Here is a 120,957-nt window from a genome sequence, read left to right as displayed (position 1 = left end):
CCTCTACCGTTTGTCAACAAAGGTATAGATGCAATTAATTTGGCTAACATCCTCCATCACAAAAACGTTACCAACAAAATTCCCTTATATTTCAAAGACAAATCCATACCAATTATTTCATGTTCCTATACTTCACCCATTGCATCCAAAATGTTCAATTATAAAAGACTATTGCAGAACCTCGAGATTGAGACTTCAAGGCTAAACCACCTGACTGTTCTTGCAAAAACTCTTCAAACAAATATGGGCCTTCTGGTCACGTCGTTACAGGAGATTTAACCATTATCGAAAACGAATCTCTGCGTAATATCCTTTCTAAAGGTCCCAAGTACCGTGAACCACGCTCCATAAATTGGAATGATAACTTTCAAGTTTTAATGGATGCCGTCGAGGACTATGCAAGAAAATGAATAAAACGAGAACAAGAAGTCATTAATTCTCTGTCAGACTGGTAAAAGGCCGTGAGGTCTTTAATTTTGAAACGAATGAAAGTTTTACGTAGGTCAATGGGTGCCAAGGCTTCATCGATTTTCAAAGACCCCAATGTTGCAAAAACTATACATGACAAATATGTTGTCGTGCAGGAAGACAAAGCCCAAAACAACATTGTTTTTGTCTGCAAAACCTTTTACATCCAATGTTTATTATCAGAGGTAGACGTAGACAATAATAGCAGTAATTAGACCTATTCTGCTTCCACACTCTCCAAAGAAAAGATTGTGGAAAACCATAAATCTGTGCTATCCTCTTTTGGTCTCTCTGCCAAGGACGATGATTATGATTTACCGTCTATGTATTGGATTTCTAAACTCCACAAGAATCCATACAAACAACGTTTCATAGCTAGATCTGCAAAATGTACCACCAAACCTCTTAACTTTTAACTTTTATACTCACAACTGTCAAAGAGGGTCTGCAGTCCTACCACAATACTTGTTACTCCCGTAGTGGTATTAATTCAATGTGGATCCTAAAAAATTCGAAAGATCTTTTGGAGACAATCAGCTCAAGACTATTATCTCAATATAATAGCATTAAAACCTATGATTTTTCAACACGGTATACTTCTATTCCCCATACTCAGTTAAAATCTCGACTTAAAAACATTATACATCGTTGTTTTTCCAAAAAAGATGGTACACCTAAATACAAATATATAGTTCTTGGTAGAGATTCCTCATACTTTATAAGATATAATTTCAAATCATCTTCCAAATATACAGAGGAAGATGTTTACAAAATTCTGGAATTTGTAATCGACAACATATTTGTCCAGTGTGGTGGACGTGTTTCTCAACAAACGGTCGGCATTCCACAGGGAACAAATCGTGCTCCTTTCCTTGCTGACCTTTTCCTTCACTCTTATGAGGCTGACTTTATAGCTGATCTGATACGAAAGAAAGAATATCGTTTATCTAGATCCTTTGATCTCAGTTTCCGCTATATATAAATGACGTATTATCTTTAAACAATCCTAATTTCAGGGATTTCATACATCGCATCTACCCCAAAGAACTTGAGATAAAGGATACTACAGACACTGTGAGGTCAGCCTCATATCATGACCTACACTTATAAATTGATGGTAAAGGAAAAATATTGACCAAACTTTACGACAAACGTGATGACATTTTATTCAAAGTTGTCAACTTCCCTTTCATCTGTAGCAACATCCCTTCAGCACCTGGGTATGGAGTGTTCATATCACAACTAATACGTTATGCCAGAGCTTGCCAAAACTACGCATTTTTGTATCGCGCTAGAACTCGAACAAATAGGCTTCTGGAACCGGGTTATGTTGCTACAAGATTGAAGTCATCACTCATCACTCTAGAAGTTATCATGTACTCGTGGATCGTTATGGTGTATCCATCTGCACCATGAAAACTGATTTATTCAACGAGACATAGTTTTCCTTTCCTCGTTTGTCTACTCTGGACTTTTTATGAGCAACTCGGCGGGTGTTTCTAGAAAAGCAGAGAACGCTTAACCTACCGGTGCACCTGGTCCAGGCTCCCAGTTTTTGGTGGAGTCCGAGTTGCTCATTTGCTTTTGTTACTTTGTATGTATGATTTTGGTTACTATATGTTTTGTTGTGTATGTATGTTTTCCATGTCTGGTCTTTGTCCCTGGATTACATTCGTTTGGTTACCGCTGTAACCCTGGTTCCTTTGATTACTCTTTCAGAACATTTCATCTTGAACTTGCTATTCATTTCACAATTGACAATCAGATAGCGATTAACCCGAAAGTAAAACGAAAATATCTTACACTTAATGTTCATCCTTTGTAGACGAGAAGAGAAGTCTTTTAATTCTATTGTTTTTTTTGTTTTGTTTTTGTTTTTGTTTTTGTTTTTGTTTTTTTTTTGCTTTTTGTTTTTGTTTTTGTTTGTTTTTTTTATTGTTTTGTTTTTGTTTTTGTTTTTGTTTTGTTTTGTTTTTGGTTTTTTTTTCTTTAATTCCTTCACTCATTTACTTGGACGTCAAAACTCACATTAACACGGTTTTAACTTTTATTTCATTCTATTTCTCGACAATTTAATCGTTGTGATCTTGAACTTGACGCGTCTTCCCAACAAAATTTAAGGTCATCTTTTCTTTATAGTCAGGATCGACAGTATTCTGTCTCTACACATTTAGGTTCTTTTCAACCCCTGACGAAGACTATAAGCCCGAAAATTTTAGCATCATTTTCTGTGTTTTAACACGTTTTATTTTGTATTTTATTTGTATATAGGTTTTGTTTACCTTTTATATGTAGCTACTTTTGCACTGGTTAAGTATTATTTTGTAAGACTAACTCAGCCACTTTGCAAATTATATGACTCACATTTAAATTAGGTAATAACAATGCACTTTTCGATGAAGGACAATGAGTGATTCATTTGTTATTTTAACATTCTTAGATCAGAAAATCTGAATTGTAAATGGTTTAGTTTTGGCTAATGTAGCAAATTGTTTATCTTAATAAAAATTTCTGAAATCCACTTGAATAAATCACGATTGAATGAAAGATTTGTGAGTAAACAAGAATATCTTAGTAGTTTGTAAAATCAAAATTAAAACGTGAATGCTTTTCGACATCCATTGCATTTAACTATGTAATTTGATCTGTACAGTATATTGCAATTTTGACTACCTGATAAAACTTGCTTCAACTTAATTTCACTTTAAATAGAAATACGAAACATTCCTTTAATTGAAGTCTTATTATTGGTCAATGGATACCGAGGCAATTTCTAAACCCGCCATACTCGTTTCCTCTAAATTATTTCTTTTACTGCTTTGCTACCCCCTCGTAAGCTGTAGGTAAATAGTGATTATGTTGTCCGTCCGTTTGTGCACACACATTTCTATTTCTAATCCAAAAATCCTTTGAAACTCGTTAATGGAATTAGATGGAACTATCACACGATGACACTGTGCGCCTCTTATTTTGTTTTTCTATCTTAACGACATGTGGAAATTTCCAACATGGTTTTCATGGGGGAGATAAAAATTCACTTAGTAAACTTTGCACACAGATTTTCTACATTCGTTTTATTTTTGGTAATTTACGCCAATTCAGATGGTAAAGACTACTGAAGATGTGTATCAACACTTATTACTTCATGGTTTAAATAAAACAAAATGCTCAAAAGAAGAAAAGATACCTCGAAAACATAGACAGATGACGATAGAGTTTGTAAGTCTCGTTCTAGTTTCAATTCCCTTACCGGAATTTCTGATGTAGAACATATTGAAATCCGAAGACTGGTCTAAATATTATTGATTACTTCCAGGATCTAGAAGCGCTGTATTACAATGCAAAATATTTTATGCTTTAATGGTATCAAAATAGATATTAGTCATTTTTATTGGTATGTTTACACGAAAATATGTTTTGCTTTTTTTATACTGAACCCAACGCTCTGAAAATGACAAATCTCTATGTATTTAAATGGTAAACTAGGACCCATTCTAGTGGAGTCACATGACGAGACTTACAAACCCTATATCGAATAATATTTTTCAATAGAAAGAATAATGAACAAATGAAAGCAAAAACATGCATAAATCGGAATTAGCCAAAACATCTTGAAGTAAAAACAGATGTAGATAAAGACTTGGACATTCATTTTTATCGATAAATTCTGCTTTGAAATGTATTTGACAAAAGTTTGGGAAGAAATTTCATGTAAAACGAAAGTAAAATGGCTGGCCTTGACCTACATATGCGTACAATTGTTAAAAGAAAAGAGTTTCCTTCTATTTTGCAATTTTTAAACATTTCAAAGTTTCTGTGATAATGAAATGAACACATTTGGCCTATACGAGTAAGTTATAATTTTTTAATCACAAATACCTTGATGACTTTTAGAATGAGAAAATACTCCAAGTACGTATCAATATACTAAAAGAGAAATACATTAGCAATATGCTGAATGTTTATGGTATTTTCTAATGTGAAGAGGTTATAAACAATTGTTTCGCTTTCATCAATTCGAATTCTGGCTGGTGTTGTACAAAGGGAAGTATGGAACGAAAGTCTGTTTTTTGTCATTAACAACTCTAAGATACTGATGGCAGAAGCCTGTACCACAAAAGTTGCGAATTCGTAAGCTATCATATGAAGATCTCCAACCAATCTGACTCATTAAATACAAATTTCGAAAAAAAAAGAACTATTTCTCAACTGTTGGCATCAGACAGAAATACCGCAAACCATTAAAATGAAGTTATTCTTTAGCTGATGCAGTTTTTAAAATACTATTTTTGTCTTGTTTTGTTTTGTTTGTTTGTTTTTGTTTTTGTTTTTGTTTGTTTGTTTTTGTTTTGTTTGTTTTGTTTGTTTGGTTTTTTTTTATTTTTTTGTTTTGTTTTGTTTTGTTTTTTGTTTGTTTGTTTGTTTGTTTTTTGTTTGTTTTGTTTTTTTTGTTTTGTTGGTTTTTTTTTACATCAACACAAAATGTAGTTGAGTAATTTAGCTAAACTACTTTTTTATTTATGAAAATATATAGATAGTATTTATTTTGTAGTTTTCTTTTTATTTGTAGGCTAAGAGGGTCCGAATGAAAACTGCACTATTTCTAATTACGTTATTTTCAGTTTATGTAACGCATTAATTTCTTTTGACTTTGCAAAATCGATATCGTATTTGTGTTTATGTTATAGTCCCTCCAATACTTATTTATTGTTCGTGATCTTGACCAATTCCCTTACTCCTAACATACTTAATTTACTCAATATAAGCAAACGTTTTTTAACAAAGCATTTTTCTATTTTATTCTTTCTTTGCTTGTCAGTTGTTTTTTTTTAAGAATTAAGTGCATGTGACACACCCACCGATTTACCCATAGAATGCCATGTCCACAGTAGACGAATAACGAATGACATGGTGAACAAATTGGTTTTCATGGTGCAGGTAAATGTGATGGATCTTTATAGTGTATCCGTCTGCGACATGAGAACCGATTTGTTCACCGTGTTATGGTTTTCTGGAGTTAATGATGACGACCATAAAAATTTTGTAGTGAATATTTGAAGCAACATAAATCTGTTCCAGAACCCAAATTGTAAGAAGTCGTGCACGGTACAAGAAGTCCGCGTATTTTCGGCAAGTTTCGGCATAAAGTTTGAGCTGTGATATGAAATTTTAATACGTAGGTGCTGAACAAATATATATATACAGATGAATAGAAAATTGGAGATTCGGAACGAAGAGTCATCGAGTTGCGTTTGTTGAATAGTTTTGTCCCGAGTTTTCCATATCCGTTGATTTCAATTAAAAGAGTATGTCAAGATATGAGACTGTAAAGTGTCTATACTGTCGTTTACCTCAATGTCTTTAGGGAAAGATTGGATGTATAAAGTTCCTGAATGTAGGATTATTTAGAGACAAAACCTTCATTTATATTTATATGAAAAAAGTTATGTAGGTTTACCATGTACAAATGTACAGGCTGTTTTATTGTATTCTGTTGTGTGAGTCTTTGTTTGGCATGTTTGTTTTGTTGTTGTTTTAATGAGTTTTTAGTAGAAATCCTTTTTGGAGTACAAGTAACTTAAAAATACTTTTTAGAAAGACAGAAAATTTACATTTTTCTGTAGTAAATATTTTCCATACACATATCAACGAACTGTAGTAATAAGTTCCAATACCTGTTTAAATTAATGGTAAAACGAACAGCACTGATATTTTTTTTTCGTTTTAATATTTCCAAATGAATAATTCACAAATATCGTATATGAAGTGTTAAATATCAATGAAATTTAAATGGATTTTGATTTTGTTATCAATTTGCATACTCTTATGTGGCAAATAATTTTCCACAAATGTATCGGGGGCTGTACTAACATTCAAGTATACATATCAAACAACTAACGAAAAAAGTGCAGCACAGATAGAATTTGATTTTCATTTTAATATTTCCAAATTACTAATTTAGAAATATCGGACTTGAAGAGCTGAATATCAATCTAATTGCAAATGTATATTAAAATTGAGCTGACTTCGGGGACCGGAATCTGCAATCTATGTCCTCTATCCAAACAACTCATCCCTTGTCTCATGAATGAAAATAAGTACGATGTGCCTCCTAGAAGCTTTGGATCGATATTAAGCATAGTATTAGTATGGCATGAGCTATATTTATCCTCATGCTAATGTAAAAATTATGCCATGTAGTTTATAAGTGTCTCGTAATTATGCAATTCGAGTTACAAAAGCAATATTGAACTTGACATTTTCATGAACTCATAGTCGAGATCAAAACTTATTTGATTCGGCAAAGGAATACCATTTATTCTAATTAAAAATACTCTTTTTTACACAGTTATGTTTTATAACATAGTTAATAATATCATTATACTTATCTCAGAGTTTAGGCTGTCCTGTTTCTTTGACCAATTAATCTAATGTTTTGAGCTTACATATCTGTAATATTTAATAGTCAACTATTTTATATCTTTAATGGAATGATATTTGGTATGCTGTCCTCTTCTGTACATTCTCACATTATACTCAGACTTCTTCTGAATTCAATTTAGTTTTGAAGTCAGCATATTGTATAGGTTTGAGCTTATCAAAGTAGTTCAACTCTATAGAATTCATGATTCTTTTCCAAAATAAGAACCTCAAGCAATTGTTAAATCTTGATACGTGATTTTGAATTTATGTTCTCTATATGTTTTGGAAATAATGTGGTGCCCATTTCTAAGAACACACACACACACTCACACACACACACACATATATATATATATATATATATATATATATATATATATATATACAACGTCTCAGAATGTGACGACTCTATTCGCTACACTGCTCCATCGGATCAAATTGATACAGGGAAGATAACGTAAACTTATAGAAGGGTCTGAAAAATTCCCAACGATATTAGAACTGTCAAATTTGCGATGCAAATTTTTGGTCGTTCCCTCTGCGGGACTCGAACTCGTACCGCTGTGACATCTATGGCAACACCGCCTGCACTAAATCCAGCGCCCTAGACCACTCGGCCATATAAAAAAATAGCTTTCGCTGACCGGGTCATTCCTCCTTATATATATATATATATATACTCAATTCTAAACTACACCCCAACTCTAGAATCGATGCGAGGTTGCAAATTTGCGATGCAAACTTGATCGCTTCCTCAGCGGGATTCGAACGCCTTCTAAATTGACAACTATGGCAACACCGCCTGCACTATGGCCAACGCTCTAGAACACTCGGCTAACTAGGCTATATAAAAATATAGCTTTCGTTAACCGAGTGATACTTCCTCGTAAGTTAATCTAGAGCACATGATGTAACTGAATAGGACAATAGAGGATCTGTAATAAATACAGCCACACCAAGTATATAATACATATAAGTAGTCTAAGGGGTAAGGCAACTCTACCATCTTACTCGCTAGTACATAACTATGTAGATACATAGCATGCACGACGAGGATCAATATGTTATGTTAATACAAGGATGCCTACATACATATAATCAAGTCTAAACTTGTATATATGTACATGTCGTTTCAGGGTTTAGTAAGAGGCTGATTGCTACTCTCTGTACTATGCAACTAAGATATTGCTTTAAGAAGATATCTCGTTTATCAAATAAAATATAGATTTTTGAAAAGTTAAATATGAGCCCTTGTTGCAAACAGGTGGACAAATTACAAAGTAAGTTTAATTTCAACTATGTTTATGTTAGGGATTTCTGTCTTGTCCTTTCGAAATTGTTTGTTCGGATTTAATTTTTCTATGTTGGTCTGATCTCTTTGTATTAAAAGGCATTTCGAGACCAGCAAAACAGCATAGACAAGCTTTCAAAACAGGCCTCCTCTTGTCAAATGTATTAATAATGAGGTCTTTTCAATTTTATTTAAACCAAGAGCGATGCACTTAAATCATAATTGTTTAAATTGAACACGAAAGATTGTATTTTAATTTATAATTCATATTCTTATTTATTGCTACTGAAATCATGACAGAATTTTAATGATAAATTTGCATAACATATTTACTGCATTTATTCCTGTTGAAAAAAAGATTCCGATTTTCTTTTTTTTTTCTTTTTTTTTTCTTGTCATTTTTATACATTATTTTGTGATCAATCTTATTCCACAAATTTAATAACATTCAAATATATCAAACAGCCCATGGAAAAAGTACAGCACAGATAGAATTTGATTTTTGTTTTAGCATTTCCAATGAAAAACTTACACATAATGGACATAAAGTGTTAGATATAAATTTTAATTGCAAATGTATATCAGAACTGAGCTTACCTCTGGGACCATTATCACCAATCTCTGTTTCCGTTGTCTCATGAATGAGTTACTATTGATATGTTTTACCCTATTCTAATGTTAAGATAATACCACGCAGTTTTTAGGTGTCTTAATTGTGCAATTCGCATTATCAAAGCAATCTTGAATTTTACATTTCTTCTTTTTTTTGTAATCAAGATCTTGTTTCTCCAAACGAATTCCAATTTGTATTAATTAAACATACACATTTTTGATACATTTATGCTATCATCATATAGCTGATAGTATCGTTAAACTGATCTCAGAGTTAAGGCTGTTCTGGTTTGTTAATCAGTTCAATTGATGTTTGGAGTTTACATATCAGTAACGACAGATAGTCATCTGTTTTGTCTTTTTCGTGGATTAATATTTGGTATGTTCCAGATTGAGAACCTCTAACATTTGTACAATCTTGATTTTTTGTATTATTATTATTTTTTTATTTGTTTAGGAAATAGTGTGAACTTAACTGATATACGTCTCAGAATGTGACAACTCTATTCACTACACTACTCCATCGGATCAAATTGATACAGGGAAGATACCGTAAACGTATAGAAGGGTCTGCAAAATTCCCAATCATATTAGAACTGTCAAATTTGCGCAAATGTTTGGTCGTTCCCTCCGCGGGACTCGAACTCGTACCGCTGTGACATCTTCAACACTGCTTGCACAAAGTCCAGCGGCCTAGACCACTCGGCCAGCTAGGGTATATGATGGTATACTAGTAAGTAAGATGGAAGAGTCGCCTCACCCCATTAGACTTCTTATATGTATTTTATACTTGGTGTAGCTGTATTTGTATACTGTTACAGATCCTGTATTGTCTTACTCGATACCATCAGAGGTTGTCCTATTCAGTTACATCATGTGCTAATGCTCGCACTGTAGATTAACTTACGAGGAATTATCACTCGGTTAAGGAAAGCAATATTATTTATGGCCAAGTTGGCCGAGTAGTCTAGAGCGTTGGACTTAGTGCAGGCGGTACTGCCATAGATGTCAGAGAAGAGAAGGCGTTCGAATCCCGCTGAGGGAACGACCAAATTTGCATCGCAAATTTGCAACCTCGCATCGATTCTAGAGTTGGGGTGTAGTTTAGACTTTATCATATATATGTGTGTGTGTGTGTGTGCTGTTTCTGAGGAAAGTGGGATGCAGATTCCTGCTCACTGTACTGTACAATTTTTTTTATTGATATCAAAAGAGGTTTTGTTATTTTTTCTTATATAGTGACGTTTTCTAAAAAAAATTTAATTATGAGAAATTGTTGCCAAACAATGGACAAATAACAAAAGTTTAATATCAACTATGTGTCATTTTAGGTGTGTGTGTGTGTGTGTGTGTGTGTGTGTGTGTGTTTCTGAATTGTTTGTTTGATTATTTTTTTCTATGAACTATAGGTTTCATCTGTGTGTTTTAAGCATTTGGTGGCCAACAAAGCAGCATAGACAAGCTTTCAAAACAGGCCTCCTATTGTCAAATGTATATTTTCAACGGACTTAATAATAAAGTCTGTTTCATTTTTATTTAAACAACAGCGATGCACTTAATTCACCATTGTATAAATAACACAAAAATTAGCATTATAAATTGTAATCTATACTCTATTTTATTGCAACTGAAATCATGACAAATTTGTATTGCATCCCATATTTACTGCATTTATGCCTGTTGTTATATGGAAAAAGATTTTTTTCTTTCTTTCTTTTTTTTTTTTTTTTTTTAATTTGTATTTTTTGTGGCAAGTATTATTCCGCAAAAGTATTGAAGGATTGTAGTAACATTCAAATATATCAAACAGCTAATGGAAAAAAGTACAGAACATATAGAATTTGAGTTTCGCTTTGTATTTCCAAATCAATAATTTACAAATATTGGCCATGAAGCGTTAAGTATTTCTCTGTGTAAGAATCATGCAAAATGTAATCAAGGTGTGGCACATTAAGAAGAAAAACGCAGAAAATAGTATTGCCAAATCCAAGTGATTATCCCTCATTTCGTCCAGAAATAACAATAAAAGTATTAGAAAAGTTTGTCTTTTTAAGATATTGATAGGTCCTATGGAGTTGAAATGCAATCGCATTTTCCCTATAAACATTAAAAAAATATCTAGGTCTCAGATTCTTCAAGGTAAATATAAATAGCTTTTCGTTTGTTTTCTAGATGTATAGACTATGTTTGAGACAAAAAGGCCGAATTGAGAAAAATGATGTGCCACCCCATTGCCTGATTCTTACATCGAATGTTACTTATAATATCAATGTAATTGCAAATGTATCATTGTACTGATATGACGTCTAAGACTATTATAAGCAGTATATGTCCTCTATCTATCTAAACATCTACATTGTCTCGTGTGTGTGAATGAATACGAATTCCCTTCTAGAACTTTGCGTCGATATTTAACGTAGTATTAGTATAGTACAAGTATATTTAACCTCATGCAAATGCTTAATTTATACCATGCAGTGTATACGTTTCATAATTATGCAATTCACTTGATAAAAGCAATGTAGAACTTGACAATTTCTTGTAATCAAGAACGAGATCAAAACTTATTTCTCCAAACCAAGAAATAAAACAACAATCAATATCAAATTTAATGATCAACGAGTAGAAAACTGTTGTATCCTGGTTCCCGGGAAATGAGTTTAAGTTTAATGACTTTATTTTTTTTTTGTCTATGGGATGTGGTTTGATTTGTTAAATATCGGGTGAAGGGGCGTCTTTTTGTATAAGTCCGCCAACTGACATTCGGTATAGAAATACCTCCGATTTCGAAGAGCGCTGTAAACAAGTTCAAGGTAACGTCAAGTCCGTACCGGTCGTTATATTTGTATATGTGTAATATACTGAATATTGCGATCGGGAACCAGTTTAAAACTGTTGATACACAAGCATCTAGGAAACGTGTTGTCTTCGGATTGTAAGTGGTCATCACATGTTGATCACATATGTCTGAAAGCAACAAGACCGTTGATTGTCCTGCAAAAGCTCAACAGATCATATCTGAATAAGATATATTATACTTATACTTTACCATTACTGTAATATTTTTGTGAACTATGGGATGGATGTTTTGCAGAATATGCAAATAAATTAGATAAAATACAAAATTAAGCTGCCAGAATTATAACCAGTCTTCCAAAACATGCCAGTATTGAATCTTTATATTTTAAAACTGATTGGGAGACATTAGCAGATCGTCGACGAAGACGTAAACTCTGCCTATTCCATAGAGTACACAACAGTAAAGTACCAGCATATCTAGAAGACTGTTTAACACCTATTGTAGGCACAACCATGCTTATCCTCAAACCAGTATTGAAACATTTTCGAAGTCATTCTCTCCATCTGCTATACGATTGTGGAATAGTTTAAACCAACGATTAAGCCAGGCACCAACCTTAGATAATTTCAAGCGGTTACTAAGAAATTATAATTCCATGTTCAAACCCCCCTCATATTATTATGATGGAACACGAAAAATTAATATTTTGTATACAAAACTACGTCGCATAAGTAGTACACTAAAAGCTGATCTGTTCGGAGTGGGTTTAATGCTTGACCAGGGAAGCACCCATGGCTGGCCTATTGAGGATGTATAAAGTATCCATTTCTATCTAGAATGTCCTTTGTATGTGGCACAACGAGATCATGCATAGACAATCTTCTGGATACTGGTGAAGATCGAATAACTATGATCGCATATGATGATAATGCTTGATAACCCCAGCAATGCTAACAACTTCAAAACAATGCAACATTTCATTCAGTGCATTGGACTTACTGTTGTAAAAGGTTAACTTATCAATGTCTGTACACTTTACTTATCGTTATTTGTTCAACAATTTATTGTGCGTTATATTCCATGTATGGAGAAGACCATGTGAGTTGGAATAACTTGTTTCTCGTCTAAATTTGTTTATTTGCAAATAAGATATGTTTAAACTAAAATAAAATAAACTATACTATAAAAGTCGGTACACCTAGATACAAATATGTTGCTCTTGGTAGAGATTCCTAATACTTTTTAAATAATTCCAAATCATCTCCAAAATATACGGAAGATGTTTTCAAAATGCTGGAATTTTTTGTCGTTAATATAATTATCCAATGTGGTGGACGCGTTTTTCAACAAAAGATTGGAAATCCTAAGGGAACACATGGTGCTCTTCTACTTGCTGACCTATTCCTTTACTTTTATGAGGATGACTATATAACTGATCTGATCCAAAATAAAGAAAATCGTTTAGCTAGATCCTTTAATCCCAGTTTCCGCTATATAGATGACGTATTATCGTCAAACAATCCTATTTTCAGGGATTTGAAACATCACATCTACCCCAAAGAACTTGAAATAAAGGATACTACAGACAGTGTTAAGTCAGCTTCCTATCGTGACCTACACTAAGAGATCGATGGTAATGGAAAACTATTGAACAAAATATATGACAAACGCGATGACTTTTAATTCCGTATTTTTATTTCCTTTCCTTTCATCTGTGTCAACGTCCCTTCAGCACCTGCGTATGGAGTTTTCATAACATAAATTATACGTTATCCCTAAGGGTGTCGTAACTACGCAGCTAGATTTTTTTTCCAGTTAGGCGTCTGGAACAGGGTTATGCTGCTACAATGTTATTGTCATCACTACAGAAGTTTTATGGTCGTCATCATGAACTCGTGGATCATTACAGTGTACCCATCTGCGCGAAGAAAACTTATTTGTTCAACGTGTCTTAGTTTCTATTTCCTCTTTCGTGTACCCCGGACTTGACTTTTTATGAACAACTCGGTGGGTGTTTCTATAAAAACAGTGGACCTTACCCTACCGGTGCACCTGGTCCATGCTCCCAGTTTTTATAGAAGTATGAGTTGCTCATTTACTTTTGTTACTTAATATGTGTTATTTTGGTTATTTGATATTATGTTGTGTGTCCTTTTTCCATGTCTAGTCCCAGGATTACGTTCTTTTGATTTCTGCTATAATCTTGGTTTTATAGATTACTCTTTATTAATCATACTACCTGATTGGATGTCAATTTTTATCTCTTTATCTGACCTGTTTGGTATTTTGCACAGTGTTAATGAATTACATTTTAAGCATCTTTGCCATGTTTCAGTGCGTTAAACAAAGGAATTTTATTGTCAAAATTATACTTTAGTGTCAGTATTTATTTCGTATTGAATGCATGTTAATTTCGATGGTATGACATATAAAGTTTGATGTTACATTTTTATTTTGGATCGAATTTATCAAAACAAGGAGAATATCTAACCATTATCATTTGCTTAAAATGTTAATAAATAATTTCATTTACAAGACAAAGGTTGAATAGCTGTTAAAAATACAGATACAGAATTTCAAAATTGCCTTCATTCACAAATTGTTACAATGTCTAATTTGTTGTTGAACCTGAATGATTCATCGGTTTTTAACGACACTATATATATCTTAATGACATAACATTCAACTTTCATGAGAATAGAGAAATGTCAATTTCACTGTCAGTATTATACTTGAGTGTCAGTATATGTTTAATAACTAAATAGCAGCACATGTAATTGTGCGAAGATGATGGGTAAAGTCTGCAGTATATTAGTGTACATGTGCTACATAGGAAGTGGTTTAATAAGCAGAAAGTCTGAAATTGCACTGACAATATAAAAGGGGTGTTTTAAAGGGCAGACCGTAGTATAAAATCAATCTACATTGAACAGGGTTTAATTTTATATCCAGACTAAAGCAACGTATATCATACAGAATACTGTCCCACAGTATTTTAAGGACAAAATTGACTTTTTCAGCGGCTTCTATTTTGTTGATTTAAGTAGATTTTATTTTAACAAATTACATTTGGTGTATATAAAAAAAAAGATTAAGTAATTCTTACATAATATTCCCTTGTGTCAATTAGACTTATTGTGAAATTTTGAGAGCAGTTTAATCCCCTTTTCCCATCCATGTTTTTTAACGTCTGAATATATATGTGATTCACTGTATTTCATATTCCTTTGTGTTGACATGGTTACATATCTGTCAAAACGGAGTTTTGTTTACAAATTGCTATAAGGGACAGTTCGGAAATCCGATAGCTAAGGTACGGACGCCGTATTGTATTGGTCAGGCTTTCAATTGGAATATTTCCGTTGGTTCTGTGTGGAAAACCATATGTATTTGTGAACTTTAGTTATAATTTTGTTTTTTTTTTTATTGAAATTTGGACTACCGATAATGACATTTTGTGGATACCACATTGTAGTATATTTTGAAACCTTTGCAGTTTATTATATTCAATAGGACATTTAACTTATGATTATGTTTTTCGTTTTAACCTCTACCGCTAGTTTTTCTGCAATTTTACATTGCATTAATACACAAAAAGAAATTTTAAAGGGAAAGTGAACTATAGAGGTGCATTTTATATACACCGAGAGTGATTTATATGCCGGCTACAGTAAAAATGTACACAGCATACTCCGTGGTGATTTTATATGTCGACTGGAGTAGTAAATTCATGTCCAGAGATCATTTAGCATATATAGGGTGTTATTTTTATGTAGAGTGAAGTATAAGAGAGCATCTTACATGCACAGCGATTTTATATCAACACTGGTGTGTAAAAGTGTACTGGTTAGAGGGTAGATCGCGCTGTTTTGGAGAACGAAGCAATTCTCCCATATCTGTTCACAAAATTCCCTTCTGTCTGCCTTATGACAGCTTATATTTGAAAGCAAAATATAAGCAATTTATTTGACTTTTTACTTAGATTTTTGGCATGAACTTGTTTCACAGGAAAGGACCAAAATTCGGTTGGCAAGAATTACTTGCTGGCGAAAAGTACCCCTTTACTAATATATTACATATATAGAAACTGATGTTATATGCACACTGGAGTATGAAAGTGCAGGAAGCAGGAAGCAGTTTTATATAGGCATACTAGTATAGCACATACAGAGAGTGATTTAATATACAGTCTGGGGTATTAAAGTGCATATCACATTTTCTGGCTTAAATAATAATAGCATCATATAACCATGAATGAATAACAGTTTTTATTTAATCCAAACACCATCCTTCTCCTACCACACTCTTGTTCAATAAATCTTAAAAAACAGTATAACCCCCTTTCAAAGATTGCTATTTTTTCTGTGACCCATCCTGTGGAGATAAAATATGACCAGTTCCTTTCAACATTTTTGTTATTTCCTATTTATCATTTTATATTTAACAGGCGCAAAATAAAGAATTTAAATGGTCTACATACTTACCTAATCAAACTGTAAAGTCATTTTTCTAACTTTCCGCGCATATATTCGAATATACATGTAACCAATAACTTACGATTATTAGCAATCAAGAATACACTTCCACTAATGCTCAAAATCTTAATTATAAATGTAAGTACATCATTTTAAATTGTTGATGGAAAAAAAATACAATGAGACACACATACATATACAGCCTTCAATTTGATTTTCCGCGGAGATAGCGTTTTAGAGCATCATTTATGCCTCTCCTGGATGTATTTTATCTCCGAAAAAATGGCAAAATTAAGTGCAGGCAAAAGCTTTTTTGCCCAACGGCAGCTACGCACCTGCTTATTGATATCAATTTAGACTCTTCCAACTGTGTTCGATGGACTAATGTGTTAAACAAATCCAAGTTGCGTTTCTTGAAATCTAGGTTCACTCTTTTCATAGTACATACGAAATATTATAAAAAGTTTAGAACTTCTGATACTCAAAAATTGTATTACTATAAATACTCAACTTTCTTCGAAGAAATCTATACAGAGTATAAACTTACATAACCCCCTGCAGAATCATATTGGTATGGGGTGGGAGTCCGCGGGATACAAACCTTTCACTTCATAGAAAAACATGTTGAAAAAGGAGTTGTAAATAGTGCATGTGTGTAAAACACTAAAATTTATTAGTAGGCATTCAAACAATGTCAAATAAGGTATTTAAACCCAAATAAAAAATATGTCTGTTTTACGACGTGTGTAAATATATCAATGAGTTTCACATAAAAAAAAGTGAACAGGAGATCAGTTAGGTGCTTTAGGTCATTCAACGCAACATTTAAAAAAAACAAGTTTGCATCGAAACATTCAAAGAAGCATATACGGAAAGTGCTATATTTTTCAACTTTATTGTTATAGTGTTATTAAATTCGATTTGGGTTTCGAAAATAGTTGCATATGGGCCCTTGTTGCCAAAACATGAACAAATAACGAAGTTTTGGTATCAATTATGCTTCATTTCAGGGAGTGTGAGATATGTGCTTGTCTTGCTGTGTTTATTTGTATTTATTTTTATGTATTAAGGTCAAAAGACAGTTCAAGGTCAACATAACAGTATAGACAGGATATCCAAACAGGCTCCCATCCTATTCATCACATGTATATATTGAAAGGGTCTAATAACAAAGTATGTTTTGTGTGTGTGTGTGTTTAAGAGGGTATCCATACACAACATGCAATGAGTGACTCATGATATATTTTGTTTTCAAGAAATTTTCATCCATTTCCTTCCTCAAAGTTGACTGTTGGATTTTGATTAATTCCAACCAGTAAAGTTAATTATATAGAAAGCAATATTGAAAATGTAACCTATATTCTGTATTGCTTTCCTCGTCCAGCTACTGAAATCATAACAGAGTATTGTAATGAAGATTTGCATCCCATATCTACTGCATTTGATTCCTGCAGCCTATTGAAAAAAATGATTATTTTTTTCTCTCACATTCTTTTGTGACAAATATGCCAGGACAGGAAGACTGAAGGGGTAGAAACCTGTCCCATTTCTCTTGAATAGGAATTTCACAATTACACATGTACCAGCTATTCAGGTTTTTATCAACTTGATGCTCAATAAATTGATACACCCTCACTTGGTAACATGCACTTTTTCACCCCCCCCCCCCAATTTGTTTTCGGTTAAAATCTAAAATAGGAGGTTCATAGTGAAACATTCAGTGTAGAATTCATTAAATTCCATTCTGTGTAGGAGTTGCAGATAAGAAATTGGTGCACAGTCACCCCTACTACTACGTACCCCCATTTTCAAAGTTTTGGTTATGATGAAAAGGATTTTGCAGCCTGATGCCTTCATAGTGAGGTAATTTTGTTTTCAATCGTTGATTATATCCTCACATACAATTCATCTACAGAGACATAATTCCACACGCTCATGGAAGGTATCAAAGATCTTCACTTTGCCCTTGTACGACAATTGTTTCCATTCAATTTGGAAAGTAAATGTGAAAAACAATGGAAGAACAGTGGCAAATGTAGAGATTAGTTTTTATTTTCAAGACAAAGTACTAAAATATGCTTCAAATTTGTACTAACCACTTTTAATAACGAACAAATGTTTATATTGAACACATCTTCCCATGCATTTGATAAAAAATGACAACCCTTCAAAGTTCCAATTGCATAAGGTGCCACTACTTTGCCTCTTAGTGATGGCTTAAAACTCCCTACATTTGTATTTCGATAGTTTTGGTTTTAAGTACTTTTTGTATACATTTTTTTCTTTCTGTATATTTGAATCTAATGCTGCTGATGAGAGGTTACAACTTGAAACACATGTGCAGCATATTGAAATTTGCAATATATATGATTGGTGTTTCTTGTCTCTGAATTTGTCTCTCTGTCAGTGAGAATTCAGAAAACAATACTTTCATACCGAAGACTGACATCATTTAACGATCATTATTACACTTATATTATATTATATCATATTAGTATTTCAACTGTGTGACCGCTCATATCATATTCAAATATATAGAATTAAAACATTAGTGAAATATATTGCATGTTCTTAAATTATTTTACAAACAATAATATCCGTTTCTACTCATCAATTTTTCATAGCCATAAGGTATGCAAAAAGGTAAACAATAAATTACTAGTAGATATGCGTTTTGAAATAGATTTTGAATATTTATTTATTTGTTGTTATGCATTTAGATGCTGGAAACCAATTGATACAATCATTAAATTGCATTACACTGCAACAATAGCTAAAATTTTTGAACTCCCCGACTATAAAATGATGACAATCAGTCAGACTATTTGCCAACATGTTATTAGTATGTGGGAATAAAAGTAAATGTTGAATGAATGCTAATTAGTTTTTTTTCATAGATGGGCACTTCCATTTTAAACAACCATTTTTAATCTAGGTTACATGTTCCTGTCCTTGTTCATAGTACACATATAATTTTTATACGATGGCAATGGCAACATCACAGACCATTTGAGATTTTGCATTATTATGACACAATGACAGTTGTGAAAAATGATGGCAGAATTCTCTCTGTCTAAAAGCTGACTTCTAATAAAATGCATCATTTGACGTTTGAAATAAATTGAAATCAGGAAATTATCATTTCATTTACCAGTTTATTCACTAACTACAATTGGTTCATAAAATGTCTCTCTTCACAAATGAAACAATTAAATACAAGAATATTAAAATACAATAATATTGAAGATTAAGCTATTGAAAGCTGCATGATTTAATAAAATTTGGAGATAAAATATGAAATACATTTGTTAAACATCATGGCTATACATAAAACATAACAAAATAGAAGCAGCTAATGTATCTGATATAAGACCTGAAACCTCTGGTTGAAGAACAATTTACATTTCAATAAAGCAGTTGTCATGGAAGAATTATTCACACAAGTAGCAGTAAGGGTATTGATTAACCAAGAATTATTCAAACATGGATAGCTCATTGACAAATCATTATCAATTATTAATACATTAAAATCGAAAAACCAACAGAATTAAGAATCATTAAGATCCTAAAACATATGTAAACAATTTAATCTAAAAACAGACTGTTTCAATTCAAAAAAAAAAATCATTCGTCATATTGATAGATTTATTATGAAGTGGAAATTAATCAATCATTTACCAAAAAAAAAAAACAATAATAATTAATACTGTAAACCAAGAAATTTTCTTTACAGTTTTATTTTCACTATTTTTGTGGTTAGACTTGTAATGCAAAAATTACATTTTGAATATTTTCTTTGAAATTCATTACAATACAACTTGAAGAAAGGTCGCATATCTAAAAAGCAGATTAATCACAGAATTTGCATAACTAATATAGCTTGAAAGTTTACTGGGTTACAGTATTCAACTAAGTAATGATTTTGTACAAAGCAGTTTTTTTTTCCATAAGCAATATCAAACAAAACATGCACGGCGACATACTGATACAGTATAAAGTTTCTCCTTTTGCAAGCTTTGGCCATCTCATGCACATTATTTGTTTGAAAATATAAAAATCCTCCAGCAAAAACAAATATTTTAAAAGAAGTCTCCAGAAATGTGTTATGGTACTCAGTTAAGAAAGTCAGTCTTAAAAAATGCAGTATATTTGTAGACAGTTCTGACTTCCATGGCAACATAATCAGCAAAAACTCATGACTTAACTTTGTTATGTATCCAAGGAGTTGATAGGAGAAATGAAGGAAAAGAGGACAATTCTTGACTTTGTAGTAGTTGGTGCTATGACATTAGGCTGTGTTTTTTTTTTATTGGTTAAAACCATCATATCTGCCATCCAGGTTTGTTGACACTACTGACTGACTGACTTCTTTTGAATCCTCTAAAATAACGAAAAAACAATTATTAAAGTATTTCTACATGTAGCTAAATATCATAGAATATAAACAGAGATGGGAAAACATGTTCATTTACCATCAACCAATTTACAGTGATACATTACTGTACAATCACAAGAAGGCACTGTTCAATCTTTAACAAAAACTAAAATCATATCACTTGTAGGCCTTACAAAATGTACATCAGACAAAGTGATTAGAGTTGTTCTTAATTACTATTAAAATATTCAATAAAAATTTTCACAGCGTGCAGCATGATATAACTGCAGCCGTCCAAATCCGTTCACCTATGGCAAGTGGGGACACAATATTGATTTTGACACACTTAAGCATGGGGGCTTACAGTTCATTATTGACACAAGTGGTTTGGACACAATATAGCACGAAATTTGAAATTCAATTTAAAATTTAAACTAGAGGCTCAAGAGAGCCTGAATCTCTCACCAGGTTAACCATTTGCTTATTTGAAAAACTTGAGGAATGAGACAGGCTAAGTTAAAATCAACTAAATTGTCAAAAGCAAGAAATTCTTTTCATAGCATTTTCATGACCTGGACATGAATTTTGCTAAGGCAACAGTTTTTGAATTTTTTTCAAAAACCTGTCTTATGACCCCTAAGTTCCATATTTAGTATAGGCAGCCATATCTATTCATGGATTAAAAATAACAACAGCCATTTTGAGCACAACACACTAAAGAACCATTATGCTTATTTTCATTCAATGATCTTAAATGTTTTTAGAAAAGAAGATTTACAAAGTTGTACATGTGAAAAAAAAAAAAACAACAAAAATCTGTTTTAGGGGTCGCAACTCCTACATTAGTCAATAAATGGTTTTGAAAATTTCAGCATAGGTCCTTCTCATGATGCTCAACAATTTAACCCTCTGCCAGAAATTTGCTAAAGGCAACGGTTTTTTGAGTTATTTGCAAAAAACTGCCATCTGAAACCTATGTTCTTTTTTTAATAATGGCGGCCATGTTTTTTCATGAATCAACAATCCCAACTGTCATTATGTGTGGCATACCCTAAGAAACATAAATGCCAACTTTCATTGAATTCTGTGCAATGGATTTTGAGAAGATTTTCAAAAATTTCGAAATCAGACCAAAAATTAAAAAGTTGGGTTTCTGTGGGTGTGGCCCAATTTTGTACTGCTTTGAATCTTAAACTGTTCAGATAAGCCTACTGTGTAATTTTTTTAAAAACACAATTTCAAAGAGAACAGATTGGCATCTGAATCATAATAAATGGATCAACAATTAACTTTTCTTTTCAATTCTAATTATGATAACATCTGTTGTCACCTTTTAAGCCCCGGGGTGAGGCAAAAACCTCCAAAACTATAAAGCTGTCCACCATGTCCTTAGGAACAATGAGTGTAAATTTCAAAAAGATTGAACGAGTCTTACTTAAGTTATTGGAAACTAAAAAAAAACTTAATGGATGCCAAAGATGAATGAGTACAAGAGGGTGATCCCAATATACAACCAAAAAATTGTTTGTGGTCGTATAAAAATCAATGCTTATATTTCAACATGTGTACCAATAAACATTTGGTCAAATCTAGCACAATGACCAAACCTGCTATAATAGTGTCTGATTTGCTACATGTACATTAATTTCCAAATAAAAATCAAACTCTCATGCAATAAATTCTGGTTTACAGTTGAGTAAAACAAATAATATGAAGGTGCATTACCTATTCTTATTAGTTGGTTGAACTGGTACTCTTGTTGGTTCCATGTTCTCATTATTGACCAACCTGCAAAAAAAAAACAAAAAAAGAAATGTATATTATAGGTGTTATCACATATTTTATTTTAGATACTTGCATTTTTGCATATTTGATAATACCAGATGTAAGTAAAATAGGGCTGATAATAGTTTGTTTAGTTCTGATTTGTACATGATTATACCATGCCATGGATGAGGCAGGAGATAATACTATAACATGTATTGAACTTGCAACAGTGATCAGTACAATTAATGAAACAAGAGGCTCCCAGGAGCCTGAATCGCCCTCCTGGTTGAATTTTGCCTTTCAAAGGCAATACATTTAACAAGAAGTTGTCCAACAATTTTGACTCAAAAAGTCTTTGGTAGGGCTTACCAAAAGGAACATTTCAACAATTGAAAGTTTCTTTTAATTTATCACAGTTTTCAAGATATTGACTGAAAACTGTTAAAAAAAGGTCATTTTTCCCCTTTCAAGGGCAATAACTCTTACAAGGAGTCATCTTGCAACTTTTATCCCTGAAGACTTTTGTAGTCCTAATAATAAGGATCATTTCAGCTCTTGAAAGAATTGGCTAAACCTAACGGTTTTGGAGATATATGTGAAAAAATATGGTCTGACCCCTATGTTCTGTTTTTAGTAAAGGCAGCCATGTTTTTTCGACGAATCAAAAATCCCTACATCAGTTCTATGCAGGATACACCAAGGAACATTCATACTAAGTTTAGTTTCAAATGATCCAGTAGTGTTAGATAAGAAGATTTTTGAAAGAAATAACAGTAATCGTTGAAAAAGGACAATAACTGCAACATCGTTTAACAGATTAAAACCAAAATTAGACCAGAGATAGATCTCATCATGCTGAACACTTTAACCCAGTCAGAATTTAGCTAAACTTAATGGTTTTGGAGATAAAAACAAAGTATCTTATGTTGGAAATGAGACAAGTAATACATGTATTTATATCAGAAGTTACAAAATGTTTATGATAATTTTATATTTACTTGAGCAAAGCTATTGTTCTTTCTTGTTTTGTTAAAATTGTCACTTTAGGTTGATTTAATTCTTGATTATTCTGTATTTCTATTTAAAGCCATAGATGGTGATAAATAGATTATTACATGGGATGTTCCATTTTACCCTGGTACCAGCCTTTGACATGATACCAAGGCCAATATGGAATATGGCATGTGATAACCTATAATTATCTGACAATGCAAGTAAATCTGAAATCCTCAGTATAACCTGACTATATAATTCGTTAACTTATAAAACCATTCCTTTACAAGTTCAACATTTGTAGCACTTGGATGTCCTTTTTCTTTGTTCATAGTTACATCGTGATGTATTGTCAAATATCAAAGAGAATCAGGTCATTCTCAAGTGACCGACTATTACCTTACAGAATGTCTCAAGAAAAATCAATTATCAATAAATGTACTTAACAATACTAACTTAGATTTATTCCTATTTCTGGCAGCTTTTGTAGGTTGCATGTAACTTGGTTTCATTTGGTTGTCTCTCTTTGGTTTTCCTGAAAATAAATGCATGTAGATGTAAAGGAAAATGAACCACGCATAAACATGAAGAAAGTTAAACTAGACACATAGATACTCACACAATCAAACTTGTTTGTACATGAAGGCAATCATTTCTGAATGGTAAATGCAATATTGTAATATTTTGAAGATTACCATCCTTGCCGATATATGATCAATCAAAGAAAAGTAAAGGCAAGTTCCAAGTAATCAATTGGAGATATTAAAAAGTTAAAAAAACTTAGAAAAAAACCAATGACAGGAAGAAACTAAACACAATAAACCATGACTGTAGATACAGGTAATGGCTAGCCTTGTTTTATATCAGTCAGATATGGCAAGATATGATACAGAACTTTGTCACACACTCAAATCCAGGAGAGAGATGCTTGAGGTAGATCATACCTACTATTTTGTTTTATAGATTTTCATAAATTTTCTCAGAGATGATGTCTGATGAATAAACTTAATATAAGTCACCAAACTTGATTTTAAGATACCTTGAAAGTACTTTTATTTGTGGGTACCAATTTTTGTGGATTCTTGAATTCATGAATTTGACAACTCTATCATACAAACAAATGGAAAATTTCCTTTTCGTTGGGAACTTAATTTGGTGGTTAACCAAACCCACGAAATTCACAAAAATTGGTACCCACAAATATTAATACTTTTACAGTAATTTAACCATAATATTGTCAATATTTTTACACGATATTATTGATTCTGTTGGGAATTTTCCTTTTCACAAACAATAAAAAAACTGGGAAATAGAATTTCTTCAGTTATTTGTATTAAGAACACTTATCCAACTTTTTTTTATATTCCAAAAAGAAAATACAGTCGAACCTTGATGTGTCAAACTCAGATTAGTCGAAATCTCGGATAACTCGAACTAATTACAAAGTCCCAAAAAAAAACTTCCCTTACTCTAATACAACTTAACCTCGGACGACTCGAAACCTCGGATAACTTGAGGTAATTAATCAGTCCCCTCAACAGGACTTCGAGTTTAATTAACCCTGATGTCTCAAAGTCAACTAATTAGTTGGAAAAATGATTGCTTTATTACAAGCCATGATTGAGGTGTGTTTTTACAATGATTAGCATGGCTTCTGAAATTAATTTGTTGATACTCTTTTTATGGCTTGATATGTGTATTTATTTAATTTGAAATTGCGCATGTAGTGAAAAGAAATGAATTATATTAATTACATGTCAGAATTCACACTAATAGTGACATTGGATATTTTGATAAATTTATTTTTTTTTAAAATACCAATGAATTGTAATGGTATCTGACTGTTTAATGAAACTTCAAACAGATTAAGTGTATTTCAATGATTACATTCGTTTCGCTATTGAATTTGAATTTTTATTGTAATAATGTAGAGCACATGGTTTGATGACACTCCTGATTATGAGTCAAACAAAACAGCATGTAATGAATTATGATGTTTTGGATTGAGAAAAAATAAAAAGGAAATTTCAATAAAACACTCGGTGCCGTTCAGTATTTCAATCATGATATACATGTACAACATACAAAAAAATATCTTCAGATATGAAACGCAATAATTACGAAGTACGGTGTAAAATGAAGTACATGTACATGTACAAGCACAACAAATGATGTAAATGTAGAAACAATCATTGACCAAACTACTAGTATTTGCGGTTTATCCTCATCCTCAGATTACTCTAACCTCGGATAACTGGAACATTTTTGCATGATCCCTTCGACTTCAACTGAACAAGGTTCAACTGTAATTATTTAATTTTTTCTTGACATTTAAAAAAAAATTCTATAAATCAATTTCCCGTCAATTATCTCCCCTTGAAAGTGGCTTTTAGTATACAAGTATATGTAATTTGACCACATTTATTTTTATCTCAAAAAGAATTCTTTATACAGAATTGAGGATTAAGTTTGTACCCCATACAATACACTATTTGGTTATTAAAAATGCTTCAAGAATTTGCAAGACGACTGAAAAAAGATGCTCAGTGTAATAGGTACTATTTCCTTTTTGAAGATATATTAGTTAAAATGAAGGGATAAAGAAACACAATGTTAAGTTAGTGAACTGTATACCATATTAGACTATTTAGGCTTGTCTTATAGTTAAAGCTACTAACTTGGATCAGTATGCCACCTCTCCATTAATGATGGTAATCCCATCTCCTGAAGCTTTCTACTAGTCTCCTCTTGACTATTGTCTCCAAACAGGTTCTCCTTCTTCATCATCAACTTTCCTGCTGCTCCAGGCCTGTATCATGTACACAACAAATGTCAGAGAATATTATTTTTGCTATCTTCTTTTATGAACTTGGGTTTGACATTTCTTAATATCTACCATTGTTTGTTTCAAATTATTTACACTTAATAATAAAACTACTGGTACAATTAAAAATGCTGTATATGTGCATAAATTATAACTGCTAAAGTAAATTCAAAGTAATAACACACATATAGCTAAATGTATATGAATGCTTACATCAAAAACTATTTCTATACATATTGTGTAGTTGTATTGTGACTAAAGAAAGATTACCAGCGAAACATTACAATCACTTCATCCTATCAATCTTCTGTCTACATTTGCACATTTTGCTACACAATTTATCCCTAATTTGTATCGATTAAGACTGAAAAGCATAAAATTTTCCTTATTATTTTAACTATGAGCTCTGTGTTTTTTGGGGATTTTTATAAAGATTTTTTATTTTTATTTTTGTTTACCTTTGATTTTGTTCACTGAGTGGTGTGTTACTGTTCATCTCTCTGAGTGGAGTTCTAACTACTGATGGTGACTGAACAACATCTGCATAGCTACGACCTGAAAACAATGAAATACAACATGCATGAATAAAATCAAATAAAATATGTGGGTAAAGTACACATACACGTAGCAATCTGTTGCAGCAATTTACATAAGACACATTCCTAACCAATGCTAAGGACTCTGACATACAAGAGGGTAATTAAATCAAGGCAACGAATAAGGGAACCAAAAAAAAAAAAAAACATTTTTCAAATAATACCTACAAAAATGTCTTCTTTCAGCACCTATAATATTGAATATATAAAGAAATGACAGGGCTTAGGGACAATTACTGCCCTCTTTCCAAAGGTACATTACTAAATGAAATGAATTGCCTTGAAAACCGTGATAAAGAAATTAAGGGATTAGGAAGGCAAGGGGCCATAGGCTATTAGCCCAATATCAGAAAGAAAATTGTTTGGTTTCTTAACAAATGACCCATTCTTAATATTTCCTTCCAAACCATTGAAGAAAGTTTTAAACATGTTTAAGTTACATTTTAATTTACAATTGCAGTAATATACGAAATGTATATGTACATGTATGATCATGTTACTTTTCACAATCCAATACTGACCTTGTTTTAAAGAATCTGGGGTTGATGGGAACCCACCAAACGTTATTGACCTAACAGCATGGCTCTTTCCTTCCATCAATGATCCATTTAATAGAACTTTGGATGACTCTTGTGACTCCATTTCATTATTGCTAGCCTTAGTTACTGTCCTTGACTTTAGTACAGGTGCTGTTGGAGTGTTACTGGTAATAACCGAACATGCATGTGAAGAACTTTCATTTGACCTCGTCTTTAGAGTATTCACAGAAAGTTGATTTTGAGTTGGTAATACATTACTCAAGGTTTGTTGTGCTCTAGAAGAGTGTGCAAAGTTTTCTGTCACAGAATTATTTAATATATCATTTAAATGTGGTTGCATTATATTTGAACAATTTCCAGAATCTAACGCAGTCAACTTCTGTTGTGTCTGATTGTTAAAAATTTGTTCATGTGAGACAAGCTGTCCTAAGCTATTATGAGAAAGCATACATGGCACACTGGTAGCACTATCACATCCATGGCTTGGTTTAGTTACAAATTTGTCTGTAGCTATATGACTATCAGGTATACAAACATCAACAGAGGTTAAAACTTGTCTGGTTAAAACATCAATGTTTGGCATCCCACTACTAACTGATTCTACATCTTTGTGTGAATTTTGAGAAAATTTATCTTCAATCACAGGAGTCCTAGCAAGAATTTCAGGATCCTTATCACATGTCTCCATCAAAGTAAAAGTAGAATTTTGTTCATCACTAGTATTCTCCTCTAAAGTGAAAGTAGAGTCCATATTCTGACTAGGTTTACTTTTTAAACTAGTTTCAGTCTTCTTCAGTAAGTTTACAGTTTTATTCTCTATACACCTTTGTGTTAATTGAGCAAATGGATGACTATCTAAAGGTCTAGAATACTCCAAACTGTTGGCCTGACATGGTGGTGATGTTAAATTAGTTACATTCTGAATAGGTAAATCTTTAGCTTGACTAGGTTGTATGCTATTATTCTCTGTACAATAGGCAACATCATCTTTAGTAACAATCTTATTTGGGAAGGGTGTATGACCAGCATCTGTGTCTATGGATGGTTTACTTACTGGATTCTGATTGTTGTTTGTCCATATACTTTCTAGATTTAATGATTTACTAAGAGCCATCTTATTAGAAGTGTGAACCATCTTTGAAGCTTTTGAATGACTGGCCCGGTTTTCTGCATGATGATGAACCAAAACGGATTCAGACACTTTGCTGTCATCTGGATTAACTATCCTATCTAAAATATAAGTACACATTGCAAACAACTGTCCATGTTCAACTATTTTTAACCAAATTTAATTTCTGTTTTAAAAATAGCATCTTACATTGTAACAAATAACTAATTTGACAATCATTTAACAAATCTGATAATCCACAATACCATCTTTCTCTGATTTTTAATAACAACAAAATTATACATTGAAGGTCAAATTTTCCTAACATTTGTGTGGAAGGTAGATAGATTTTAAAAATTTTTACAATTCATTTTCTTGAACGGGTACCATTTCTGTTTGAATTGTTGAATTCAGTAGTGTGAGCCCTGTAGTTTATGTTGAATTCAGTGGCGTGAGCCCTGTGGTTTATGTTGAATTCAGTAGCGCGACCCCTGTGGTTTATGTTGAATTCAGTAGCGCGACCCCTGTGGTTTATATTGAATTCAGTAGCGTGACCCCTGTGGTTTATGTTGAATTCAGTAGCGTGACCCACTATCTCTCTTCTGATAACAATTCAAACAAAAATGGCACCAGTTCAAGAAAATAAATTGTAAAAATGTTCAAAATCTATCAAATTATTGGTTACAAGCAACTATTTTAATCACTTTTTTTGTTTCAAACGTTTAAAACGGGATACGGAATGAACATTCATCACTTCAGCTTACGATAATTCATGTTTTACCGTCAACATTTCGTTACGAAACGTGCCGGTTCTTTGGACTTAAGTAAAATTAATTTCAATTGATAATTTGGTAGAAAACCCGTAGTGTTTCTTTTGATCTTCATGTTTCTTATCAGAACAGTTAATTCTCCATTTCAACAGAACATTTCTTAAGCTTGACACGAGTGTGTACCAACCGCTGCAGCCTACAATATGTGTCAATAAAGTTTTGATTTGTCAGTAATAAATTTTTTACATGATTATTGATACTCTTGATCAACTTATATCAAGAGACTGAATATTTTGAACAAGAAATCATTATGGATTAAGTGGAATCAGAAAAAAAAAACAACAAAATTCCAACAGAATGTCACTGCCTGAAATTTTCTATTCCAGTGCTGCTAAAAAAACAAAATCAGTAAGACAATGCAATACAAGAAGCTTTGCTTTGCTCAATCATATATTGATTTTGCTGTAATAAATTTGGTAAGTGCTAGAGGTATAGATTAGAAATTCTATTTCATGAATTATTGATACAGTCAATCATTCAGTCAGCAAGCTTATTTCATTTTGTCTAAAATATTTAGTTACTTACATATGTAGCTTAAAGAAAAAGAAACATTTATCTCAATAAATGAAAATGCTTGCTTATATTATGTGCATCTAAGTAACATATAACACATAATTTTACAAAGCATTGGTAAATGATGCGTGTATGCATCCACTTCTCCCTAGTGTCTCTCTGAAAAGCCCTGTTTTTCTCAAGCAGCTTGAGCCCTGTAAACCAGAGATATAATGAATGGATAAATAGGTGCACAAATTATGCCTTCAAATCTGTAAAAGATGACTAATCAACAAAACTTGTTACCGGATGGGAGACACCTGAAGTCCAGGAGACCAGATACACTAAATGACTGGTTCCCTCCACTAAATGTTTGGTCAGCAAATGATACTTCTCGTCCCTCAGCCATGTTCTTCATCTGTTGGTACTCCTCCTCAAGGTCAGAGGTCAACATGTTAGAGCCTTTTATAATCAAGTGTTGTTGTCTAACCAGGTGAAGTAAACTACCTATCATTCTTAAAATAAATACAGTTCAGAGGTCAATACAGTATAACTAATTAAACTAGTCAACTTAAGCCATAAGCAGAGAAGCTTTTATACACATATAAGAAACTTAGAATTTTGTTTATTCAATGACCAAAATTGATAGTATGGTGCATTGAGTTTGCTAACGATACTACTAAGTAATTACTTAGCAAAATTACATATTTATTTGTTATGACAAGGCCAGTGGTCTATTTCTATTCATTAATTTAAATGCACTGCTATGGGTGGTACCCCTAATGACAATATCATCTGCTAGAACAGCTTTCATGATGCAAGCCTGATAGCATACCTTTCCGATGACTGAATTTCTCTTTCTTGTGTCTTCACAACTTTAGTCAGATACTTCACACAGTACTGACTTTCTGTTAAGGCCATGCTGGTCTGATGCACTTGTAGAGTTAGTTTCAAACTCTATATTGAACAGAAAGAACTTAAATTTAGAAGTTGAAACAAAATTAACTTTTGTTACAGAATACCTTTATTTACATTATATCTTTTTTAGTTCAAAACTTCTTCCAGTTTACCCTTACATATATATGTGGGCAACAATGCAGTTCAACTACCAAGATAATGTTTTGCTTCAAAATTAGATAATTATATACCAATACTTGTATATAAGTCTTCTTACTTCTGTATAATGAAAGAACATTATAAAAAAAAATGGGACAAATGAAAGTGATCCGATTTGTCATATGGACTCCCACTTTTAGATGAAAACAAATTGTTCAGGTAAGATATGAGGTTTTTATCAGGATAGGTTGATTTTACGTACCTCTGTCTCTAAATTATCGCCAGATCTGTTACAGTGAACTTTGATGGATTCTTCCATCTCTGCTACTGATTTCTTGTTTTCTAACAAGCTTTTTGTGCACTTATCCCTGTTGCTATGGAAACCATCAAGTGTATGTCTTGACAACATCACCATCTTTTTAAGTTTCTCTGATAACTAAAATAAATCAGCAATACACTAAATATACATATAAGTTGAAATCACATTTCATTGGAACTTCCAATTAATTCATTTACTTACACACTGTGTATGTAGTGTGTGATAGTCACTGCTTAAAATGGATTAAAGAATACATGTTTGTACTGGTTTTATTTCCAGGAAAGTACTTTATAGATGATAAACTTTATGTACAAATTTTGTAAAGTCTATGGTTTTGCTCAAAATAGCTTAATTGTGCTAAAAATGATCCTAAAAGAATTTTATTAGTGAGTATAACAAAACAGTTGTCCATAAATTTTGTTCTTGGGCCAAAGCATATCTAACAGAGTTTTGACTAAAGTAAATATCAATATAGTTTTCTGAATTTGTAGAAGTGACCCCCTTATTTATGTAAACAAAATTAATGTTTAACTAAATGGGATGCCTTACAGACAAAAAGAAATAATAGTCAATAATGCTTCCATTGACCTTGGTTGGCAGTTTATAAACAATAAAATACTTCAGTCACATCAATACTTTGTTGACCGACTAAAAAACAACCATATTTGTAATCCAATATATTGATAAACATCAATTACCTTGGTATTATTATCACAGACAATCTCCATTCTAGACAAACATTTTTCTTTTCTATGAATCTTCCATTCTAAATCTCTGCTCTTAAGCTCAGCATCCAAGAACTCTCTACTCAACTTTAACCTTGTGCAAAACACACCATCTAATTTTTCTTTCATCCTATCAAAGTAAATGATATAATGAATATAAATGATTCAAGTGACATTCATATGTACATGTATTACTGCATTTCATATTTGATCTTTGGGCTATTGCAGGAAAAAAATGCCCCAGGGGTTCTGGAATGCAATTCATTTTTTTTTAACCTTGGTGGGGGGATTAAAAACTACTACTTATTTGGTGGTTGTAGTCAGAATTTTATTTAAATCACTGATTTAGCTAGAGCTAGTCACTTTAGTCAAGGACTAATCAAATTGTCAAGCGACCCAATTATAATCTGAAAACAATAAATACGCAATAGACACAGAAAAAATACCAACATGATATAAAAGCAGAACTATTTCCCTACACATTACAAGTTTTCAACCTTGAAAAAAAGGACATTCTTTCTCAAGTAACAAAATATTGATATTATCTATGGTATTAGGTCAGAATAATATCCTCAATACATAATTTTATTTTCCTGGTGGTGGCTAATTAACTTGGTTGTGCATAAAAATATAATCAACAATCTTGAGGTGGTACTCTTAATTATGACCAGAGTTCTGATCCCCTTTGCATTTTTTCTTGGAATAGTCCTAAATACTTTCAAAAAACATATAGGATAAAATATTGTATTTTGCATTTTTATTTGATTTTTTTTGTTGTTTTATGTCATAAATCTCTCCATTTACAGAACACCGAAGTAACAAATCTATCAAATGACAGAAAACATCTTTTGTTACAAAATAATTAAAACTTCTAATCATCAAGGGCAAATGAAAGTGATTCTTGGCTCAAGTTTTCTTTTTGTAATAAAAAAATACCAAATCTCCTACCTGCAAACTTCTATACTGCTGGTCTGACTCACTGTCTTCACTAACTTTCCTTCTTCATAAAATCGTAACTTTTCTTTCAACTCTAGAATCTTAACACATAAAAATTGGAAAATTACTTTGACAATTCATATTATTTTTTATAATTAATTTATTCACAAATAGATATCCTATGATAAAGATATTTTAGTTTAAACATACATCTGTACTTTAATGTTCAAAACAATTGGTTTGGACACAAGTAAAAACTGACTTATAAAGAACTCTTTCAAAGATGTAAAGTAATTTTCATAAGAATCATTCGTGAAAAAAGGAACTGTTGTCAATTTACTACAATCATGTTTTCAAACCCTCCCTACAATATAAATATGAAGACCAACCTCTTTTCTCAGCTCTTCAACAATCTGTCCATATCTAGCCACATGGAAGTCTACATTCAATACATTCTTCTTCAACTACAAAAAAAAATCATTTTTTTTTATAGTACAAGCTACTTTTTATCTTATAAGTCGTAGTAAGGAACTTACTGAAGCAACAGCCTGCAGGTAGGCATAACAACCTACACAGACACATTGTTTTGACTTCAAAACAACTAGCCATCACTCTCTCTCCTTCAAACTTGGCAGAAAAGCAGTGACAACCAATTTATAATGTTTTGTATGACTAACCTGAAGATCAAACTCCCACACCTTAGGCACATAATACAATGAGCCTGTGAAGGCAGTTATATTGATACAGTATATTTGAATTTTTTGCCAACCCACTTTTTCAATATAGAGCTTCATGGAGCAAGGCATGATACAACTGCAAAGTATTGAACTCTGTTCACTTTGGGTGAGTGTGGACACATTTAGTTTTTGACACACTTAAGAAAAGGGACTTTCAGTTCATTATGGACACAACGACCGGCACAACACAATAAAGGACAAAATTTGAAATTCAATAAGAAGTGAAAACAGTTCTGCTTCATGGGTTCTAATCAAAGACCTTTGCCTTCAATCCATGAAAGCAAAAAAAAACATAAGAAATGTAAATCTGATAGGAAATTGCAGGAAATAAAACGGGTGATTTTTTGGGATGTGGCCACTTTGACACTGTTAAAAAATTAGAACATTTCTTAAATAAATTGTATTTCTACTTAAAACAAGATATTATTTGAATTGGAATTATTTTGGATTTAAGAAATTAAGTGAAAAAATTATTTATAAAACTTACCACCACTAAGAAGGTTTGCCATGCCGTCATGACTAAGGGGGGTTTAGTAAGTTTCCATGACTTTTGTTATCCTACCTGTTAGCCATATCGGCATGACTAACCCCATAGTAAGGGTTTATTTTTGGTCATTTTCTTAATTCCAAAATAATTCCAAATTCAAACAATACCTTGTTTTATTATCACTATGTGTAGACTTACTGTAGATTGAATATTCTTGGCTCTATCAGCATACTTTAATGTGTTGTAAGTATCTTCATATGTCATACTGGATGGGCTAAATTATATCAAATACAGTAGATGTTGCTGAATGTAATCAGTAAAATTCTAATTTGTGGTTTAATTTTTTATTAACTAACACTGCCATCATGTAGAAATGTGAAAAATTCTAACTAAATGGATGTACATATTGGATAAGTGTTTTTTTCTGGATTTCCAATGCATTCTTTATATTTATTTATTTTTTACTTTAATATACATGTATGCACATCAATCTCTACATCAATTCAATGAAAATGGCAGCAAATAAGAAAAAATGTAAAGTTTTGTGTGTGTGAATAATGCACAATGTAAATTGGTTGTTATCCTGAAAATTAAATCTAAAAACAAATACCAGTGTAGTGTTCCTATTACTTAGGATAGTTATTGCAAACACAAACAAATTTTAAAAAAGCTAAACAAACAAGTTCTCCATTGAGAGTTTCTAAAGAATTGGAAATAATTGGAAACTAGTATTTCCAGTACCAACCTGACAGCAGCTATCATAACTGTTTGACAGTTTCCACCCAGAGAATCCTTCAACAGTCGTGTTAACTTACTATCTCTATAAGGTACATGTCCTTTGTACTGAAATATTGAACAATCAATATAATAAATAAAAAGGAATACTGCCAAAAACTGACACCATAGTTAATGTCAGATTATTCCTTTACAAATATATGTAGCACTACATACTACTAAAAATATGAAAGAAAAAAACATTACCTTTTCCCAGTTAATTTGTGAAACTACTAAAAGTGACTTGAACATATATTTTTCATCTAATATAGAAAAATATAAACATTTTATTCTGAGTTAATACATGACATCTGATATACAGAGTTAGAAATAGCAGCCTGCCTGCCAGCCTGAGACTGGCTATTTTTTGGCAGGGCTGGCTAATTTGAGCCAAAATCTATATAGCCATAAAGTAAAAATATTGAAAAGTTGTATTCCGGACTGGCTAGAATTTTAGTGAGTTTCCTACCCTGTGATATACCGTAACAATATTGAAACTGGTCTGTCAAAAGCAAATTCAATTAATCATTGCTTTGCTTAGAGATTTTTCAGTAGATGATGAGAGAGTTAGTCTCATATAATTTTATTTTAAAGCATCATACAACTTGGTACTAATTCCATTTATACAAACCTTAGGATCAGCCAAAGCATTGATGACATTGCCAAGTGCCAACAGAGACCTATTAATATTAGCTCCTTCCCTAAATCTATTTCCTCTATTTTTAGTAACAGTTGCTCTCTCAGAACCCGCCAGATCCACCAGGCATAATTTGGCCACTTTGACCTCGGCTGAAATGTTAGCAGTTCTATCCTTCTGTCTCACAAACACCTGCAGAGATATACATGTATATTTACATTTAGGTACATGTGCTAAAGTGTAGTTCAACTCGTTTTAATCAGATAAACATACCAAATACTATTAAATCATGTCAACCTAAATGTAGTTATCTTAGCTAAATGTATATATGTTGTATGTGCTAGTAACATAGGCAAGTGATTTCCCTTAAATGTTTCATTTGTATTATCAATCATGTGTGGAAGAGTGAATTTTATAATGAATATACAGATAATTTTATTTTCGGAATTTCCATGATTTAAGATGAGATTTATTAATAAAATATTATTTGAAAATCATAATTTGACTTGATCTTTTTAATTATTGAACAATCAGAACTCATTCAGAAATAAAATCAGCCAGTTACCTTGTGTTTATATTTTTATATTAAAATTAAGTATGACCTTAGTTCATGAATATGACCCTGGATTGTTACCTTATTTGGAATTTCAGTAGTATTGATTATTTGGATTATTGGATATTTAATTGGTAGAAAATCACATGCACTTTTGGAGGGAAATCCTTTTGTTCTTGTTGTCACTCTCTATACATTTAAAATCTCTGATGGCAGACATTTTTGTAACTCAGTAAAAACTATTGGAATACCTTGGAATATTAATTTTGATGGAAGTCTGATTGTCTACTTTATGCCTATGTCACCATTATTAACTTCTTCTACTTTGAAAGGTATTTATTAGTAATAATCTTGATAATTGTCCCAAAAATAACATTTTGAGTGATTTGAGCTGAATGAATGGATGACTGACTTATAAACTTATAAAACTACAAAATAATATAAGAATAAAGTTAAATAAAATGATAAATGAGATAATATAAATCAGTAGTAAATATAAAGTCTAAATGATCAAAATATTATTATTTTGATAAAACATCAATTTAATAAAGTTGATTTAGTAAATGTTTTATTTGTGTTATGCGTTACATTTAATTGTGCGTATTTTGAAGCACAATAGTTATTATTGTAATTTTGTATTCAGATGTAACCATGACACTGCTGATGTTATTGCACAGAGTATTGTAATGAGTTGATATAGTGGGAAACTGACCTTTGCACCTAATTGTGAGGTAAGGAAGTGTTACATTTTTATGAAATTTACTTAACTAATATTATTTGCTTGCTTGGTAATATTTAGCTTTCAGTCAGTAACTATTAAGCTTATTTTTAACTGATTTTTGTTGCTTATTTAGATATTTCAAGCTAAATTAATTTTTGCATGTCATTGTATTTAAAACATATATAGATGTGAAATATTGTATATGAGATTCATGCCCAACAGACAAATACATTTGTCTAAGAAAATGCATTTTATGAGAACTATCATATTGCCTATAGAAGGTGTAATGTTATTATATTATAACTATTTTATTTTAATTAATTGACTGATAGAATTTATCTATGCTATCAGGGTTATCTTTCTTTACCCAAGTCTAATGAATTTATGTATTGTTATTGCAGGTTTTTTTTGTTTATCCATATAACTGCAATAAATATTGGAACCTAACGATTTGATGTGGTTTATTTCTCCCTGGAGAACTGGCCGGACAACACATGTAAAATTCATAGTTATCTACTTTTCATATTACCCATCAGTGTTAAATATCAACAACAATAGAACATCCTTTAATTAAATTAAGCAATGAACTATGAAATTCATTTTATATGTAGATAGAATGTTTACCGACCTGGAATACTGCATGTGATCGCGACGACTCAGCATTAGCATCTGTTGGATGTTGTGTCCTATTTTGATTACCATAATGAAGCATGTGTAGCAACTCCTCTGCATCTCTTGGCTGAAATAAATACATATAAACCATTGTGGAAAACATGTTTCTACAGTTATCTGATAGATGTATAACGTACATGTAAGATAGGCCAAGCTTTATGAATAATATGTTTCCCATTTTCATGACGGTTTTGGTTGCAAAGGAGAAGAAATATTTTCCCACCTACATAATGTACATATTGATTCCATATCCTAAATTTTGTTTCACTCAAACTTTCTGATCAAAATATACACCAACTGGCAAGAGAAGCTAATTTTTACTGACAGAAATTCTGAAAAAACAAAACAAAACAAAACAAAACAATTTATGTATAAATTGTATTTTTTTCTCGTCTTCATTACTTAATGACTACAAATTGTGGGTTAAAATCTGTGAGATTATTTTTATTCAATATATACTGGTTAACTACTGAGTATTGTACTAACCTTGTGTAAAGACAATCCAGGAACAACCACACCATTCTGTGAATCTTCTCTGACTGGTAATGTTTTACCTCCCATTAGTAAATCACGGATCTGTTCATTGTACACCTATAAATATAATAATTGGTTCATAGACCTTCAGTTTTGATTAAGCTGAATTTTTCACTGGAAATTTCTATACATTGATAGGGGAAATACAGCCAACTGACAGGAGAGTTCACTTACATGTAATATGCACAACTGTTTACATTTACTTTACAAATTCAAGAATGTAATAGACACACACAAGTGTCATCATCTTGAATTTCAAGAACTATCGGTACATTTATCTTCTAGGACATCTAAACATGTTTATTGGTCCTACAAGTGCTGATTTTTGCACGACCTAACAAAATCTAACTAAACCTAACAATATAAAGGTTCCATTCCTGTTTTCTGGTCATTAGAACAGACATATACAAATATTTGACAGATAAAGTCATGTACTTCAGTCTAACACATTTACAATAGACTGCTGCAAACTGCTCTGTATCAAGCAAAATAGGTTAAAAAATACAAAGACTACCTCCAGATAAGATACAGCCACATCACATGTCCTATCCCCTTCCATGGCACCTATCCTGTTATAAAGGTCCATCATGGTCAGGTACATCACTCCTGGTTTCTCAGAATTTCCTAACATTGTATGTGTTTTACCTGCCCCAGTGGCTCCATAGGCAAATACTGAAAAATAGGTCAATATTTCAACATATGTTTTATTGTGTCAATGTGCACATTGTTTATAATTGAGCTAAGATACAAAACTGTTTCATTATAGTATGCCACCATAAATACTATGTAAGTAAAAATTTACTGATTGGTTGTTGGTGTTTAATGCCCGAGCAACAATATTTCAGCTAAACCCAGGTGATTAACAGGAAAAAATAGGATACAATACAATTATAATGGGGTCACCAAATTTTGATTGCCACTGGAAATAGGGAGAGGGGTACCCCATTCCACCACCTGGGCACACAACCCAGTTGCTTTGTGGGCAGTGTCCTAGCCCCCGGCCAGGGTTCTGAGCACTATTTCATCGCCATTTACAACAAACTTAGCACTGCTGAAGTCCTATTCTCTGGACAACTGGACCCACATGGGGCACACAAGTAAAGTAATGTAAAAGACTTGGTAAATCCAGTAAATAGAAGTAACGCTTTCATGAATTAAATTGTGCTCAAAGTTCTGTATACTGTAAACATATTAATTTCTGCAATTTCCCAATTTTCGCCATTTTCATGGTTGCCTCAAGAACATGAAAAATAGTTCCAGCGAAAAAATATTCACATTACTAATCATGGCTTCCACAATTTTGAATAGAAACATTGTTTTGTGTAAGCTTGTAATGCAATCAAGTATGAACTTATACTAGTCTATTACAAAAACATATATGGTAAAAGCATGAGGGTTATAATTTCAAAATTCACGATCTTGTTTTCATAATGATTTGTATCAATGGCCATAGAGTACCTGTCACATCAAAGAATAGAAATAAATACTGTGCAAAAACAATCTATTCCCAGACAGAACAAAATGTAAGCGTCAAACACACACTACAGGTAATCACCGATAAAAGGTTACCGTTAAATACATACACTAAAGACTGTGGACTGTCAATAAAAAGTTGTTTAAGATAAGAATATAAACACTGTTAGATTAAAATGGTCATTGGAAACTAAATATGTGGACTTGTCAATTTGTTAATATCGTATTAACGGCCGTCATTAATTTATTGAAATAATAATGGTAAAATAACTGATCAAAAGAGGAATCACACACTGCCGACACTATTGAAAATTTTTATTTTCTTCAATCTTGAAAACCGTGAAAATTAAAATCTGGGAACATGTTGACTTTTCAGAAACCGCAAAAATCTAGATAAATACCTAGAAAACATTTGTAATGAAAACAGTTATCAAAGTGACTAGCCATTTTGAATTCCGTCACCATTTTTTGGGAATACAATATATTTTTGACGAAACGTGGTTAAAGTTGGTAAAGGCAAATCATTTGTTGGTTAATTTAATGTTTTCATTTCAAAAATTTTAAAATCCGTAATTTTATCAACCAGAATTGCACATTCAAAAAGCTAAAAACCAAATATGAACTTCATTTAATCTGCTTTTACAAAGGATTTCCAGGATTGCTGGATATTCTAATCAGGTAGATCATTTGTTTTTCCTCTATTTATTCACCTTATCCCGTGTTATGGTAAAGTAACTGTATAAAAAGTTTTAAATGGTAAATATTGTACAATAATACTGCTGATTTCAAAATACTGTGGAACGAGCGGTATGCAATATGGCACTCAGAAGTAAGTGGTTGGTCTATGGAGGAACGGAATTCCAACCTCTTATGTTGTAGGAGTTGTTATGTCTATGCAGCCCTGACTGGAAAAAAAACAACAGACAGATCAGAACATCTAAGGTCATTCAAGGGTCTGAGAAAAATTTAAAACAAATATTTGAAATATGCAAGACAGAGTTCCAGATATGATTAAATAAACATTTACCAGAGCAGTTGTACCCTTCTAAGAATGAATCAAGGACTTTTTTGGTGGTCTGGTGATAAATCTCATGATTGGCTGAACTAGGATCAAACACATAATCAAAGGCAAACTTCAGATCTTTGTTCTGCCGTCTTCGAATGTCTCTTCTAGCATGTCTACGTTTGTAACCATATTCAGGAGAACTCTGCTCGTTTGGATCAAAAACAAGGACATGTTCATTCATAGCCCTGACAACAATCCTGTAATTGCCATTCTTTTCATTTGTATTTTCAGGCCGTATCCTCACAACCACTTTCACATTACTTTTGTTGCTATCATTAGTGACAGAACCATTTCTTTTAGGTGTGGCTACTTCTGCATAACTGGATGGTCTACATCTACTAGCTAGTGTCATCCTGCAAGCACCTTTAAAATAATAACAAATATATATACATATACATGTATATGGTATGCACTTTAAAAATGTTTAAGGATGTTCGCTGCTCATACCCAGCCATTATTTTCAGATTTTCTGACTTCTCTGGTTTTATCCATTTTCTGCCAAGCTACCCCCACTTTTCTATTCATAATTTCATTAAACACACTGTAAAATGTAATCTGAGAAGTTTTTAAGAGACCCTTGTTATTTTTTCGGAGTTTTAATGTATAATGGGAAACAGAAAACACTGCTTATAAAAGAAAATAGTGCCTCAGTTTAAACATAAGTACCGTCTGCACAAGACAGGACAGGGTAGTCAAGGGATGTTAAAAACCCTCTCACACACACAGTTTAAACATGCCAACATACATGTATAACTGTGCAGATAATTTGTCTGGTGTATCATCATAATGACAGAACTCACATGATTTATACTGTTCTTTTTCTTTTTCAGAAAGAAACCACAGGAAAGCCCAGAATATGAAAATTATATGTATTTTTAAAAAGTCTACCTGTCTCCTAATTGTTTATTGGAAATTAATTGACTAGTTTGCCCTAACATTAGCCGGTGTGCAGCCACCTGTGACTGTGATTTACCTGTAACTGATTAGTTGATTGCATAACTAAATTACCAGTTCACTTGCAGCACCATTGCGTATAGGAATAAATTTTCAGACATTTACTACTTTATTTAAAATTAAGAAATCCATCATTTTCCTGCCGATCAATCAGTGGTAATGAAAGCACATGGTGCTGTAACTAAGAATCAGTCGTAGTTTGTAATTATTAATTAATCGATTGAATTTTTTTCACTCAGAAGTCAGCAACCCATTTAAATCAATATACAAAATGTACTCCTGTATTCCTGATTTTCTTTTATAAAAAAATGACATTTTTTCATCACTCGAAAGTTTTAGGCTGCTTGTTGGTGTGATGAAAAAGCCCGGGAGATATGATGTTTTGTTTAGAATGTCCATGTGTAGTCAAAACCTCACTCGTTCAGATATTTTGTAAAAGACAGAGTATGTTATAAAATAACACAAATTCCAATATGTATTGTTTAACTACAAACATTTTTCTTCTTTAACGTTTATTGTTGATCTGAACATGTAAAAGACTGACACAAACATTTGCTGAAGTTAGATAAAATGACTGACATGGGCTGTCATAATTTCTGGACCCTCGCTCTGATTGTATATCCAAATCAAAGCAAAGCTTTACTTAAACAGGAAAAGCAATCATTTTCTTTTTGGAATTTACATATGCTATCAGTTGCATCACATGATATGTGTTGTATATGAATTCCCATCTTCCATTGAGAACTGTAATATTTCCAGCATTTGTACAAGATAATCAGTAAAAAGGATGCTGCTAGAGATGTCTGTAAGGGGAAAAAATGCTACTAAGTCATCGACCATTTTGAAAGCGGGGGGAGGGGAAGGGGGATATTTTTTTTTTCAAGTAAATAAAAATTTTGTGAAAACAATTTTACTCATTCATCGACACTTTTTTTAAATGATTTTTAATTTTTCCCATTATTTAGCAAGGCTGATTTTCAAATTTATATTGATTATGCCCACTGCTGAAATATACATATAAATAAAAAAATTGCAATCACACCAACCCTTCCTATTTTATGCCTAATTAGTTCTTATGTTCTTGACTACTCTTTCAATGACGGTAAAAGTATGGTAAAGCTCATTATGCTCGCTGATATTGGCAATTCCTACTCCATAATATTATACCATGAAATGGGGATTTTGAAATGATAGGGAGCACCATTCTTCTTCCCTTAAGTGTACACATTTCCTCTGGAACATTTCTGCATAAGTTTAAGTGACTATGTACACGTGAGTGAGCGTCAGGTAGTGTAAGTACAAAATAATGCAGTGCAGGATAAAAACTGGATAAAATCATTGGAGGCTGGCAAGTGCCAGTAGTGGAAGCCATTCACTATGATTCAGTTCTTCTACTCTTCTACCAGTTCGCAACCGCCATCAATTACTGATGATACTGTCACTGTCACTTTTAGTGCGCAATGCCCTATTTTACTTAGTAGCCATTAAAAGAAAAATTAACAAAGTGTGCTGTACAATTAACTGTGCAAGTAAAAACAACTTGATTAATTTAATCAAGTAAATGAGCCTTGAAAGATTCAAGACTCTTGGCAGAGGCAATGTCAGTGGGCAGAGCATTCCAGTCCCGGATGGTTCTTGGGTAGAATGACTCTTTCCTCAGTACTGTATTGCATGATGGTAATTGGTAGGAGTGTAGGCCCATATTTCGACTGAGTCTTACTGGACTGCTCAATCTGTTGGTCGCGTCGATTTTCACCAGACCATTTGCCAGTTTGTACATTAGTACAAGTCTAGCTCTCCTCCTACGTTCTTCTAGTGTTGGCCATTTTAGATCTTCTAGCATGTTGGTAACTGAAGAAGTGTTGTGGTATCTGTTCGCTACATATCTGGCCGCTCTACGCTGGACCATTTCAATCCGGTGTTTGTCCTCTTTCAAGTATGGGTCCCAGGTTGTGCATGCGTATTCCATGGTTGGTCTAACTAATGACTGGTAAGCTTTCTCCTTAATGTTGGCATTTCTAATGTTAAGATTTCGTCTCAAGAAGCTCAAGGTGTTGTTTGCTTTCTTGCAGATGTTTGATGTGTGCTGGTTCCAGTTCATATCTGATGTTATAGAAACACCTAGATATTACTAAGCTACTAGTACTAAGTATTACTAAGTTACTAAGCTTATTAAACTTGTTGTATTGTGAACATGGCAAAAAGGATATGGAAAAATGTGTGAGAGTGAGTAGTTAAAATGGTTTTACAAATTACAACCAATATATAACCTAATTAATCGTAAAAATGTTTACAGCAGCGTATTTGTTTTCATTTGGATGTTCTTCCGTTTCAAAAATCCCACTCTATGTAAACTACGATTTGATTGGTTAATCAAAGAAGTAAGTGCTCGGTGGTTACGGACACGGGCTTGTGATTTTCCGGATAGACATGTACAAGTGCGATTGTACTGACGTCTTAAGTACATCTAAACTACAACTACTAAAATCGAATAGTCTGTAAATCGTTTTAGCGTAGAGATTATATTTATTGAATTAGTTCAGGCCAATTTTGGACTATTATTGTGATGTCATTTGACACAATCAAAATCGTACTCTTGGCTGACGGAGCCCCGTGCAGGTCCGGGTGTTAAAAGAATAGGCCTGCAGCAGCGCTAAGCTTGTCGTATAAGGCGACTAAATAGTGCTCAGAAACCTAGCCGGGGGCTAGGCGCTCTGCCCACAGAGCAACTGGGATGTGTGCCCCAGGTGGTGGAATGGGGTACCCCTGGCATGTTACATGCTGGGGTTGTCAGGCTATAATACGGAAAACCTGACCGCAAACCATAGTGGTGCCCCGTGTTGGGAAAGATGCCACGTTCCACGCACGTTAAAGAACCCTACTGTGGTATTCGATAGGAGTAGGAACCTTTGCGCTCCGCCACAGGAGGCTAAATTGCCCGACCTTACCCATCCCCCCTTTTTCCAGTGGCAATCAAAATTTGTCGACCCCATTATCCTTGTGTCCCATCCCTTTTTCATTTCATCATCATTTCATGTTCATTTTATCATCCATTTCATGTTCATTGTCTGAATATAGCTGAAATATTGCTGCTCGGACGTTAAACCCCAACAAACAAACAAAACAAAACTGGCTGACGGATAAATTAGAAAGTGTATGACAGTATACTGTATAACTGGTACCACAAAACATGCATCTCTGGATAAGTTATATGCCGAAGTGGGGTGGGACAAGCTTTCTGTTAGATTAGTTGATTGATTGATTGTTGGGGTTTAACGCCCAAGCAGCAATGTTTCAGCATTGTTCAGGCGATGAACATGAAATGGATGATACAATGAACATGAAATGAAAAATGGGATGGGAAACAAGGATAGTGGGGTCGACAAATTTTGATTGTCACTGGAAATAGGGAGATGTGGCCCATGGGTAGGGTCGGGCAATTTAGCCTCCTGTGGTTCCTACTCCGGGAGATTACCACAGCATGGTTCGTTAACGTGCGAGGAACGTGGCATCTTTCCCAACACGTTGCACTACTATGGTTTGCGGTCAGGTTTTCCGTATTATGGCCTGACAATCCCAGCATGTAACATGCCAGGGGTACCCCATTCCACCACCTGGGAAACACAACCCAGTTGCTCTGTGGGCTGAGCGTCCTAGCCCCCATGGTTCTGAGCACTATTTAGTCAACTCTTACGACAAGCTTAGCGCTGTTGCGGGACTATTCTTTTGACACCCGGACCCGCACGGAGCACTCTCTGTTAGATGATCGAGATAATAATCGTTTAATGATGACGTACAAAATTATCCATCAATATGACAGATCCGCTGTTCCGAGTTATATGCAATATGATACCAGGCGCATGCAGTTGGTGACCGTCATTCCTATATACAACACTCGTCATTACCATGTTATTCTAGAAGTGCATAGCCGTGCACATTTTTACTCAAACTATACTTCTTTCCATAGATTTATTCGATTAAGTATCAACATATACTGAAGCACAGACATATAATATATAAATACTTGATTAAAAGTTAAAAAGACTTATTGAATCATATATGTTAAATATCATAATGATAATTCACACAGAAAATCTATTAAAAGTAAGTGCAATAATTTATTACTAAAATACCTATACAAAGATTTTGATATTTAATCGGGATAACCTATGAAAGCCATATGGCTTATTTCCAATGGGGTCCATACTCCATTAGATTAGGGAACAGACCGGTTGTCAGATGGAAACAAGAACTGCAGTTCCATACAAGTGGTAAAAAATGATGTATAACATTTAACCTCTCAAAATAATCGAGTCAATTTCATTTTTAACCGTATCAAACACGTCAACTCCAAAGCTGGCGTTCGCCGGGGAAAAGTAAAATCTGTAGACTTTTTCAACAAATTTTCGGTGGAATGTCCAAATTGACATTTTAAAAGCGCAAATAAAGTAATAACAATACTTCGTTAGTTACTTTTAGAAGGGGGCCCAATCTAGCAGAACTATATCCGAAGTCATTTTTCTCATCTACGACACGGTACAGGAACGAGCATCGCTGCGTGATATTGAGAGCCTTTCTCAAAATACTAAAATATAGTAAATATGTTAAAATTTACCTGTAAAAATCAACAATTATTTATTATTTATCAGTACTTGCCCAAAAGGAAAATTTAGCTAACTTCTACACATTTCAAACTCATTATTATGTAAAAATATATAGACAATTTTAAAGAAGTTCATTCATCCAAAATAGCCATTGTCATTCAGTAGATTTTTCTTTCATTTGATTTTAATTTCATATTTATAAATGCAATGAATCTCAATGACAAATCGTCCTTTCTGAAATTTAATCATGTGAATGTTTTACTTATTTGGTACATAAGTCATCAAAACCATAGACCTGTAGTTACATTATATGAATTTAGTTTAATTCTATAATTACAGGTCTATGATTTTGTATGTCAAAAACCATCCAGTGGTTTTTACAAACACCCTTAAGCAAATTAAAATTACCCTATTTTTAACATAAACATTTTAGAAAAATGGCTAACAAACAGCCAGATAGCAACGATAGTCTTCCAAGTGACTTCTCCCTCTAATATACACTCCCTGGTCTTGACGTGTTTCTTTTGAGTTGAAATTTTTGCCGCTCATATTACTATCTACTATTTTTAGACAGGTGCGCGTGACGTCATCACTTCAACTCTCTCTGGCAGAAATGGCGAACCCCACATGGTAGGCTGAATGGGGCTTCAATATGTCGATACAACGGGGCCTGTCAAGTGAAGAATATGGCGGCGCCCATGAAAAACATGACACCGGTCTCGATGTAAATAATACTGCCGTGTCAGATTGTAATTTAATTAAAACAGAAGAATTTTCTGATGACAACAATACTGTTCATATTTTGTCATTTCAAGATGGCGACATTATCGACAAAAGCATTGAATCTGACAATGATAATGTGCAATCTTTTCTGTCTGGAGAACTTGACAGCTTTCATAGCAATGCCCAAAACAATGTCGATTGGTTAAGAGATAGAACCGACAATGTTAATTTCGAGATACCTTCATCGTCGGAAGACGACAGTGATTTGTTTGAAGGAAGTGTCACTGGGTTGTCTGGTACGGATGCTGGCATCTTGTGCAACGATGTGTCGGCGGCTCAAATGTTCATTTCACCCATTAATCAAACTATATTTAGTACTGCAGAAACTAATCTAGTCCAGTCTCAAATTGATGCGCAGCAGATTGCATCTGCAGCTCGTACAGAATGCATCCAGGCTAATGTGGTTGATCAGTTCACTTCCACTGTAGACAACATTGAATTGACGGAAAATGTCGATTTGGGAACACAGGCAACTATTCTACATAGTCAAAATGACATAGAAAGTTTATCACAAAATAGTACACCGCAAGTAAGCGCAGAAGAGCAAGTTGTCATCAGGAGTGCTACAGGAAATACAGCCGGAGAACCTACAATTCTTCTGGCACCACCTGCTAATATGACACCTCAGTATATTCAAGCCACAACTATTCCACAGACCATACAAGTAATACCACCATCATCTGGCTTACCTCAAACCAATCTGAAATTTGCTACCATATCCATTTCCACTGACAAACCTACCAATTCAACACATATTCTGGTCAACACAAATCAAGGCAATCAGCTGTATAAGATTAACACTGAAGACTTACAACAAGCCTCCAATTCACTCAGTCCAACAGCTGATTCAATAACACAACCTAACACTCTTCAAACAGGTGATAATAGTATACTGTATTTAATCTGCTTTTTGATGAAAGCATTGGGTCAAAATTAAGTTTGTTTCCCCTTACTGTCCCAACCCAAAAAAATTGGACCAACCAAAATAACTTCATAGCCATCTGACTTTTTTTTTTTCTTTTTTTTTTTAGGCACATTTTTTTTTTTTCTTCTTTAAGCATGGTTTTTACAGAATCATATGAACTTTGGGGGAAACAAATATTTGCCCTATCTACAGGTCTACCCAAGGCCAGCAGCTAGGGTTGGGTAAACAGGGATGATATTTTTATATTTTTTTCATTTTTAGCGGAATTCAGATATTCAATATCCAGATTTTTCCATTACGATTCTTTTTTTTTTTACTGTATATTTACTTCTAATTTTACCAAATTCCACTTTGTTTGTAGATCGTAAGATCGTCTCTGGTAAGGGGTGACAAACATTAATTTTGTGGCCTTTTCAGTTGTTTACTGCTTGTCACTGATAAAAAAAAGCTTTTCAAGATAATAACTTGTATGTTACTTTCTTGAACTTCTGTTGAACTTTTAAAAGAGACGTGATAATTATAGAAACTGAAAGTGGTCATAAGATTTAGGCTAGTGCAGTTACACTTGTCTATTTATTAGTCATATCTTTGGTTGTGGAACATGCTTTTTTGAAACCAAGTCATGTTTTCCTATAGGGTATTTACACACTATAAAATTGTGTACACATAGTACATGTACATTGTTTTTAAACCAATGCATTTGTATTGATTATTGTTGTGACAAGAAAGTACAGGAAGTTAGGATATTTGATTTTTATAAGCAATATCTCTATTCTTTCTGTATCACATGTACTATGTAGTATAGTTAACTCATATTACCATAGCAAAAGTAACCATGTTTCTTATAATATTGTAGGTTATTTAGTGTTAAATCCAGATCCATCAAGCAATGGCATGGTGAATGTTCTACAGATGGATGGTGGACCTCCAAAAGTTATACATAATGTAAGGAATAATTTCAGTTCATGCTTTGGATAATGTTTATCATAGCATGGCATAGGTGAATAAAGTATGGGTTGTTGGCCTTAGACCAAATTACCTTCTTTTATATTTTATTGGGAAATAAATGTATTTTATGCATCATTATTTTAAAATTGGGAAAGTCAGAATAACAATACAAATGCTTAAGTTATAGTTGAAATAATTGATTTTATAGAAGATGTCAAGAAAAAGACAAATTATAGGTATTTTTAAAGTAGTTTTGAACAGAAACACCATATTATGCCCTTTGACTACCAGTTGGGAAATAGGTATCTTTGGTATTATTATTTCGAGCCATTTCTTTGGGGAGTAAATTTGGAAACTTTCTTCAGAGGAAACAGTCTTATATTTGAGGTAATATAAGGCAAACAGTATCACTTCTGGGGAACTGTATGATACACAGAATTATTCTATGTTGAATTATCATGTCAATGAAGATTAACAAAATTACCAAACTGATAATTTCTAGGCAATAGTAAAAAAGGAAAGTTTGTATAACAAATGGCAATATCAAGGAATAAACTATGACTACATGTAATGGTTATATTAGTGCTTGTATATGATTGTTTATTGTCAGTAAAATGAAAGAGAATAACTTTTCCTAGTCAAGTAATCATAACACATAAGGAGTTTTTACCACAAATAGCTTGGAATGTAATTGTTTTTAAAGTGTTGACAATATTCTACCCCTTAATTGAAGTACATGTGTACATATAAACTATATTTATGAAATAAATTGATAATCCTGCCTGTTGTTAGTGATGGAATGATTAACTTATGCTTCTGTGATAGGTGCTGAAATCAGTGGAGAACAAGAAAGTATTTGTTTGTCCAATTGAAGGGTGTCAGAAAATGTTTAGGAGAATGTCAAAGTATAAAACTCATCAGATGAGGCATACTGGAGAGAGACCTTACAAGGTATTACAGGATCAAATTAGGCCTTACAAAACTATATTTCTCATCTTGATGAAGTTTTCTTCATTTTTAAAACTATGTTTACATTGTAGGATTTTATATTTAATTATTAAAAGTGAAGATAAAGCAGGGCTGTTCCAGAAAAAATATCTATGCAAGAGGGAGATGTTGAAGGCTATTTTTATTTGACCCCACAACCTTTGGAAATTCATTTAATGCACCATATCCTATAGAATTTATTTACATGAACACCCAATGACACGCAGAATAGAAATTATATAAGATGCAACAACCTATATAATTAAAAAAAAAGAAGTTATATCACATTTTAGAAGTCTTTTTTGTATGATTCCTTTAAAAAAAAAAAAAAAAAACTTCTTTTCCAGCTGGAAACATGCATTTCAGTAGTTAAGAAACATGGTTTACTTCCATTAGCAGTGTGGGAAACCACCACTTGCCAGCTCGCCAAATACGAGTAGATGTGTAATTTGGCGAGTTTTCATTAGCTTACACTTGTCACTTTGGCGACCGTCATTTGATCGGCAAGTTCCAAGAAAAGTTAACCAGCCAACAGGTTATAAAGTAAAACATCCCTTAACATCATACATTCAAAATATGTTCCCTACATTTTAAGAAGTTTAGCTTGAATATGTCCAGTGAATTTTGGCATGATATGCACAATTTTATTGACTTGTAAAGCTTTGTTTATGATCTGCCATTTCAATTCCAATGAGATGGGATGTGCCAAAACCTATACGACGGTTCCGATCTCGTATTAGTATTCAAATGAAATGACCTTGGTAATTTAAGATATGTTACCTTGAAAATTAGTTTATTGTCAAAATGAAAACGAACAAGACGCAAATGATAAACATTTTCTTGTTTCATAATGATGAATCTGTTGAAATATAATTTTATTTTTAAAATATGAGTTAAAAAATGGAGTATTTATTTTGTTACTGTAAAGTACATGAAAAACTTCAATGCGAGGGAATAGTTTTTGATAAATGTAAAAACAAATAAAAACATAGTTGAAGAAAGAAAAAAAATGTAGAAGGGAGTCAAATCCAGGAGAAAACAGATGATAACACAGAAAAAAAAAAACAAAAAAAATTGGCTAGTTGAATTTCTATTTGGCTAGCAAGATCAATATTCCACTAGCCAGAACGGCAAGTTGTGGAAAACAATGGTTTCCCACACTGCTTTAGGGAGGTAATCTGTAAAAGATATGCTCGAACAGAAAATATCTGATTAATGCAACACAATTTCGACAAAACGACAACCACCCACAAATTTCAATTTCAAACAACTATCGACAAAATTCAATTTGGAATGTAAGCAACTGCCCACTAAAATAAACCATCGTACGACAACAGGTAGAAAAATGTATCATCTGCCTTTGAAGACTCCTGAGTATTTTTTTTCTGGAAAAGCCCTGACTATGTCACCTCAATCATAATTTGATTTAATTCTGATTGTTATAGGTGTAATTTATTTTTTTTTTGTATATCCTTAAAAAAAAGACTTAGTAGTTATAGTATAAGATTTTCTTTGAAAAAATTAAGCTTAAAAAATGCAGAAACAGCAGACAGTAAGTAAAACATTATGTAATGTGGTATTGATTAAATTTGATGGATCTTTATGCTCTTAGAGGTGTATCAATTTATTTATTTTTTAGTGTTCTAAACCCGGTTGTGAGTGGGCGTTTACAACTCATTACAAGTTAAAACGCCATGAAGAATCACATCAAGGCAAGAAAGATTTCATGGTATGGAAACATGTATATTTTGCTGGTACAACTGTTGTGGAAAGATTGATCATGAAAACTTTCAGTTTATGATTATGCATCTTTCCTAGTAATGTGAACATTTTCTGTGTTTATCTGATTTTATTAGGTGACATAGACACGTTGAGAGAAGGAAATAAAAAAAAATAATTCATACTTGAATATTTTCAGCTGATCAATTTCAAAGTACATTACTATTAATTTTGAAATTATTGCATGAATTTGTGATAGTGATTTTTTTTAAAATAAGACCAAAATGTTGTATTCATTTTGAAGTATCTAGAATTATCTTTATTTGAACAATTTGCAAATGTGATTTTGAAAATGATAATCTTGTCATATTTGGCAATATTAAAAACATTGCACTAATATACCAATACACAGTTGCTTTTTCTGTACTTTTAACAGTGCCCTATAGAGGGATGTGGTGGAAAGTTTACAACAGTGTATAACCTGAACTCTCACATTAAGCTGCATAGCAGACCTTGCACAGAGAAATGTCCTGTGGAAGGTTGCATGGAAATGTTTGCTACTAAGAGACAGCTTGATGTTCATATGAAGTCACATGCTGGTCATGAAAAAACTTTCAAGTAAGATGTCAATAGGGCTATTTAAAATCATAGTTATCACTGGAGAAAAATTTTATGTTGGCTGATATAGTGTATGCATGTATATGTAAACAATTGCTTAGCAGTAAGCATTAAAAGTGAATAATCCCTTTTTGTCAAAATTAATCTATTTATCAAATATCACTTGAATTACAGAAGCCCAGGGTATTTCTTCTATTGATATTATTTCATGTTTAGACTAGAAATAATAATAGTCTTGTTTTCTGCTTCCAGCAAGAAACAAAACCATAGGGTAGGTAGGTAGGGTAATTATTTTATTTTTCAAAAACATTTCACTTTGATTTAATCATGGGCCAATAATCTAGACTTTAACAGTGCTGAGGCCATAATGGCCATCAAATGTTTTATATAATTATTTTTGCCTTACATTAGTGTGCTACTGAAGAACAAAACGATTGGTTTAACTTCTATGCTTTACTTGTGGTTTAATAAATTGGTTGTAAAATGCATTAATATTTAGTCAATGCAAAGAAAGGTGTACAAAAATAGTGGTATAGTTACTTGTAAGTTAATAGATGCCATACATTAGATAATAAGTTATGCTTATTCTATTCAGATGTCCCCATGAGGGATGTGATAAAGTGTTCGCCTCGCCCCTCTCAATGGGGTCCCACCCACGTGTTCATTTACATCACAAAGAAGATCTGATATGCAAGTTTGAAGGATGTGGTAAAAAGTTTGATAAAGTCTGCCGACTGAATCAACATATGAGATCTCATACTGGTGAAAAACCTTATGTTTGTACATTTGAGGTGAGTTAAGTTATGAAAAATTGTCATAAAAGTAAAAGCTTTTCAAACATGAAGTATCCATTTGAATGTCTAAAGAAGCTACAAAGTATTATCCTTTAAACTAAAAGTTATAATTTCACAAATTATATCCCCACTAACAAGGATGGTATTTAAAGTACCTTATCATTCTATCCATCCATTTGAATTTGGTCCCAATTATCTTAGCTTAAGTCACAATATTAAAATTCCTGATCAATGTGAACTGAAAAATTCAAAAGCAACCTTTGAAGATGGGGAATGTGATTTTGATAATGATAGAAATTTTTTACATTGTAGTGTGAAAGTACTATTGTCCATTGGGTACCAATTTTCGTGGGTAGGCCTAACCATGAAATTACATTCTCAACAAAAAGGAGAATCCCCTTGATGTGTATACTTAAATCCTCAAAACCACAAATTTAAGAATCCATAAAGTTGTGTTTCTTCCCTAATCCACAAAAATTGGTATCCACGAATAAGAGTACTTTAACAGTGTATCAGTTAATGTTTAAGATACTTATAACATGTTGGTAAAGAGATATAAAAAGAAAAAATGGGATATGATTGTAGACAGTTTTCTTTTCTAGAAATGTAATTGGGCATTTACCACTGCCAGTAAACTGAAGAGACATGAAGCTAAACACACTGGTCTCAGAAAATGGGTCTGTGATATCTGTGGAAAAGGATTTATGAGGTCTGAACATCTGAAAGGACATAAAATCACACACTCTGGTGATAAACCATTTGCATGCCCTATTGAAGGTAAAGACCCTTAACTTTCCAAAGAATGAATCTACCAAGCATTACTCTTATTATTTTGATTGGGTTTAACTCATAAGTTGCCAAAATCAAAATTGTATTTTTGACAAAAACACAATGGATGCATACAATAACTTATAAATTTACAGAACTTCTATGTAAAATACATGTAGGCGGCAAATATTTAGATGTACCTGGTAAAAGTTACCTTCTACTTTTGTACTTGTTTTGCTTTGATCAGAGTCTTTTTGGTCATTTATTAAGTCATAACTTGGTTTGTGCCAGTTAGATCTATGTAAACACTAGCCTTTAAAAATGTTCTTCACTTACTTTAGAGTTATTTAGGGTAAGTAAGTAAACACAAGTCTGGATGTTTTGTAGGATGTGACATTAAATTCACTGCCAAAAGTAGCTTATTTGTTCACATGAAGAGGCATGAAAATGGAGGAAAGAAAGTGACTTACCATTGTCCAATGGAGGGTTGTCTGAAGAAATATTCCAACAAACCATCCCTGAGAGCCCATATTGTCAAACATGTAAAACAAGTTATGTCCGAGAACAATAATGCCCAGTCAGATGGAGCAAACTTAGACATCATGCCCTACCTGGATTCAGATCTGCCTGAAATTGGATTGCTTGCTTCTATAGATGGCCCAAATACTACAGGTTTGTATATTTAGTATGAAGAAGGACTAGTTAGATGTATTGTAGTTAATGCTCAAGGTATTATCTTTTTTTGCAAGTTAAGTGTTCTAACATGGGAATGCTTCGAAAGTAGTGTATTATGGGAAAATTATTTACTAACAAAGATTTTGACTGGATATGTTAAAATATTACAAAAAATATGTGCAGACATTGTGATAACCATCATAATTAAAAATCTCAATGATAATCTTTTTATGGATTAATATACAGGGATTTTCCTAGGAATCCCTATTGATGGACCAAGGTGGGCCCAGAGGGCGAAGTCCTTGTATGGGGTCCTGAGGGCAAAGCTCTCTGACCGAAAATGACTTTTTACATTTTTGCATGATTTTGGAAGCATTTTTTTGCATACTGTAAATCTATCAAGTTTTGTACCTTTGGTTTCGTAGGAAGGACTTTTTATCATTTTGTTTTATAAAAATGTATGAAATTTTAAAATTCAGGAGGTACCTTTCAGTAGCTTAGGAAGGTAAAAGTACCTGGTACTGCCTCTAAATGACAGGCCTGTGACCATACGAAAATAAGAGCTTTCAAACTTGGTTAATGTATAGAAATCATTGTACCCACAAATACTTTTTTGGGGGGTTAGGGGTGACATTTTAACTTGATTTATGGGACATTGTAAAAAACTGAATATTTTTTACCTTTTAGTAATTGTAGAATTGTGCAGATTTATATAACAATTCTGATATAGTCTACACCTCAACCTAGCATATTTTGCCTTGACACAATAAAAAAATGCTGAATGGAAAAAAGAAATAGCTTTAAACTTGCCATAGTCAGAACTACTGTAATACATGTATATTTATTTCTACTATTTTTAAGTAGAACCTGATGACCAGCCTGTTACCACATCATCAGAATCTGTACAGAGTACATCAGTTACAGAACCAGCTAATGTCATGATAGATCCTTCAGAGTTCATTGCCTCATCTGGTAGGTGAAAATTCTCTCTTTCAAGTTAAGTTTGCTGTATTCTCTTAACATGTAACACTGTAGACTATATTTAGATTTTAAAAAAAAGGAAGAAAGTAACAGGACTGAGATATTGAAACATAATTAAATGTCAATCTATGAATAAGACAGGATCTGAAAGAGAATAGAAACTGAAAAGAAGACTACATTTATTGATTTGTCTTATCAATTTGAAATAGATGAAATGCAATGTCAAAAAATAATAAGGGCCGAATAACTATGACAAGTATTGAATTTTTAAATTTTTTTCAATATCAGTGTAAATTTACAAATCAGATGGGAGTTATAATCGTTTACAACAGACCCCTTTAATAGCTTTATAGGTAAAGCCACACTCCAACCTTATCTTCATACGCTTTTTTTTATAGGTGTTTCTGAACCATCCTTCATGACATCAGAGACAGGGGAAGTCCAACAGATTAGCCCTGAAGTAATCAGTCAAATTTTATCATCAATGGAGAAACAAGATCAAATGGCTTCACATGTAGAACCACAGGCGACTCAGGCCAAATTGGCAAAAGGTAAAGGTAGAGCAGTGTATAATACCATGTCTTTCAACTCTATAAAGTATATCCCAAAACTTGTTACTATACCTAAGTGCTGTAAAGGATTTGCAGGATAAGCTCACGCAATCCATTGAAGATATGAATTTGCATTTTCCCATTATCTATGCTTAAATGATGATATTGAATGATTCAAGGGAGTCTGAAAGTACTGAAGAAGCTCGAAATGAATATTGCATAACTATGCAGTAGCTATCTTGAACTGAAGAATTGTTTATCAGAACTTGTTTTAGCATACAATGTACAGTGTGCTAGATGAAGGATTTTTTTAGGATAAGGAATTAGAACGAAGATATGTTAAAGGACTATGTTTTTGTGCAAGTCATAAATATTGAAACTAATCTGTTAAATGTTCGTGAAAATTACATTGAAACAAAATAATTTCCTTTTCTTTACTAATTAATCATGATTTAAAATTAGGGAATTTGAATTTCCCGCAACTATGGGCGCCACCATTATCGGTTGAGCTGTGACGTCATGAAGTCGGTTTGTAACGTGAAAGTAAATAGGTAATTGATTATGATGTCCGAAGATCGCAAATTTTCCCCAATAATTTCAACCCAAACAGAAAAAGAGATTGAGGCACAACATGTAAGCAAATGTCAGGCAACATTGACGAACAACTGAATTTGCAGCCAGACTAGTATTTTTGAGGAAAATCTAATGGCTACTTCCGAAGAATGTTTGAGTAGCCGGTCAAAAAACTTTTAGAATAATTCTCTTTTATCATGCTGGCAATCATAAGCTTGACAAGACAACATGTTTTGGTGATTAGATAAACAGGATCGTAGAAATATTTACGGAATATTCTTTGTTTACATTATTATTTGCAGTACTTGTATCATTACCAAACTGACTTAGTGACGTTACGAGCCATTCGGAAGCTATTGGTAAAAATCAATAAAGTCTGCTTATGATCCTTCCTTCACATAGGAGAGTTCTGCAAGATGGCTATCCACATATATTTCAAAGATTTCGAACTTTGCATAGCCATGAGCATTTTATAAAAGCGCATTTTTCATTAAAAGTTATTTATTTTTGTTTACGTGAATATGATTTATCATAGAAGCCTAACTAAATGCAAAGGTGGTCTTTCCCTTTAACTTTAAAATGTCATTATCCTAATTTGAACAGGAAGTAAAACATCGGGGGGATCAGCAAGGACTGATTACCATGCCAACCAACTTATGAGTGAACGAGCCAGAAAACGTAGAAACAAAGAATCATCATTAGCTGCTACAGAAAACTCATTCCAAGGTAGAAACTTTATATGTACTACATAAATATGTATCAGAAGTAAGTCATTTGTCTACACAGTTTTAATTTTCAAGTATGAAGTTAGAATAGGACATTTTGAATTACATAGGGGTCTACTGCGAAAAAAGTTGCTATTTGTATTCACAGACTTGTTATATACATAATATCTAAGATTCAAAATTTAAAATCCTTTTTGTTCATCTGAAGAAGAAAACATGTGAGATTTCCTACATGGATATGTTTATATTAGTAAAAACCAAATGGTAAGGTACATGTGTTTTTTGTCTGTTTCAGCTGATGTTGCACCAAAAAACAATTTCATGACAGATACATTCCCATCCAGTGACAGTATGACATCAAGAGGTATAACATTCCGTGATCCAGAAACTGGGGTACTATACCTGCAAACACAGCTTCTACAGGTACATGTTTTTTTTTCCTGTAAGATCTTCATTTTGTCCTTTTTTTTTTTTTTTTCAAGAATTATGAAAGGTAATGTCTAAATACTGATACACCTGTGCTATTTACTTGCATTTTTAAGACTGTTTTTATGTCCAATACCTAAGTGAAAAAAATCATATTTTCAAAGTATGTTTTCTGGCCAGTATTGTATGGTTAGTAAAGAAATGACATGTAGTGTTTTGAACAATATATAGGTGGTATATAAATCATTGCTAATGCTTGTTATAATTTTCTAGATAATAAATGTAATTCACATAGCTGTGCAAAACATGAAAACACTTAAAGTTTTTGCCATACGATATTGGTTTAGAATAAGTTCATTATAAAGATGATTTTTTCTTGTTTAATGTTTTCCAATTTAAGAGCAGATTTTGTTATATTTACTGGATTTTACTATAATTACAGGATGATCCACCAAACACTGAGTTGTACAGTGATGATGTTGAGATCTCCCCAGACTTACCAGTCACATCATGTACCCCTTTACATGACAGTAATACTGAATTCACTGGGTCTACGATTAACTTACAGGACCTGGAATGAAGCATTGAAATGAATCATTAGGATGCAATATTGACTATTTATATTAATAGTGCTTGATTTGGACTCTGGGAGCTTGATTATAAAGGTGTTAGCATTTTGATGTCAACTGCATTAAATTCTGTGTTTAACAGAATGAATCCTTGTCATTTGTCTTTAGCTGAATTGATCTTGCTATGGCATGTTTTACATGTCAGTATGTTCTCTTTACTTCATACAGGATCCCAGGCTGGTTTTTACAATCTTAAACTTTTTTAGGGGGTCATCTATTATGGAAGGGAATGCATACTGTAAATGAAGGTTATAAACATTACATGTATTTATATAAAACTTGCCTATTGTTTTTCATATGGGCAGTAGAATTGTGGGCTGGGGAATATATCTCCAGAAAATACTATTATGAATTAATTTCATTGTCATTTTGTTTTTTTATATGGTTTTTATAATATCAAGAATATACTAATCTTTGTAATTTGCTTGAGATAGGGATATGTTGTCTAATGTTGATATGACAAGATCATGTCTTATGTGCAGTCATTTGTACTGAAATGTTTGCTGTTATCAATAAATTTGTTGTCTGTTACACAGTTTCATTTCTTGAATTTCATATTTGTGCTTCTTCAACCCATTTATTTAGTTCTTTTAAGGAATAAATATATAAGAGGTGCATATGTATTCCGGTAGATTAATGCAGAAGTTGTGACATTGCTTAATTTACTGTAATAAACAATTAAAAAGTAGTCACATCTAAAAAGTTAAAACTGAACGAAATACAAATAAAACAAAGATAAATCGGAGAAAGGGAGGGCAAAAGTTTTTAATTGCAGAATTTGTCATAGGCAAATTACAGGAGACAAGAGGAGAAGCACAACTTGTCCTGTTGATCTTTAATTTTTACATTTTCAAGGTTATTTGACTTCTTTTTTTCCTGGGCATGTTAATGAATATTTCAGTTTTATCAACAACAAACCATATTTAACTAATCACTCGCTGGCTTTTTTCAATGAGATATCCTTTATGAGTTTTGAGTTACTGGGATTAGACAAGGGTCTGTTATTAGCACCTATAAGAGGGAACGTCTTTTATCTTTAATTGAATTTAAAATTTTATGCAGTATTGTGTCCATTATGAAGTCCCCGTGTATAAGTTTGTCAAAAAACTTAAATTGTGTACACACTTTGCCCCTAGTGAACAAAGTTCTCATGGGATCCAAGCTTTGTTATTACTCCTTTTTACATGTATGCACATTGAAAAAGTCAATATATCGAATTCTATAGTTTTTGACCAACTTAAAAACCGTAATTCAATTGAAGTAATGATCCTTATGACCAGGCCTACAAAACTTCACAAGGATCTAGGTATGACTATTACTTATTTGAAATGGGATTTTTAGATAATCTATAGAAAAACCCGTGCCAGATAGAAATAATAATAATCGTTGAAATTACCCTGAGAACCAGACTTACAAAATTTTGTAAATACTCCTTGTAGTTATTGACCTTGAAAGGCTAAATATTAAGTGTGTGCGTTTTATCTTAAAACTGAAAAAACTATAGTACAGCAAAAAAAAAACTTTCAATCGATGAAATAATCCTTATGACAAGACCAACAAAAGTGTTCGAGATTCAATTTGTATGACAATTATTGTTAGATCAGACGCTACTGTGAAAATGACGTAACATTCTTGTGATACTTACTTACCAAGACAGTTCTAAAGAACTTGCAAAGAATCTTAAATCAAATATTCGTGCAGTAGAATGAATGTTTTAGATATTTCAAATCTATACTACTATCCGACAAATGTTGCAACTACAGAGGTCCAATGGATGTCACTGAAGATATGTACAGATTTTAAATAGTCTTTATTACAGGAAATATACGTTCATGTAACAAGTAATATGAATCAAAGGCAGAGATTAATGTATATCGATTAATATTTTATTTGTTCCAACGAGGCCTGTAGACGCACTATCATTGACTTTTGCCTTTAAAGATTTCGATAAATCGGAACAAACACTGCCATATATGATTAGGAAACTTGGGCTGTAGCATAGTTTTATCAGTTCGTATTTTAAAAATAATAATTTACATTTACATTGTAAAAAGTGTTTTGACTTGTTTCTATAATATCTAGAATAAGTAAAGAAATGGTTAGAGCTGTAATTTTTCCAAGAATTTTAAAACCGAAATGTTTTCTCTTTGTAGGAGGATCAACTAAAATGATTGTAGCAAGCTTTACGGAGCCCGTATTGTTCGATTTGTTCCAACAGAAATATCATCTTTATGTTGTCTTTGGTTTTACTGTCTTACACTGTGAAATATTATTGTTAAATATCATACCATATCAGAATAGTGTTGACAAAAATATTGGTTTCGCATTTGATACCAGGAAATAATTCAATTGGAGTTCAGTTTTATAAATAATCGTGAAACATTCTCATGGACAAACTTTTGTTTTCAATTACTTATCAAATTTTCATGTTGTATTTTAGACACAATATGTAAAACTATTATTGTTTTATCGGTCATTTTACAGTTTACTATTGTAATATACATTGAGCAATAAATTGTAATACCAAACTCTCTATGTATATATACCACATTTAAAATGCACAATCAGCTATGTTATGGGACAATTTTGAAATCATATACCACTTTTTTTGTTTACGAATAGTTAATGTTGTACGAAACTAATTGAATCATAAAACATCCAATACAAACCTGTTATTGAGAACACCTGAACCATACAGACGTAGTTACTTCCTAGTTAGTTGTATATGATACACGCGTATTTAATTCTGTGCTATCGTATTGCTTCATTTCGTAAGATTCTTGTTTCAAATGATTAGATAAATATAATGGAACTTATATTCTAAAAACTCTATACTAGAAGATGATGTTGGCCGTACATGTTTTTATTTTTGTTACCTCACAATGTAAGTTTTGATCTGTTTTTATAACTTTTTGCTGATGCATTTTATACATGTTTAATATATCCAAAGATAAGACTTATGTAGTGTGTTTGTTTACCTTTTACTTTTAGAGAGTAGCTTTTTTTTCATATTTACGGAATGCAAGTCGTTATAGCATTTTTTTAAAAGGACGTAACCAACAAACACCTGATGACCTACTTATATAATTAATACCACAAAATTCCCGATAGTTTATCAATATTTGAATCAACAGGGTGATTAATTCCTCTCTTTGAAAGTTCGTATTCCTGAAAAGATTTGCCATCCAACAAACAGTTCTGTCCTGGGTAAAAATCTATACTTCACCTATTGCATCCAAAATTATCAATTATAAAAAGGCTATTGCGGAAAATACCACAGTAGGGTTCTTTAACGTGCGAGGAACGTGGCATCTTTTACAACACGGTGCACCACTATGGTTTGCGGTCAGGTTTTCCGTATTATAGCCTGACAACCCCAGCATGTAACACGCCAGGGGTACCCCATTCCACCATCTGGGGCACACATCCCATTTGCTCTTTGGGCAGAGCGCCCTAGCCCCCGGCTAAGGTTCTGAGCACTATTTAGTCGCCTTTTACGACAAGCTTAGCGCTGCTGCAGGCCTATTCTTTTAACACCCGGACCTGCACGGGGCCCTCGAAATTGAGGACCAAGGTTAAACCACCTGACTGTTCTTGCAAAAAAAAACTCTCCATTCAAATATGGTCCTTCCGGTCACGTCATTAGTTCACGGGAGAGTAACATCATCGAAAACAAATCATTCCCTAAGCTTCTTTCTAAAGGCCCCAAGTACCATGAACCACGATCTAAAATTTGGAATTATAACTTTAAACTTCTTATGGATGCTTAGGAGGACTCCGCAAGAAAATGGGGGAAAACGAGAACAAGAAGACATTGATCCTCTGTCAGAGTGGGTAAAGGCTGTGAGGTCTTTAAACGTATGAAAGTTTTAAGTAGGCCAATGTATGTCAATGCTACGGATCCCGATGTTGCCAGAAATGTCTATTTTACATGACACATATGTTCACGTGTACCAACAAATACACCCCAAAATAACAATATGTTTGTCTGCAAAACGTATAACATCCAATGTAATTATCAGAGGTAGACACAGACAATAAAAGCAATAATAAGACCTAAACTGCCACTACTTTCTCCAAAGAAAAATTAGTTAAAAACCATAATGTGTGTTATCCCCTTTTGGTCTCTGCAAAATGTAACACCAAACATCTTACGGTAGTGGTATTAATTCAATGTGGATCCTGAAAAATTCAAAAGATCTTCTGGAAACCCTTAATTCAAGATTATTATCAGAGTACAATAGCTTTAAAACAAATGATTTTTCAACTCTTTATACTTCTATTTCCCATACTCAGTTAAAATCTCGACTCAAAAACATTATACATTGTTGTTACTCCAAAAAGGACGGTACACCTAAATACAAATATATAGTTCTTGATAGAGATTCTGCATACTTTAAATATTTTAAATCATTTACCAAATATACAGAAGATGTTTTCAAAATGCTCGATTTTTTTTATCGATAACATATTTGTCCAGTGTGGTGGACGCGTATTTCAACAAATAGTCGTCGTTCCAATGGAAATAAATTGTGCTCCTCTACCTGCTGACCTATTCCTTTACTCTATGGTCCATGCTCCAAGTCTATAGTGGGGCCACAGTTGCTTATTTTCTTTTGTTACTTTGTATGTATTATTTTGGTTATTTCATGTTCTTTGTTGTGTTTGTCTGTTTTTCCATGTGCGATCTTTGTCCCTGGATTGCGTTCCTTTGATTTCCATAGGAATCTAGGTTCCCTTTGGCATCCAAATGGTTTAAAATAAATTATCCATAATTATTCGAGTACTCACCGCATCTCCAATAAGTCTACTACTGTTCCTTTTGTTTGCTCAAAATTAAAACAAAAACCCAATCAAAATATGAAAAAAGTTACATTGAAAGATCTATCTGTTCTTTTCTACCTTTTGTATGTACATTTTATTGTATTTCATACATGCGTAATTCTCATCACTTTGATCAAAAGTCGTTCTTGCATGCGTTTATATTTAATGTTGTTAAAAAGCCTTTAATTTATTTTTATCTTTCTCTTTTCTGTATAACCATTGTGCTATTTATGGTTTTACAAGATTGAAGTCATCACTACAGAAGTTTTATGGTCGTCATCATGAACTCGTGGATCGTTATGGTGTATCCATCAGCACCATGAAAACTGATTTATTCAACGGGTCATAGTTTTCCTTTCCTTTCCTCGTTTGTCTACCCCGGATTTGACTTTTTATGAGCAACTCGACGGGTGTTTCTAGAAAAGCAGAGGACGCTTACCTTACCGGTGCACCTGGTCCATGCTCCTAGTTTTTAGTGGAGTCCGAGTTACTCATTTACTTTTGTTGCTTTGTATGTATGATTTTAGTTACTTTATGTTCTTTGTTGTGTATGTCTGTTTTCCATGTCTGGTCTTTGTCCCTGGATTGCATTCTTTTGATTACCGCTATGGCCTTGGTTCCCTTGATTACTCTTACTATATATATGTAATAATTTTTACAATATGAGACATTGTCTCTCAATATGTATTGTATTTTTTTATTTCTTATCCCCCAAAAGAACCTAAAATATTGCTTTGAACAAATATCAGATTAAATATTCTACAGTGGTTCTGATGCAAACGAAATACAAAATATGTTTTGATAGGGTGTGTAAGTCTCGCCACGTGACTTCGTGGTTTCACGAGAATAGGTCCAAGTCTACCATTCAAAAGCGTGGGAATTAGTAATTTGCAGGGAGTTGATTCAAGTATTAAAAGCCTAAAAATCCTTCCTTGTGTTGTAAATAATTTAAAGAAAAAAAATTCATTCTACATGATACAAATGTTACGAAAGGCAATTAATAGAAGATTTTGATTTCTAATGCAGCGCTCTGAGATTCCGGAAGTAACTAATAAAATGCAGATCGGTCTCCGAATTTCATTATGTTCTACATAGAAAATTCCGGTATGGAAAACGAAACAAGAAAACGACTTACAAACCCTATAATACCTTATCAAATTAGATCATACTCGATAAGTTGACCTAGCCAGGATAAATTATGACAAAAACGTGCCACTATCATTTATGGACTACACAACCAAACTAAACACAAGGGGTTGAGATACGAGCAACAATCATCACAAGAAAGCTAATAATAATAATAATAATAATAATAATAATAATAATAATAATAATAATAATAACTACACTGTATGGCAAATGAAGAAAAAAAATAGAAAAGAGGTTTCCACCTTAAAAATGCTGATAGAGTAGACTATGCATGTGTTTCCTGGAAGTAACCAACTATATAAGAATGTAATTTAATGGCACTTTTTGTGAATTTTAATTGCATAATATAACATCTGGATGTATTTTTTTATAATTTATGTTTAAAAAATGAAACCTTTGTAAAAGCCAATACAATTTGTTCCATTAACTCATCATTTAGTTTGAAATGCCTAAAGTTGACACATTCAACTTCGTACTCTAGCTGGTTACACCTGCCTCGTATAACTTTTAAGCACCTTTTAAAGCCTATTACAGAACTATTTGGACATTTTGATTCTTCGTGCAGGTTATGGTACAAACTTGTTAATTGCAAATGAAGACACCATCAAAAGTATAGATACAGACTATGGGAATGTCAGAGTTCTTCTCCGTAACATGACAGGCGTGAAGTATTTGGACTACGACAGTGTCAATGGATATTTGTATTGGTTAAACAAAGAAAGCTACCTCACTGACAGTATAATGAGGTATAATATTAAACTCAATGTTGTTTGTTCAGTTTGCAGTTTCCGCCATTGTTCGTTGTTCATTACTTTGCTTTTATGTTTTGATCATGAAGCATATTTACTACTACGTATACTTTCAAAACGAAGAAAATACTTTAGAATGTTCAGAATATAATAGAATGATTAGAGCCTTTCTACGCTAATTGTAAGCAGAATTACTGTAAAAGACAGATTATTGTTGGCGTAATTCATTCTCACTGACAACAATCAATATGAAACAGTTATTTCTTTAATTTGATTTGCTTGGGTAATATCAAGCCAGTGATGAAAGTCAAATCTAATAATTTACAACCCAAATATTTCGGCAGTTTCATTTGATACTCCATAGAGCACAGTTCTTCGCCAATACATCCGCCCTTCAGCCTGAAGTAATTCTTCCTGGATGTGTTGCTTGTTCTGGACCTGCTGTTGATCCTGTTGGTGGACACATCTATTACACTCAGTTTGAACCTAGAGATGTACGAAGAAGCAACTTAAACGGATCAAATAAAATTCTTTTATTCAAGCACAATTATCCTAAAGGTGTGAAAATCGATAGCACAAACAGGTAAATAACTGGATCACACCTCGCTCAATAGCTAAAGTTGTGATATCCGTACAAATTGTTACATATATTACATTGCATGAGCTATGATACTTTTATATATCTTGCTTTTCTGAAACAACATTTTTTTTTCAAAAACAACATTGAGAACAGATAAATATACCTAAAAAAACGTGAAATTACACGAAATAATGGTAAATATTTGCATAAATTCGCTCCATTTTGCTACATTTGGAAAAAAAATTCGAAAATTTTACAATAATTTTTTAACATTTGCTAAATTTTGCAATGTGAAAATGTATTTAACACAGGAATATTAACATATTTTGTCCAGGAGCAATAAGATAGAAGGTAACAATATATGTAAAATTACAAATTCTAATTAAAACATTTAATCGAAATTCAAAGATGAACTGTAAAGTATTTATAAGTTGCCTAAATTTGTAAAAATGAGTGAACATTTCTTTTGAAAGTGAAAAAGCACAACTGGGTTATTTGGTGGTGCTCAAGCTGGTAAAAGAGTTGCGGGCATACCACAATCAGTGTATTGTAACAAAATAACTACCTTAAAAGTAATACAAATTCTATACAAGTTACAACAGTACAGTATAACAGGGCGTCTTTTGCCAAGGTTTAGTATTTATATGTCGGACTGACATCCGCAAGTTGTTTTAAACGGTTGCTTTTCAAATTGGAAACCAGTGAAAGTTGGAGTTCCGCAAGGATCTATACTCGGCCCTATATTATTTGTTGTTTTTATTAAAGACATCGTCAACGACATCGATGTTTCTATTAAATTATTCGTCGAAGACACTAGTCTTTATATCATAGTAGAGACGCCAGATATTGCAGTTCGAACATTGAATAGTGAAATGGAAAAATCCACCAACGGGCTACGCGATGGTTGGTGCGATTTAATCCTCATACAACGGAAACGATGTTGAGAACACGTAAAAATGCAAGACAAAACCACCCTCTATTACAGATGAATAATTCTGTTCTTCAAGATGTCATCAGCTACAAATATCTCGGTTTCTATTTCTCCGTCGACGGTTCCTGGCATGATCATGTCGATTATATCTTAGAATACGGAGACGTTGTTAGGGATAACGATTTACAAATCTTGATAAATAAGATCGAGGGAGTCCAAATAGAAGCCATGCGAATTGTTACATGTGGTACCAAATTGACATCGCTGGACGACCTATATCGCGAAACCGGTTGGGAATAACTTTCCGATAGGAGCAAAAAACATAAACATGGAATGATGTATAGGATTGTGAATGGTGATACCCTAGAGTATTTGAGTACCCTGGTGCCAAATGCGCAGGCAAACATCCATGACTCCTTTACCCGCCAATCACATAAGTTAACCGAGTTACGTACTAGGACGTCATTATATTCCAATTATTTTCTGCCGTCTACTGTCAAAATGTGTGACGACCTTCCAGTCACCACTCGGGATTCTAGGTCTTCATTGTCAAATTCTTAAATATTATACACATATCTCTTTGTATTGTGTGTTATCTTCTGGGCATTTCAACTCCTCAATACCTTTTTTGTATACTTTTCTATCTATCCCTCTTCAATTTCGATATATATTCTTTATTCAACCCTTATTTCTCCAATAGATACTTGCATCAAAGATACATTATTTTATAAGAGCATGCTGTTATTGTCTTTAGGTAGTTCGTTGTTTATTAGGAGACGGATCAGCATAAGCTTCAGCTTTTTTCCGAATCCTTGTGTTGTATTATAATATCGTCATCATATATATTGGCATTTTCTTTGAAATAAAATATGTTTAAACTAAAAGTAAGACATGCAAAAGATATCCATTTGGTTCTAAGAAGTATTGTTGTTTTTTCTGGTTTGTCTGAAAGAAATAACATACGTGGAGGTGACATAATATTTGAATATAAGAAAACAAAAAAAGGCTAAATCAATATAGAGACAATCTGCATATTTCTATACGCATGATGACTGTACAATTTCCTCTTGCTGTTTAAGTGTATTTTAATAAACATATTTAGATTGCTATACGTTATTGAGGGGAACTTTTACCCAGGAATAGATAAATGTCCAATAGAAGGTTTAGATCATGCTACCGACTGTCAACGACTATTTTCCCGAACAAACAGTATGGCATTAGACATAGACATAGGTAGGCATGGTATAAGTTTATAAGTTTACCAAAGTAACTGTCTGAGGTTCTAAAAACAATAGTACATAAAATTCTAACCCCGAAAAAAAAACAGTTTATAGTGTTTAACTTGTTATACATTTATCTATCTAGTTACATTAATTATGAACTACATTTCCTTTTTACACGAGCAGAGATTCTCCTTGTCTTCCGTTTTCGTTATTGTTCTATGACAGACAGTGAGGTGCAAGCAACCGTCTTTGTCATTGGTAAAGTTTCAAATCGAAATACGAAGTTCAAAGGGCCATTGACTAAATTAATCAAACTTTTTGTAGGCAGATCCACATATTTGTCCGACAATGTATGTTAAAACTTAATAACGGAATTTTATGGATGATTACTTTTAATTGCACGTGGTTAATTGACTCTTGGTAATACGCTTCATTATTTACGTAAATAACTCATTGACCTTTATTTTAATTGCACAGCAGTTTGTTGTAAAACGGAAGAAATAGGTTTTTACACTCTTCATCTTATGAAGGTCTCGTGTGAAAAATTCGTCGTCCTTTCACTCAGTTCGCTTCACTCGATACCAAAGACAATTTTTTTTCACTCGTGAGGAAATCCCAAATCTTCTATCGAGACTCGTGTAAGAACTTATTATTTTCCTCATGTGTATTCTCCTCATGTATTTCACCAATAACAAGTTCTATATCACTGTTCTTGGTATCCTGCTGAACATGAATTTGAAACCAGTTTAATTGTAAACGAGTCTTTTTTTTTCAGATCATATAGATGATAGGCTGTATTGGTCAGAGAATCGTTACCCTGGTATATCATCATCACTTTCTAATGGCTTAGATGTTAGAAGTATAGACAACACTTCTAATGCCTTTGGTGTCGCTGTTTATAAAGATAATATATACTATTCAGTTCCAACAACGAGTTCAGTATACGCCATCAGTAAAACATCAGGAATCATCACTACACTATATACCGATCCTCTCTCAAAGCCTATATATGATGTTATGATAGTGGATTTTCAACTAAAAGGTATATAAAAGGAATAGTTGAGTTAAAGGACAGTCAGAATTTTCAGTTTATTAGCTCACTAGTACCGCGGTACTACAAAAGCTTATGCAATCACTTTGCCGTCGTTGTCCATTACAAAATCTGATTTGTATCCATAAATCTGACAAACCTCAATTTTGGTTACAAAACCATCTTAGACATATAAAGTTTAAAATTGATTCGTCATGTTCATTATCAAAAATAAAATTGCCGCCATTGTTAGGGATACATAGTGGGGAGCAAATTGGTCAACATCCTACGACAAGTCCTGACAAAACAGTTTTTTTTTCCTTTTCCTAGGGGAGTGTCAAAAATATTGTTTAAACATATATGCAGTCAATAGGTAGGGCTGTCCCTCACTACCATACATCGTGTACTAACTTAAAGCCCTAGATTAATCTTACGAGGAGGAGGAATGACCCAGCAAGCGAAAGCTATATTTTTATATAGCCAAGCTAGCCGAGTGGTCTAGGGCGCAGGATTTTGTGCAGGCGGTCTGCCATAGATGTCATGGCGGTACGAGTTCGAGTCCCGTGGAGGGAACGACCAAAATTCGCATCGCAAATTTGACAGTTCTACCATAGTTGGGAATTTTTCAGACCTTTATATACGTGTAATTTATCTTCCCTGTATCAATTTGATCCGATGGAGCAGTGTACCGAATCGAGTCGTGACTTTCTGAGTCGTTTGTATAATATTAATTTGTTATGACATGCATCATTAATTTGATCCTCTATCTTACATAATAACACCTTAATTAACTGTCCCGTACTACCATACATCGTGTATTGTACTAAGTTACAGCCCTAGTTTAATCCCACGAGGAGGAATGAACCAGCCAGCGAAAGCTATATTTTATAGAGCCTAGCTGGACTTTGTGCAGGTGGTGTTGCCACAGCGGTACAAGTTCGAGTCCCGTGAAGGGAACGACCAAAATTCGCATCGCATATTTGACAGTTCTAACATCGTTGGGAATTTGGACCTTTCTGTACGTTTACTTTATCTTCCCTGTATCAATTTGATCCGATGGAGCAGTGTAGCGAATCGAGTCGTCACACTCTGAGACGTTTGTATAATACTGATTTATTGTGACATGCATCATTAATTTGACCCTCTATCCTACATAAAAACATCTAAATGAACTGTCCCGTACTACCATACATCGTGTACTAAGTTACAGCCCTAGATTAATCGTACAAGGAGGAATGACCCCGCCAGCGACAGCTATATTTTGATATAGCCTAGCTGGTCGAGTAGTCTAGGGCGCTGGACTTTGTGCAGGCGGTGTTGCCATAGATGTGACAGCAGTACGAGTTCGAGTCCCGCGGAGGGAACGATCAAAGATTTGCATCTAAAATTTGACAGTTCTATCATCGTTGGGAATTTTTCAGACCTTTTTATACGTTTACATATCTTCCCTGTATCAATTTGATCCGATGGAGCAGTGTAGCGAATAGAGTCGACACATTCTGAGACGTTTGTATATATATTCGTCTAAATATGTGCAACATCACCAAAAGATTCAATTTACTTTGAATATTTCAGATAACCAATATCCTTCTTAAGCATAAAACTAATAAAACCGGTTTTAACGATCCATCACCCCATAAGAATGATTGTTGACTTCTATTTAGACGATTAATTTTAAATGAAGTATCGAAAGAAATGTATACATGTACCGGGGTGTATCTTAATTGTATATATCTAGCATACGTTTTTTAGGTTCCTTGTCTCTTCTAATCCTATTTACAAGTAGTTATTTCTGTTATCATACAATCAATCATGTTTTCCATTTTATTTATTAATTTATTGATAGATGTGTTTTGAGTATGCCTGATTATCATGATGTAGAAAGATTTATAATTCTCTACTTACACAGTAATGCTTGCTTTGGTTTGTACTAACATCTATTTGGAAGAAAGTATATACATTTTCAGAAATCTTTAGCATTTATTCATTCATTTGATTAATATTTCTTGTTGTTGAAAATATGTCAGGTAGATAATACTGTTATATCTTTTGTCTGTTTTGGGGAGAATGCAATGATGGCATACAATGTAACGCTATATCATAAAATAAGATAAACACTGTTCATGATGTTGAAACCGGACAGGGAAATTCAGGAAGAAAATAAAGATATCCTGAACATTAACCAAATAGGAAAAAAATAGAAAAACACCTGATTTCCTCTGCCATTGTATATTCACGACAAATATAAAAAAAAACAAATCGAAATACTGTTTGTTATCATTTACTATGCAGATCTATTTATTGTTTTATTTTACAGTATTAGATATCAAATCATTTGAAAATTACAATTATCAATTTCAATATTGGTGCTCTAAAGTAAGTATACGTATGAAAATAAACGCAATAATGATCAATAATAATGGGTCGATGCCATTGCACGGTCCTCAAGGATATTCACCATCCCAGTAGTTTGACTTGTCTGACACCGAAATATATATATAAGATTTTATTTATCAAAATTTGTAGTATAACAAATTAAACAAAATGCGTTTCACATGTTAAAACACGGTGAAAGATTTTGCTTCCTATTTCGATATTTTTTGTATATACAATTAATTTTTGGATTTAGGAATTTGGCATCATATGATTATCATATATAAATCGAGCACCATATGATAATCATATGTCTCGGTATACATATGATTATCGCATGATTGTCATATGATAATCATATGTTTTTCACAAACATATGATTGTGATATGTTTTCACACTTAGAAGTCGATGGTAAAGGAAAACTATTGACCAAACTTTACGACAAACGTGATGACTTTTGATTCAGAATTGTCAACTTTCCTTTCATCTGTGGCAACATCCCTTCGGCACGTGCGTATGGAGTGTTCATATCACAACTCATACGTTATGCCAGAGTTTGCCGAAACTACACAGACTTTTTGTATCGCGCTAGAACTCTAACAAATAGCCTTCTGGAACAGGGTTATGTTGCCACAAGATTGAAGTCATCACTACAGAAGTGTTATGGTCGTCATCATGAACTAGTGGATCGTTATGATGTATCCTCTGCACCATGAAAACTGATTTATTCAACGGGTCATAGTTTTCCTTTCCTCGTTTGTCTACCCCGGACTTGACTCTTTATGAGCAACTCGACGGGTGTTTCTAGAACAGCAGAGGACGCTTACCCTACCGGTGCACCTGGTCCATGCTCCCAGTTTTTACTGGAGTCGAGTTGTTCATTTTGCATTTGTTACTTTGTATGTATGATTTTAGTTGCTTTATGTTCTTTGTTTTCCATGTCTGCTCTTTGTCCCTGGATTACATTCTTTTGATTACCGCTATAACCTTGGTTCCCTTGATTACTCTTTTAAGCCAAGATTAACAATGGTATGTATAACAAAGTAAATATTGAAGTTTGCTTTTGTATCACGTTTACAACAATAAATTACTTTTTTGAAATTTTAACGGTTTTGTTTTTTACCCGACACAAAGAAATAAACATACATGGATAACTGAACAATAGGACAAATTATAGTTTGTTTAAAATGTTTTAAACTTTTCACTAACACTGAAAAACGGATTATTAACCACTTAAAAATAAAATTGCCTATCTAAAATAATTTTAATACAGAACGAAAATATGAATTGACTTAAAATATACGGAGATGGGATACGATCATTGTGTATTTTTACCGTTTGCTCTTTACACCCAAAGAAAGCATTTTTTTTATAGAGTAATACTCTGACGTTTTAAAACGTTTTAACGAAATGATGTTAAAAACATTTGCAGATTTCCATTCCATCTTGTTTCTTGCAAACAACAATATCATGGAAAGTATTGATATAGAAACTTAAATAGTGTTATACATTGTAGGAAGCTTATCAAGAACATATGTATGATACTCTCCAAAATGTACCGGCATTTAGTTAATTAATTGTTTTCAAGGTTAATCAAATTAAGCAATTATATTGAGCATTTGTCATTTGAGCAAAAATGTAATATTATTATACCTCTCACAATCCAATTTTAGAAATACCACAATACCTGAGTTAAAGTAAAGGCGATTAGAAGTCAATGGCGTCTTTGGCAATAAATAAAACATAACTACAAATTATATATTTCATCGCATTAATGTTATGTTTTATCAAAGAATGTTCGTTTTACTTATTACACAGAACACTTATTTGGGCACTGTCCATTATTTTACCGATTTCTAACGAACAAATACTCCTATACTTTTAAATTCTTACTTTTTAAGGAGAGTCGACACATACATATTAATGCAGCAGACATGCGTATAGAATATAGTAGGATTAAGAGAATAACGACCGAACAGCAGACAAAAGTAAGAAGGTATAGTTAAAAGAAGGAAAGTCCATATAACAAATGTTAATAATGATTAAGCGGAATTAAGGCAAACTCCTCAATGGTCCTTCATTAATACAAGCATTTCTGAAGGATGACACGTGTTATCACCCACTTTTCTTCAAAAGACCAGTGGCATGATATAACAGTAATTGAGGGTTAAAATTAAATAACATTAAGAAGAATACTAGATTCTAGTTAATTAGCACATTTACTGTTGACGAGCATTCGAAATCGTCAAAACTTTAATTAATAAAGTGATACAAAAACTAATCATGTTCAATGTATTGTATTCCAATTGATTAAACGCACGAAATAAAATTACAAACTCAGGAGAAACATAATATCTTTACAAACAAAAGCAACCAATCGTGCACATAATTGTTTTTGTCACTATATGTGATTAAAAAAAAAAAACTATACATATATTGTTTAATATTTGCAAGGTGTTTTAAATAAATTGTTGATTTACTGTTGTGAGACATAAAGTGAACACAATAAAAGTATATTTCGTGTTTAAAGCATAATGTGTACATTTGAAATTTTGTTTTTGTTTTTGTTCTTGTTTTTTTTTTTGATAGCCATTGATTACATGTGTTTCCAATTTTCTATGACGTGCTTCAAAACTCTTAAAACCACACCTATGGTAAAGAAAGAGTAATCAAGGGAACCACGGTTATAGCAGTAATCAAAAGAATGTAATCCAGGGACAAATACCAGACATGGAAAACAGACACACACAACAAAAAACATAAAGTAAAAGTGTTAAACACATGACCCAACTTTCGTGCAATAAATGGCTGCTTCTATCCAAAGAGTAATCAAGGGAACCATGGTTATAGCGGTAATCAAAAGAATGTAATCCAGGGACAAAGACCAGACATGGAAAACAGACATTCACAACAAAAATCATACATACAAAGTAACAAAAGTAAATTAGTACTCGGACTCCACTAAAAACTGGGAGCATGGACCAGGTGCACCGTTAGGGTAAGCGTCCTCTGCTTTTCTAGAAACACCCGCCGAGTTGCTCATAAAAAGTCAAGTCCGGGGTAGACAAACGAGGAAAGGAAAACTATGACCCGTTGAATAAATCAGTTTTCATGGTGCTGATGGATACACCATAACAATCCACGAGTTCATGATGACGACCATAAAACTTCTGTAGTGATGACTTCAATCTTGTGGCAACATAACCCTGTTCCAGACGCCTATTTGTTAGAGTTCTAGTGCGATACAAAAAGTCTGCGTAGTTTCGGCAAGCTCTGGCATAACGTATGAGTTGTGATATGAACACTCCATACGCAGGAGCAGAAGGGATGTTGCCACAGATGAAAGGAAAGTTGACAATTCTGAATCAAAAGTCATCACGTTTGTCGTAAAGTTTGGTCAATAGTTTTCCTTTGCCATCGATTTCTAAGTGTAGGTCAAGATATGAGGCTGACTTCACAGTGTCAAAACTGAGATTAAAGGATCTAGCTAAACGAAATTCTTTCTTCCGGATCATATCATGTAATGTCAGCCTGATACGAGTGAAGGAATAAGTTAGCAAGTAGAGGAGCACAATTTGCTCCCATTGGAATGCCGACCGTTTGTTGAATAACGCACTCACCACACTGGACAAATATGTTATCGATTAAAAATTTCAGCATTTTGTAAACATCTTCTTTTGTATATTTGGAGACGATTTGGAATTATTTCTCACAAGGTATGAGGAATCTCTACCAGAAACCATGTATTTGTATCTAGGTGTACCATCTTTTAAAAGCTAACATAGGTGTTAAATGGTAATCAAGCAGAACACATTTGTATAATGCAGGGCAGATATCTACATGGAGAGCAATTCATACTACGCAGTAGCATACCTAAATTTGTATTGAAATTGGAATTGGTCTATTTCAACTAGCTGTAACACCCGTGTTGTTTGCATGAATCATGTAAACTTTAAAAAAAAAAAAAACTAAGAGTATGGTACCTGTAAATAAAAACAACTGCAAATATTTGTCTGATATGAAAAAGTCGATACGTTGTTATAACACACAATTTCTGTTTAATAAAGTAACACAAATGATTTAAAAGTACTCCGACCGTAACCATTGAAATTTCTTTTTCTTAACATGTATTAATAATGTTTTAAAAGGTTTTTGTCTTACTTTGATAATTGCAAACAACGACACCATTAAAAGTATAAATACAGTCACTGGAGAGGCCACAATTCTTCTAACATTAATGACAGGTCTACAATATTTAGACTACGATGCTGTGAATGGATATTTGTTTGGGCTTAAAACGTTAAATAGAGATTTGCTAAGGTAAGACACTTATCTTTTGTTTGCACAGTCATTACTGAGTTTAAATTGACAATCTTACACCGGATGCATATTTGAATGTAATGAATTTGACAACAACCCAACATGGATAAGGAACCAGGCCATCGCCACTATACAACACCTTAGTTGCATGATGACTCGTAGACGATTTCCTACATGAAACCACAAGAACAATTTTTGCCGTATTTCAATGACAAATTCATGCCGATTACTTTATATTCCTATACTGCATTGATCCTAAATTCCGTATTGTCAACTGTTCTTTCATCTATGGAAGCATCACTTATGCATCCGCGTATGTTTTTTTTTTCATATTACAACTAAAACGTTATTACAGAGCTTTCCCTAACAACGTAGACTTTTTATACCATGCTAGGACTCTTACCCTCTGCACCTTGGAAACCGATTTGTTCACCGCGTCATAGTTTTCCTTTCATTTTTCGTCTATCACGTAGTTTGCATAATCTTTAAATTTCTGTACGAATCTCGGTTTTTATGAATATTTTTGGCTCATCTGACTCAAAGGGCCATGTCAGTTATTGCCTTCACTTGGCATTAGTTGTCTTTGTTGTCGTCCATCGTCGTTAACAATTTGTTTTAAAAACTCTTCTCCTAAACTACTTGACCATTTAGAACTAAACTTGGAATGTATTTTTAGAGTATCCTTCTTATAACCCGTAATAAAATAAAGACTGTTCAGGAGCAAGAGTCCTTCTTTTTTCGAACGCCATTAGATTAAGACAAATTGCATTGCTATTAGACTTAAGAAAGGTGAAATCAAATTATGGCGGAATTGTTGTGAAATTATGCTGACCCGTGTTGGAGTTGTTGATTTTATTGACCTTTTTTTACTATTTCTAACAATATCTACTTAAGTATAAACCAGTTTCTTTCAAAACTTTGTACTTATGTTCATTAGAGTATTGTTCACAAACCCAATTTAGGATTTTGATCTGTTGACAAACACGCAGTTACTCAAAATGTATTTAAGAGTCAAACACAAGTTTCGTGCATTTTTTTCAAAAACTATTTGGTTAAGACAAATTCTGACAAGGTACAGGGTATTGAGCGTTATGCTACTTTGCAGTGTATTAATTGCTGCGAAAATCTGCTGACCTTTGTTGGAGTTATTGCCCATTGTTTTGCTATTTTCATGTTTTCTTTATCAAAGATCCATTGTTTCAAAAACTAAACAATCAATGTTTGAAACTTTAAACGTTGTTGACCTCAATGACTTTTACGAAAGATCCATTTTTTATTGCTCAGACGTTTCAGCGGGTAGTAAAAATGACATATATGGACCTTTATGATAGATTTTTATTTCAATTGATCTGACTTAATAATTTTTATTCGGCAGATGAGCGACTTAGTCTTTTTAGAACCTTTTGCATCAGATATCTTACATGCGTGTTTTGTCAGAACAATAACATTTGCCCATAAGTTATATATATATATATATATAGAAGGGTCTGAAAAATTCCCAACGATGATAGAACTGTCAAATTTGCGAAGCAAATATTTGTCGTTCCCTCCGCGGGACTCGAACTCGTACCGCTGTGACATTTATGGCAACACCGCCTGCACAAAGTCCAGCGCTCTAGACCACTCGGCTATATCAAAATATAGCTTTGATATATAGTTCGAGTAAAGACTTGAAAGATGCAAATGGTTTCTGATAGACACGGACAGGAGACTTTATAATACAATTTTGGCGATTTCTTTTTCTGCTCTTTCGAACTCTACTAAACTAGCTGTCGTTATCAATAATCGGCGAAAGTTTAATGTCATTGCCGCTGTTCAAAAGACCAATAATTACATGATTTATTTTTACTATCACTTTAAGGTCATAAAATTTGTTGATGCCAGTTTAATCTATATGTGTTGCCATTTATTATCAGATGGCTTTATATCATGGAGGGAAACAATCAACCTGGAATAGATAAATGTTCTTTAAATGATTCAAGTCATTGTATCCAGATAGTGTCATAAAACTTACTGCAAAAGCTGGATTTGATATAGGTATTATATGCATAGCTTAGAAATAAAAAAAGGGTTTCATGAAGACGTCTTTAGCAGGATAAAGTAATACTACATACATTTGTGTAGCATTTAATAAAGAGGCAAGCATCAAACAAGAGAATTCGAGGTTTTTAATGTACCTACCGATTACACGGCTATATTATATATATTTAGGAAAGGCTTTTATCGGTCTTTTAGCATTTCCGTCGTATAATTGAGAGGTGGTCCATTTTTTATAAACATATTACTCAAGTTCTTGGTCATGATACTCGCCTGTACTCGAGAACAGTAGCGCTTGATGTAAAGTATTGTTGTCTTTGGATACAAAACATTTTAAATATGGTGACATTTGTTTTTCATCTTTTTGCCGAATTCCTAAACTTAATGACTGGAAAATAATTTGGCATGTGCATCGCTCTCTCCATTTTCGTTTCAGTTGAACAATGTTCTGAAAACCGTTTCAAAACATAACCGTTCATATTTATAAGTTCAATTTCCGGATCAGAAACTCGAACAAAAACATTGACTGGGATTGTACATGTAATATATATATTCATTGCCTTCATTAAGGTAATAAAGTCCTACATTGCATCTGTCCCATGGTAACTTAGTATGTAATTCTGACTTTTTTTATATTACAATAAGTCATATGATTTGTCAAAATGTTGGACATACAAATGTGCACTGAACAGTATTTACCAATGAATTAAAGAGAATTTATAAAATGTTCATTTTATTTCAACCAAGTTGATTAACAATCAAACTTGAATGTATGGCATCTGAGCTAATCCATGAATGTTAATTGGTCTATTACGGGTAGGCTCATAATGCTTGAAATCGGCTTACAGGCAGAGCAATCAGACTAAGCTTGCTATCAAGATGTGTAATGCATAAACAAAAGCATATCTAATTACAGACACAACATCTGGTCTATAAATACATTATTCGGATGCTGTCCATGTGTGAGTCACTGTAAATTACATATTCGGACTTGTGAAACGAATTAACTTTATCAACATCCCTTTTTCTTTAAAAGAACAAAATGTGTTTTTTTCATTAAACTTAAAATAAAAGATCAGATTAATTTTTAGCCACAAAGTAAATATGTAAAATTTACTGTCTATTGTATCATTAAAAATCAATTATCCGAATATTCAAAGTCTGTGATAGCAGTCCATTTTCACTGTACTAAATTTACTACATTAATAAATGACTAGAAACTATTAAATGAAAAATGTCAAAATTAACGCACAAAGTCCTTCAGGTAAGCTGGTTCTTTGGTAATGCGTTTTGGTCTGGAAATCAGGTCAACTTGTTTATATTCACTTCCGGATGGTTTAATTTTGCTCGGAGCTGATATTGGCGCAATGTCAATGCTCACAGAATGCTTTAAGTCAGTGTTTTTCGGTGATTCATTGGATGTGATCATATTCGCTTCTTCAGCTTGATAGTTGCTTATCAGTTCTCGCAGAGGTGTTGTTTCGCGAATGTGCACAGCAATCTTTGTCGGCCTCATATGACTACTGTTTCGTCTATATGGAACTCCTTCCTGAGTTTGAACAGTTTAAGCGCGTTCAATTATCCTTTCTTTTATTTTTCCTAACTTCCAGTTATGTCCTTGTTTGTGCCCAAAGTACACAGAGTCACCAATAGCTAACGGTGGTAAGTCTCTTGCTCGTCTGTCATACCATTACTTGACAGAGTGTTTTCGTGCGGACCGCAAACTAGTATTCGGTGGTTTGTATTTCTATTTGACGGTACCATTGATCGGGTTTTCCTTCCGAACATCAGTTGTGCTGGACTAAGATCGCTGTCTTGTCGCGGAGTATTTCGCAATTCTTGCAATTCTAGTAGAGCCTCTTACTGATCTCGACCATATTTCATAGTCTTCTTAATTATGTTCTTGACTATTTTAATGGCAGATTCCATTTCCCTGCCGATGACTCGGAGATGATACTTTATGGTTATTTCCCCATTTTCGAGTGAATTGTTTGAATTCATTGGCAGTGAATTGTGGTCCACCATCAGAAATTATAGTCGACGGATTTCCCTTTCTTGCGAATTGTTTCTTGAGTATTGATATTACTTGACTAGCGTTTGTGGTAGATAAATACTCAACTTCAATAAAGTCTGAAAAATAATCGATCACAACAAGATACAGTCTTCCTCTGATTTCAAATAAGTTCATACTAAGTTTGTTCCATGGCGTTTCCCCGTCGCCATGTTGTAACAACGGTTCACGTTGATTTTTTGGCTTTGCTTCCTGGCAAATATTACAGAGATCAGCCATGTGCTTAATTTCACTTGCCATTCCAGGCCAAAATAGTGTTCCTCTAGCACGCCTCATCATCGAATCATAACCTAAATGAGCACTATGCAAGCGGCGTTTAATATCAGCTCTCAGTGATTTAGGTATCAGGATTGCTTCCCCTTTCACGATTATTCCTTGTTCAATACTCAGTTCATCACGACATTCAAAATACGACAGTGCGGAGTATGGAACATTATTTCCGTCCTCTGGCCAGCCTTCATTTATGATTAGCATAAGAGTTTGTAAAACAGAGTCATCAGCTGTAGCACTTCTAACTTCCTGAATTCGTGCATCGGGTATGTCTTCAAATGGGTCATTTGCATTATTCTGGGCCGCTCGCTTTCTGTAGTAGTGTCATTTTCCAAAAAAAAGCCCTACTTAAAGTGTCAGCAAGTACTAGATTTACTCCTTTCACAAATCTGAATTCAATGTCGTATCGGAATAATTTCATCATTATATCTTGTAAACGTTTTGGTGCTTTACTTAACGGTTTACTAAGTATCGCAGCTAATGGTTTGTGGCCATTCTGGACTATGACGTACCATATGTATATTGATCGACACGCTCAAGGCCATAAAGCATTGATAAAGCCTTTTTCTCGATTTGACCCCAGTTGCGCTCAGAAGGTTTGAGTGCTCTAGATGCGAATTTGACAGGTTTTCGATCTTGAAGTAAAACGGCTTCTAGACCACTTTTACTACTATCAACTTGTAGAACAACTTCCTTGTTGACATCAAAATATGCCAATACGGATGCTTCAGTAAGCCTTTTCGTCACTCATTGAAAAGCTGAACCACATTTACTGGACCAGTGCCACGGTACATCTTTTCGAGTTAGTTCACGGATCGGTTCTAAGTCATCTGCAAGATCGGGTAGAAATTTGGCCATATATTGGACCATACCACATAATCTTTTGACATCTGAAATATCGGTCGGAATAGACATTTTCTGTATTGCTTTAACCTTTGCATCATCTACTTTAACTCCTTCGCGAGTTATCCGGTGACTATGAAAAGTTATTTCAGTCAGTCAAATTTCTTTCTTGTCATCATTTAGTAAAATATTTTGTTCATTGCAACGCTTGTACAAATTTTGCAGTTTTCTGCTCATTGTCAAACTTTGCTTCTTGTTCAGTATGTCCACATCCTGCGACTATTATATCGTCGGCGATGGTAAATGTTCCTTCTAAATCACATAGTGCTTCAGTGAGTTTCCGCTGAAATATTTCACTCGATACCTTCAGTCCAAACGGTAATCTATCCCATCTGTAGCGTCCAAATGGTGTGATCATTGTTGTCAGTTCACTTGACGATTTGTCTAATTTCACATGCTGATATGCTTCACGGACATCAAATTTACTAAAGATCTTAGCATTAGCTAATTTCGGGAGTACATCGTCAAGAGATGGAAGTTTATAATGTTCTCTCATAAGTGCAGTATTTAACGGTTGCGGGTCTATGCATATGCGCAGTTTTCCATTCGGTTTCCTCACTACTGCCATCTGACTAACCCATTTTGTCGGTTCAGTTACTGTGATCAAAACTTGTCTCTCCACTAACTTGTCGATATCCTTTTTAACATCGTCTTGTAGCGAGAGTGGTAGTTTCCTACATGATAGTGTTTTTGGAGGTATTTTCTCATCAACAGTTAGAGTTGCCTCCCCTAGTGTACCAAGCTCTAGTTTGTCTATCAAAGCAATAAAGCGTTCACTATTTATAGTAACAAATCCCATCTTTTGAATTGTTTTTAAATCTAATAGATTAATGTGACCATTAGGTACGATTGTAAATTTAGTTACCGATTCTTCTCCACTGGTAGGATTTATGATTTTCAGATCAGTTTCTCTAAGTGGTTCCATGTGAGACTTATTCCACATTCTTAATGTGACTGTTGTTGGACGTGCTTGCTCTTTGCGGACATATTTTTGACAAATAGTATTAATGTCGGCACCACTGTCTAATTGAAAGCGAACGTCACAGTTGTTGACTTTCATTAAGGCTGAAATTTTACCTCCTGTATTATCTTCTACTGAGTTGAGCCAATGTTCATCATCATTTGTTTCTTCATTTTCTGCAGAGTGAATGTATCTTTTTACATTTTGCTTTGAAGTGGTCTCTGCCTTTGCATGTGTCGCATGTTTTACCCCATGCTGGACAGTTCTCTTTTTTCAGTTCATGTTTTCTGCCACAGACTTTAGATTCTTTATATGGACTGTTATTTCTGTCATAGCTTTGTGTTTATTTGCCATGGTTGTGAAAACTTTTGGTTTTTGTATTTGTTTTCCACTGACCTTTTGAACATTGTGGGTTGGAGTTTTCCATTGACCTTGTTAACAGTGTGGGTTGGAGTTTTCCACTGACCTTGTTAACAGTGTGGGTTGGAGTTTTCCACTGACCTTGTGGTTGTTAATTCACGAAATTAACAAATGGCAAAATGGCAAAATAAACAACTAAAACTGAAATCTACATCGTGAAGCTATTCTTATATTTAACGTGTTTAGATGATTTTCTGTACAAAAGCAGCTTCTGCACTTGTTCTGATAGACACAAGTACATAATTGAACATTTTGTACATTTTGCCAAAAAAAATATCATATGACCAAAGCCAAAATGCCCATTACTTCATTGTTTGTATTACAATTTCTTTTATTAACATTATTGACGATGAACATAAATCTCAACCCAAAAGATCTTGCAACACTAAAATTGTCCGTTTGTGTCTTGTGAACCATTCGATTTTCTAGCTACAAAATAACGTATAGCAGTTGAAATATTGAAACCAATCCAACAATAGCAATTTGTTCAATTAATGAAATTTAGAGATAAAAAAAAATCGATCTTAACTTGCAGCAATGATGACGATGTTTTCCCCTTTTACCTCTGACGTACTCCATTTTTCATTCTAATCACTGCTATCATTCACTGCAAAATATGTTTCTCTTGTTTAGTCCATTTCTAGCGTGTACACTAAATTTGTACAGTTTATTATCTTTATATTGTCTTGGGTCATGGTATAGTGGTAAAATGCTTAAAATATATTTTTTCCTTTTTTCAATTTGTTAAAGTCGTATATTTCATTGGTTTTATATCAAATGAAATAGGTACAAGTGCTATTTTTTTTTAATTATGACTGAAATAGTCGAAATAGGCTATTCATTTTGAATTCTGGTGTACCTAATATATAAACGTCCAATACATATGATTATATTAATTTGTCGATTCCCTTTTTTTGGCATTTTCTGTTGTGGATTATTAAATTAGTGTATCATTATTGACTAGTTTTTGCAATTTTTATGTTTTTCCTCAGTTGCACGAGACATAATATGTTATTTATCACTATATTAACTAAATGATTTCAGATTTAAATGGAGAAATGGTCACAGGAGAGTCATGATACAAAGTATCAAATTTCTGGTATATTACCGGCGCTAAACAATGGGTCAGAAATCAGGCTGATTGCTAATGTTTCGAAAGCCTTTGGAATAGCAGTACATGGGGACTTTGTATACTATTCGGTGCCAGCTGAAGGTACTATTAATAAAATTGGCATTTCTACACGTCACGTCGTCTGTATATACTGATCCACATGCTAACCTATATATGATGTTATGATAGTTGATTTTCCAGGTATGCAGTTGGAATAATCAAGAAACCATTTTTCCAATCAAAACATTTGTTTTTATCCTAACCACTTTTGAATTATATACAGTAAACAATTTTACTGTTAAGCTCACAAAGTATTATTTTTTTAATTCAAATTTGTTTTCAAAGGTAAAATATTGACTATAGATTTGTATTTGTTGTTCTAAACAGTTGTTTCTTTATGTTTTGTGTCAAGTTGATAGTCTCCTAACAAAAATGTTGTTTTTGAATTTGTACATGTTATCAAAAGTTATATATATTCATCATAAAACTGTTACTTTACCTTGTTAAAGGTAAAAATCATTGCCTTTCTTTCTTTCTTTCTTTCTTTCTTTCTTTCTAACTTGTCTTATGCAAACCAGAAACGCTTGAAACGAATGAATGTGTATGTTTCCTACCATGCTATTTTGTTTATGATAATTTAGACTCGCTTTCAGTATTTTTATAACTATTATTCAGTTTTGGTCATTATTTTAAGATTGCCCGTAACTTCATTTTCTTAAAATTGATAATACATTGAATATATATGTGATAAATATTCACAGCAGCTACAATGTGAATAAATATAAAATATTTCTAGAATGTAAATGATACCTGAGAATAATATGGTAAACAGATCAATTACAATTTGAAGGTCAATTTTTTTTAAAAATTACCTTATGATATTTCCTGCGAACTTATTTCAAACACGCTTTTATACGTGAGAGAAGAGTTTGCAAAATACTACAATGACATACCTCGACAAACGACCAGGAATGGTGCATACATATTTTAATGATTGCAGTAGAAGATGCATGCTTTTAGTGGTTTGTTTTAAGGCACTTGAATATTCTACTATCAAACCACACAACCTTTGTTTATTCGCATCCCAAGCTATGATCAAGTATATTAGTGATGCGGACGGCTAAGGATTTTTCGAACTTTAATGGGCCTAGAGGGTATACGGCTGTATCATATGTCAATGGAAAGATAAATCAATGTAATTTTTGAATATCATTCTTTTTTTACTGACAAGTGGTAGAGCTTTCTGCTATTTTGCATAAATTAGAGGAGGGGTCAAAGATCAATCGACTCCAATACACTTTAATAAGTGATTTAAGTGAAATCATTCATTGTAGGTAACGGAAAACAAGTAAGTAAAAATCATATGTATAGAATTTCAAAAATGTGAAAGGAAAGTTTTTCCGTCAAAAGTTGACTATTTAATCACAGAACCAAAATGCCCCTAAAATTTGTTGCATTTTAGTGCATTTTCAATGATTAAGAGATAATAAGACACCGTAGAATATTCCATTGTATATCTAAATATTCTTTACTGAATAGCAAATAAAATAAACACAATGTTCTCTATTCGATCTGCAACACGTGCTTTGCAAAATGAGTTTGAAGTTGCAAATTTTCATATATTTAAACTATTAATTGTACTAAAACTGTATAACACGGAATCTTTTCCGGACAATTTGTCTAGTTTCCGGACTGTTTTATAAACAGAGACACATGTAAATTATCGAGTCTACCTTACGTTTTGATGAAAAGACTTACATACAAATTCAAAAATATTGTTTTGCTGCATTTGTCTTTATATGATTGGAATTAAAATAAAATCTCAAAGATTGAACCATGTATCAGGGATTCTCAAACAAAACAATGCGATTTGGGGGTTTATGAAAAGGCTGGATTTCGTAATAAAGTTGACAATACATAAACTGTGAACTTTGAACTTTGCAGTGAAGCATGTGCAAACATGTACATGCATGTTGTCACAATATTTACGTCTTATGATGTTTAACTGTGCGCTAGATTGATGCTTTAAATGCAATATCCATACTGTGAAAAGGAGGGTGCCGCCCGGGGTTCCTTAGAAAAGGGTGCGTGTGGATATTATTAACCATTTTTGTCAATTCTACAAATGAAAATGACAAAACCAATAAAAAAGGGGGTGTCAATCCCATGCACCCCCTCTGGATCCGCCGCTGCTCCGAACGGATTATACTAAACGAGTTAAAAGGTAACCAGATTCCTTGTAAAAATTCTAACGCAAAAAGAAGAAAGAAGCTCAGACCCAATAAAATCTTCTATGATTTTTTTACCTCTCAAAAAGACTCGAGTTTTATTACTGTAGCCGTTTGAATCGGACGCAATGGTAACATAGATGTTATAGAATATTAGTTCAAAGGAAACATCATTGTCCAGGCCAGGGGCGGATCAAGAACATTAAAAAAAAGAGAGAGGCTCTGATCAAGATGTTTAAAAACAGAAGAAACAATCTATCGCTTGTATATTTACTGTCTATAAGTTGTTCTAAACTTCCCTTTTTGCGGTGTAAACATACATGTACAGAGCAGTTATAGTAAGTGATTTGTGCATTACTTCTATTGTCACATTTTGACAAAGTAAAAAAGTTGTTTTGAACAATTACAATGTCATAGTTTTAATTTTCGGAATTAAACTGAATATAGGATCACAACTGTAAAAGCATCTTCGCTACCCTAGGGTTACGGTCTTGTCCCCTCTACTTCACACAATTAAAACGTAACACTTGCCTAACGAAGATGCTTAAAGTCTAGGAATATTACTTATATTCATGCTTTTTTGGTGTAGCAACAGTTCGGAAACAGAAAAGGTTGTCCGGAAAATGATTTCGTCATTTACAATTCTAGTATAATTAGTAGTTAGTTAAATATGTGAAATTTGCACCTTTAAACACATTTTGTAAAGCTCATGTTGAAGATCGTTGTGTTTATTTTCTTTGTTATTCAGTAACAAATATTTAGATATATATTGGAATATTCTACGGTGTCTTATTATCTCTTAATCAGTAAAAATGCACTAAAATGCAACCATTTTAGGGGCAATTTTGTTCTGTGATTAAATAGTCAACATTTGACGGAAAAACTTCCTTTTCACATCTCGAATTCTGAATGCAATCATTATGTAACCATTCAAATAAGGTATGAGAAAACTATTGAACTTTTTTGTAGATAAAAGTATATAGATAAATACAAAACAAGAATCTATTTTGATTTGTATCAAAGATAAAAAGTAAAAGTAACACATGCTAAAACTCTATCAATAATCTTTGAAAATCATCAAATTTGTATTTGATAATTAGTTTTCTCTTATTTTAATAGAATGGTCTGATGAGCATGGAGTAAAATAAAACTTTTGTTGAAAGTCGTAACTACTTTTCACATTAATTAAACTTTCTGTAGATGTTACACATTAAACTTATAAGAAAAGTTCGGTGACTCTCTATTAAACACATAATAGGTTTTAAATATTTATACTTTATGAATGGGACATTTGTAATGTCTCACTCAATTTTGTAGAAATTTAGAGAAAGTATTTTCAATGGAGTTCGTTAGTACATATGTTTATATGTGATGTGTGTTTGAGAAACATCTAGAAAATTAAAAAAAAAATTAAATTAAGACAAAAAGCAACTGTTTTTTATGCTATTTTCTAAATATCAGAATGTACGAATCATTATTCGGAAAAATAAAACACATGATATAGGACATATTCTTTGCAAAGCTCACTTCAGCCGATGCAGTAAATAAATTATTTCCAGTTGCATTTGATATTTATTTTACTATTTTTGCTGCCTTTGATAACACATGATGTAATATATTGCACTAGTTGGATATGATAAAGATAAGGGTTTATAGTGATCTGATTTGATTGGATGGATGATTTTTATTCTTGTCCGACAGTTTGTCTGTAAATGTTTATGTACGTGTTGAATTTTATTTTATATTATCATACTGTTGTGTATTTTATTGATGTGTATTTAGGTTTTATTTATTTCCGATTGTTCTTTTTTGTTCTTTTTGTAGTTTCATGAATGAACATTTACCATACTTAAAGCAGCGTAATTCCAACGTTGTTTGTCCAGAATTGTAAAAAAATGTAGGTTGGAGATGCTTGTAATGCAAGTTTTTGCGTACTGAAAAGAATGTAGCATACTGAGGAAAAATGATCAATGCATATTGCATTAAATTAATATCATATGTGCACGGTGCAAGTGCAAGAATAAGAGTTTAAGCAGAGATCATGTGAAATAATTAGAGCTTAAGCATGGTCCAGGTGAACGATTGACATCTAAGCATGGTCCAGGTGCAAGGTTTGACTTAAGCATGGTCCAGGTGCAAGGATAAAAGCTATTGAAGAAACCACAATTGACTGGCTTATTTACATCCGTGTCAAAAATAAAAATCCATGCCGCATGTAGGAATAGTAAGCATGATTGTGAAGATTATGGAATACAGTATGTCCATTTTAACATATGTTTGGGCATACTTTATAATTGGTACAAGTCGATAATGAAAAGACTCTATATATAGCTACGATACAAACGACAGGGAAAATTCCATGTAAATGAATAGTAGTATATCTTCAATCAAATGTATTAATAATATGCATGAACTATTCAAGTAAAACAAAGCAAACTACAGAGGATATCCTGGATGAACTGACTGTTTTTAATTGTAAATACCAGTGTAGTTAATCCACTGAATAAGTAACAATGGTGCTTAAACTCTGTGGTGATTTAAATAGACACCATCATCACGCAGACAGTTAAACTACTGTAGGTAATTACTGAGGTGTGATGGATTTTAAAAAAAAACAAATATGCCAGAACTTCCTATACTGGTGAAATCAATGTTTAAATAACAAAATGTTGTCCTCCCATTTGTTATTTGGAATATCGTTCAATATGTTCTTGTATTTAACCCCGTTTTACGCTCTTTTTATATGTATTATGTGAAAAATGCAGAGACGTTCCGAATGTCAATTTTCATCTTGCACACTAGTCGTTCGGTAAACAAAATGAAATGGCGGAATATGACACCGCCTGTATATTAGTAGTTTAGCACAATCAGTCGAACCCATTGAAAAAGAACAAACCGATGTCAGTTGACAAAGTTGAAAACGTAAACAAGTATAATATGCACAAAAAATACCCTTGAATATGTTGTACAAGTATCTGTTAGCAATCTTTCTCGCACTTGAAACACTTATTCGGACAAAGTTCTGTATTGAGTAACTGTACATAGACATGAACCACAATGTTCTATCATTGTCCCAGGCATTGTAGGGCAAAAAATACTTCACGAATATTAAAAAAATATTACTATATAATAAGAGGTTTAACGTATAATTATTTGTGAAAATTGGCTCTCGAATAGTATCATATAGCATTTGCATGCTCATTCAACATGATATCTGCTAGTGCCAATATTCTCCGCAAATACTTATGCAATAACCCTACATTATTGCTTAAAAACAAAACAAACTAAATATGAAAAAGAGAAGTTCACTGTTGTATATTGGTAATACTGACATAAGAATTTAAAGCACCACTTTTACTTCCTATGTTGTTACAAAAAAACTAGTATAAAACTATATAGTAACATTTTGTCTGTTATAAGGAGTAGGCAATTGCGTCCGCACGGCAACTGGTAATGCGTAGTTGATACAAAACACAACTTTTGTTCTTTGAAGGCCTCTTAAAACCCGCCTTCAAATTATGATTTGGCATATAATTTCCCACCTTAAAACCAAATTTCGTAGAAATAAGATCATATCATGATATTGAATAAAAATCGGTCGCCATGACAATAGCATTTTTTTTATATAATTAAAAAACTACAAATTGCAGTTATGGTTCGGAATAACATTTCATCTGAAAATTATAATTTCAAATTTTCAAAAGTCGGTCGTAATGGGAACGGAATACGTTTTTTGTTTTGGATCGGCCAACGCGGTAAAATAGGTCTGTCATTCAAAAATGGTAACTTTGTCCATTTCTGGTCATGTTTTGATACATTTGGTGTTCAACGGCAGCAATACAGGAACCTTAGCACATTCATCCTACAGCCTGTACCCCGTGAAGACCACTGAAGCCAAATAAGGTTCGAATCCTACTCACAAAAAAGTCTCCTTTATTTGGGCAGGGGAAACTCATGACCTCTTCTTTCAGCTCTCAAGTCATTATTATTTTACAAACTCTATATCAGATAGCCTCATTTGAAGGAACAGTCCTGCTGCTTGCAGATGGACACAAGTTGTGCTTTTCTTAACTAATATTAACACTGCCAGAACCAATAAAGCGGAACCAAAGCCAATCAAGGATAAATCCGTGTGCAGTACAACAAGGGTTAATATGTTAATGAGCAAGGCGTGGTAAATATTTTTTGTAACACAATTTTTAGCCAGTGAAAATGGTCCATTTTAGAGCTCTGAAAATAAAAACATTACCGAGTCATATTTTCTAACACTGCACCGCGTGTTGATAGTAAGCGGTAAGCCTATGAAATGGGGTCACTTTTAAATATATGTTCATATATGAATAAAGAGTGGTTTAAGAAAATATAAATGTACATAAGTAGTTCTCAAGATTATTTAAAATGATTTATGTGATTATTGTGTTGGAAACTAAGCAAGCGGATATTGATTTTTGGACGATTTAACAGTGAAATAAAGAAAAGAGTTTAGCCTCATACTATTTATTGGAAGGTTAACTTGTTCATATAAGGAAATCAAGACAGAAATCTCGCTTGTAATTGGCAGAGTTTATGATATGGAATAACATGAATTTATATAAAAAAACATGACTCAATTCTATCGAAAATGAACAATTTATTTTTCCATGGCGTGGAAAACATAAAATGTTCATGTTAGACACTGTTTCTTTTTTTAAAGTGACCGGTTTTAAGTTGATTATTGGGGGACAAGGTCAAAGTAAAAATCCTTATTAATTTTGCAATAGTAAGACGACAAACAGAGCAAATTCAATTGAGTTTCCAATCTTTATTCCTAATCAAATAAAGTACTCTATCTCTTTACCATTTTAAACATTTTCTTCAACAGAATTCATAATACTGTGTTTTAATTATTTGAAGGTATTTGTATGACTTTACTTTTTGAAAGCAACAACACCATTAAAAGTAAAAATACGAATTCTGAAAAAAACAAAACCACAGTTCTTTTAACGGGCATGACAATATTACAATATTTAAAATAAGATTCCGTTCACGGTTATTTGTACTAGCTAAATAAGGTGTATGGCAGTTTTCTTTAGGTAAGAACTTTGTTTTGAATTTCGAGATATGTTTTCGTTCAAAAATGATTCCAAGTAAGATTTCCCTTTTTTATAAAGTACCTTTCATTAACACATTGACGTGCAATGTTTGTTCAACTACTATCATTATATCGTTCATGGTTAGTTGTTTCTTTGTATATTATTATGAAAACGAAATGGCAAATGTTTATTTTAAAGTAAGGACAAAATGTTAAATGTAAATAGTATGCAAGTAAAATAGTGTGATGGTCGCAAATACGATTGAGTATTTACATAAACTAGTGTACAAGAACAGTTAGATAAGCCTATTTTACGAAATTTGACAATAACAACTAGAACGTTTTTGTTTCGTCTACTTATGGCAGAAATGATACAACTTACTATGATTAATATTAACCACACATTTCGTTTCGTCCGAAAATAAAAAAATGATAGAAAACTGGCTGTTACTATACTCGACGTCACATACAGCACATTTTAGATTTGAAGCTCTATTTTTTTAAACTGTCGGGTCTTACGGCTAGAGTTGTCTCTCTTTTATTTATTCTGAAGATAGTTCGCTTATTTGCATGACGTGATAGTATCAACAAGTCGTTTATTGGCTGAAATCATGCGTAACAAATCCTTACGGGAAAATCCTGTATTAATATCCGCCATGTTGGCTTTTACGGGACAATTTGTTTACAAATGAAGTTCGTAAGTTCCCGTTAAACTCCGGTGAAAATCGTCTGCTTCTTGGTATTGTGCGTTGTTCGCGTAGAATGAATCCGAGATATCCGAACCAACGCCGAAATGCATCTGGGTTCTTCGGTAGATAAAATATTTTTATTCAAATTTTAACAGTATTTTATTTATGTGACGCCGAGTATAGTTGTTAGTTATTTCTTTATTTCGTCAATCTGTTGATGGTAAAACATAGAATTAATCGTATTGGAGAAATTCATATGAAACTATATTATTAGTCAACTTGTTTCAGAGCGGTTTACAAGAACAGGTAATAAGATGTTTTGTTGACCAAAGAAGGAGACCGTAATTTAAAAAAGAAAGATCAAGGAGTCAGAAACATGTTTTTTATACAAAAAAAAAAAAAAAGAAATTCCAACATAATTTTCACGTTAAGTTACAGCCATTCTACTTCTATAATATCAACATCCTTATTGTAAGCAATGTATGCGATAATATTTCTCTGCATAACAAACATGTCATTCCGAAAAATGCAAACTTGGTGAGTCCTGTTCTATTTCTTTATTTTTAATCTGTTTTTTAAAGGATAGATTATATGAACATTATTGTGAATTTCAATTACTTGAAGCATTCTAATTAATATATATAAAAAGATCTTCCAACCCAAACCATAAGCCATGAATTTGCTTATTCCTATGCGGATATCTCATTTATTTTTATTTGTTTACTAGTACTATACTGACATTTTCTGTTCTTTTTAACAACACGCGATGGTATGTTTTTCATCAATAATTGGTTACACTAATGCACTTGTTTGGAACTCGGTTTTTTTTGACGAATTTTATTTTATCAGATAGCTGTATATCATGGCGGAAAACTTATACCATGGTATAGACAAATGTTCTTAAATGATTCAAGTGACTGTAAACATATATTACCGCATTACCAACTGCAAAAATTGGATTTTGATTTAGGTTACAGACCACCAATTCAACCAATGAGCATTTGGAACGTACGCAAAAATAGTCCTACGCAGAAATTACCCCTGTTCCTCTTAGTGCTGTGAAAAAAGTTCTCATCTTATTTTAAAAATTTAAAGAGTTTCTGAAAGGAAAAACATTTCTGTACATTTTATAGGTGCATTTTGCTTCTTGTAATGTGAAGCCTAATCTCCATAATGATTTTTAAATATACCCCTATCTTGTGAAAACACTGGGATTTCCCATGCTATTTATAGACCCTTCACTTCCGGTGACCAGTACTGCACTGCAAGTCTGCTAACCCCACATGCCATTCTGAGGATTGTGAGCTGACATATGTAGAATCATGCTGATATATAGTCATCTGCAGGTTAAAGTTAAGGTAAAGTCCAGAGAAGCCATTGAATATTGTGAAATTAGCATAGAAGCCTATGGGAAGTGGAATTAGTGGTTTTTAGCCTTAAGTTGAAGCCATGGCAAAATGAAAAGTTTCTTGAAATAGCTTTAAACTACTTGAAGATCTTGTTAACTTTGCCATGAGAGGGATACACTACAAAAATCCTTCAAAATATGCATTTTTTTAAGTTATAGGTCCAAATTATGGAAAATTGGTCTTTTTGGCTGATTTTTATGTCCTATCTTGTAAAAAGTGTAGAAAATTTAGTAAAAATATCAAATATTAAACTTTGAGGGCTATATTTACCTAAATATGGTAGTAATAAGCACTTGAAATCAAGTTTTGTGTAGATTTGAGCAAAAATTAGGTTAGAAATGAGGAAAAACTCACTTTCATTACTGCGGTTAAGGCCATATAAGCATTCCCCTATGGCAACATGGAAAATCCATTACTGAGCACTTTTTTTGCTTTAGGTGCCCTTTACTGGTCATGTTTTAATGTGAAAACACTGTATTTACAAATTTAATGCCAAATATATCACCTTTTGTGAAAATTTAAAGATTTAGGATTTTTGACATGTGATCAAGAAAAAGGGGGAGGCATGTCAGAAATAAATTTTTAAAAATAGACCAATTTCTCAGAAAATGATTACTTTTAAAACTATTTCTTCATTAATATTGTTAAAAAACAAGTTGTGATTGATATTTTTTATTTGAAAAGTCAGAAAAAGTTCTTTGCAAATATTTAATGCATTTCAGTATGGTAGAATATTTTCACTTTTTTGCTCGCACAACTTGGTTACCCTATATTTAAAAATCAAATATTTAAAAAAGTGTTTGTCACATTTCACTGAAACTTTGCAAATGCATTCAGTATGTGTGTAGGAAGATACCTGTATAGTTATTTATTTTTTCTAAGACAAAAAGTGACACTTTAGGTTACAGACCACCAATTCAACCAATGAGCATTTGGAACGTACGCAAAAATAGTCCTACGCAGAAATTACCCCTGTTCCTCTTAGTGCTGTGAAAAAAGTTCTCATCTTATTTTAAAAATTTAAAGAGTTTCTGAAAGGAAAAACATTTCTGTACATTTTATAGGTGCATTTTGCTTCTTGTAATGTGAAGCCTAATCTCCATAATGATTTTTAAATATACCCCTATCTTGTGAAAACACTGGGATTTCCCATGCTATTTATAGACCCTTCACTTCCGGTGACCAGTACTGCACTGCAAGTCTGCTAACCCCACATGCCATTCTGAGGATTGTGAGCTGACATATGTAGAATCATGCTGATATATAGTCATCTGCAGGTTAAAGTTAAGGTAAAGTCCAGAGAAGCCATTGAATATTGTGAAATTAGCATAGAAGCCTATGGGAAGTGGAATTAGTGGTTTTTAGCCTTTAGGTAATAAAGCATACACTGTCTATACATACAAAATGGTCTTAAAAAGACGTATTGGGGGATACGTATTATATTATATGTACTAAACAACTTGTTTATTATGTTTGTTATACTCCATATATAGACTGCAACTACATTTATATTTATTATTCGCTTGAATATTTGTTTTTGCCTTGGAAAGTAAAAAAATATCCCTGAATCTGGGGTCTTACATAAACATTATATGATCAACGAACTACAGACAAGGTAGCATTTGCTCTGTCATGGTTTTGCATTTATAGGTTTTACTATCGTTGTTCGCTGCTGCTGTCCGTTGGCACTGTTTGTGTTTGTGCCAGCAGAAATAAATCTCCCAACTAGCACCAACAAATCTGCGACGATTTTACAAGCATACGCAATCATATTGTTTTCGTGCAATCGAGTAATTATTAACAGTATTGGAAAGAGGAAAGGTTCACGAAACAACGGCAAGTATTGTTATATCACATCGAATGATAAAATCTATTTTGTTATAAATTAAATGAGACAAAAATATGAAAACCATCATAATAAGATAATGATACCACTTTAACCAATGTACAATTCTACTTTGTCCTAGTAGTTGATTCATGTCTAGAAAATCGGTGTAACAGTTGAAATATGCTAAACAGTGTATGAATTGAGGAATACCCCAATACACTTGGAATGTCATTAAAAAGGACAAAAACATAATTGAAAATGGAAAAGTTGTCACGCGTTTCAAAGAAAATAGTTAAAAGCATTTTTTTGTTCATTTAGTAATGACGGTTTTGATGGGGAACAGGCTTGAGAGAATGTCCATAATATGTGCTAAACTAAGTATCATTTGTTCCAGTGTAATGTAAAACTTACTACAATATCAAAAAAATTAGTGATTTTTTTCTGTATTAAAAGTGGTTTCTGCAGTATATATTTACTTTACAAATCAACTAAGAATGAAAATATACAAGAGTTATTTTCTCTTTTATTTCAAGTTTTACGAGTGCTCTGAATGTATTTTTGCAGTTCTTGCAATTTTGGTAAATTACAATTTTCTTCTTTTGTTTAGAAAACATGAGATTTTAATTTCTAATGATCATTTCTTCGAAATATAATTCTGCATGTGTCACACAACGCCTGGTTATTTCATGGTTTCCCTCTTCTTTCTACAGCGGCCTTGTTTTACAAATCTTTAAGATGTAGACAGTCATCAAATAGTTATTAGAGTGATAAAACATTATTGATTTAGCGGTAACTCAAATCTAAGGAGGACCTCGATTTGTTTTCATTTGTAGAAGTAAACTGTGAGTCCTCCTCATATGTTTATAGTTGGTACCAATAGTGATGGTTATAGTATGTCGAAGTAATCAATGGACCCAAGGCCATAGCGTTAATCAGATGAATGTAATCCAGGGACAAAGACCAGATGTGGAAAACAGACTGACACAACAAAGAACATAAAGTAACTAAAATCATACATACAAAGTAACAAAAGCAAATGAGCAACTCGGACGCCACTAAAAACTGGAAGCATGGACCAGGTGCACCAGTAGGGTAAGCGTCCTCTGGTTTTCTAGAAACACCCGCCGAATTGCTCATAAAAAGTCAAGTCCAGGATAGACAAACAAGGAAAGGACAAATATGACCCGTTGAATAAATCAGTTTTAATGGTGCAGATGAATACACCATAACGATCCACGAGTTCATGATGACTCATGACGACCATAAAACTTCTGTAGTGATGACTTCAATCTTGTAGAAAAATAACCCTGTTCCAGAGGCCTATTTGTTAGAGTTCTAGCGGGATACAAAAAGTCTGTGTCATCTATATAGCGGAAACTGGATCTAGCCAAATGATATTCTTTCTTTCGGATCAGATCAGCTATAAAGTCAGCCTCATAAGATTGAAGGAATAGGTCAGCGAGTAAAGAAGCACAAGTGGTTCCCATTTTAGTGCCGACCGTTTGTTGAAAAATACGTCCACCACACTAGACGAAAATCCTGAATTTTGTAAACATCTTCCTCTGTATTTTTTTTTAAGATGATTTGGAATTATTTCTCACAATGTATGAGGAATCTCTACCAAGAACTATATATTTGTATCTAGGTGTACCATCTTTTTTAATGCTATTATATTCAGATAATAGTCTTGAATTGATTGTTTCCAAAAGATCTTTCGAATATTTTCAGGATCCACATTGAATTAATACCACTACGGGAGTAACAAGTGTTGTGGTAGGACTGTAAACCCTCTTTGACAGTTGTGAGTATAGACGTTAAAAGTTTTGAAAGAGGTTTGGTGGTGTATTTTGCAGATCTAGCTATGAAACTTTGCTTGTATGGATTCTTGTTGAGTTTAGGAAACCAGCAAATAGACGGTAAATCACAATCATCATCCTTGGTAGAGATACCAAAAGAGGATTGCGCAGACATGGTTTTCCACAATCTCTTCTTTGGAGAATGTGATAGCAGTATAGGTCTTATCACTGCTATTATTTTCTATATCACCCCCCCCCCCCACGATAATAAACACCGGATGTAAAACGTTTTGCAGACAAACACAATGTTGTTTTAGGCTTTGACTGCTGGTGCGACAACATATTTGTCATGTAAAGTAGACAGTTTCTTTGCTGAATCGGGGTCTTTGAAAACTGATGTAGCCTTGGCACTCATTGACCTACTTTAAACTTTCATTCGTTTCAAAATTAAAGACCTTACGGTCTTTAACCATTCTGACAGAGAACCTATGTCTTCTTGTTCTTTTTTTATCCAATTTCTTGCATAGTCATCCACGGCATCAATAAGAACTTTAAAGTTGTAATATGGGGGAATTTTGTTGGTAAAATGTTTGTGATGGAGGATGTTAGCCAAATTAATTGCATCTATACCTTTGTTGACAAACGGTAGTGGAAGAAATGATCGTTTTGTCTTCATCTTAACTTTTCACACAAACTGGTTGAAAGAGTCTGTGGAAGCCAATATCCAAAATGATGGCAACAAATCTGTATAATGATGCGGTGGGGTCAGTAAAAGGAGTGTAGTAGAGTGAGAGGTATAGGATAAGTTTGGTTCTAATGTGATGAAGTCAACTTCATACAGTGTTCAGTTGTTTGGTTTAAAGGAACTTTCACAAGTGATATTTTGTCTCGGCATGTCATAACATACGATGTTATTAAACAATCCCATAACTGAAATTTACTTTTGTTAAGATTTAAACGGCGAACGAATGTATTGGTCTCACGAAAGTTTGCTTCCTGGTATATTATCAGCACAACAACGGATTGGACATTAATATATATAAGCTAATTGCTAATGTTTCGAACGTCTTTGGAATAGCTGTTCACGGGAACTCGGTGAATGTTTGTATTGTGCTTACTTTGTATGCAGAACTGTTACCATATTATAGCAGACGTCGTTTGTCTAAGAAAAAGACTAAAAGTACAATAAAAATACATGTAGTAGAACTAATAATGGACCGAAAAGGTAGTAACTTACTGAAGAAAAACTATCAAAACACACTACAATAAATTACCGTGCGCGCATGTACCAGGTGCAAGAGTTAGAATTGAGCATGGCCCAGTTGCTATGGGGACCGTTAAGAATGTTTCAGCTGATTACAGTTGAGTAGCATTGATTAGATATAGCATTGTCAAGGTGCTAGGATTAGAATTCAGCAAGGTCCAGGTGCAGGGATTAGAGTTGGACATAATCCAACTGCAAGAATTACATGGTTAAGGTGCATGGATTAGAGTTACAATGTCTTGCTTTTCACGGGTCACCAACTAAAATCTATGCCGTATGTGTGATAATTTATGAAAGAGTAATCAAGGGAACCAAGGTTATAGCGGTAAACAAAAGAATGCAATCCAGGGACAAAGACTAGACATGGAAAACAGACATACTCAACAAAGAACATAAAGTATCAAAAATCATACATACAAAGTAACAAAAGTAAATGAGCAACTCGAAATTGAAATTGAAAGTTATGTAACACAAAATGCCCATCTTAGGAAGTGCATGTGCATAACATATAAACTTTGTACATTTCGATAATGAGCATTGTTAATCTATTTCAAAATTTAGCTTGATCGTAATCCCAAAAACAAATTCAATATCTAAACAAATAACAGCTGGAAATATACCACGATCTTACTACATTACAGTATAAACAAAATTGTAATAGAAAAGCTATAAATTGGTTCTCGTTGTGTTGTAGAAGGCAGCATGGTACGTCAATGATCAATTTCGGTCCGTTGTTCTTTAATAACGTTATTTTCGAACATAGTTGCCGCTAGGTGGAGTTTAATTACTTGATCTTTACCTTATCAGTACTATAGTAAAAAAACTGGCCAAGTAAAACACACACATACAAAAAAATTATCGCGTATCTTTATTTTTAATAATGCAAAATACTTTGAAAGAATTTTAATGTGCATTAGTTTCATATCTAAATAACGTTTATGTATAATATAAAAATGTATAATAAAAATATAGTACATTATATCTACTTTTAAAAATACAGAATATAGTAGAAGCCTGAGAGTAATCTTTTTAACAGTAACACAATCATTACATACGTTGTAAATTATTGTATGAACTTTATATTAAGGTAGATTAAAAACTAATGATTTTAATTCTGCCAACTTGAACGAATTTCTTAACCTCCGATGAGCCTTAATGGCAACCCATAATCTGCATATTTTATCGGAGCAGTTACAAAAATATGCATACCTAAGTTTGAGGTAAATTAGACTAGAATTTTGCTAAAATTTAAGACATCACGTATACAATTACCGCCTTTTAACCGATTTCCCAATATAATTTGAGTTATTCGAGGTTCGAGTAATCCGAGGTCGAGGATAACCGGAAATACTAGTAGCTTGGTCTATGATTGTTTCTGTAGTTACATCATTTGTTGTGCTTGCACATGTACATGTACTCCACTTTACATGGTGCTTTGTGATGTTATGCCATTCATATCGGAAGATATTTGTTTGTATGTTGTAAATCATGTTTGAAATACTGAACGGCACCAAGTGTTTTAGTGAAATTTCCTTTTTATTTTTTCTATATCAAAAACGTCATAGTTCATAACACGCTGCTTTGTTTGATACACAATCAGGAGTTTCGTCAAACCATATGCTCTACAACATTACGATAAAATTTCAGAGTTACTAGCGAAACGAATGTAGTCGTTGAAATACCCTTACTATCGTCTGTTTGATGTTTCATTGAATAGTCAGATACCATTACAAATCATTTGTATTTTTTATAATTTTTTTCAAAATACCAAAATATCCGATATCACTAAATTTCCACGTGTTATTTATAAAATTCGCTTCTTTTAACAACACGCGCAATTTTAAACTAATTAAATAAACAAATAAAACCATAAAGAGTGTCAACAAATTGATTTTAAAAGCCACGCTAATTGTTGTTAAAACACCCTTCGATCATGGTTTGTAATAAAGCAATCAGTTTTCCGACTAATTAGTTGACTTCGAGACATCAGGGTTAATTAACCCCGAAGTCCTATTGAGGGAACTGAACGATTACCTCGAGTTATCCGAGGTTTCGACTAATCCGAGTTCGACTGTATTTTATTCAATTACCTTATTGGGTCCCGTTTACAAAATTAGTAAAGGCAGTTGCACAGAAACCTAGACAGAAGTGCACCGTGCATGGCGTAGCCTAACATTTTATGATTCTGGTAGTAGACTTTGAAGGAAATAACTATTCTAAGTTAACAGAATTCCAGTATTTTGTGTGTGAAACATTTATTTTCTTTTCTTGTTGTATTTCAATTTTCTTATCTTACATCATTTTATATATCGCCTTAGTGTTATGTTTTAAGCGTTAGAATATTAAAAGAGTGGTCTCTTTTTAAGATTTGTAAATTAATGTAGTTCTTATACATTAGACTCTTCTCAAACGAAACATTAATGGAAATTCTGTACTTTCAAATACATAAGTAATGATTATTATCATTTTTAATACTATCACACCAATACCGTGTGTTATTCAATGTTTTACGTTGATGTCGGTAATGATGTCGTAACACATAATTAAAGTAGCTCAGTTATGTATAATTTGCTTAAACTAACTACTAAAATCACAATGTCAAAGTGTAGTTACACGGAATACGCAGAGCTATACTTGATAGTGTGTCATTGTATCAACTATTTACTGGAATATCATAAACAGAAGAAATGCCGTTTCACATTCAATGTTCTCTGTAACTATCACTCTAAACTTTTAATAATCTAGATTTTTTAGGATGTGGTCCCTTATAACTCGAACCTTAAAAAAGCTATCTGAAATCTGATTGATAAACGCATGCAGGGAATTTCATAAGGAATCCAATGAAAGTGTGCCCAAAATTCATCAAACATCAGTGGCAACATGTTAGAGTTTTTAAGTACAATGTAAATAGAGTGACCCCGTCGCACAGACAAAAACCAGTTTTACCGCACCATACTACAACTAACGACGACAGCAATACAATATAATATACTTGCAAATTTTAGCACTCGTAAAAAATCATATAAAACGGTTGTTTTTGGTCTCCTTTAGATGAAAACAGACGGGACCATACAAAGCAAATTAGTTTTGTGTGTTGGAACCTTGTAAAAGTTATCATGTTAACATAAATATTAATTGATAATATACATAGTTTGTTGTTCTATTGACGCTAATTTACAGCGTTTTATGAGGCATCAGAATTGTTCTAATGAAAAAGAGGTTGAATTTACATGTAAAAATTATCCACAATTAGACAGCAAAATGTAATATTTCACCTTTTGTTATATTCTTACAAGCTCAACGCAGCGGCAGATGTTCCTTTTGTCTCAAACTAATCGCTACAGACAGGCCTTTTGAAACTCTTGGACATTATGCAATTCAAATTCTTTTGACAATCGGATAATATCGCCTTAATTTATTCACTTTGTCCCGACTTTGCAAAATCTTGCACTTTTTGGGAAGGCTGGCTGCAGCGTCAAGATTGAATTTCAAACGTCAGACGCTGCTCCGTATCTTCACAAATTTCAATGTGCCCGTTTCAAGGGAAAATCAAAAAGCATGACTCTTCTAGTTTTAATTTCAAATAAGAATACATTTTTAGAATCAACAATTTTTAAGAAGACACTGTATATATCTGCGTCAGTTCTTGAAATGGTAATATCCGATTTAAACTTGTATTGTGGTAAATAAAGCATAGGGAATTTCATACATTGATGTTCTATTCCATGTATCTTCTTTTGACATTGTAAATTTGTACAGTACAAGCTAAATAAGTGTATTCCGTTTTCGAAAATATACTTGATATCTTACCACTATGTTGTGTCTGTTCATTAGAACTTGTGTTGCAACGTTTTATACGTAATGACTTCATATAAAGCTTTTGATTGTACAACTTTGTTGTATAACGCAAAAGTACATCAATCGGCTAGGATCAGAATACTTTGGGTAAGACGAAATAGTAAGTGGAGTGGTCATGTGCCCAAATATCGATTGACTTCGTAACTGCTATGACCCGAATGTTTCTCAATCAAAAGAACTCGGAAATTGGTTTTCTCGGATATATCATTTCATCTTCTAATATAAACTTCCCACTCTAATACAAGTAAAACCACACTTTGAACACATGTATATGGTATTAAAGAGGTGTACTTTGATCTCGCATGAAGCTATAAAAGACGGTTCTATCGCACCTATCTGCAACATAAGGTGGTGCAATATTATATAATTATGACAATCATAGACGAATGTACAGTTCTGAGATTAGGAGTACAACATGTCGCTCTATTTTAGTTATGTTATGAACGAAAATATTTTTTCAAGATTCAAATATGAACACTAAATTAATATTCTCCCTTAATTCTTCTGTAGTTGACTATAATACATTGGTTTTGATGGTCAACTAATCTCTTCATCCCCATCAAAATAGGTATGTACAAAAACGGATAATCGTGGTTCCTCTGATAACCCGATTTAACGGTTAAGCCCGTCGTTTGCATCGAAGATATATTTCAATTACCTTAACAGTATAAATATTAATGTTTGGAAAGATCCAGACAAGTACTTAACTGAAATAAATGAATGTTATAATGACAATAATGCTATAAAATAGTTTATCTGATTTTTGTTCTATACTAATATATTATAGATTCTTTTTTTTATTTTTTTTATTTTTTATTATTTCTTTGTTTTTGTTTTGTTTTCTTTTTTTTTTTTTTTTTGTTTTGTTTTGTTTTTTTGTTTTCTTTTGCTTTATCGTATATCAGTTCTGTAACTGTGTTATTAACTTTCATGTGAATAGATTGAAGTAATATGCTCAACGTATTTTCCGTTAATCTTATAACGCAATTATCAACTTAATTCTTGGTCGAAGTATACATACGATTTTCGCAAATCAAAGAAAATGCACAATCGTTATCGAAAGCACAAATTGAACTGAAGAGCAATGTGTATATACGTACAAATAACATCACTAAGATGGTCCCCAGTGATTGTTTGCAAAAGCGTTAGGAAGTCGGCAGGTAGGGCCATAAAATGGAAGTGTTACAACTAAAAAATAAGAAAGAAGCATTTATCAGGATCAATAAACGAACATAGATATGAGCTAATTCTTATGATTAAAATACAAAGTCGTTGTAATTGTATTCCTTTAATTTTTTCTGCTTCATTCAATATTGTAAAGTTTGGTTACAGTTTCATGTATTTACGGATATTGATAGGCTGTTCCACTTGCTATTAAGGAACATATCCCGCCTCGAAAAAAAATAAGTCAGTCGGGGACCAGATTACCGTCACAGATTATGTGTAAAATATTCCGGTCTTTCGTGAAAAACTGTTATATTTTCAGAAATTGTTCATATAAGAAAGAGACCCGTTAAGGATGTAAAAAGATGCTGATAACTTCCATGTACTCGCTTGTATAAGCAATGCATAAACCTACAACATATCATTCTTTATGATAAATTTAATTGAAACCTTTCTATCAAAATGTCGGACGAATATAACATTATGACCCTTACAATTGTTTGATAAGATTGTTTGATGAAAGTTGAACAATAAGTTAAATTATGTTTCTCCGCATAGTAATAATGAATGAGGAATAAGATTTAAATCGAAAAGATCTTTGTTCAACTTGTTTCACTAAAAACGAAGACAGTCTTGCATTGAAGACTTTTGTCTGTGTGTTTTTATAACGATATGATTTATGTTGAAGATGAGGATAAATGCATGTCCTAGTATTTATCTTAAATCAACAACATTAAGATAATAATTTTTAGTATAAACCCGCTTTTCCCTTTCTTGTATGCAGCCTTAATATCCTCAATTTTGAGATCTTGAACTTATGTTGAAATTTCGATTACAACAGTCTTACACAAACTCCTGCACTATAATAAAAGTATTGAAAGGACTATACTGGAATGTAGGTCTATATTTGTATCGTCACGTCATCCTATAGTGGATATTGGCTTATTCCAAGATAGTGTCTAGTAGCAGGTGGGATCAACGTTTTGTTTTGTGCATTCATCACTGTAATGAGCAGGATATGAATACTCGCAGCTAATAGGCAATATCTTAGAAAAATATTTAACGATACGACATATTTTCATATAGCATCCATTATAGGCATTACGAAATAATACGCAGCACAAATAGGCACAACTGTTTCATTGTTTCCAAATCGATTTTTTTCAATGTAAATCAAGGTAGCTGTATAGTCCGCAAAGATAGAGCTACGGTTCCGCAGCTAATCATATACAATGACCCACAGTTTGAAAAAAACATCCAATTGCATACCTTCATCTGTTATACCAGGCATAATTGACTATTCGCGTAGGAATCACTGATTCGATACACGTGAAAATTACTATAATGCACTATACTGTATCATTGTAATTAACATGTATCCACTTATCGATACCTACTATACGTGTGGAAATTTAATAAAGTGGTGGACTTCATGTGAGTCAAAATGTGCTCGGTATAAATTTAAATCTATAATGCCCATTTGCTTGTTTATTTAGTAATTTATACTAAGACAAAACTGTAAAATACTGGATGGTTGAATTCTTCTCAGCGGCTTTAAAGACTTCTAATGAATGTTTCTTCTGCAAACGTAGACATAAAGTTTGATCTGTATTGAAAAACAAAATCATCAAAGTTTTTGATATAATCAAAATGTCTAATACGTTCAAAACTATTATATTACTTGTAAACGTGTATCGTGTATTTGTAAGATAAAAGAAAGCCGAAATTTGTTTAATTTTGAAAACAGAGACATGTGTCAGTTAGCCATTTATTTATAAATACCAGATAACTTTTCGGGCAGGTAATTTACACATCGATTCATTCGATGACGTTCACTACAACGTTTAAGTGTAAAATTCTTAATACTTTTGATGATATGCTATAAATTCGACGACCTTTTGCATGATTTTTTAGTTTTGCATTATTGACACGAACTTTTGGCGTAGAATTATATTCGATTGTAATCCATGAAAGATTTTTTTATACGGATTGAATCAACGAAGTTATCAATGTTTCAACATGATATAATAGATGTAACCATACTATTGGTTATTCCGACAGAGTTATTATCACCTCGCCAACAAGTTTTGATACTTGCAAATCAGGATAAACACCCCTAATCTTATTCATGAATCGATTTCAACGCTTAATTTCGCGCCTTTGTCGAGGCGTAGAATTACGTTCGATTGCTATTCATGGCAGAAGATTTCCGTGTCTTTTCATTTTACCAAACCACGGCCCCTGTTTAAAAGGTGAACAGAAATAATTATCTAAATTTAATTATGCTTACCGATTTAAAGTTTTGGGCATAGATGTGTCCGTTCATCCCGTCTGGATGGGGTTATATGTCCGACCATTGTTTCCCACAGAATGTGAACTACAGCTGTTATACACATAGAGGAGGTGCGAAAAACATCATTGTTCATTTAAAAAAATACCTCCAAATTATAGATAGCTGAATATGCAAAGTTTATTATTCTATAAAATTATATTGCATCTTTTTTGGACTTCATCAAGTTTCCTTATATTCCCATTGTCATCATAAAGGACATTTTATTTCACCTTTATTTTCGGAGCATCATTTATATCTCATAAATATCAAGGTGTTTCTGAGGAAATAAAACTGCATGTTTTTATGTTACTCTGTTGATGAAAGGCATGTGCTGTGGCATTGCATATTTTAATGTTCTTTAAACAAAATAGCGTTCAAACGTTTGTGCAAAATAAAAACACAAAAACAAAAACAAATATCAACAAATCTGTATATTCGTATGACATCGTAAAGGATTTTCATTAACTAACCAGTCTTACAAGAACGAACAACTGTAACGGAGAGAGAGAATGATCATAAAGGTCCCAATACAAATATATTAATAATTTAATATAATCAATTAATGTATATATGCAAAATAACACATTATATGATTTTAGGCTTTCACTATGAGAGATAGAGCTATTTGTACTCTAATTACATACCTCTGTTAATCACCGTCATATTGTTATATCTCTGAAGTCTTTCTGAGGCAGTGTGATGTTCTGATGCTAATGTATCTCATGATATATTGTAATATTGTAGGGAATACGTTGGCCGATTTTTCGTATTTTTATATAGCCTAGCTTACCAAGTGGTCTATGGCGCTGGACTTTGTGCAGGCGGTGTTGCCATAGATGTCACAGAGGTACGAGTTCGAGTCCCGCGTAGGGAACGACCAAATATTTGCATCGCAAATTTGACAGTTCTAACATCTTTGGGAATTTTTCAGACCTTTCTATACGTTTACATATCTTCCCTGTATCAATTTGATCCGATGGAGCAGTGTAGCGAATAGAGTCGTCACATTCTGAGACGTTATATATATATAAAGTCTAAAGGAATCTGCAAACCAGCAAACGTAATGGGTATATGATCGTCCAGTCATATATATATATCATCGCTTAGGCGAGACGTTGTCAGGAAGCTGCCTGACGAAAAATCGGTCAACGTATTCCCTTCAATATATCATGAGACACAATAGCACAGGCAGAGAACATACTTTTATTGACTTGGAACACACCACCATTTGTAAGATGGTATAAGTTCTCTAAAGCGATGAATGATTTTGAAATTTCCACACATTCTTGACCAAATGATGCAGTTGTACAATTTAATACAATTACTTTTTTAATTCGTCGAACAAGGTAGAATCTGGTCATCTTCTGAATTTGTTTTTGCATACCTTTCTGAATGACTTCTGAGATTTCATGATGTAAAACACGGATTCGTTCCATTTGCAAATCAACCGAAACCGCTAGACGTTAACGTTTATACAACACAACATATTCTAAAACTTAATATTTTGCGCTTACGAAACAATGACATTACTTAAAAGTTCTAATTAACTAGTTCCTAAGCATAGACCTACATTAACTGCGTTTAATAAAATAAATTAGTTTAAATTTAATCAGATTATTAAATTAGGCATCATACTTCTATACAGACCAGCTGAACCTTTGCTTATGTAAGTAAACCTTTGTCGATTAGGCGTATTTGTATTAAATTATCATCGAATCTGATATTTACATCTATACAAAGAATATTCAAATATCAGTACAAATTGGATAATGTGGTTTTGCGGTCTAGTATAACTTGTACCAATTTGTTATGGACTTAAAATGCTTTATTTTAAGCGTCATCTTATATGTAAATGTTTTTGCATCAAATTGTAAGTTGCTTTTTATTTTAGCATTTTCCTCCGTGTTGAAACAAAATTTTTGGATTTTCAAGCTGACTGGTATGTTGAATGCAATGCCAGTTGAAATACATTTAAGTGTCAAAACTTGATTTTTGAATGAGACCAAATAAAATGGTAACTTTGAGAATTATTTGAGCGAATTAAAGATGTTATTGTTTGTCATATATTGACAAAACAATGATTTATCAAATTCTAGTTTGGCTTACTCATTTCTTGCGTATAAAACCTATATACTAAATACAAAAGATGACAGGAAAACAATTACAGATTTCGTTCATTTACAAAAATATACACTTTCAAATGATTTGCCGATATGATGAACCTTGCGCCAAGTTGTGCTATGACTTACAACTCTTTGTTTACTTTCAGATAATTTTATGAATAAGTAACTACTGCTTCCTTATATACTGCAGGTTATGCTGCAAGCTTATTATTTGCAAGTGCTCGTCATCAAGAGTATTGATATACAAACAGGCGAAGTAAAGCAACTTCTACACAATATGACAGACGTTAGATATTTAGATTATGATGCACAGCATGGTTATCTGTACTGGTTAGACGACTCTGAGAGAATAATGAGGTGACAAATTTTATAAAATAGTGAATATTGAATAGTGTTGTTATACCTATATCCTAATGATACAAAGTGGATTCTACAATAGGTATGCAATTCAGTACTTCGAGTAGACTCTGAAAGATATATGTCATTCTGCACTATAACGATAACTTCATATTGTCCATATCAAACAGAACTATGAAAAACTTTATACATAATGAATTTCATAGTCTCAATTTTGACGAAGACGACAAAAAAACGTACGATGAACATGATGATCGTTCTATCCAGTTAGAGTCGCTTACTTTTAATATTTCACCGACTTACCGTAGGTTGCTTCTTTACTACTAGTTCTTGAAATTTTTATCTTGCTTGTATTAAGTTCTGAATTATTTTCGATGCTTTTTTTAAAATTTCATTGTATAGATGTATTATGTATTTTTTTTCTTTCGTACGGCAAATGATGATTATACATTTTATATACACGTAACTATTCGGATAATTTGATAAATATATTGGTGTGCTCCTATTTTATTCAGAGCTCCATATTCTCAATCAACTAATTCCTTAAATTACGAAGTAATTATAACCCTGTGTAACGGATTTTGTGCTGGACCTGCAGTTGATCCGGTGGAGACAAAATTGTATTATATACTAACTAATACAGGTCGTCTCATGAAAGCAAATCTTGACGGGTCAAACGCTGTTATAGCAAGGAGATTTCCTTTGCCATATGCTGTGAAAGTTGATGAAAGAAACAGGTATCCTGCCCATTATGTTTGTCTCTGTGTTACTACAAATGGTTTAAGCAATATCACAACTCTGATCTGGATTCACCTTTCTGATAACTTGTTGTATATTGTTTCTCTGTAAGGACAAAGACGTTAATACAAACAAATATAGACGTCATTGTAACATCGACAACCGGGAAAATATTCAATTTATTATGAGGTGCGGCTCTCGAAATGCTGGTTGATTACTATCCTTTTTCTTATTGATCAAATGGCTCACCGACACCTTTCATGTATACAGACTGTCTACAATTTAAATGTTCTTTTACAAAAAACGCACTATAAAAATCATACGTAATGGCAGTATTTAATGACTTGTTAAGCATTATATGAGATAATAGGTCAATTGTAGAAATAAATTGTAAGTTTCACATTTTTATTGTTAACAAAAGACTTTAATTATTGCTTTTCTTTTCATAAACGTTATATTAAATCTTATTAATCCCTAAATATTACATAAATAGTTTTTGATTTTTGTTTAAAAAAAATCAGTAAATATGGAATTACGTGTGCGATCCTTACCATTTGTTCGTAATTCTTGCAAAAAACTGTTATAGCATAACTTTAAATTTCAAGGTGGCTGTATATTGCAGAATACGTTGCAGACATACACAGATGTGAACTAAATAATTTTAATGCATCGTCGTTTTGTCAGACAATAACACTGATTCACGATCCAATTGATGTAGATATAAGTGAGTAAATAGTCTAACTAGTAACTTATTCTATTTTCTTCAATTTTTAATATAACAAAACAACCGAGAACCAAAGAATTTTATGTATTCAGTGAATTGCCGTCTTTCTTTTCTAATATCTTTTTTTCTTAATTTATCAACAAAATCGAATTCTAAAGTCCTATTTCACCTATAATCATGATAAGTAGTAGTTTTGCGTTTTGAATTTCTGCAGTGATGATGCAATATAGTCACTCTTATTGCAAACAAAATATATCTTGCCGTTAATAAAAAAATGAAAAAAATCACTCAATTTATCGATTTGGCAAAGTAATGGGGAAAGAGAAAAGCTTATACTTAACTTAGACATTGTTATATTATAACAAACATATATTATACTATTTTTTTTATAAATATAGCAGCAATGTATGTTCAAATTAAGCTCAACATTCCATTTTCATTTTTAATATTGTTTTCCATGTCTGGTCTTTGTCCCTGGATTACATTCTTTTGATTACTTCTAAAACTAAGATATGAGGCTAAATTTACAGTATCTGTAGTATCCCTTATCTCAAGTTCAATTGTAAGGATACAAATTATGATGTAATTAAGGTCAGAAAATAACAATTTTTAATTGATTTTCATTTTGTTTCGATGATTGAGAAAATACAACAAAAAGTAGGCATTTGTCATTGTCATTAGAAGTATTGAAAGTAATTTATTTTGGCCGATTGATTTAATGCAATAAAAACTTGAACTGAATTACCTAGCATATTTATTTTGTGTTTTTTGACATGAAATAAAGACAAATAAAGAATATTAAAACTAAATGATTTATAAACTATCATAATTATTATCAGCGTGTCATACAGATTTTGTATTTATTTATTTATTACTGTATTTATTAATGTATTTATTTATTTATTTATTTATTACTGTATTTATTTATTTGGTGTTTTCCGTGCAGATAATAAGTTTTGCATTCACAGATAAAAGGGATCAACGGTTATTTTGGTCAGTAAATGAACAGCCTGGAATATCGACATCATATTTTAATGGATCAACTTTTGGAGCTTTTAAAAAAACTTCAAATGCTTTTGGAGTCGCTATTTACGGTGATGTAGTATTCTACTCAGAATATTCAAATAGCACAATAAAGTGTTATGATATAACAACAGGCATCGAATCTGTATTTTATACCGATCCACAAGCGAACCCAATATATGATATTTTGATAGTGGAATTCCAAGGTAATAACCATCCTACTAGTTATAGATTAAACCGTATTCTTACGCAAACATGTGGTACATTATATGGTAGCACATAGATAACTATTGAACAAAGATAAGGCATGTATAGTCGGAATAGATAATAGAAATTAAAGCAATTTATTTTATTATAATGAAAGTTTTATTCATTTATAACCCTCGTTCAAAATTCAAAATGGACAAGTTAGACTTTAAAAAAGTTTTTATCTGTTCGGCAGATCTAGATGTTAACATGTTTGCATTGGAAGAACTTGCAATAGAATTTGTTTCCTCTAAATTTATTGCTTTATTGTAATGCATAATGTTAGACAGCATCTATGAGTATATTTTCCATTTTAATTAAGTGACTTATACAATTCATTAAAACCAAACGTATTGCTTTTATTTACATGAATATTATTGATATTTTCTTTCATTATAAAAGGCTTTCTGCAACATGTCGTATTTTCAAAAACTCATAGTATCATTTTTGCTTTAAATCAACGCTTCCTTGATGTGAACTAATATGTGATTGAACAAACATAAATAACGTTAAGTAAAGACATCATGTAGTGCAATGCAATTTTGTTCTACTTTGAACCTGTATGATTTAAGAATGCACTATTGATTGTTTAAGTCATATCAATCATAGTTAAAGCATAATGTAAAACAATAACTAAATTTAAATTGCAATGATAATTAAGCAGTCTACGTTTTATTTCGAGAGATTGAATTGACTGAATGTTATAAAAGAAAACAATTGACGTTGAGTATTGTTATTTCTACACTTTGTATAGTTAATGTTTTGATTTTTCTTTTACCGTCTTTTTTATTCTAGAAGGTACAAGCGTGTGTATTGTAAGTAGTTATAAACATACATTTATTCATAAAGTGAGTACTTTTGTCATCAGTTGATTTTAGATTGTTTTTTATGTTTGTTTTGTAATGTGATTTGAGAAAAAAATAGATTCCCTATGTTCATTTATAATGTAGCTTCACTATTGCATATAAACTATAAACAGTTTAATAAAACGTTACATTATATTGCAATATATGTTTTCGCAGTCAACTAGAAGTTTTAATCGAGTACTAGTTTACCAATTGAATTAAGATGACAAACCTATTTGAGAAGAGATGACAGGTATGAATATCCTATGAAAAGTATTAATGGTCAGATAATTCAATGATTAGATAACTCTTGTTTAGACATTCCCTCTTTTAATGTGTTAACTCTAGTCGCACTAAATGTCTTCCCTTGGATTTTTATTCTTAGTTTATCATTATCTTATTATTATTATTATTATTTTTAGTTTTATTGTGGTGAGTTTGGTTAGTTTTTGTCGTATTGGTTTGTTTAGTTTGTACAGATTAGCTTCATTTATGTTGCTGTCTTTACAATCAGAGAAGGGTGATTCATGCATGTCCAACACCCACCATATTCACATTTATAACGTGCTCAGTAACAGTTGTTTCAGACCACAAAACCAGTCTAAGTTTGTCATACGTTTTTGGCACTTTTGGAAATAAAATTATATAAATTGATCATAAAATTCACTCTTTGCAAGAATTACAGTTCTTGATTCGGTTTAAAAGGCTGATTTTAGGGAGAAATGAATGTATGTTTCTAGAAAAGCAGAAGACGCTTACCCTACCGATGCACTTGGTCCATACTCCCAACTTTTAGTGGAGTCCGAGTTGCTCATTTACCTTTGTTACTATGTATGTATTATTTAGTTGCTTTATGTTCTTTGTCGTATTTGTCTATTTTCCATGTCCAGTCTTTGTCTTTCTCCCTGGATTACAATCTTTTGATTTCTGCTAGAATCTTGGTTCCCTTGATTACTCTTTAACCAAACCGCAGACATATCGGTATTTAAAAGTATACCTATGGTGACCTAAAAAGCATCGTTTGTTCGATTTAGAATGTAAAATGGACTGGTACTTCATTTGTGAAGTTCAATAAATATTGCATGTATATCTGAAAGATTTAAAGATACCCGGAAATACACGTAAATACAGTGGTATCAAAATGGCTCTCGGCAAAACGATCTATCATGTTATAGTTAATGTAAGATAGAAAATAACAGATACAGTCTTTTAAACAAGGTACAAAAAACGTTTAAAATCAAGGAAACTTGTTGCATGTGATGTTATGTATTCTTTACAATTTATGTCATGACATGATTGAGCATAGAAGGCACCTGTTTAGATAAGCAATTTATTCTACACTGAATTACATTACCAATCTACATGGTATTTAACAAGAAATTTCAGATACCGCGGTAGGTAATTTTTAAACAATAGAACAATAGTATGTCACTGTAAAATGCTATCATCATTTCATGGATGTATAGAGTTTTATCTGTTAACTATTGATTATGAACTTCCTAAATATCATTTATAACATTACATTGGGACCTTGGAAAGTAAATACGAAGTATTAAGTACAAGAGATTGGGCATCTGCAATATATTTTTACAAATTTCTTCTCAAAACAAAGCACTTTTACATTTTATGGAAAACTTTCCAGATATTATAAATCTATATAAAAGTAATATCATACTGTATTTTTTTTATGTGATTCTGTCTGTCATTGTCTTCATAATGTTTTCTCCAAGCCCTTTTTCCGCATTCAGGTAATAGTTTTAAGATGGGAAAATATTTATACTAACAGTTTTCTTGCTGAAATTTGCCTTGCACTTTACATTTACTTCGGGTGTCTTCATTGGAGTTCGAATACGACACAAATGTCATTCTGGGTATCAATTTTCTGGTTATAATCATGTACCGATAAAGTACATCTATTAATTACAATTATCAGAAATACCTAATAATCTGTTTTAATGAAATTTCCTCTCGTCTAGGGGAAGCTGATGCATCATTCACTTTCTCACTTGTGTTGCAATCATTACCACTTAAAACATTAATTTCTTTGAACGCGCACCAACCTCTAATTAAACAATATTTGTGTACTCTGTGTACACCAGAGATACAGCTGCCTTTTATTATTATTATTATTATTATTCATTTTAATTTCAGCTTCATGTAGGCAAGTGAAATCCACCAACAGCGAGATGACAGCTAAGGGTGGTTTGAATTTATTAGTGATTTCAAATGACACACAGATTGTGATGATTGCCGATTCTATTCGCTTGCACTCTAAATCGTGGTTACTGTATGACTTCAAATACTTGTGAAGCTGGGATTTAAATGTTATTGAGCTTGCAACAAGACAATAATAGTTTTGATGAATCCGATTCTGAAACATTTAAGCACTATGTTTATTTCTGATTTAATGCCTTTTTTCTTGTCACAGCGGCGTTCATGTAAATTTAAGAGGGTGGGACTCTGAAATCTAAAGATGTTTATTCATCCCGGCCCATGTTATTTGGTTGTACCTATGTTCCATATGAGAGCACGTTATGGACAGTTAAATTAATACAAATATTAAAAATGAATAAATTTATGGCTTAAAAGGTTCCCCCGGAATTACCGGAGGATACCACTTCCCATTTGTTACTAAATGGGAGTATTGCTCACTTTTGAACACCGAAGGAGCAGGTTCATCAGGGCAAAACGGGAAAGTAAATATTTGTCCTACTCTGTAGTACAGGTATTGTATGCACGTCATATCTGATTAGGCTGCTGTTTTGGTTTACTAGAGTCTTGGCATGATTTGATCTGCGGCCGTATCATTCCACTATGTTACTATATTAATAAAAGAGTAATCAAGGGAATCAAAATTCTAGCGGAAATCAAAGAATGTAATCCAGGGACAAAGAATTGACATGGATAACAGACTCACACAACAAAGAACATAAAATAACAAAAATATTGATACAAAGCAAAAAAAATAAATAAACAACTCGGTCTCGCTAAAGACTGGGAGCATGGACCAAGTACACCGGTAGGATAAGCGTCCTCTGCTTTTCTAGAAACACCCACCGAGTTGTCATGAAAGGTCAAGTCCAGGATAGACGAAAGATGAAAGAAAAACTATGACACGTTGAACAAATCAGTTTTCATGGTGCAGATGGATACACCGTAACGATCCACGAGTTCATGATGACGCCCATAAAACTTTTGTATTGATTAAGATTTTTTTTAAAATTAGCTTTAAAGGTGTTGAAAAGTAACCAAAATATATAAATGCTTCTGTTTGTTTGTTTGGTTTTTTTTTCAATAAATGATTATCATAAACGGGGGGTATATGGATATCTAAAAATCGTATTACAGTAGCATCAGGGATTAATCATATGTGAAGTATTAATTTTGTTTGCTTTTATTTGCTACAGGCATGTATTTTTTTCATCTTTTCTTTTTATTCTCAAAGAGTTTAAGTATAGTTCGAACACGAATTCCTTTCATTTATATGTTTTAAATGTGTAGCATTAAAAAATGGAAATACTTATGTCCAATGAAGAGGGTTTCAGTTGTATTTTGTCAGATTATCATTTAAGAAAGAAATTGGTTAATTATTAGATTCTTCATTATCAATTCTAGAAATAAAATGATTTATTTGGGGTCATCAGATCGATACGACACAAATTGGTCACCAATAAATTGATTTTGACATAAGTTTTACATCTTCATATACTTTTTAATACTTGACCAAGTGTTCAGTATCCATTGCAGATGACTTTAATTGGAACATGGTGATTAAGAAGCAAACAGGCGGAATTATGTTTATAATTTATGTATATATCAACCTTTATATGTTCGCCCTTGGGGGGATTAGTTATCTGTTGTTTCCTTATCGACATATATTCTTCCGGGAAAAACGCAATAGCTCGTCTTATAAGTGCAAATGAAGTATTTTGCTAATCTAGATGTTTTGAGATGAATTCAAGAGCAACAGCTTCGTCACCTTTATTGTCCTTACAAAGATGTTGGTAACATGATACATTATCGTTCTATTTGAATTATTGTTATTTGAATTTATTTATTTGCAAATTTTAGCATGCTATCTACCAAACGGTAAAAAAACAAAATACTTAGTAGGAAAAGTGTTTGATAAATGCACACTGAATATGCGGAACGATATACCAAACGTACATTAAAACTATGTTTACATATACAAGTGCACCGGGATGGTAAGCGTCATTTGCTTTTCGAGAAACATCCGCCAATTCGCTCATAAAATGTCAAGTCCGGGGTAGGCAAAAGATGAAAGGAACTCAAGGGGAACAAAACGGTTTTCATAGTGTAGTTAGAAGCATCGTAACGATATATGGTTCAGAACGACGACTATAAAAAGTTCTGGAGTCAATCTTGCAGCTACATAACCGTGTTCAAGAAGCCTAAATACACATGAAAGAAGTCGAAAACACTGCAAAAAGTCCACTTAGGCACGGCACGCTCTGGCATTTCGTATGATTTGTGATAAGAAATCTCCATATGCAGGTGGTGCGTGGGTCATAATATGAGGCTGACGCTTTAGTTCCTGTAGGGTCCATTATCTCACGTTCTTTAGAGTAGATGCAGTAGTATGAAATCGCCGAAATTAGGATGGGTAAAGACAATATGTCTTCTATATAGCGATACCTAATCAAATTGTTTAACATTTTTCCTTCTTCTGGATGCGTCAGCTTCTTAAGAATGAAAAAAATAGGTCAGCTTGTTGCCGAGAACAATGTGATCTCATTGGAATGCCAAGCATCTGTAGATTTTTCCCAAAGCATCTGCAGTAGTACTATCTACATAATAATGTTACACATGTTAACTATATGGTTAATTTATTTTTTTTTTTCATCCATGGAAAAACTCTGTTATGATTATGATGACGCTATCTGGTATGAGAAAAAAAAACGATGGGTAAATATACACTTACTGAAATGATATCTTCATTTTCTGAAGCTGCGAATTTATCTAAAAGCTATAGAAATCACTTCATACGGGCTACCTCTATAGCTTTATTGAACGAAGCCGGGCATATCGTGACATTGTGTGGACATCGTAGTGAGAAAAATATCAAGTTATATTGTAGTGACACTTCAAATAAACAAAAACTTGACATGTTAAAGTCTCTGGCAAAATTTACATGAACTTCCGGTAATACATGTAGAAGTGAAAACGAAAACTTCCACTCAGCAATAACTGAAAATACCCACAATGTAAATACGGCCACGAGAGGGAATGAAGAATTTACGGATGACATTACAGAGGAGGAATTAGTTCTTACTGTCTCTTAGAGTGTCAATCTAGAGAATGTCCTACAAGACATTGTTCAAGGATAAGGACAATCAAATACAGTAAATGATGAAAACATTAGTGAGCAGTTACCATCATCAAACTAATAGACTCTCCTTTTTTCAAAACAAAATGGAGGAATCAAACAAACATTGTACAACATGAGCATTGGATAAATTACGAAATTAAGTTTGGTACAAATACCAATAACATATTATGTGAAACACATGATCAAATAATCCTTTCAAATTGGAGATACAAAGTATAATTAGAGTGGCCATGCACAATATGACATATTTAACTTAAAAAAATACAGATCTGGGGAAATGCCAAAAATCTAGAGATAATTATACACAATGTCCTGTACAGTGTACAATAATGAATGTCTCATAAAATTCAATGCATATTAAATATTACTGGTCACGTGTAAATTTATTTCTGATTATTAATTTGAATCTGACCAAAGAAACAGAACAGTAAGCTTTAAATATTATATTATGTAGACCAAAACAAGAATTGAAGTTCTAGATATCTCAAAAGTATTGAAAACTAAATGTACCCTGCATACATGAAATTTAGTATGACCAGTATTTAGCAAAAAAATTATAAAAAGAAAATGTCTCAAACTGTGTAAGCTGGAATCCTAAAAAAGCATGTAAAACACAGGAAAAGTCCATATTGCATCATACAAATAAAGATGAGGGCTGTAATTGGTTTCTAGCTTAATTGATTGCCAGGGCAATTTTTGACGATTATATGATTACCAGTGTATTTTTTACGATAATTGATTCCCCGTCAGACCCCTTTTTTGATAATTTGATTACCAATTTTGTGTCAAATTTATTGATTAAAACTGAAAACCTAATGATTACATGGTCTAAAATTTGGTTTGTTCCCGTTCTGCCCACTTTTTAAAAATTATATTCTCATTCTGCCCACTTGTCATAAATAAACAATCAGGTACAAGTTGTTGTTTTAGTAATTATAGTCTGTTTTTAATATTACATGCAGTTCTAATTATCTTTTTTATAATTTCAAATTTGTACATAGATGCATAAATATTTTTTTCTTTTATAACAAAATATCTTTTTTTTTGTTTTACATGCAGTTGTAATTTTCTTTTTATAATTTAAAAAGATGCATAAATATTTTTCTCTTTTATAATAAGATATTTTATGTTTATTACAAAAATGAAATGCTATTTTTTTTTGTGCAGTAAGCTTGTAAATAGCTATTTAATTTTATAAAAAATCTACACAACCCAATTAAGTTAAACATTAATTTTATTATTTATGTGATTAAAAAATAAATTTATCTATTTATTCATATTCAGTTTTAAAAGTAAATTAATGACGAAATTAATACGCAAGCTTGGAATTATAATTCCTACCCAAGCTAAGCACTTATCACCAAATGCAGCAATATCAAAGACCATCATGACACTGACTTGATGTCAAAGCTAGCTTTCATATAAACACTCCAAGCTAAGCACCTCTATATATTATGTAGCACCCTTCCCGAGCAGTATTAGTAAACCAATGCAGTAGGATGGCACACGCACAAATACAAGTACAATTTATCAGAAATAAGTATGGGTCTCAGAATTTAGCATATAATGGCTACATATACAGTGTAAAAAACAACCGTGGAGATAGGACATATTGGAGATGTACCGTTAAAGATTGTCCTGCAACACTTAGTACCCACAACAACATACCCGTTGGCTTTGGACGTCATCAACATAACCACAACCAGAACCAGGCTAACATCAATGCTAAGCAGATAATACACAACATACGCAAGAGATGCATAGATGAAATAAAACCAATCCCCTCAATCTATGACGAGGAAGTGACAAAACTCAGAGATAGTAACTGGAATGATGACACACATCAGACCGTAGAACATCTACAAACTTTAAATTCTTGCAAATCTACACTATACAGGGCTAGACGTAAAGTCACACCAAGATTACCAACTACCAGAGCCGATATACAACTAGAAGGTGTATGGACACAAACAACAGCTGGTCATGAGTTTCTTCTGTTCGACGACAATAACAACCAAGACATGCGCATTATTGCTTTTGCAACATCAGAAAATTTGATTAACTTGGCAAATGCCAACACCTTATACTGTGACGGAACTTTCTATACATGCCCGTCTTTATTCAAGCAGATATATACTATTCATGCCATGGTGAATGACCAAATGTATCCATTACTCCTCGCATTTTTACCAGGGAAAAGCACCAACATCTACTTCAGATTATTCACGCAACTCAAAACTACTATGGAACAAATTCAGCTACAACTTCAACCAACTTCAATTTTTATGGACTTCGAGACTGCCGCTCATAATGCAGCTACAAGTGTATTTCCAAATGTGACAATAAAAGGTTGTTTCTTTCATTTCACTCAAGCCGTATGGAGAAAAACCCAAGAGACAGGACTACAACACGCATATAAGAACAACGTTGACATTCAACAACTTGTCAGAAGAGCTGCTGTGTTGCCACTCGTACCACTAGACCAAATTGAAGATGTCTGGTTCAATGCCTTGAATGAACTGGAAGACATCGATACACCTCCAGGAACTACTACATTTACCGATTACGTCACAACACAATGGGTAGAAGGTACTCCACAGTTATGGAACCACTTCAGCAATGACGGTCCTAGAACAACAAACCATTTAGAGGGATGGCATAACAAATTGAAGAAAAAAGTCAACAACGCACATCCAAACATCTTCACCGTTATCTGTATGTTCAAAGATATTCAGGCTGCAAATGAGATCAGGCAAATCCAACACAACGCCGGCGGAACTATTCGACCAAAAACCAAGAAGTACCGTACAATTGACAGCAGATTAGTGCAGCTGAAAGAAAGACTCACACATGGTAACATCACAGTTATTCAATATGCTGACGCAGCATCACACCTTCTCCATTTAGAGTGATATGTGACATTGACTTTAGATACTATTTGTGACATTTAAGTTCTTTATATATGAAAGTCTAGTGCAGTATGTCTAAATGTATGTTTGTGCTACTTTATTTATTTCAATGGTTTACAATTTTGTCTAAATTGTTGGATATGAATACTTTTGTTACCTTGCCTAATTTAATTAATCATAAATGTATGTGCTTTATCGGTGCTTATTTCAAGTTGAATGTTGTTGAATAAATTATATATATTTCCACAGAGTTTCTTTTTCTCTTTTGACTTGAATTAAATTGATCAGTGGACAACAGGAAGCAGATACTTAATACAAAATTATGGAGTAAAAGCACATGAGACCACAATACAGAGTATATAGTTATTTTAACCGACATTTCCAAAAAAAACAAAACAGTTATACCAAACATAGCCATTTAAAATGACAAGAAAAACACATTGAGTTGCACATGAGACCACAATACAGAGTGTATACTTATTTTAATGAGCTGACATTTCCAAAAACAAAACAGTTATACCAAACATAGCCATTAAGAAAGACAAGAAAAAACACATTGAATTGCACTTAGACCACAATACAGAGTGTATACTTATTTCAATGAACTTATTCCAAAAAACAAAACAGTTATACTAAACATAGCCATTAAAAAGACTAGAAAAAATCACATTGAATTGCCAACAAACAGTAAAACAGACTATAGGTAATTATCTATTGTTCTCTAATTAGTGTCATTACATCTGCATTCCCATTCTGCCCACAATATTTTTACCTGTAAATTTCAAAAGTGGGCAGAACGGGAACACACCTAAAATTTAATTAATATTTCATTACTGGATATCCCATGAGGATAAAGAATAAATGATAATCAGTGGAACTAAACAAATATATCGTGCCTGCAAAGGAATATTTGTATAAAAACCCATAATATAACTGTGCGTTCAACTAATCACACGTATGATACACAACACTTATAAAAATGATTGTAAATGAATCGTAACTTTCTGTGTTATAAAAAAATAATAACATTTATTAAAAGTAATCACAAAGATTTTTTCCCGTAAATGTCAATTAAGTTCAGAAAAGTTTTATTAAAAAGTGCATTACAAACCGACATTATTTAATGTTTTCCATAGCAAATGCCATCATTACTATTGGTATCTTATGCACAGCGGCTGATAACAAATGAAATAGACCTGATAAGGCATATGTAATTCCTTACTTGTGGTGAACATATGATATCATACATACAGAAAGTTGAGAAATGAGTTTATTTACATGTGTTGTACAGAAGATTATATATCTAAACTTTTTACACCTTTAACCGTTTTCAATTCATTAATGAATTAGCGTTGTACGAGACAAATGTAATTATCAAACATTAAAAACCAACCCTTTGTTGACAAAATTTTGACCGTGAAGGTGTATTTACTTACATGATTGCCTTGTTTTCAAAAGATTTTTATTGAATAATACAATGTATTTTGGCAGGACGGCCTACCTGCATTGTAGTAGGTAGTGAGATTTAAATAGCCAGTTAATTGACTTGGCTAAAGGATTAATTCTTTAGCCGAATCGGTTTGTCGCTGGCTTGTCACCGAGCGGTCTAGGGTTCGATCCTCGGTGGCAGAGTATAATTTTGGGAGTCAAATCATGCTCTCCCGTTACAGTATAAAGGCTGATATTTGTTTTAGGACATTGTTGTACATAACGCTTCATTTGGAAGCACTTGAAGATGATGTTAATTGTACTTCATTTACAATCGTTTTTATAAGTGTTGTGTATTATACGTGTGATTAGTTGAACGCACAGTTATATTATGGGTTTTTATACAAATATTCATTTGCAGGCACGATATATTTGTTTAATTCCACTGATTATCATTTATTCTTTATCCTCATGGGGTATCCAGTAATCAAATATTAATTAAATTTTAGACCATGTAATCATTAGCTTTTCAGTTTTAATCAATAAATTTGACACACAATTGGTAATCAAATTATCAAAAAAAGGTGTCTGACGGGGAATCAATTATCATAAAAAATACACTGGTAATCATATAATCGTAAAAATTCCCCTGGCAATTAATTAAGCTAGAAACCAATTA

General features: G+C 32.8%; 4 protein-coding genes across 15 annotated transcripts; 3 read left to right on the top strand and 1 right to left on the bottom strand.

The window, feature by feature from the left end:
* Positions 1 to 19,204: 19,204 nt before the first annotated feature.
* Positions 19,205 to 46,446, bottom strand: LOC148609471 (kinesin-like protein KIF18A). 3 transcript variants are annotated; one of them, XM_088595595.1, is made up of 20 exons: positions 46,250 to 46,446; positions 40,245 to 40,646; positions 38,259 to 38,416; positions 37,697 to 37,801; positions 37,167 to 37,277; positions 35,259 to 35,456; positions 34,599 to 34,696; positions 34,052 to 34,127; positions 33,019 to 33,093; positions 32,642 to 32,730; positions 31,667 to 31,823; positions 30,912 to 31,085; positions 30,429 to 30,550; positions 29,900 to 30,108; positions 27,146 to 28,393; positions 26,487 to 26,583; positions 25,883 to 26,013; positions 23,661 to 23,739; positions 22,170 to 22,232; positions 19,205 to 20,449 (listed from the first exon to the last, which is right to left on the bottom strand). In XM_088595595.1, the coding sequence occupies exons 2-20, from the start codon at positions 40,633 to 40,635 to the stop codon at positions 20,392 to 20,394; spliced, it is 3,639 nt and encodes a 1,212-aa protein (XP_088451721.1). In that variant the 5' UTR covers positions 40,636 to 40,646; positions 46,250 to 46,446; the 3' UTR covers positions 19,205 to 20,391. The 3 variants fall into 3 exon arrangements, with proteins under 3 accessions (XP_088451721.1, XP_088451719.1, XP_088451720.1); XM_088595593.1 differs by lacking the exon at positions 46,250 to 46,446 and adding an exon at positions 43,532 to 43,603; XM_088595594.1 differs by lacking the exon at positions 46,250 to 46,446 and adding an exon at positions 43,508 to 43,574.
* On the top strand, positions 46,429 to 58,474 carry LOC148609470 (uncharacterized). 2 transcript variants are annotated; one of them, XM_088595598.1, is made up of 13 exons: positions 46,429 to 47,502; positions 48,406 to 48,494; positions 49,323 to 49,448; positions 51,124 to 51,213; positions 51,640 to 51,821; positions 52,417 to 52,612; positions 53,218 to 53,392; positions 53,771 to 54,055; positions 54,923 to 55,030; positions 55,438 to 55,590; positions 56,767 to 56,889; positions 57,184 to 57,311; positions 57,757 to 58,474. In XM_088595598.1, the coding sequence occupies exons 1-13, from the start codon at positions 46,494 to 46,496 to the stop codon at positions 57,892 to 57,894; spliced, it is 2,802 nt and encodes a 933-aa protein (XP_088451724.1). In that variant the 5' UTR covers positions 46,429 to 46,493; the 3' UTR covers positions 57,895 to 58,474. The 2 variants fall into 2 exon arrangements, with proteins under 2 accessions (XP_088451724.1, XP_088451723.1); XM_088595597.1 differs by having other exon boundaries at positions 54,920 to 55,030.
* A 2,147-nt stretch (positions 58,475 to 60,621) lies between these two features.
* LOC148609469 (low-density lipoprotein receptor-like) lies at positions 60,622 to 87,845 on the top strand. 6 transcript variants are annotated; one of them, XM_088595600.1, is made up of 11 exons: positions 60,622 to 60,827; positions 64,482 to 64,662; positions 65,030 to 65,248; positions 67,279 to 67,409; positions 68,175 to 68,441; positions 72,705 to 72,799; positions 74,952 to 75,123; positions 77,040 to 77,160; positions 82,830 to 82,998; positions 84,231 to 84,244; positions 86,949 to 87,845. In XM_088595600.1, the coding sequence occupies exons 1-6, from the start codon at positions 60,785 to 60,787 to the stop codon at positions 72,725 to 72,727; spliced, it is 864 nt and encodes a 287-aa protein (XP_088451726.1). In that variant the 5' UTR covers positions 60,622 to 60,784; the 3' UTR covers positions 72,728 to 72,799; positions 74,952 to 75,123; positions 77,040 to 77,160; positions 82,830 to 82,998; positions 84,231 to 84,244; positions 86,949 to 87,845. The 6 variants fall into 6 exon arrangements, with proteins under 6 accessions (XP_088451726.1, XP_088451725.1, XP_088451729.1 ...); XM_088595599.1 differs by having other exon boundaries at positions 60,623 to 60,827; positions 72,705 to 72,791; XM_088595603.1 differs by having other exon boundaries at positions 60,623 to 60,827; positions 68,175 to 71,832; positions 72,705 to 72,791.
* Positions 87,846 to 106,287: 18,442 nt separating this feature from the next.
* LOC148609468 (low-density lipoprotein receptor-like) lies at positions 106,288 to 113,169 on the top strand. 4 transcript variants are annotated; one of them, XM_088541174.1, is made up of 7 exons: positions 106,288 to 106,405; positions 106,849 to 107,015; positions 107,531 to 107,752; positions 108,359 to 108,477; positions 109,446 to 110,844; positions 111,898 to 111,985; positions 112,753 to 113,169. In XM_088541174.1, the coding sequence occupies exons 1-5, from the start codon at positions 106,388 to 106,390 to the stop codon at positions 109,781 to 109,783; spliced, it is 864 nt and encodes a 287-aa protein (XP_088397300.1). In that variant the 5' UTR covers positions 106,288 to 106,387; the 3' UTR covers positions 109,784 to 110,844; positions 111,898 to 111,985; positions 112,753 to 113,169. The 4 variants fall into 4 exon arrangements, with proteins under 4 accessions (XP_088397300.1, XP_088397301.1, XP_088397299.1 ...); XM_088541175.1 differs by lacking the exon at positions 111,898 to 111,985 and having other exon boundaries at positions 112,743 to 113,169; XM_088541173.1 differs by having other exon boundaries at positions 109,446 to 111,985.
* The last annotated feature ends 7,788 nt before the right edge of the window (positions 113,170 to 120,957 follow it).

Source organism: Perna viridis, chromosome 8, assembly GCF_037379345.1.
Source record: "Perna viridis isolate PV_CMFRI_1.1 ecotype Kerala chromosome 8, ASM3737934v1, whole genome shotgun sequence".
Classification (NCBI taxonomy): domain Eukaryota; kingdom Metazoa; phylum Mollusca; class Bivalvia; order Mytilida; family Mytilidae; genus Perna; species Perna viridis.
This window is presented reverse-complemented; position numbering and strand designations above follow the sequence as displayed.

What these genes read in the sequence shown, in the direction of transcription:
- LOC148609468 (XM_088541175.1), top strand. An exon ending in AAAGTTGATGAAAGAAACAG is followed by an intron (nt 107,753 to 108,358) that starts GTATCCTGCCCA and finishes TTAAATTTCAAG; the next exon opens with GTGGCTGTATATTGCAGAAT. An exon ending in TCCAATTGATGTAGATATAA is followed by an intron (nt 108,478 to 109,445) that starts GTGAGTAAATAG and finishes TTGCATTCACAG; the next exon opens with ATAAAAGGGATCAACGGTTA.
- LOC148609469 (XM_088595600.1), top strand. Translation starts at nt 60,785, where the DNA reads ATGATGTTGGCCGTACATGTTTTTATTTTTGTTACCTCACAAT. An exon ending in AAAATCGATAGCACAAACAG is followed by an intron (nt 65,249 to 67,278) that starts GTAAATAACTGG and finishes AAACATATTTAG; the next exon opens with ATTGCTATACGTTATTGAGG. An exon ending in GGCATTAGACATAGACATAG is followed by an intron (nt 67,410 to 68,174) that starts GTAGGCATGGTA and finishes TTTTTTTTTCAG; the next exon opens with ATCATATAGATGATAGGCTG.
- LOC148609471 (XM_088595595.1), bottom strand. Translation starts at nt 40,635, where the DNA reads ATGACACTAGCTAGTAGATGTAGACCATCCAGTTATGCAGAAGTAGCC. An exon ending in AGAAGGGTACAACTGCTCTG is followed by an intron (nt 38,417 to 40,244) that starts GTAAATGTTTAT and finishes CCTATTTTTCAG; the next exon opens with TATTTGCCTATGGAGCCACT. An exon ending in CCCAGATTCTTTAAAACAAG is followed by an intron (nt 26,584 to 27,145) that starts GTCAGTATTGGA and finishes CATTGTTTTCAG; the next exon opens with GTCGTAGCTATGCAGATGTT.
- LOC148609470 (XM_088595597.1), top strand. Translation starts at nt 46,494, where the DNA reads ATGTCGATACAACGGGGCCTGTCAAGTGAAGAATATGGCGGCGCCCAT. An exon ending in AGAGTTCATTGCCTCATCTG is followed by an intron (nt 55,031 to 55,437) that starts GTAGGTGAAAAT and finishes TTTTTTTTATAG; the next exon opens with GTGTTTCTGAACCATCCTTC. An exon ending in TACAGAAAACTCATTCCAAG is followed by an intron (nt 56,890 to 57,183) that starts GTAGAAACTTTA and finishes TGTCTGTTTCAG; the next exon opens with CTGATGTTGCACCAAAAAAC.